At 38.5% G+C, this 144,179-nt stretch overlaps 2 protein-coding genes and 4 pseudogenes across 27 annotated transcripts; 4 read left to right on the top strand and 2 right to left on the bottom strand.

Moving 5' to 3' along the window:
* Positions 1–42,336: 42,336 nt before the first annotated feature.
* Positions 42,337–106,826, top strand: Creb1 (cAMP responsive element binding protein 1). Of its 6 annotated transcripts, none has more exons than XR_015449191.1 (9): positions 42,337–42,441; positions 62,618–62,739; positions 68,157–68,303; positions 75,574–75,674; positions 78,021–78,163; positions 82,568–82,750; positions 84,526–84,676; positions 100,649–101,221; positions 102,463–106,826. XR_015449191.1 is itself a non-coding variant. In XM_004851150.4 (9 exons), exons 2-9 carry the CDS (start codon positions 62,626–62,628, stop codon positions 100,791–100,793), a joined length of 1,026 nt encoding a protein of 341 aa, XP_004851207.1. In that variant the 5' UTR covers positions 42,378–42,557; positions 62,618–62,625; the 3' UTR covers positions 100,794–106,826. The 6 variants fall into 6 exon arrangements, 3 of the variants coding, with proteins under 3 accessions (XP_087062352.1, XP_004851207.1, XP_012929963.1); XR_015449190.1 differs by having other exon boundaries at positions 42,378–42,557; positions 100,649–101,065; XR_015449189.1 differs by having other exon boundaries at positions 42,378–42,557.
* Positions 43,444–124,354, bottom strand: Mettl21a (methyltransferase 21A, HSPA lysine). Of its 20 annotated transcripts, none has more exons than XR_015449197.1 (7): positions 122,999–123,531; positions 121,233–121,344; positions 113,181–113,497; positions 96,191–96,379; positions 81,979–82,043; positions 70,050–70,182; positions 64,893–65,198 (listed from the first exon to the last, which is right to left on the bottom strand). XR_015449197.1 is itself a non-coding variant. In XM_021263556.2 (6 exons), exons 2-5 carry the CDS (start codon positions 123,143–123,145, stop codon positions 81,990–81,992), a joined length of 630 nt encoding a protein of 209 aa, XP_021119215.1. In that variant the 5' UTR covers positions 123,146–123,235; positions 123,836–124,354; the 3' UTR covers positions 64,893–65,198; positions 81,979–81,989. The 20 variants fall into 20 exon arrangements, 14 of the variants coding, with proteins under 14 accessions (XP_087062358.1, XP_087062357.1, XP_087062355.1 ...); XR_015449195.1 differs by having other exon boundaries at positions 96,191–96,290; XR_015449194.1 differs by lacking the exons at positions 64,893–65,198; positions 70,050–70,182; positions 96,191–96,379 and adding exons at positions 49,055–49,165; positions 52,321–52,400.
* On the bottom strand, positions 44,183–49,599 carry LOC110350503 (palmitoyltransferase ZDHHC21 pseudogene; annotated as a pseudogene). The gene has a single exon (XR_015449192.1). The product of XR_015449192.1 is annotated as a palmitoyltransferase ZDHHC21 pseudogene (transcript).
* LOC101712163 (ADP-ribosylation factor 1 pseudogene) lies at positions 90,725–92,819 on the top strand (annotated as a pseudogene).
* Positions 124,355–134,546: 10,192 nt separating the features above from the next.
* On the top strand, positions 134,547–135,590 carry LOC101710696 (L-lactate dehydrogenase A chain pseudogene; annotated as a pseudogene).
* Positions 135,591–135,715: 125 nt separating this feature from the next.
* LOC101726524 (12S rRNA N(4)-cytidine methyltransferase METTL15 pseudogene) lies at positions 135,716–143,532 on the top strand (annotated as a pseudogene).
* The last annotated feature ends 647 nt before the right edge of the window (positions 143,533–144,179 follow it).

The raw sequence follows: 144,179 nt of genomic DNA, 5'->3' as shown, positions 1-144,179 counted from the left end.
CAGTAGACTACATAATATAAAAGTGCATAATTTGATAAATCTCATGCTCTTTAACCCACAAGCATTAAAACAATCAGCATTCCTATTAGACCACCTAAGAGTCTCTTGTATTTTCAAACAGGATAATGTAATGTTAAATCCAAGTTTGCCAAAATGAAGATTTCCACACTTGTGAATTACTACTACAAATTTGGTTGGAAAACTGTTCCAGAATTTGAAATTGAGAAACCAAAAGTTATTTTTTTTCAGTAAAAAAAAATGATAACTTGCATTTTAAACTAAGATATTGTAGGCATTTGATTTGCTTTTTGTCTAAAACAAAAGATTTCCTGTACATTGGGCCTTCATTAATTAAAATCTCATGTACATGGCACTCAGGAGATAGAAGAGCTTCTCTTCATGTTGTCAAGGAGACTGAGCATGAGAGAGGGGACCCAAGTGCAAGCAGCACCAGACCCTGGCAAGTGCTCAGTGTGACAGTGAATGCTCACTTCTTACTCATTTGCTTACCCAACAAACTTACCAAGCCCCTGCAGTCTCCTGGCTGGCTACCCTGGCCCCACCAGCAGCTTACAAACTACTTTAAGAGATAATACACAGGGCCAGGGATTTAGCTCAGTGGTTCCAGCGCCTGCCTTGCAAGCACAAGGTCCCAAGTTCAATCCCCGGTACCAAAAAAAAAAAGAGAGAGAGATAATACACAAATTTTCAGCCCCTCCATTGAGCCTGCATGCAGCTGAAACCTGCTCGGAACCTGACCAGCCTGACTATCTAGGTCTATGAACTTTGGAAGCCAGCAACTGGTGGCTGGAAAGGAGGTGATGGTGGTGGCAGGGGCCGAATGTACTACATACACACTTCCCCTCCCTACTGTGATGGCCCAATCTGTATGGTGGTTTCTGACTCAGTTTCCCAGACTCTGAACTTCTAAATATTCTGTATCTGAGAATATTCCTGCTAGAACTGAAATATTCCCCCTGAATCTTTGCTTGCTTAGCTGAGCCCCAATGGTTAATATCTTTCCCCAAAAACTGGCTTTTATTTTCTGTGCGCCTACCTGCTAGCTAACAACTAATTGTGAATGGTCTTGATAACCAAATTTGCCTGATCATTAAGAATCACCTTGAGCATTTGACAAAATCTAACTCAAGCCCATTTGAACCAGAAACTCTCAGGGGAAGCAGACACTTCCAAATGAGGAATTGAGGTTCAGAGATGTTAGATAACACGTGCAAACCCGTGCATCTGAGTACAGGTCCAGGGGAAAAAAACCCAAATCTCTTCAGCCCCATCTTGTTGTAATTATAACAAGAAATATGTGAGGCTATGGGGCCATATTTGCCTTGGCTTGCCTCCCTTTTCTTAATCCAGATCTCTTTATTTCATATCCTAGAGTTATGCATTTCTGGTCTCTTCAAAAAATCTAATCCTGAGCCACAAACTCAGATGCCCACAAGACAAAAATGGGCACAGAAATTGACTGAAGCAGTCTGGGTAGCAGTGCATATGCAGCATCAGTAGAAGACAAAGACTTCAGAAAATGAAAGAATCCTTCCCTATACAAGGGGACAGCCACTACCTAGTTCCTATCAGCTGTTTCCCGGTGAGAATGTGTGCCCAGCATTGCCTAATGATCTAGATTTTCAAGTGAAATCTCAGAACACCACTCCCACAATTACATTGTACTAGACAACACATAGTCTTAGAGACTGAGGAGAGAAAATCAGCTGGCCTTGAAGCAAGTTGCTTTGCTATGAACTGCCTAGGGTGAGAGCCATGTGGCAAGGAACTGCAGGTGCCTGTAGTTGCTGAGCAACTTAGTCCTACAACCACAAGGAGCTGAATTCTACTAATAAGCATGTGAGCTTGGAAGAAAATCCAAATTCCACAAAGGGATGCAATGCAGCCAGCATTTTGACTGCAAATTTGTGAGTCCCTGAGCAGAGAATCCACCTAAGTCATGCCCAGACTCCTGACCCATGGAAATTACAAAATCATATATTTGTGTATGTTTTTAAGCCTCCTAGGCTTTAGTTATTTTTAACACAGCAGTAGAAAATAAGTACATCCTTCTCAGCCTACCCTTCTCAGAAGCACATTCAATTCCAGAGGCTCCCTCTCCCCATCTTCCATCAACATTTCTATCCTTGACTGCTTTGATCCCTTCTGGCTGTGGAGAGAGAGAGAAGTTAATATGGCAAACTGATTCACCATCAATCCTCCTAGGGATTCTTTGCATTTGTAAGAGATGGCCTGGAGAGGTACCAGCTAAATCAAAGGGATGATTGATTCATGATGATGGAATTTCAGAAATTCATGCAGAAAGTAGAAATAATCCATCAATTTCTAATTGTCTCACTATGCCTCAAGCCATGCCACTATTTTACTTAGGGAATAAGTTCAGCCCAGCCAAAATCACTTTGAACAGTGGGATCAGGAGTCAGGAAATGGGTCCCAGTTCATGGAACACCACCGCTTAGGAAAACTGTTTGAAGAACGTTTCTATTTCCTTCTCTGTGAAATAGGGTGAGACTTCCCCTAACTTCCCTGACAGGACTACTATGAGGATCATATTGGTTGGTATATGCAAGAGCACTCTGTAAGTAAAAGGTATATTCACAAACATAGGTTGAAAAGCAGAAGCAATAACAGATTACTTGAGCCATAAAGAGTTCATACACACATTCTGATTCCAGCCCTGCAGCTACGGTACTGCCTTGCCCCTGTTTGTTGATAAGCTTCTGTTTCACTCACTTCTCCTTTCAACCAGAGGCTGACACTCGCTTCTGTCAGCTTCCACACAGCTGACAAAGGCCAGAGAGACACAATCCTCCTCTCACATCCCAGCAGCCTGATTAGCCAAACAGGGCTATCTAGCTGAAGACCTCATACTTGTCTACGGAGTCCTCCAGACACCATACCAAAAATAGTCCTGTCAAAGGCCTCAGACTCCACAACAAATTTCACCATTAGGAAGACTGTGAACACCAAGTCCTTCAAACCCAAGCAGTCAGGTCCCTGAGAGTTCTAGAACACATCTCATCCAATAGGAAGGGGCCCACTATGTCTATATCCACATTTCAAATGGCAAGAGTAAGTGACCACCTTCCTCTAATATCTATATGGCTTATAAAACCTACATTGGGCAAACCTACATTGAGTTTAATTACATTTAAATAGGATGAGAAAAAGTGGAGAAGAAGAGAACAGGAAGTTTATTGTCCTTATTTTCCAAAAATAAAAAAGCCCTATCCTTAAAGCCAGAAGATAGAATCAACAATCATATGAGTAACTGGAAGAGGAAAAAAACTCATTCCTAAACTGAAGTAAATTATTAAATTATAAAATGTAATAGTAATAGTAAAACAAGCACAGTAGAAGTAAATAGTTACTAAGAGTACCATGTGCCTGGCACTGTTCCAAATGCCTTCTATGCATTCTCTCTCTTAATTCTCACAACCCTGAAAGATATAATTAATAGTTCCCACTTAATAGATGAAGAAACAAAAGCTTGATGAAGCTATTTATGCAAGTTCATGCAACTAGCAAGTGTTACGCTGACTTGTGAAGCCTCCTGTTTGCCTCCACAGCAAGTCCTCTTAAACATTATACCATCTTGTCTTCTGGAAAGGGATATGCAAAGTCATGCCCCTTACTTTCCGGTAGACCCAAGGAGACTGACCTCAAATCTCTCTCAGTTGCAAGTTCATGGTAACTCCTTTCTCCAACCTTGGTCTTCCAAAAGCCTCATCAAATGTACCTAAAGAAGTGACTCCGTTCCTAACCTACCCAAAACCTCACACCATCCCTCCCCTCGTCTGAGAAGAGATAATGAGCTCCATGAACAGCTGCTAATATGCATTGGTACTTTTTCTTCTCTAGAACTGTATTAACAGTATACTCAAGTCCTACAAGAGTCCATGTGCTTTAACATTATTACAATCTGAGAATTCTCTCTACTGGAGACAATCTAGATCATTCAATTTCACCTGCAGATTGATATCAAACAAACAAATTGGTGCAGTCTAGGAATCCAAGGAAGAAATCATTTGGTTTCCCTAGAACAATTTCCCTGAGTGATCAAGACCTGCCCATAGAGTAACACCATTTTACATTATTGAAATATTTTTCCAGAGTAGATCAAATTTTCTTTGGCTTCTTGTTAAAGGACTTAATATTAGTAAACAGAAGAAAATCTAAACTACCAGTTCACAATAGTAGTTAAGAAAGTATAGATTAAAAATGATCAAATGATTGCAACCTGAAATTAACAATCAGTGTGGAGAACAAGGCTGGGCAGAAATGAAAGTGAAAGCAGTAACTGGAGCCACAGCCATGCTGCGTGGTAGAGCAGATAATCACTTCGGTGGACACATGGAAGCCAAGAAAATGTCAGTGCTAGCTTTGATGTGACATTCTCAGGGATATTGTTCCTCAAAACAGATCTAGTCCTTCATGCCATAGTATTTCCTGGAAAACAATTTGGAGGTAGCCTGATTATAAGGAAGGAAGGAAGGAAGAAGTGAAGGAGAATATGGAAGAAGTGAGGATAGGAGGAAGAAAGGGGTAAATGAAGAAAAGTACAAATGTGAGCTCTGAGAAAATTTAATATAGGCAGGTGAAATCCTATAACAACAACAAAAAAACTTGCAAGTTTCCAGATATGAAACCTCATGAAATCTAGACATTAGAAAAACCAAAAACATTAGATAATATATTACAATTCTTGGTTTCAGAATTTGGTCTCTGTTTCAGAAAACAATAATAGCAATATGTAAGGTCATGTAAAGGTATGGAAGGGCATGTTAACAGACAATTATTTTGGATGATATTTGTGTGATACCGGTAAATTACATAGCAGTTTTCCAATTCTTAGTTTTTATAATAACAGCTATTATGATTTGTGTACCACTTCTATGCTACACAGTACTTATAAAATCCTGTTTGGTTTAATCTTCCTGAAAAGTCTACCAGACAGCTATAGTTATTCCCATTCATATACAAAAAAAATCTGAAGCGGAGAAAGGGTAAGTTGCTCATCTTGGCCAGCTCAGACTACACTCAAACCTCTTCAATTTTGAATATTACTCCCAACTATTAAAATCATATTTATTGAGAAATTTACATAGAGTATCATTTGGAATCCGCCCCCGCAACCTCTTGAGGTTGTAACTTTCCTCAGTCCAATTTTACAGAAGATGAAACTGAGGCACATGCCTGTAACCTCAGCACTCTAGGAGGTTGAGGCAGGAGGTTTGCAAGTTTGAGGCCAACCTGAGCAACTTAATGAGACCCCATCTCAAAATAAAAAATAAAAAGGGCTGGGACTGTAGCTCAGTGCAAAAGTCCTGAGATTAATCCCCAATGGCAAAGAGGGAGGGGGAAAAAGAGAGAGAGAAAGTCAGGGAAGAAGAGGGAGAGGAGAGAGGAGACTACCTTAAAGAGATTAAATAATACCCGAGGTTTCCTGGCTATAGGGTGGTGTTGGGATATGAGCTTAGATAAACTGATATCATGCTTAATCATTAGATGCATCAATATTCTGCACATTTCAGAAATAGGACTAACATTTTAAAACACTTCTGTAGGATGGTCGTCGCAAAACTAGCATATCAAGAAACTAGAGACATTTATAGCTAAATGGATACATATTGAGGCCATACTCTTAAGTGAAATAAATAGGACACACGTGTAAATACCACATAGTTTCTCTGGTGTGAGAAACTGAGAGTGTAAATAATGATTAAAATGAATAATCGATAATGTGAAATAGGAAGAAAAGATCCAAAGGGGTAGGGGAAGTGGGAGGGGAAGGGGAAAGGAAAGAAGGGAAAGGAAAAATCAGGAGAAAAGGAAAAAATAGAAACAAAGTCTTTGTAAATAGGGAAGGGAGGACAGGAAATGGGGAAAAAATAAGAATCAAGATACATCATGCAAAGGTGCAAGTACCCAATGAAAAATGTAAATGTATTGTATATCTAAAATGTACCAATAAAAGAATCTAAGGAAAAAAATGTTAATAAGTCCTTTGCTCTATGGGATTCTGAACATGGAAATTGATATCAAAATCGAGTCAAGTAATTTACTGCAGAGAACTCTTGGTTCTGTTTTACTTTCATTTTCTCATTTTGGTGGAAATGTGCTGTAATGAGTTAATTGCGACAAGCCCATTAATAGTCTTTTGGAGTTGGAAATTTAAAGAGCTGATGCTGGGCTCGGGGGATTTAGCTCAGTGGCACCGCACCTGCCTTGCAAACACAAGGTCCTGAGTTGGATCCCCAGTACCAAAAAAAAAAGCTGATGCTTAATCTTTCTCTCTAAAGTAACAGAAAAGTAGCAAATTAAGAGTAATGTTCTAAATAGAAGTAAAGAAGGTGCCTGGAAACCCTGTTCTTCTACACTCTGAGGAATATGTGTATTTGTAGGTGTGCATAACCTGAGTTAATAGGTCTTTGTAACTGATTGGGACTCAGGCAACAAACGGGAAAAATAACGAATTTTGAAGAACTCAATTTATTTCTCCTTTTCCACTGTTTTTCTGCGCTTTAATTTTCATGATAAATTGGTAAAATACATTTATCTAACAACTGAGAGTTACTCTAAAAAATACATTTTGTAAAACAAGAATTATTATTGAGAATAAGATAGATGATGCTACATTAAAATATGAGCCAATGACTCAACAAAGTTTAATTTCTTGCTCACATAGAGGGCTATGTCACTTGAACAACTCCCCAGCATCTGTCCTCCCTTTGGGGAGTCAGTAATCCAGGCTGCTTCCCTCAAGTGATTTCACTGTGTCAGCACATGGCTGACAAGATCACAGCTGCAGGTGAAGAAAGAATCATTCAGAGGCTCTTAAATGCTTCTGTTTAAAAATGGCATGATATATTGTTACAGTTCAGTGGCCACCATCAAATTCATAGGCAAGAGTGCCAGGAAATGTAAGAAAAGACACACATACCTGATGGGTAGTAAATGTGTAGGGCATAGGGCATTACACACATGTTTCTTTACTACTGCTACTGGCTGTGCTACCGCATACTACTGCAAAGGTTATTAAATTTTTTCATCTTTTTTAAGGAAGTAATTTTTGGTTTTATTAATCAATTTATGAAAATTGTTTTACTTCATTGATTTTTGTTTTATCTTTAATCTGTTATGAATTCATATACCCTTTAGGGTTTAGTTTTGTTTTTTATCTCTATTTTCAATCTCTCTAACTTTTTAACAAAAGATCAAGGCTATAGAGAACTGGGAGCAGTCTTACATGAGGCCCTGGGTTCAATCTCCAGCACTATGGGGGTGGTGGGAGATTAAAGCCATAAATTTCCCTCTGAATGCCACTTTGGATCCTTTCTAGAGATTTGATATATACGACTCTCATTGTTGTTTATTCTGAACATTTCACAATTTTACTTTGATTCTCTCTTTTTCTTTTTTTGTACCAGGGATCAAATTCGGGACCTTGTGCTTTCGAGGCAGGCGGCACCACTGAGCTAAATCACCGGTCCTCTTTGATTCTCTTTTTATTCAAGAAATTATTGAGAGATGTATTATGTTTATTTCTAAATGTTAAAATTTGAGTGCCTTTCTTTTGTTGTTAACTTATCATTGTATTACATTATAATCAAAATATGGTAACATCTATATGAAATTTTTAAATGTTTAGCTTCTTGAGAGTTCTTTTGTGGTCTGTTTCTGCTACATTTTTCTCACTCTCTAAAGCAAGGTAAAGAATTCAGTTATATGGTCATAGTAAATAACTGTATCGTATTCATCTTTGTGTCTCATTTATTACAGAAAAGTCACTCAATAAATGTGAATCGCTAGATAAGCCAGCAATCACCCAGGCAACTATTAGCATCCCCCAGGCAACTATTAGCATCCCCCTAGATCCTATTTCATCTTCTGAAGTATCAATGACTTGTAAGACACTGTTACAATATTTACATTACTTTTGTACCTTCTCCCCATGCAAAAATGTTAAACATATAGTAAACACTTCATAATTATTTCCTAAAGTGCAACTTTTAAGCATGTATATTAGTTTCTTATTGCTGCTATAATAAATTACCACAGAATTAGTGGCTTAAAACAACACAAATTTACAGGATACAAAATGAACACACAAAAATCAGTAGCATTCATATTCATTAATACTGACCTGACTACAAAAAAAGTAAAAAATAATTCCATTCAAAGTAGCTTCAAAAAAAAGTAAGTGCCTAGAAACCAACCTAACCAAGGAGGTGAAAGACTTCTACAATGAAAATTACAGAATACTGAAAAAAAGAAATTGAAGAATATATTAGAAAATGGAAAGACTTCCTTTGTTCATGGGTTAGAACTAATACTGTGAAAATGGCCATATTACCAAAAGCAAGCTACAGATTCAATAAAATCCCATTAAAATTACCAACAACATTCTTCACAGAACTAGAAAAAACAACCCTAAAATTCATATGGAATCAGAAAAGTTCCAAGGCAACACTGAGCAAAAAGAGCAATGCTAGAGTTTTCAGAATACTGTACTGGATTTCTAGTTATACTACAAAGGCATAGTAACAAAAATAACATAGTGCTGACAAAAAAAACAGGCAAGTAGACCAACGGAATAGCACCGAAGACGTAGGAACAAACCATGCACCTTCAGCCATCTGATGTTTTGACTAAGAGGCCAAAAACATACATGGGAGAAAAGATAGCTTCTTTAACAAATGGTTCTAGGAAAACTGAACATTCAGATGTAGAAGACTGTAACTAGATCCTGATTGCTCACCCTATACTAAAATCAAATTGAAATAGATCGCAATTCCTAGATATAAATCCAGAAACTTTGAAATTGCTATAAGATAACATAGGGGAAACATTTGAAGCCAGAGGCACAGGCAAAGACTTCCAATAGCAGAGGAAATAATATCAAGAATCAACAAATGGGACTACATCGAATCAAAAATCTTCTGCAAAGCAAAGGAAACAATTAGCAGAGTGAAGAGACAACTACAAAACAGAAGAAGATCTTTACTAGCTACTTTTCTGACAGAGGATTAATCTCTAGAACATGTAAAGAACTCAAGAAGTCTCCAAAAAACAAATAACCGAATCAAAAAATGGCCAAATGAACTGAATAGACACTACTCAAAAGAAGTACAAATAACCAGTAAATATATGAACAAAATATTCAACATCATTAGCTATTAGAGAAATGGAAATCCAATTTATTCTGAGATTCCATCCCAACCCAAACAGAATGTCTATCATTGTGAATTAAAAAAAAAAAAGAAGAATACTGGAATGGAAGCAGGAAAAAAATGTACACTCCTATCTTTTTGGTGGAAATGTAAACAAGTATAACCACTACGGAAACCAGTACAGAGATCTCTCAAAAAAATAGAAATACCATTTGATCCAGTTCTACCTCTCATAGGTATATTGCTGAAAGAATTAGACTGCATACTATAGCCACACATGCATACCCATGTTTATAGCAGTGCATTCACAATAGCTAAGCTGAGGAAACAGCATAGATGTCCATCAACAAATAAATAGATAATGTGGTATATATGCACAATGGAATATTCTTCAGCCATAAAAAAGAATGAAACCATGTCTTTTGCAGGAAAATGGCTAGAACTGGAGACCATCAAGTTAAGGGAAATAAGCCAGGCTCAGAAAATTAAATGTTGTACTGTTTCTCTTGTATGAAAGACCAAATAAATAATAATTACAGGAAATTAGAGGATAGACTTTTGGAGAGGGGAATAGGATTAGGGGAGGGAGGAGGAAAAGGGTAGGAGGGGTAATATTCCGAAAACAAGCCTCAGCATTCTGTATCACTAACATGAGAGAGAGAGAGAGAGCGAGAGAGAGAACAAACATTTAAACACACAAAAATGTATTGTCTTACAGCTTTGTAAGTTAAAAGTTTGCAGTGGGTCTCTCTTGGCTGAGCTCCCTTAAGGTGTCAGCAGAGTTACATGAGGGACAAACCATCTTCATGCCTTTTCCAGCTTCTAGAGGTTATGTTGTCCCTTGACCTGGGACACTTGCATCCCAGTGGCCATTCTTTGTCACAAAACTATTTCTGTTTCAAACTCTTCTGTCTCCACTGTATCCATTTAAGGTCCTAGGGTAACCACTGCATTGTAATGCCAGATGATAAATGACCTTAATTCCATCTGCAATCATAATTCCCCTTGATTACAGGTTCTGGGGATTAGAACATGGACATTTTTGGGGGGCCACTATTTTATCTACCCCAGCACTTAAGACCAAAAAAGAGGAAGGACACAGGAAGAAGTGATAATGAATAGATACAGTGGAACTGTAGCATTGATAATAGTAATATACTAGATATATTTTAAAACTGATGAATTGGACAAGATTCTGAGAAAAAAATGTAAAAAATCCCCATTCACTTCTATTAACTAATCTCAAGTACATGCATGTACACACATATATTCACACACACAGTATGCAGTTAGCTATTGCCACCACTGACTTACTGGTATGTACTAATAGCAAAATAAATGATGCCAGGTGTGGTGGCAAATGACTGTAATCCCAGCACTCTGGGAGATTGAGGGCAGGAGGATCTCAAGTTCAAGCTCAGCCTGGATACCTTGGTGACTTAGAAAGACTCTGTCTCAAATAATAATAATAATAAATAAATAAATAAATGGCCAGGTGTGGTGCTGCATTTGTAATCCCAGCATTTGAGAGGCTGAGACAGGAGGATCATTGTAAGTTTTTTTGTTTGTTTTGGGGTTTTTTTCTTAAATTCTTTTATTGGTACATTGTAGGTATACAACACAATTACATTTCTCATTGGGAATTGTACCTTTACATGATGCATCTTGGTTCTTATTTTTTCCCCATTCCTAGCCCTCCCTTCACCCCCTTCACCCTTCCCTATTTACAAAGACTTTATTTCCATTTTTTCCATTTCTCATCATTTTTCCTTTCCCTTCTTTCCTTTCCCCTGCCCCTCCCACTACCCCTACCCCTTTGGACCTTTTCTTCCTATTTTGCATTATCGATTATTCATTCTAATCATTGGTACATTTTAGGTATACAATATAATGACATTCATCATTGGAAATTTGCACCTTTACATAATCTCTCTTGGTTCTTATTTTTCACCCTTGCCCAGCCCTCCCTTCAACCCCTCCATTCCTCCCTATTTACAAAGATTTTGTTCCTATTTTTCCATTTTCTCTTATTAATCCCATTCCCCTACCTCTCCCACTTCCTTCCCCTTTGCCCCTTTTCTTCCTATTTTACATTACCTATTATACATTTTAGTCCTTATTTACACTTTCAGTTTCTCACACTAGAGAAACTATTTGGTATTTACACATGTGTGTCCTATTCATTTCACTTAAGAGTATTGCCTCAAAGTGCATCCATTTAGCTATAAATGTCTCTAATTTCTCATTTTTTGTGGCTGAGTAGTACTACGTTTTATAAAAAAACCCACATTTTCTTTATCCAGTCTCCAGTTGATGGGCATTTGGGCTGTTTCCAAGTTTTAGCTATCACAAACTCTGCTGCTATGAACATGGGTCCACATATATCACTGTGGTATGATTCTTTTAATTCTTTGGGGAAGATCCCCAGCAGGGGAATAGCGGGGTCAAATGGGACTTCCAGTCCTAGTTCTTTGAGGTATCTCCATACTGATTTCCACAATGGTTGCACCAGTCTACACTCCCACCAGCAGTGGAGCAGGGTTCCTCTTTCCCCACAGCCCCACCAGCATTTGTTATTGGTTGATTTCATGATAGCAGCCATTCTTTCTGGAGTGAGGTAGAATCTCAGCATTGTTTTCATTTGCATCTCTCCAATGACCAGTGATGTTGAACATTTTTTCATGTATTTATTTGCTATTTCTACTTCTTTGTCTGAGAAATGTCTGTTCATTTCAGATGCCCATTTTTGGATTGGGTCTTTAAATTTGGGAGGTCTGATCTTTTTAAGTTCTTTATAGATTCAAAATAGTAGACCTTTGTCTGAGGAAAAGCAGGTGAAGATTTTTTCCCACATTGTGAGTTGTCTCTTCACACTGCTGGTGGTTTCTCTTGCTGTGCAGAAGCTTTTTAATAAGAAGAGATCCCACTTGTTGATTGTTTGTGCTAGTTCACGGGCAACTGAAGTTTTGTTCATAAAATCTTTTCCTACACCAATGGCTTCAAGAGTTCTACCTAAACTCTGTTTCAGCTGATTCAGTGTTTCTATTTTAATATTTAGATCTTTAATCCATTTCGATTTTAGTTTAGTGCATGGCGAGAGATACAGGTTGGATTGTTGTAAGTTTGAGGCCAGCCTGAGCTACATAGTGAGTTCAAGGCCAGGCTGAACTACATATGGAAACCCTGCCTCAAAAAAAAAAAAAAAAAAAAAAAAGAGGCTGGAGATATAGCCCAGTGAGAAGGCCCTGAGTTCAATCCCCAATATTGCAAAAAAAAAAAAAAAAAAAAAAAAGGCCAGGGATTTAGCTCAGTGGTTCCACCACCTGCCTCGAAAGCACAAGGACCTGAGTTTGATTCCCAGTACAAAAAATAATAATTAATTATATATAATATATTATATATATTATATATATTTATAAAGCAAATCTGTTGCTTATGGAGTTTTGTAGAAAAAGTTCCAATCATGTCATCCTGCCTGGAAAAGAAGTTTTGTTTTTTGCCTTTCTTCTTAGCTTGCCTCTAACACGCTAACATTTTCTAGGAATGTAGATGAAAGTTGCAATCTTTGTCTCCCCTACTGAAATCATCACTGTGCTGTGCTGACTGATGGTGATTGCAAAAGTACCCTGCCTAGCCAGTGCCCCACTGGCCTGAATCAAGGTGGAGGCTGGTAGACACCTGTCCCTGGAGAAGAAAGTCTGAGAAGTCATTCCCTATGGCTCCCCACCCACCTTGCTGGAGTAAATCTTGGCTAAAATGCCATGGAAAATTGTTTGGAGAGTGAAGTTTCCCGGAGCTTTCAGAATCAACTTTTGTTCATCTTTTTAAACCTATCTATCAGGAAATCTCTCTAAAATATATTACACAAGAATAATCATACTGAGTCAATACTACATGAAAAGATAAAATAGCCTAAAATAAATTATTCATTTCCTTGCCTTTTAAAGAGTACTCTGAAGACAATTTTAACATATTTTTTTCTGGTTGTCCTTTTATGGTTCTGTACATTAGATAGAACATCAATCTTCTTTTGTATGTTTATGCCATTTTTAAAAGGGTTTGGATTATTTTGTTTTGTCTTTTGCCTCCTCTGAGTCTTGATTTTGGTTTTGCCAGTGAGCCTTCCTCGAGCAGCTTCCCCACCCCACCTTTGCTGTGGAAATAGTAAGATATGAATCTAGTTTTAAATTGAAGAAAAAATGAGCTTAAATGGGATCCTAATAAAGGCTTTTCTTACAAGTGAAGAGTATGAGATTTAAGACAAAGCCAGAGTGACATTGCACATAGAACTGCTGATTCCATCTGGAATTCATGGCTGGCTGTCATCTATTTGGCTACTTGGGAGCTATTTTTATCTCTGCTATTTTTGTTCTGAATAGGTTAGTGTGAGATAATTGTATTTTGGCAAGATTAAATACTGCTTTATTTTTAAATGTGCCAAATCTTGAGATGGAATTAAAATTAAAAGAGGGGGGTATCTCCATCCTGGAACCAAACCCCCGACCAAAGCCATGCTTATGGCAACTTGAGAGAAAACCAGGACTTGACATAAAAGTTCATTAATAGGATAATAGGCAAACTGTAGTTCATCTGTACAATGAAATGCCATGTAGCTATGATCTATATATGGACTAGAAACTGTTCATTTTCATATTGTGTGGTTGGGGGCAAAAGTGATAATGGAAAATGCTTTTTTCTTTGGTCCTGCAAGATAACTGTTTTGAGGTACCTTTCATAAGGCCTCTTAAGACTAGCCTAAGCACACAGGCTGGTGGGAGAGAGCCAGGACCAGAGGTGATGGGACTTGGAATGTAGCTACAGATGCTAGTTTAGCCATGGGCCATTTGGTAAATCAACTAACACACATTCTTGTACAGACATCACATTCTCAGGGAGGAGACAGCATTGGCAAGTAGAATGCAGACAGCTAAAAAGAAAAGCAGGTAATAGGTCTGAACAATGCCAACAGAACCCTAAATAATGGCTGGAGGGTTTCAGGAGCAGAATGCAAAGGAAAGGCATAGGAGGATCCTATGTGAACAGAGAACTTGGAAGGCACCATCTAACTGTAGGTAAGACTGAATTCTGGGCAAAACTTCAGTGTTATGTGTAGTAAAAGCTACATGTCATATTCACTATGTGCCACATGCTTTAAATTCATATTGCACTTAATTCCTCCTAAAATCTCCCAAAAAGTCCTTAACTGCCCCCAGAAATTTTTATTATTCTGTTTTTGAGATGAAGAAACTAAAGCAGACAGAAAACACATGACTTGTGCAAAGTCACATAGCTCATGTGTTAATCAGCTTTGGCTGTCATAACAGAACACCACAGATTGAGTAGCTTAAACAACAGAAATTTATTTTCTGTTTTGGAGGCTCCAAGTCTAAGGTCAAGGTGCTGTACAGTTAGTTTATGGTAGGCCTCTCTTTCTGGCTTGCAGAGGGTGACCATATTGCTGTGTCCTCAAATGGTCTCTTCACTGTGCGCTTGTGGAAATAAAAGATGTTTCTGGTTTCTCTCCCTCTTTTATAAGGACACCGAGTATTATCAGATTAGAGCCACGCCTGTATGACCTCAATATACCATAATTACCTCCTTAAAGATCTTATCTCCAAATACAATCACGTTGGGTGTTGGGGCTTCAACAGGGGACACAATTCCATCCATGATAGCCAGTAAGTAGCAAGCACAGACAGTGTGACTCCAGGGTCTAATTTTTTTGTATGTTTATGTATGTTGTATATTTATATTTATGTTATTGAGGTATAAACTAAATATTATAGTTCAATGAGTTTTGAATAAATCTAAAGATCCATGTGACCCACATTTGTATCAAGAATGTAGTACTTGTTCAGTGCTCCTAACCACCACACTCTACCAGACCATGTGATGGCAGGAGGGCTACCACTGACAATTTTCATGGCACCAAGAGTCATCCCAATAATGGTAGACACACGGGCCACATAGAACAAGACTTGGCCCTAAGCTCGCTCCCATTCCTATCCTGCATGGGGTTCCTGTCTGGGCCAGGCCTCACTCTGTGCTGCTCTTGTCTAAATCCCGGAAGACAGACCTTTGTGATCCATGTTTTCCAGATTAGGCTCCAAGGCTCCAGCTCTCAACAGAGAGGCTCACAGTGGTTTTCCACCAGAAGTCTCTAGTGTCTCCCCTGCTTTAGTGTCTCCTCCTTGTTGATCTCCAGTTTAGAAGTAGTGGTAGCTTCCTGCTGTTGCTTTGTTCTGGGTGATCTCATCTCCCATTGGCTTCTTCCTCTTCCATCTCTTATAAAAGCAGTTTCCTACATTAAATTCCCCTCTATGCCAAATACTCACACAGTTTCTCTCTCGCTGGGGGTACTTTCCTAGCTTGTTATGACTGGCTAGAAATGGGGCAATTCCAGCATACACCAGGAGGCCATGCACGGGGGCTGGAAGCTGAGGGCTCCAAAGCAGGAAGTCTCCCAAAGAGAATCCCAGTTGTGTTAACTTATGTTTTTTTTCACTTGTTGACACCTCATCTGCCACCTCATTAGCAAATCAGCACTTTCTCAAGATTCCCTACTTACTTATGGCTCACCTATTTTTCAGGTTTCTGAAAGCTGTCAGATCTTGAGATGCCTTTATCACCTGCTTTTTCAGCTATTGTTATGACCGTAAGCTACTAGTTGGGTTTGTCAAACTAGCACATCTTTTAAAAAATGTGCTTGTCTGTATGAAATGGTTGGGAAGAAAAGAGTGATGAGAGAATGTCCATTCCTGAGGAGCTTCCAAAGGCCTGGGATCTTGCCAATCCTGCCAATAAGCTTGGGGGTGGGGGTGGAGGCAGAGAGAGGCTTAATGGCAAAATGCCCAGTCAGCTCAAGTCCTGGCTCACTTTATGGCACACTCTGGATAACTGTAAAATTCATATTGTATAGATCCCCATGACTACTGCAGAAGGACCTCCATCTCTAGTTTGGCTGCAAAACTAAGTCTTGCCTTCCAAAACCTTTGGCTTTAGGAGAGAGTACCAGAAGGCAGACTGTGTCCACTGGCTGGCTGCCCTGCATGCTGGGAACTTCTCGAGAACCACAACAGTTATGAGTCAAGTTTCCTTTCCTCTGCTCACACCACCAAAGCAATGGGCCGTTAGCCTGCCCTCATCTCGAGAATACAAGTCCTGCCTCAGGGGGTCAAGGAAACCAAACAGTTCCCACTTCTCCTTCACTCTGTGTGATAAATCACTTCAGACAGAGAAGCATCATGAAATGGCCTGGCAGCTAAGGAGGGACATGAAACCAAATGAAAGAAAGAAAGAAAGAAAGAAAGAAAGAAAGAAAGAAAGAAAGAAAAAGAGAGAATCCTGTTAGTCACAGAGCTTTTCATTTGAAGTGCAGAGCAGGCTTTTGCTTTCTGTGTGAATAATAAAATCACAGTCTTGTGCTATATCAGCCTCAAACAAAAGCAACTTCCTAGAATGTAACAATTTGAGGCTTCTAAATTGAATTTAGCTTTCACTGGAGAAATGCATAAATTAAAAAGAGGGCCTGGGTACCCATAAATGAATCAAAGAAGTAAAAAGCTTGCTATTCAAACCAGGGAAACACAGGCCAGGAGGCAGCTCCACTCTGTGGTCTATTGGACACCTGTGAACAAACTGCACAGTCTCTGCCCAAGTTGGAATTTTCCCACAGCAACTTCAGACGTCCCGCCAAATGCCAAAGCTGTCTTTAAGATCTTTGAAAATAGAGTGAGAAGGAAAGACCAGAAGAGATATTTTATTCCAAAGCAAATCACAAAAGCTTAAAGTTATTAGAGTAGAAGGGCCCCAAAGCACATTACTAAAGATAATATTTTAAGAGTAATAAAATAGCTTTTATGGAAAATTGTTTAGGACAGAGAGAGACGGAGGGAGGGAGAGAGAGATATAGAGAGATATCATATGACAGGAACAAAATGTTCTATTCAAAAATAAGTGGATATGGAATTGGCTGTGTTAATGTCACGTAATCCTAATTCATGCCCCTTATGCAACAGTCTGTATGAAGTCAGGGAACTCAGGCTCGGCACCTCTATCTTTTTTTTTTTTTTTTGTACTGGGGATAGAACTCGGGTCCTTGCGCTTGCACAGCAGGCGTCGAAACCACTGAGCTAAATCCCTGGCCCCAAGGCACCTCTATCTTACAAGTATTCATTCCCTACCTCACCTCACCCACCTCCTGCCGTTCAACATCACCTTCATCCAAAGCTGTCCTAGACTCTCAGAATCCTCCCAGAGAAGAATGTTCCTATAAATCATTCATACTATGGTGCTACTTATTTCCTGTCCTTTCTGGCCTAGAAGTACATGTAGAAATTTTATGAGGTGGGGGACGGGAAAGAGGAATCGTCCTCACGTTGTAAGGGATAACACATACAGAAATATACTGTAAATCTGACTCTTTTTCACTGGCAAATCACATTCTGTGAGTTGGAGAGCATTATTTTTTAAATGCTGACTTTCAAAAGTTGTGACTCCCAACTTTGAATCAAAAATAGCCTTGTGTCTAAAGAAGGCAAAGAGATGTTTATGAGCTTATTTCAAAATTTTGTTCTCATTCTTATTTTTTAAATTTCTAAAGTCTAAAATCCTGTTAGATCTGGCCATCTTTTTTTTGTTTTTGTTTTTAATCAGTACACCAAAACATTTGGGAGGTGCTTGATCCAAATCACACTCTGGTCCTGATAGGGACAAGGACCTCTACTTGCATCTGGGCTGGCTTCATGACTTACTTTGATGGACAGAATCTGGTAAAAGGGACTCATGGCGATTGCTAGACTTAAGCCTCCAGGATGTCTTGGAACTTTCATTCTGACCCCTTGGAGCCCCAAGCCTCCATGTAAGGAAGCTCAGGTCTTTCTGCCGGAGAGAGTCTCCCAAGCACCAAGGTGCTCTGCTGAGAGCCAGTCCGGGCAGAAGGGGAGGCCATATTGGACCCATCCACTCTAGCCAAGTCGAGCCAGCTCCTGTAGAGAAGTAAGCCTTCTCCTGAGTCCTGCTCACATTGTAGAGCCACGGAATCATAAGAAATTGACTGCTTTATGCTATTGTGTTTTGGTATAACTAGTTATATAATAATAAGAAAACCAAAATAGTTTCCATGCTCCATTTCTTAATGGCAGCGAGTCTCAAAATATTGTCCTGAACAGCATTATCAGCAACACATGGATACTTTTCAGAAATGCAAATTCTTGGTCTCCTACTAAATGAGAAACTGGGATGGGGACAGCAATCTGTATGTAACCATGTCTTGCAGTGGATTCTGATGCATGTTATGTAGTTTGAGAACCACCGTCCTATAGCAATAAAACTGTTGGTGTTAAGTGGTATATACATGGCCACCTAGATAAAGATGAGGTAAGGAGTTTGAGTGAGGCCACTTGATTAAGTAGCCAGCAGGAAATAAGCAAAAATAGGATAGGGGAAGTTCTTTGTCCCTTTCACCTTCATGCTGGCTGAAACTCAGATGAGAGCTCCAGAAACTGTCTTAAGCCATGAGCGATCCTGGGAAATGAATCTGCACATAGCAGAGCAAGAAGATGGAAGAAGCCTGGGATGTTGACACTATGGAGCTGCCATTTTAGCTCTGGACTGACGTCTTGAAAATAGAATTTTCTGTCCTATGTAAGACCCTGTTATTTCAATATTCTATCTTGCACAGTTAAAATGACAGCCTAATTCATGTTCTTAAAAAATTAGTCTTCCTTCCCCTCACCTGAGATGTTCTTTAATATAAGAATATTTCATTTTCTGTACTTGTCTCAAGTATTTTTTAGATTTTTTTATGTCTCTAGTTGTTTATTAACTGTCTCCCTACTGGCAGTTTTGTTTTGTTTCATTACTAAATACCCAGAAACCAACACACTTCTACTATCCTGACAGATACTAGGTGAATATTTACTGAACCTGAACCAAGTGGACAGATGGAAGGATGGATGTGGGCACACCAAACTTGGTCCAGATAACAGTTATAAGCCAACCAAGCCTGAAAATAAATCAATCTTTCTTTTCAGTATTGAATATTCAACGAAACTCTCTACTGCCCACATCATACTTCTATTCTACATTTTAATCTAAGTATGAAGCAATAACAGTAACTGTCATTGTTTATATCTTGATCTCCCCCCAGAGCCTCATGTGCTCATGGAAGGAGATTGGATTATGGGGCCTTATAGCTGACTTGCTGTTAGGAGGTGGGGCCTACTCAGAAGAGGGGAGTGACTGAGGGTGTGGCCTGAGGATGTGGTTGATCTCCTCCTCTATCTCCTCCCTTCCCTCTCTGCTTCCCAGCTGCAATCATGTGAGCAACTTTTCCTCTGCCAGGCACCCCTGCCATGCTGCCTTGCTGTGGAGCAGACAATGAACTGAAACCTCTACAAACTGTGAGCCAAAACAAACCTCTCCTCCTTTAAATTGTGGGTATCAGGGTTTGTGTCCCAGCAATAAGAAAAGTGACTAAGACAATAACCAATAATTTTAGATCCCTTAAAATGTGTCAAAGACAAATTCCAATAGAGGTGCCTTATACAATATACTTGACCAGTGTTTCTTAAACTCTCAAGTTCATTGGAAACAGAAAAGCCTTAAAACTGTCACACCTATGGGAGCCTAAGGAGACATGGCATAAATGAAACAATGTCCTAGACAGCTTCCTGGAACAGAAAAGGACAGCAGGCAAAGCCTGAGGCATTCTGAATAAACTATGGACTTGGGGTAATAACAATTATGTAATCAAAATTGTCTCATTAACAATCACAGATGTTCCTTATTAATATAAGATGTTAACAGAGAAACTGTTGATGGGGTGAGTGAGGGAAGGTTCATAGAAACTTTCAGTACTATCTGCTCACTTTTTCTGTAAGTCTAAAATTGTCTAAAAAAATACAGTGGCACCTTGGTTCACAAATGCAAGTCTCTCCATGATTCTGGTTGCAAACTGAACTGGATGAGAACTGAGTCAAATTTCCCCATAAGATCAACATTGAACCTAACCATTGAATTTGATTCGGTTCTTGTCCAACTGGACTTGTGACCAGAATTGTGGAAAGAATCGAGTTCGTGAACCGAGGTTCCACTGTAGTCTATTCATAAAAGAAATGTGACAAAGACTTATATAATTAATTCATGAAACATATATTCATTCTCATAAAGACTGAGATAAATATAATAAGCCCTATTTCATAGGTACAAAAAAGTAAATTAAGTTCTGTTTCCCCACATCCTTGAAGCTTACACCATACGTTTCTTCTGGATCAAAACTTATTTGAGTTAGTTATTTAAATAAAATGTATTGATTACTGTGTGCCAGCAAGGGACTGAGTGTAGGTGATTCTATGACCAGAGTCAAAACTGGGAAAGAAGGCAGACTTTGTGCCTACCCACTCAAATTTAAAGATCGCAAGCAAACATTTTCAAGAATTTACAATTCCAAAATGTGTCATATTTGTATGTTGACAGCACTTGCAATTCTCCAACAGCTTAGCATCTAATTATCAAGAATCATCACTTACATATGGAGCTAGCAGATGGCACCTATTGTCAAGAACCCATAAATCAAGACATTTCAAAAATGGGTTTGTGTCTATACAGTAAAGGCTTTGTCTCTGAATACAACCCCAGAACACCTCCAGTGAGAAAAATATCTGTAATTGAATTCCCTTCTGAAGATATTCACTGTAAATTTCCTTATCTGTATCTTGACTAGAAGAACCCCAGCATTGTCATTACTACCCACCTTGTTGACCAAAACAAAGATTTGGCACTGTGGCTGGTCAAGCTGAAATTTCTGCCAGTGCTATTTGACCATGAAATGTTATAAGTGCTCATTATAATAAGGCACACTCAGACAGAAATAAGCTTTGAAGAAATATTCTGCAAAGGATATTACCCATGGGGTCTGACTTCCATAATATTTAATAGGTGATATCCAACCTATTAACTTGAAACAATTCCCAAGTGCAACAGACTGAATATGTCCCCGCAAAATTCACAGGCTGCAATCCTAACCTTTAATGTGATGTCATCGGAAGGTGGGACCTTTGGAAGGCAGTTAGGTCATGAGAAAGGGTCCTCATGAATGAGACAAGTGCCCTTATAAAGGGGGCCAGGGAGCTCTTGGTGGTCTCTCTCTCTCTCTCTCTCTCTCTCTCTCTCTCGCATGTGAGGATGGAAGAAGATAGCCATCTGCAAACCAGGAAGAGGGCATTCACCCCCAGATGCCAGATCTGCGGGTGCCTCAATCTTGGCCTTCCTATAGCCTCCAGAACTGACAGAAGTAAATGGCTGTTGTTCAAGTCATCCAGTTTACCATGTTTTTTAATAGCAACCAAGCTAAGACACTAGGGAGTACTCTGCATCTGTAATTTCAGGGCTTCCCATAGTTCCTTCACCTGCCTTTTTCCCTCCTTAAAAGTTCAGCTGAGGCATCAAATCTTTCACTCTTTACACTCCCATGGCACACATGCTGACCTCAGTCATAGGATCAACAACAGTTCAGTATGCTTTGAGAAGTATTGAGTGAATGCTTCTGAAGCACAAAACATGCAGGAATCACTGGTGAACAAATAAAAGATGCCTCCACTTCTGAGGAAAGAATACACAACAGAAGATCACACATAAGTAAATTTTATAGTATGCCATACTGATAAGCACCATAGAAAAAGAAACTGTGAAGTAGGCTGAGGGGATGACGTGGACATGGTGGACATGGAGGAGGTTCAGACTGCACACCTAAATAGGGTAGCCAAGGTAGGCTTCAGTGAGAATGTAAGATGGGAGCAAAGTGTGGAAGAAGGAGAGGAGTTAATGCTACAGATTCTGGAACAGAAGGATTCTAGGAAGAGGGAAGAGCTAGCAAAGGCCTGCTAGCAGAGACATGCCCGCAAATTTGAGAAACCGCCAAAATGCCAGCAAGTCTGGAGCAAAGTGCACTGGAAATGAGGAAGGCGAGGAAGAGGTGAAGCAGAAGCATTGATTTGGTAGGGCCTATAGGTCATTACAAAGACTGGCTATTACCCTGAGTGAAATGGGGGGGAGTGGAGTTCTAAGTACAGGAGTGACATGATCTTACTAAGTTTTGCAGGATTTGCTCCAGCCACTTTGTTGAAAACAGATTTGCAGTGGAGCAAAGACAAAAGCAGAAAAACCTGTTGAGAGGTAATTATAGGTAAGAGTTGCCTCAGGCCAGAATAGCAGCAGTAGAAGAGAGAAGCTTCTGGATTTAGAGCCTTGATGATCCTATGTGGGGTATAAGAGACAGAGAGGAGCCAAGATGGACTCCAGGGGTTTTGTCTTGAGCAACTACTACTATGGAGTTATTATGAACAGAGGAGGAAAGAAGGAGCAACAGGCTAGGATGCAAAGAGCAGGAATTAAGGAAAGAATATGAATGTGTTGTCTGCAAAACTTTCCATTGATACTTTCTGATAAGATGGAGCAAACAGAGGAGATACACACTCAGACAGAAATAAACTTTCACCCACAAGGAGAGTGGGTGTCGGTGGCTTGAAAGAAAGCCTGGGATTCAGCAGAAGGGCACATTTTACAAGTCCTTTATCTTTTACTTCCAACCCTCCTGAACAAGAAAGAAAAGGGGAAAAAAGGCAAAAGTCATTGTCTCTGAATTGAAAAGTGATTTAGAGAAATTAGACTCAGAACGTGAAGTTTTTTAAATTCCCAACATGATTTGCTTACATTTGCCTCCTTATATATAACACAAAAATGAAATATGATTTTTAAAATTTAAGTTTAAAAGATTTTCAATAAATATAAAATAAATCATTTTGTCATAGTTTAGCAATTTTTAGTGATACAAAAAGTTCTATTTTAATTAAATGTAATGAAATAGGATGAGAATATCCAATATCACTAATCACTTACAATAAGGCCTCTACAAGGATGCAGAAGTGATGTATATGGATCTTTTCACCTTTTCAGCAATCTTATGATACCATTATTTTGCCTCTTTTTAGAGAATGTTCAAAACACTGAAGAAAACTTACATGTCTTCTATATGACCCATACAATCTCTGTATTTTTTTAAGTCCTCAATCATTATTTAATATAGGCATAGCTAGGAAATATTGCAGGTTTAAGTTTCATACCACCACAATAAAGCTAATATTGCAATAAAGCAAGTCACAGAGATTTATTTGGTTTCTTGGTACATATAGAATTTTTACTTATGCTACATTATAGCCTATTAAGTGGGCAATAGCACTATGTCTTAAAAAAACTAGGTTCATACCTTAATTAAAAAATATTTGATTGCTAAAAATTGTTATCAATCACCTGAACCTTTGTTGAGTCATATCATGTTGCTGGTGGATGGCGTTGATTCCTGCCAACGAGCAGGTGATGGCTGCTAAAGGCTGAGGTGATTGGCCATTTCTTAAAACAATGGACTTTCAAAGCCAACACTGATTTATTCTTCCTGAAAAGATTTATCTGTAGCATGCAGTGCCATTTGACAGACAGCATTTTACCCACATAACACTTGTTTTCAAAATCAGAGTCAATCTCCTCAAACTCTGTCACTGCTTTAACAACTAAGTGTAGGTATTATTCTAAACCCTTTGTTGTCACTTGGACAATGTTCACAGCATTTCCACTAGGAGTCAATTCCATCTCAAGAAAACACTTTCTTTGCTTATGCAGATGCAACTCCTCACTCATTAAAGTTTTATCGTGAGATGGCAGCAGTTCAACCACATCTTCAGGCTCCACTTCTAATTCTAGTTCTGTTGCTGTTTCCCACCACATCTGTCATTACTTCCTCCACTGAGGTCTCAAACTCTTCAAAGTCATTCTTGTAGTTTCCTTTATGTTAATGAAATCAAGCACATTAATGTTGACATTTTGACCTCCTTCCATAAATCACAAATATTCTCAATGACATCTAGAATGGTGATTTTTTTTTCCAGGTTTTCAATTTACTTTGTCCACATCCATCAAAATAATCACTATCTATGGCAGCTATAGACTTATGAAATGTATTTCTTTAATAATAAGACTTGAAAGTCAAAACTACTCTTTTTTTGTTGTTTGGTACTGGGGATTGAACTCTGGACCTTAGGCAGGTGGCAGCACCACTGAGCTAAATCCCCAGCTTCAAAACTACTCTTTGATAAATGGCTACAGGATGGATGTTTTGTTAGCAGACATGAAAACAAAAGAAACATTAATCTTATGTATCTCGATCAGATATCTTTAATGACCATGGGCACTGTTAATGAACAGTCTGAATAATGGACTTAAAATAAACACCAAGCTGGGCCAGGGATTTAGCCCAGTGGCACCATGCCTGCCTTGCAAGGGCAAGGTCCTGAGTTCTATTCCTGATATGGGGGGGGGGGGGGTATATAGATGTATAGATAGATAGATATATCAAGCTATGTTGTAAACAGATGTGCTGTCATCCAGCCTTCTTGCCCCATTTATAGAGCACAGCAGAGTAGATTTAGTATTAATTCTTAAGGACCTAAGATTTTCAGGATGGTAAATGAATATTAGCTTTAACTTAAGGTCATCAGCTGCATTAGCCCCTGCCAAGAAAATTAACCTGTCTTTTAAAGCTTCTACAGCTATGAAGTTCCCGATTCCATCTTCATTCAATAGAAGCCTGTTTCATCTATGTGTAAAATCTGTTCAGTGTAGCCATCTTAGCTAGATCTTTACTATCAACTGTCCTAACTAAAATCTAGATGATGCTATGCAGCTTCCACATTAAGCACTAGCTTCACGTTATACTTTTATGTTATGGAGATGGCTTTTTTCCTTAAACCTCATGAACCAACCTCCACTACCTTCAGACTGTCCTTCATCACCTTCCTTACCTTTCTCCACTTTCACAGGATTGAAAATTTGGGCCTTGCTGTGGGTTATGCTTTGGCTTATGGGAATGTTGTGGTTGGTTTGATTTTCTATTTAAGACCACTAAAATCTCTTCCATATCAGCCAAAAAGCTATTCTGCTTTCTAATCATGTGTGTGTTCAGGAGAGTGGCACTTTTAATCTCCTTCAAGAATTTCTTTGCATTCACAACTTAGCTAAGTGGCACAAGAGGTCTACCTTCCCATCTGTCTTGGCTTTCTGCATGCCTTCCTCAATAAGCTTAATTGCTTCTACCTTTTGATTTAAAGTGAAAGACTTGGTGCCACCGCCTGCCTCCCAAGCACAAGGACCCGAGTTTGATCCCTGGTAAAAAATTAAAAATAAATAAATAAATAAATAAATAAATAAATAAATAAATAAATAAAGTGAAAGACTTGTGGCTCTTCCTTTCCCTAAACTCTTGAGTTCACTGAACTTAGAAGCCATTGTAGAGTTGTTAATTGGCCTAATGTCAATATTGTTGTGTCTCAGAAACCAGGAAAGCCAAAGAGAAGGAGAGAGATGAGGAAATAACCAGTCAGTGGAGCAGTAAGCACACAGACAGTATTTATTAAGGTGATCTCTTATGTGAGCAAGGTTCATGGCACCCCAAAACAACTATAACAGTAACATCAAAGATAACTGATTACAAATCATTGCAACAGATGTAATAATAATGAAGAAGTTTGAAATACTGTATTACCAAAATGTGACCCAGAAACATGCATGAGGTAAGCACATGCTGTTGGAAAAAAAAAAAATGGATGTGATAGACTTGCTTGGCAGAGGGTTACCACAAAACTTCAATTCGTTAAAAAAAAAAAATCTGCAAAGCACAATAAAGTGAATGTCATGGTTTGTGTCTAGATGTCCCCCCAAAGCCTCATGCAGATGAAATGGGACTTTCTTTTTCAGAGGTAGTTGAATCTGAAATGTGTGATGCTGAGGTTAAGGGCATGTGGTTACTAAACCACCACACGTGAGAGATTGGTTTGGCACTGGTAGATTGAATAAAAGGAGCAAAAAGACGCTGTTAAACTCTCTTGTTGCCTTTGCTACCTTATGCACGCCATGTGTTTCTGATACCTGTTTGCCATCCCTGCCTTGGAGCCAGCTGATTATGGACTGAAACCTCTATGAACTGTAAGCTCAATAAACCCCTTCCCCTCTAACTTCGGGTTCCAGGTATTTTTGTCTCAGCAACAAGAAAAAAGTAACTAACATAGTGATGAACACTAAAATGAGACATGCTTATAATTTCTCACCTCAAAAATCTTCAAAAAAATCTTTAGTATGTGCCTTCTATGTCTGTTGTCTCTGCTCCATGTATACATCTTACTCCAGTCCTCTGAGTCCTGTTTTTGGTTCCCTGTTCAGGTCAATAAACAGGCACTAGGGGCTACAAGGACGAGTAAAACTTTGTTCTTGGCCTTAAAGCATATAAATGTAATGGAGTAAACAATTACATGAATGGTTGAAATGATTTACAGCACAGGGCAGTTGTTCTGCCTCTTTGTGTGCAGCAAGCTCTGACACAGAAGGGACAATTTAGGGCAAGCCCTAAGGCAGGGAAACGGTGTGTTTTAAACTTTCTGGTTTCATCATATATTATGGCTAATTCCAATAAGCATTCTTGGCTGCAGCAAGCCACTGAGGGAGTGTTTCAGTTATAACCCTTTCACTTCTTGTAGCACATAGGCCACAATAGCATACAATATTTATTTCATCTTAGATTAAAGATGATACGTTAGCTTGTAGCAGTATTAAAGTTCTGAAAATGATTCAGTTCCAGCTTCCCAGAAAAAGTACAAGAAACTGTGGCACACGGTTACAGAAGGATTCTACTGGTTAGCTCAAAACCACAATAACAGACAGTAACATTTATAGGGCATTAGACAGTAACATATTAGACAATAGCATTTGCAGGTTCAGTTCATGTTCACTGTACAGAAAGAAGAAAGGGACAAGAAGGGTGGTCCATCCTGGAAAATCACAATCTAGTTATGGAGACTTTGATTAAGAAAGTGTACTGTTAATAGCCTGTGAACATGCCAGATTTTAAAAATTTAATTCCATTTCACCATGTATAACCCTCATTCATAATGTAAGAATATACATACTGATTGGCCTCTTAAAAGCATCTCAGAACTGTCGATGTATCTGTTTCAACCACTGGATTAGAATAGAATGAAGATTTTTTTTCTAACCTATAAATCCAAAACTCTAATGGTATAAAATTTGCTTGTGTAAGAGAGACACGTGTGCTTTCCTCTAAGTCCTGCTGGCAAGAAGATATTTCCTGGAAAAGCCAACACTATAGTTGGTGCAAGGTATACAAGATCATGGTCATTTTTGATAGACCCTTTAAAAAAAAGTATAACAAATGGTAGAATATAACAGTTAACAGGACGACATTCCTTGCTAAACAGCAAACGGACACTTGCAATCATGACAATGAATTAGCAAGGGTTGTTATTCTCATTTGCTGCCTAAAAATGTGTACAGATGAGATTTAATCTTAGTTTTTGATCTCTTCATACAGTACAGTGACAACAGTTAATGATAATGTTTAGTACACTTGAAAATTGCTAAGAAAGTGAATTTTTTTTTGGTAAATTCTTTTATTGGTACATTGTAGGTATACAATACAATTACATTTCTCATTGGGAATTGTACCTTTACATAATGCATCTTGGTTCTTATTTTTTCCCCATTCCTAGCCCTCCCTTCACGCCCTCCACCCTTCCCTATTTACAAAGACTTTATTTCCATTTTTTCCATTTCTCAGCATTTTTTCTTTCCCTTCTTTCCTTTCCCCTGCCCCTCCCACTACCCCTACCCCTTTGGGCCTTTTCTTCCTATTTTACATTATCGATTATTCATTCTAATCATTGGTACATTTTAGGTATACAATATAATGACATTCATCATTGGAAATTTGCACCTTTACATAATCTCTCTTGGTTCTTATTTTTCACCCTTGCCCAGCCCTCCCTTCAACCCCTCCAGTCCTCTCTATTTACAAAGATTTTGTTCCTATTTTTCCATTTTCTCATATTAATCCCATTCCCTTCTATCCTTTCCCCTAGCCCTCCCACTTCCTTCCCCTTTGCTCCTTTTCTTCCTATTTCACGTTACCTATTATACATTTTACTCCTTATTTACACTAAGAAAGTGAATCTTAAATGTTCTCACTACAAAAAAAAGTGTGTTTGGTGAGGAAAATGTTAATCAGCTTCATTTCACAATGTATACATATATAAAAACATCATGTTATACATTGTAAATATATACAGTTTTCACTTGTCAATCACACCTCCATAAGCCCGATGTGGTGGTAGGGGATTCTGAAAACAGATGCAATGTTTTATAGCCTTATTGTCCAAGGAAGTAAACTTACTTTAAAGTTACAGAACAACAACAAGCAAACAAAAATTTATTCTCCCCTTCACCATCATCCTTAGACACACAAACAAAAAAGCCCTTTCTAAATTCTTGCAGAAAGGGAGAGTGAGGAGGGAATAAAAGTCTTGGTAGCAAAAGGTTTTGAAAATAGAGAATCCTTCTCCTTGTTCTATCCTTGATGTTATTGATGGGAATATGTTTCTGTGAAAAAGAGAAAACTTGAGAACCACTCATTGAGTATCTGAACACACAAGTTGAATACCTGCACAAGATTAGTTTATTTTTGTTTTCTTTTAAATTAAATTCTTTTATTGGTACATTGTAGGTATACAACACAATTACATTTCTCATTGGGAATTGTACCTTTACATAATGCATCTTGGTTCTTATTTTTCCCCTATTCCTAGCCCTCCCTTCACCCCCTCCACTCTTCCCTGTTTACAAAGACTTTATTTCCATTTTTTCCATTTCTCAGCATTTTTTCTTTCCCTTCTTTCCTTTCCCCTGCCCCTCCCACTACCCCTACCCCTTTGGGCCTTTTCTTCCTATTTTACATTATCAATTATTCATTCTAATCATTGGTACATTTTAGGTATACAATATAATGACATTCATCATTGGAAATTGGCACCTTTACATAGTCTCTCTTGGTTCTTATTTTTCACCCTTGCCCAGCCCTCCCTTCAACCTCTCCATTCCTCCCTATTTACAAAGATTTTGTTCCTATTCTTCCATTTTCTCATATTAATCCCATTCCCTTCTATCCTTTCCCCTATCCCTCCCACTTCCTTCCCCTTTGCCCCTTTTCTTCCTATTTCACATTACCTATTATACATTTAGTCCTCCTTATTTACACTTTCAGTTTCTCACACCAGAGAAACTATTCGGTATTTATACATGTGTGTCCTATTTATTTCACTTAAGAGTATCACCTCAATGGGCACAAGATTAGTTTTATGAAACATAGGAACTCTTACCTTATAAGCTAACCAAGTTATTATCATGGCCTTTTACTATGTAAAGAGACCATTAAATGCTGCTTCCAACATGATCTGAACCATGGTATCCTTAACCTGAATTTAGGTCATGAGGACTCCTACTAGGGAATGAGTCTGCTGTTTTGTCTTCCAAGGTTACGAAGATGATGTTCATGACTGAATGAAAATCAACACAGAGAACAGAATTTTATTAAGATGCATGTGAACTCCAGGATTAAGACTGACAGGTTCACTGACCATTTTATTCTTTTTTATTCATACCTTAAAAGAAATGTCACTTTTTTAAAAAATGTAACAAAAGATTATTTATTGGGAAAAGAGATGGAAAAGAAAGAAGATAGACAGCTACCATGGGGTGGTGGAAGGTAACAGAGCTGAAAGCTTTGAGCTCTTATCCTTGGGTCTTTTTATTTAGGTCTAGTGACTTTCCATCCCCCAGGTGACTGCTTGTCACTATCTGATCTGTTCCCTTGACTGTCTTTGATCCTAATCTAGGCATGTCTGCTTACATTCCTTCTGGCAATTTGGTATCTTCCTGTTCTTTTGTAATGAATAAGTGAAGGGGGGAGAGTTTATAGGAAGGCAGTTTAGACTTAATGACTAAGAAAAGGGGGAAAAAAGAAAAAGGGACATATGTACTTGTGTGTACCTGGTGCAATGCTATATTGATGGTGAAGTGAGAACATACATACATGTGTCTATGTGTAGGTGTGTGTGTGCCTGTGTGCGAGCCTGTCTTACATACTAAATAAAAGTCCTTAGGTGGCTGTCTCCTATCTCCCTTGCATTTTGTACATCAGTTATTCTTAACAAGAAATTTTCTTTGCTACATCTAAAATACACACTATGATAAATTGTGTTTTACTTTTATCACAGAAAAGCACTAGCTTTTAAGCCCCATAAGACAGAGTATGAACATTTCACTTTCTTGGCTTTCTTTTAGTAAGCATTGTGTAGCATGGGTACAAAGCCTGAAGGGAAAGGAGCAAGAACCTAATGAGCCAGTTAGAGTCCAGAGCATCCCTATCATCTTGTATTAGTACAACTAATGCCTTGGATACTTGACTACCACCATTAGTTTGAGAGCAACATAGTCAAAAATGTACTATTTGGAGAGGGCTACAAAAACATAAGCTTGTTATCTTTGCAAAGTTCAATATTTCCACCTTCTAACGGTTACTAAAGCTATTTTTCCAGGGCTTCTTGGAAAATAGCATTGTTTTCCATTGGTTCTTTCCAGGTGCTTTATTGAAGGACATACATTGTTAACAACTTAATTGTGGCAGGGCAGGGAGTGCTGACCCCAATATACTTCTGTTTTTTCTACATAACTTCTCATGAACGTAATTGTGGAGGGAGCAGAAAATATCATATTGGTTATGTACTAATCATTCTAGCATGCATCATGGGATGAGATACTCGTTGGTGAATTAGTCCACTGATGAGTTTACAGCTAAATGTGATGTTGAGAAGTGAAGCCTGGTCATGGACAGCATAGCTTGGAAGGGTCTATCTCCTTCCCTCCTCCCTTGATCTCTCTCTCTCTCTGCTTCCTGCTGCCATGCCATAAAGGTAAGTTTCCTCTGCCATGCTATCTTCCCTTGGAGCCAGAAGACTATGGACTGAAACCTCTATAAACTGAGCCCAAATAAACTTTTCTTCCTTTATTTGTGGGTGTCAGCTAAGTGTCCATGACAAGAAATTAAACTAAGACACCCAGAGACAGTCACTGTGAATTCTTTCAACTGATTCTTTGGAACGGACCACCATATCTCTCTAAATGACATGCCTTAATTGTGGCAATTTGATATTTCTGTTTTAGGTATTATTGATTTTTCATTATGGAAATGTGGGGATATTTTCTTCCCTCTATGTGTATTTACCACATACGTGAACCTTACACTGTGTATATAATTATTTTAGTTACATTAATAATCAGTATTTGCATTATTACAATCTTACATTTTAGTCAGATTTGAGCCATATAATAAACTATGATTTTATAATTTAGGTGTTTGTTTTTTTTTAACCAATATCTTGTTTTTCCTGGAGTACTGTTTTTTCACCTAAGTTTTCTAAGCACCTATGACTAAATTCAAAACTGTCCACTGCTTGTTCAGATCTCATCTCAAATCAATCATATACATCAAATTTTCTGGTTAGTTGGCTAGTTGGAGAGACAGTTTTTCTCTTTTGCACTGAACAACTTCCTTTAATCTACACTATTCCCTGATTGCTCAATTGTATTTACAAATAAGGCACTAAAATGACAAAGGGAAGCTCTATGTACTTGAACAAGACTTGGCAACTGGAAGGCTTTACTGAGGGTAATTGGACAATGAGCAGATGCCTCTGTTGGAGTAGTTCAGACAGGCACTCCCTTGGCATTTTTAAAGATAGAATGAGAGCATATCTTCCTTTTATTTAGCAGTTTGTTAGTTACATTTAGAATTTAAATATTTAGCTAAATACTCCAAAGGCTTTCTTTTGTACTTTTTTTTTCAGTATGGGGATCAAACTCAGGACCTTGTGCTTGTGAGGCAGGTGCGGTGCCACTGGGCTAAATCTCCAGCCCTGTACTCTTTTCCTAGGATCTACAAATGAGAAATAGAAAGTGTGGCCTCCAATTCCTATGCAACCACTTAGGTATCAGCCTCTTATATTCTACTTCCTGTTTTCCAAATGTGTGATGAATTCTCTCAACTACTATTCATGTTCTTTTTAGGTAAGGTTGGTAAGGTTGTGTGGTAAGGTTTTGGGAGGTTGTATTAGCTTTTTATTGCCACTGTAGCAAATGACCACAAATGTTATGATTTCAAACAACACAAATTTATTATCTTAGAGTCCTGGAGGGTTGAAGTCAAAGATTCATTTCAGTAGGTTAAAAGTAAGGTGCTGGCAAGGCTGAATTTCTTCCAGAAACTCTAAGGAGGAACCTGTTTCCTTGCCTTTTCTAGCTCCTAAAGGCCATCTACACTCCTTGGCTTGTGACCTCATTCTCCATCTTGAAACCCTGCCTCAGAGCAAATTTGTGTTTCTTCTTCTCTCTCTCTTACTCTTCTACCTTCTCTTTCCTTATAAAGATCTTTATGATTACATTGAGCCATCCCAATAATCCAGGATAACTGCCCTATCTCAAGCTCTTTGTGGGGGGTGGTGCAAACTCTTAACCACAAATGTAAAATCGCTTCTGCCAGGTAAGACAACATCTTCAGAGGTTCCAAGAAGTAGGACATGGACATTGCTATAGAAGCCATTGTTTTGTCTAACATAAGGTTTATGCATTTCTTACTCCTTTACTGTGGAGTGTCAGGAACAGTAGAGAAAAAAGTGTATTTCAGATCACTTTCAACAAAAGCCCAAACAGCAGCTTGGACAGTATGTCCTGGTTCCAATCTCTAGGACTCTTCTCACATATATTCCTGATACTTATATAATAAGACCATAGAAATGATAATAGAAGTAACCAAATCTCCGTAAAGCCTTCTAGCCATCCAAGAGATTAGGCCAGCCTCCAGGAAAGTTTTCACAGACACTGTTACTATTAGGAAAGGAAGCTGGCAGAGTAAAAACAAGAAGAAAATGAACAAAAATAGAAAAAATAAGGAGAGGAGAATATTGTTTTTAAAGGAGGTGCCTATGAAGATTATGAAATATGTATATCACTTAGTAATATGGGTGTATGGGTTCTACAGAAACACCACCATTATTCTTTTAAAAATGTGTATCGAATTCTTCCAATGTGCCAAACATCATGCTAGACATTGAAGATAAGGCAATGAGTAAGGCAGATGCAATCTCTGCCTTCACAGAGGGTAGTCTGTAGGAACTAAAAAGCATAACAAGTATGATAGATGTTATGATGGAAATAGGATTCAGGCACCCAAATCAAAGTAAGGTGTTGGTGTTGGTGGAGGGTGAAGGAAGTTAATAGGGGTCTCATAGCCAAAGATATACAAACCTTTCAGTGCTCAACTGCAAGGCAGGAGCTCCCAGCACTCTGGGAGACTGAGGCAGGAGGACTGAAAGTTCAAGCCCAGCCTGGGCAACTTAGTGACTTAATAAGAACCTCAAAATTTAAAAGAGAGTGAGGATGTATCTCAGTGCAAAGGTCCTGGATTCAATGCACAGTATTGTGTGGGAGAGGTGTTTGGAAGAGTGTTCCAAGGCATCTAGTCATTTGCCAGGAAGGGTAAGAAGGTATCTTAGAAGCCAGTTAACCTGATTCTTGTGTCATGCACAAACAGGTACGGGGCTAATGCCAGAGTGCTTGGATTACTATGGTGCTTCAGAATGATGGAAATACATCGATGGAATTACAATTACTTTGTTTTCAAAGTAAAGTTGTTCCTGTTTTGATTGTACAACCAGGCAGTGGAGCACAGTGGTAAAAAATGTTGTCTCTGCAGCCAAACTGCCTGGTTTCATATCTTGACTCTGCCGCTTACCAGCTCTAAGACCTAAGATATATTTCTTCTCTGGCTTTAGTTTACTCATCTGTAAAATGTTTCCAATAGCAATATTTTTCTCAAAGAGTTATTACAAGGGTTAAGTTAGTCCATACATTAAGAAATATTTAGAGATTGCCACGGTGGTACACACCAGTAACCCCAACTACTTGGGAGGCTGAAAAGAGAAGGATCACAAATTCCAGGCTGGCCTGGGTAACTTAGTGATTCCTTCTCTCAAAATAAGAAAATTTTAAAAAGGGCTGGGAATATAGCTTAGCTGTGGAGCACCCTGGGTCACATATACAGTACCATCTCCCCCTAAAAAAGTGTTTTAGCACATTGCTTGGCACAAAGTAATCACTCAATAGATTTTGTTGTCATGGTTGTTTTTAATTGCCTTTGTGCAATTTCCAGGAGGATAAAAGGCCATTTGACTATATTTATGGCATTGTTTTCAGTCACAGGGAAAATGAAAAATGCAGCAGCATTAATACTTTACCATTTTGTCCTCAAAATAATAAAGGGAGTCAGAATCTTTGGTTCTGACTCTGGGACATGGGAAGACCTGAAAGCTTCAAAGACATCTTGATCACTTACTTGGGTTATGTGGAACTTGGACAGAAATAGCTGAGTGTAGCCATGTAGAAATTAGCCCCATAGAAGGCAATACCTTTTTGGAACCACCACAATTCAATACAAAAATTCAATTTTTACAGATGCTTCCAGTCATGATCAGTCTAAGGGAGACCTGTTTGCATGAACCAAATGCCTATGAGATTAAATCTAGAATTTTAATTGTATGTATTCAACAAGTACCAACTACATATCACCATTCCTGTAGATGTTGAAGATACAACAGTGAAAAAATGATAAAGGTCCCCACTCTGGGGTACATAATAAATATAATAATGAGTAACTATACAGCATACCAGAAAGTCATACGTGCTATGGGGAAAAAGAAAGCAGTAAAGGCAGATAAGGAGAACAAAGGGGCAGAGGGTGGTACAGTGCATGGTGAACAATTTTTATTTGGTAGCAAAGAAAGGCCTGACAGAAATGAGAGCATTTTGGCCGGGGATTTAGCTCAGTGGTTTTGCCACCTGCTGTGCAAGCAAAAGGACCTGAGTTCAATCCCTGGTACAAAAAAAAAAAAAAAAAAAAAAGAAATGAGAGCATTTGAACAAAAACCTAAAGAGGTGAGGAAGACATGGAAATATCTGAGAAGAGTAAAGGAACAGAGCGAAGTCCCTTAGGAGAGACTTTGTTCAAAGTATTTGAGGAACAACAAGAAGGTCTTGTGACTGAACAGAGAATGGTAGGGGGAATAACAGCAGGAAATGAGGTCAGAGATGTAATGAGGTCTTACAGGACTAATTGTAAATCTTGGCTTTTACACTGCGATAGGGAGCTACTGGAAAGCTTTGAACAGAGTCATCATATGATCTAGTTTATGTTTAAAAGGGATCACCCTGGCCACTTTGTTGAAAATAGAATGGAGGTTGAGTGGCTGATACAAAATCCTAGTCAAAAGATGACAGTGGCTTGGACCAAGGGGTTCTCAGTGAAGATTAGGAGAATGGTCATACATTTTGAAGAGAGAACAAAAGAATTTAAGAAAAGAGTCACTGAGTTGGCCATAACAATTGAATTATGGAGTTACCATTAACTAAAATAAAGAAGGTTGTAAGTAGATAAAGTTTTTGAGGGGAATGGGGGAATTTAGTTTTGGATATGATAAAATGGAAAAGTCTATTAAACATCTAAGTAAAGATGCTGGAGTATTTGAATGTAAGTCTGGATTGAAGACTGGAAAGCTATGAGCATATTTATAGGTGAAGGCTGAATGACAGCATTAAGGGAGAGTGTATAAAAACTGAAGGGAAGCAGTATCACAGAGTCCTGGGGTTCTCCAATATGGAGAGGTCAATACACAAAGGAGACTGAGAACACTGACCAGTAGTAGAGGACTGAAACAAGGAGAGTGAAGTATCCTACAAACTAAGTGAATAGAGAGAGGGAGTGATCAACTGTGTCAAATGCTGCTAGTTCAAGGGAAATGGAAGCTGGGAACTGGCCACCTGATTCAGTAACAGAGAATAGTTCCAGTGGAATGCTGGACTCAAGCTAATCAGAGTAGATTTAATAGAAAATGAGGGAACAGATTTGGGACAATGAATACAGAATTTTTTTCCAGGGATGTTTATTATAAAAGAGAAGAAACAAAAAGAGGTACAGTACCTGGAGGGGTAAGTACAAGAGGTTTTGTTTCTCTGGAAATGTTTTTAAGAATAAATTAATTTTACAGTGCAATATATTAACTTACAAGGGGGCTATACCTGGTAAACAGACAAGGAAAAGTTGTAAGCAGGTCAGTGTTTTCTCTGTATTTACAAAGTTGAATTAAAATCACATTATTTAGTGAGCATTGCCATCTTGCAGTGATTCCAACTATGAAGAGCCTTGAGCATTCATCCACACTGCAAGGGAAGACACGCTGAGTGGATCTTATGCTTGAATCAACTGCGCAGGCATACTCCTTTTTCTTTTTTCTTTTTTTGTACCTGGGATTGAACTCAGGACCTTTCACTTGCGAGGCAGGCGCCGGAATCACTGAGCTAAATCCCCCGCAAGGCATACTCTTTTGACCAGGGTCAGAGAAACACTAACGATCCATTGGAGAAATATTATTGAGCACCTAAAATGTGCCAATTATGATGGATAAAGTTCAACAAAACAAACTTTGCCTTCAGAGAGCTCATAGTTCAATAAAGTATGTAGACGAATAATTGCAATGTTGTGTTAAGAGAGGGACATGTACACATGAAGGACAAAAATTAATTAAGTGGTTAACAGTTTAGTTGTAGGGACATTTGGATCATTCATGGTTTTTGGTTTTTGCCTTTATAAACAGAGATGGTAAGGATTTCAATTGATTCCTTATCCAGAAATAGCTGTTATACTAAGACTATAGGAAATCTTCTCAAATAAGGAGGAAATCCATTATACACCTCTTCATATAACAGAAAGAAAAATCATAAAAATTATTCTAGACACGCCGGATGTGGTGTTGCATGACTAATCCCAGCCCTTGGGAGGCTGAAGCAGGAGGATCACCATGAGTTCAAGGCCAGCCTGGGCTATGTAGCAAGACCCTGTTTCAATAATTAATTAATTAATTAACCTAGACTGAAGCCAGGCATGTTGGAAATTCATTTGACAGATATATACTGAACATTTGTTAGGTTATATTGCCAAAGAAGCTGGTTTATAAAATTTATATTTTCCTAGAGTGAATAGTCAACACTAAACATAAAAAGTAGCAAAATACATAGTATGTTTGAAAGGTAGTAAATCTGAAAGAAAGAGTGAGAGGCCGAGAGAGATTAACAAGAAATGTAGAAGGATTCCGGAAAACTGGGCTGTGTATGAGAACAGTTGAGGTGTCAAGCTGCAATTTTAAGTTGCACAATCAAGGCCTCAGTGAGAATTTCAAATCTGAATTTGAAATTTCAGATCTGAAGGTGAGTTAGCTCTCTGGTTATTTGGAGGGGAAATGCATTGTAAGTAGTGGAACAGCCTAAGATGTTAAGGCAGAAATGTGGCTGGTGTGTGGCAAGGGAAAATGTAGAGAATTTCTTAAGATATTCAGCAATCTGGGCAAGAAACAAAGGAAGTGTGGGCCCAACTCACTTGGTTTGATGCTAAGTAGTGAGTTTGGGAATATATTTTGAAGGTACCAATAAAGTTTTCAGATGAAATAGATGTGGGAGGAGGCTCTAAGAATCAGACAAGATTTTCAATCTTACCAGTTAAGATGGGAAAGGCTGCAGGTGTACAAGTGAGGGGGACAACCAGTTCTACTTTAAATATACAGAATTTGAGGTCAGTAGACATGCATAGTACCTCAGATCCTCTTGGGATTGGCAACATATGGCCACTGCACCATTACCACTGCCCTACCAACTTCAGGCAGCTGACACCAATGTTTTGCCTCATGCCCAGGCCACATATTTTAAAAGTCTGTGTTTGGTACCCACATAAAATGAAAGTATTGTATATTTGCATTAGGGGAAGGTGAGAATAGTATTACTGGTAGCATCTCTTTGACTGAATCTTGACTTCTACCCTGATTTCACTGCTTTCCCTTGGATTCTACTCAATAAGAGAGTAGCAGAGAACATTTTGCCTCAGGTCCGGTTTCCTAAGAGAATACAAGCTAAGACAACATCCAAGTGGATATCTGAGTAGGCAGTGAAGAGTTTGGAGTCTGGGAGGGTGAATTGAGATATAATTTTGAGCACTGCCAACATAGATATAACATTTACAAAGATGATATTGGATGAGAGCACAAAGGAATGAGTGAAAAAAGAAATGCTTGAATTGGAATATTTTAGTAACTTTGAGATCAGAGACATTTTGTTTACTGCTATATTCCCAATTTCTAGAAAAATGCACAGCTCAAAGTTGGTGCTCAACAGATATTTTTAGAATAAATGAAATAGGTCATCACAGACTTGGGGTTAGGTAAGGGAAAAAAAATCATGTCATAAGAAGTGATGAACTAGGATAGGCAGGGTTCGTGGACCTTGAACCATGTGATGGTGAAAATTAGGTTCAACAGCAGAAGCAAGAGAGAAAAATAACAGGAAAAGGAAGTTGTGGTTAGAGAAAAGCTCTCAAATACCACTTTCTCCTTGAAGTCTTTTATAATCATCTCAGGGGACCTCCTCCTTTCTGGGCCTCTTTCAAGATACTCATCTATCTTTTACTGTGCCAAGCTGTATCCATATGGTTTTACCTTCATATTATGTTTCTTCTCCATAGTACTGACCATATCTTCCAACTGGGAAACTGAAGAAAAAATGGGGGTGACTTCCAAGTCCTAGAGACAAAAACTGGATGATGAAAGTTTAACATTTCTAGTTCATGTCTGTAGTTTATGGAAAGACTTGAGAATATAAGAAATTAGGATTTCAAATCTGGATTATACCCCAAATGCTTAGTAAAATAAGTTGCACTTGAATGAATGAGTAAATGAACAAAGTTAGGTGTATGCAGAGACCACTATGATACAAGTAAACAGGTCAGGTGGACTTAAGTTAGAAGGCACCTAGGATTAGCAAAGTAACTGAGATGTAATGAGGTAAGTCCTAAATGAAGGTCACTGTGACTAAAAGGAAAGAGTTAATATAAGGAAATTTTTAAATAAATAAAAAAACCCCATCATCATTGGTGGGTAACAGGCTGAGTAGATGATTCCAAGACTTTGGTACTGTGGATAGGCCAGGGCAAAAACAAGCAGGAAAATGACTGACTCAATTTTGAAAATGTATTTGACCTATGGATGAGATAGCCAAGTAAAAACTTGTAATAGGCAACATCTTATTAACACTTATCACAGGCCAAACATTGTTCTCCAAGTACATTTTATATGTATTATTTCATATAATCATCACAATAACACTATGAGGTAGGTGAGAATAGCTTATTATCTTTATTTTAGATTGGAAAACCAGAGCACAAGAGTAAACAATTTGTCCAGCTAGTAAGTGGCTGAGCCAGTGCAATGAACTCAATGTTTGTGCTTTCCCCATTCATATGTTGAAATTCGAACTGACAACATGATGGTATGAAGTGAGGTCTTTGGAAGGTAATGAGGTCATGAGAATGGAGTCTTTATAAATGGGATCAATGTCTTTAAAAAGGAATCTTGTCAGCATCATGAGGTACAAGGAGAAAATGGCCATCTGCAACCCAGGTGAGGGCCCTTCTCAGAACCTGACCATGTTGGCAATCTAATTTCAGGCTCCCAGACTTCCAAACCATGAGAATTTTTTTTTTTTTTTTTTTTTTTTTTTAGTACTGGGGATTGAACTCAGGACCTTGCCCTTGCGAGGCAGGGACTGCACCACTGAGCTAAATCCCCAGCCCTAAATTTGTTATTTATAAGCTTCCCAGACTTTGGTATTTTATTATAGCATCTCAAATTCACTGACAGCCGGATTTGAACCCAAAAATGTTAAGAAACTTTGACTATGACCAGGCAGAAAATCACTATTTATTCAATAAATATTTAATGAGTACCACTCTAGGGACAATGTGCTGTTATTAGGAATGGGAGGGGAGAAGATAAGCAGGCAGTGAATATGACAGATATGGTTCTTCCACACACAGACATTATATGAACACTAAGCAAATAATTATAAGTGTGATGAATCTGCAGAGAGTACAGTTCAATAGGACTGGGTGAGAGACTTCCAGGGCAAGCCAATGGCATGTGTAAATGCCTTAAAGTGAGAAGCTGTAGGGAAAAAGAGAGACTCGACAAAATAAAGATTAATTCACACTGCTGGTGTACAGAGTGTTGGGGGACAGTCGTAGAGGCTGGAAAAAAAAAAGGTAAATCCAGATAATGGAGCATAGACAGTGTTCACTTAGCAAAGGGAAGCCACTGAAGAAATTTAAGAAAGGTAGTGATTTGATCAGCTTTGTATTTTTAAGATTACTCTGGCAGCTGTACGGGTATATGGATTGAAATGAGGCAAGAACAGTTTTGGAAGATGTGGATGGTGGTCACTGCAAGACTTAAAGCAAGAGATAAAGACAGCTTAGACTTGAATGAGAGTGAAAAACATGGTATAGGAACAGAGATCAGAAATCCAATTTTTCAGGAAGTAGACAAGTCTAGATGATCCTGATCTGTACTGAAGATGTGCTAGGTTTCTAGTTCACACCAAAGCAGATGGCCTGGGGATGCCCTTATTGAGCCTGGGGCTATGGGAGCGTTTTGGAGGGAATGTGACACACAGGTTGACTTTGACATGCTCTAGTCATCCAAAAGAAAGTTTAGCAAAGGCTGTTGGAAATTTGAATCTAAAGTTCAGGAGCAAGACCAGAGTTACAGATTGGAGAATCTTTGATAGAAAGCCTTGAAACTACTGGAAGAGGAAGAGATTACCTGAGTTAAGTGTGTATGGTGGGACTCAAAAGATCAGAGGTCTGCTAGCAGATTTCAATATAGAACCAGGATAAAGGACAAAGAACTGCTTAAAGAGCAAGCAGAGGTAAGCGGAAAACTGACTCAAGAGCGGAGAGATGGGTGTATTTGGAAGAAGCTGTGGTCACTTAAGAGAGTGTCAAGTGCTAGGATAAGATATAAAATGAGGCCTGAAAAATCACCTGACAGACACGAGTTTGCTGTTAAAAAGTCTGAGCTGCTTCCGGTGAGTGGAAGGAACAGAAGCTACAGCAGATTGGAGAGGGTTAAGCATTGAATATAAAAAGCATCTTGGGTAAGAGATGGAGATGTTAGAGAGGGATTTAGGGAGGAGTCTTTGTTTCGTTTTGAGAAATGAGAGACATGATATTTTAGAAAGAGTTGGTGGCGAAATAAAAGTTGAAAGTAAAAGGATATTCTTCAGGCAATGTCCCTGAGAAAGCGACAAGGGATGGGACCTAACAGACAGAAGGGCAGCTCTTTGTAACAGAAGTCACTAAGGGGCAGAATCCAGAAGAGACGGGAAGAATTTTAAGACTGGAGAGCCCTTCGAGACTACTGGGTTGAAGAAAAATGAGAATGGATAATTTGCGGTCTGCCCAGGATGACCTCTGAAAGCAGCTGCAGCAGCTTCAAGGCTACGGAAGTCACACTGTCGGCTTCAGGGCGGGGGTGGGTGAAGAAAAGGGTGCAGCGAGCGCAAACCACTGCTGTAGAAAACGGCTGAGAAAAGCAGGCGACACAGGATGTCGCCTGAAGCAGGGAGGGCAGGTGGGGCGGGGCACATTTCGAAAGTTGAGGCGCAGCCTCAGGCTAGCAGGTCGTCACTCGGAGGCCTCCGGCTGTCCGCGCTGCTGGGCTGAACCCACGCGACCCGCAGCCTCCGTCCTCCAGACACCACAGCTCCGAGTTCCCTGCTGACTCTCGGCAGGAACACGACCCCCACCGGGGCCCACGATGCTCGGTCCCACGTCCAGAGCGGGTCTCAGGCCCGGGGCGTCGCCGAGCCCCGTAGCCCTCACTGTGGCAGCCGCACGACCGCGTCCCCGGGCCGCGGAGCCCAAGAGCCGCAAAAGCCGCCTACCGCCTCAAGGCCAGGGCCGCGCGGGGGTTTCCACCCAGCCACCAACACCCAGGAATTCCCCACCTGGCCACACACAAACCCCGCTTCCTCCACATTTCCGCCGCCGAGCTTCAGGCAGCCTAATGCCACCATGAGGTTTCAACCGCTCCTCCATTAACAAGTCACAGACCACCTTCACCTTCCTAGTCCCAGCAGAACCCCACCGGCACGCCCGAAAGAGCCCGAAGGCCTTCGGCAAGTTCCGCCCTCAACGCGGGGGCGGGGCCGCTCGAGCGGCTCCGGGCGGCGCTCGGCTGTTTCCGTGCGCGGCCGCTGCGCACTCGGCACTGGGCGGCGCTGGCTGGCTCCCTGGCTGCGGCTCCTCAGTCGGCGGCGGCTGCTGCTGCCTGTGGCCCGGGCGGCTGGGAGAAGCGGAGTGTTGGTGAGTGACGCGGCGGAGGTGTAGTTTGACGCGGTGTGTTACGTGGGGGAGAGAATAAAACTCCAGCGAGATCCGGGCCGCGAACGAAAGCAGTGACGGAGGCGCTTGTACCACCGGTAAGAGGAACAGGAGGAGGAGGCAGGAGCCGGAGAGAGCCGGGGGGACGCAGGGGGGACGGGGAGGCGCCGGACGCCCGCGCGCGGGGCCTTCCCCTCGCAGGAGGGGCCGCGGTAAAGATGGAGCCTCCGCCCGAGCCCCACAACCCCGCCGCCGCTCGCAGCGAACAAAGGATAATGGCGGCGGCCTGGAGCCAGCGGCTGCCGGGCGGCAGCGACTCTGCCTGCAGCCAGCGGCGGCGCTCATGGCGGGGGGCGGCGGACGGCGGGCGGCGGGCGGGGTGCGAGCCGGCGGCCGGGGGTGTGTGCGTGCGGGCGGCCGCGTTCCCGCCGCGGAGCCGGGCGCGGAGCCGGAGCCGGACCGAGCCTCCCCGGGGGAGGCCGCCCGCCCGGTCACCCGGCCCAGTCGCCCGCCCGCCTCGCCTCGCCTCGCCTCGGTCCGTCCACCGCCTAGTGCCCGTGGGGGGTGGAGGAGGAGGAAGAAGGCGACGGCAGAGGGCAGCGGGGGTGAAGGTGCTCGCGGCCCGCCCGGCCGGGAAGCGGAGCGGCCACGTCCGACCTGCTCTCGGCCCCGCGCTCTTTGTGCAATAAAGTTCGAAACCCAAGGTGTTCTCTCGTGCTGTATTTCATTCGTGCTCTGGCTCCCCGCGCCCACACCGTTGGGGAAAATGCTGTTTTGTGCCCTTTGCTGCTTCCTTGACAAATGTTCATGCTTTTTAAGGGAAATTTTTTTACTCCTTGCCACAATCACCCCCCCCCCACCCCGCGCTCACGCTTAAAAAAAATAAGTAGTCATGGAAATACGTTCTTTTGGGGAGGAAGGGGGTGCTAAGAAAAAAACAACGTTTATAATAACTTTTTAAAGAAACTGTTGGGATCTTTAAAAGGGAAGCTGGTATTTGAAAACAGTTTCGGTTTTAACCTTTTTCAATAATAATCACTTGAGGTCTATCATTCTGAAACCCTTCGTTGAAACGAATAGCTGAGGTACTTTTGTTTTCCATCACTTGTTTTTTGTGGAGGGGGCCAGTCTTGCCAAGGGTTTTGAACGATCTGGAGCTCAACTCGCCCCTTCGCTCGCCCCTTACCATGTTTCCTACATATTTGTCTAAACTTCAATGGAGGATTGGTTTAATACTGATTCTAAAAATAGGCATTAAAAGTATCCATTGTTTGTGTCTAATGCAGGAGGTAACCTTGGTCTCAGGTTCACAACAATTTAACCCAAGAGACTTCATCTATTGGAAAAAGGGGACTTCAAAAAAAGAAAAAAGAGAAAGCCATTGACACATTAAAGATTAAAAGACAATTTTAAAGGGCCTGCGATCTGACCTATTTAAATTTGTCATACCTTCTCCAGGAGTCAGAATTTCATTGCTAGCTTCGGCTTGCATTAGGCCTCCCTTCTGCAGATTTAGTATGAGATACTTTTGGTTGCCATCTCTTGAAATCTTGAACACTCAATGCTAATTTCCTGATTTAAAGCTAAAACCCCAAACTTCTACATTAGGTGATTTGAAAGCGGAAAAGGACAGGTAATTAATTGTATGGTTATGTTTGATGTATACAAAGTGTCAGTTTAGGAATAAATATTGATTGGTAAACACTGCCTTCTGATTTTTCTGTATCCAAGTCACTTTTCTAAAACCTACTTTGCTGCATGGTAGTCTTTTGACTACATTACCGCTTTGCGGTTGCCAAGAAAATTAAGATACAATGAAGGGGGAAAAAAGATACAATAAAGGGAGTTTTTCCATAAGGATTGAGACAATGATTTTATTTCCAAGAACTAAAGTTATGTACAGTATTGATAGTTACAGTTCTCAAAGATTTTCTGACAGCCAGCATCACTTAAGTAGAATTTTTTTTCTTACAGACAATATACAATGATTTTTCTTGTGTGAGATTTTTTCTGATGTGTTCTTTCTTCAGTCCAAAAGATTTTTTAAATTTTGTTTTAGATCCCTAGTCTGTGTCTCTTAGCAATCTTGGGAAACTTTCAAACTTTTACATTTATTTTACCTGGAGCTGGTAAAAATTGCAGCTGAGTTTGTATCATTCTGTTTGAGCGGTGGGCATATATATTTAGAAAGCTAGTAAGTTTCTGTGAGGGAGTTTACCTAAACTGTTAAAAGAGTTCTTTTGGAATTTAAAACTCTTGTAATGCCTCTTTTGAACAGGAAAAAATTTTTTTCATTTAAGAGCCTGAAGAAGCTTAGAAACCTGATCCTTAAACTTCCTTTTTCTGCTTCTAGAAATTCATTCTTGATTAGATCTTAATAGTAGAAATTTTGTTTTCTTAGACAAATAACTTATGTCTCATTCCAAGATAATTGGTTTTGTTTGGATACAGTATAGTTATAGAAAACCCAAGTACATATTTTCCACTTCACTTCATTTGAAACTTCTCCCTTTTTCACAGTAGAGAAAATTATTTACTTGTAACTCAATACTTTGTTTTACAGAAATTTATAATTTATAATTTCATTTCATAACTATCTTAGCATACATAAATAAACTTGCTTAGGGCCAACCCTGTGACAGTCTTGCAAACATCTATGTATGGTGTAATATCTATTGTTGACTTCTTTATGTTCAGTAGAGCTCAAATCTGAATATAAAAATAGCAGATGTCAAGGAATGGAAAATGCAAGATTTTTTTCTTAAGTGTGAACTCATCTCTACTGCACACCACTTGAGACAACAGTTTATGGTAATTCAAATATTTATTTAGCACTGAGACAGAATGTGGTTGAAAGAGCATCTGGTTTGGAATAATCACAGGCCTGGGTTTGAATCTTGACGTTGACATTTCTGCCGTGTGGCCTGCCCTAAAGGAATTTTGTCACAAGGAGAATTTCTTAATCTTTCAGTTTCCTTATTTGTGAAATTAGAACAACAGCTCCACAGGCTTGTGAGATAAAGTACCTTAAGGATTCAGCTAATCGTAGCTGTTAAACTTTATTGGACCTTCAGCAGGTTTCTTCTCCATACCTACCTTACCAGTATTTAATAACCTGGGCCAAAAAGCTGCTGCAAATCCAAAGATGAATTATTGCTGCCTTTCCCCTATCCTCAAGGGACTGTAGGGAACATAGTAACTAATAAGGTAGAATATTTGTCATAAAAAAATCAAAGAAAAGAGAGGTCACCCCTGGTGAAGTAAAAAGTACACTTTTTGTGTTTTCAGTTTTGTTTATGGAATAAGTAACTCACATTGTCCATAATTCAAAACAAATATAGCAGATGCCCTGCACTCTCATCACCCACGTTGCCCAATTTTTATTTGTCTTTTCAGAGATTTTCTATCAATATATACAAATTTCTGTCAAGTCAGCACATGAAGAGTTTCATTTTTTAAAAAAATCATGAAATACTTCTTTATATCTACTTGATCTGCTGACCAGTGATTTGATTTCATTATTTTATTTTTAGGTCATAGTACCAGGGATCAAACATATAGCCTTCACACCGAGTCAGGATCTCACAGAGTTGCACAGGCAGTGTTTAAACTTGTGACCCTTCTGCCTTAACTTCCCAGGGTGCTTCGATTGCAGGCTTACGCCATCTTGCATGGCTGATAAAATTTTTTTTAGCTAAAGGTATTTGCCATTGCACCTTCATTCACTTAAATAAAAAAAATTTTTACTTGAATTTAAAATATGAAATAATTTGTGACAGGAAGTTGACATTTGAATTATTTCTTTTCTAGCTCCAGTTTCAAGTTTTAGTCAAATATTCAAAATAATACAGTAGATGAGGAAGCAAACAAGTTGTGTCAGTTAACTCGCAAAGTGAAATTAATCTGAATTTAACTTTCTTTTACTGTGTCCTGAACAAACTGCTTCTTTCAATTATTTTGGCCAAAATATTTTCCAGAGTTTTCTTTCTCAGTAAAAAAGGACATTCCGTGTGGTCCAGCCTTTGTTTCTTAAGCAGATAGCTCATGAGATATTATTTCCCAGTAAAGTTGACATGGGATATTGTTATCCAGTAAGGCTGACTAGCTTTCTCCCTGCATTTATTTTTTACGCACTCATTAACTTTAAATGATTTTTATGTTTCTTATTGTAATTCTCAGTTTTGTTTGTGTTTTGCATGCAAATTTTAAAAATAGGGCTGAAGGTGTAGTTTGGTAGTAAAGCACTTGCCTCATGTGCATGAGGCCCTGAATTTGATCCCCAGTACTACAAATGGGGAAAAAACTAACTTTAAAAAGGGTGGTTTTGATGTAAAGTCCTCAGTCAACCAGTGGGACCTAGTAATGCACATTTCTTCATAAGCACAAAAGTTTCAGTACCTCTGTTTTTCTTTCTTGGCTCTATGAAGCTGCATTAGTCTATTTTATATGTACACTGTTAGTGTATTTATCTTCAAAATTCACATGCTATACGTTTTCTAAGTTAACTAAAATTCAAGTGGTAACTACAAATCTAGTAGCAGGGACACATACCACTTTAATCTTTCAAAACAAGTCACTAAAGCTGTCATGCTGTGCTTCATTTTTTATGGGTTCAAATTGACTGTTATAGTGCTGTGACCTTAATGTTCTTAATATTAGACTATTTTACTACTATTTTGAGGTTTTCCTAGTCGTTGGTGTAAGATAAAGTATGTGCTATTTTTACTTGCTAAATGATTACGATGTTTACAAAGCACTTATCATAGATTTGGGATAGGAGTGGGATAAATGATTGAAATCTCTAAAAGTAGAAAGTTTTCCTCTTGGAACATGTCTGAGTTAACTGGCTATGAGACAATGAAATGATTTCTCACCTTGCTGTCGGATCAGTGAATTGTCTCTTTGGATGGAATTAGAGATCACTGAAAACAGCACATTGATAATACGAAAATAGCTTTTTATTGTTCCTCTGCCAATGTAATATATGTCCTAGCTTAGTCATTACTGGGTAAGCCTAACACTAGTCAGCTTAGTGAAGTTGTAAGAATTAAGTATAATTAATTTTAAACTTCTTCCACACTCTTCCTATTATGTTTTTGAGGTGAAACTTGGATAAGATTAGCCATTAATTTTTCTTCTCATTTCAGAATACATCTCTCCCTTTATGCATACTCTTATTTGAAGTCCTGGTATTTGTTCATTTTACATTCTTTAGCTCTGTTACACAAGTCTGTGAAGATAAAATTTAGCAACTAGGTTACCAAAAAAAAGTATTATCTAATCTTTCATACTCCGGTGATTATTCCAACTTAAAAGTAGAAGACAGTGATGAATAATTATCTGTAATTTTTTATGTATATATATACTTTTAAATGTAATGAATTTTATTGCTAAAAAATGCAAATGATAATGAAAGAAGCCAGAGAAAAGTCATTTTCCCAAAGTTAAACCATCATTCCAAAAGTAGCAGACTGCTACATATTGATAATAGTAAATAATGATATTTGTTCAAAATACTTCAAGTTAATTTCTAATACTTTCTCACATTTTACTGTAGAATATTCCAAAATTGAAATGAGAATAGCCAAATATGGAGCATACTGAAAATTCTGATTTACATATAAATTCAGAGGATAATTCCTACTATAGAAGGCAAAAAACATGGACATTAAGTAATTCACTCATTCCTTAATTACATGGTTAATAATACTACCAAGTAGAACACACTAAATGTACGTGACTAACTACATTTGCCAATACTTATATTTTTAAAATAGCAGTAGAATTGGATGAAAATCTATACTTATATCAAACTACTTTGTTTATAAGTGTAAACTTCACCAAATAAATTCTAGATATATTTATGTATATTAGAGGTCATATAAAAAATTTAATGAAGTAACTACAGTTTAGTAAACTTGAGCTACTATGTAATTTAATGATACATGAAGCATAAGAGAAGTAGTAAGAGACGAGAGAAAATCCACAGAGAAACTAGCTCTATTAATGAATACTGATGTCATATTAAGCCACAGCTAGACACACTGTGATTTTACAATACATGGGGGAATAACTCAAAATGCCCCATAATCTAACACACAGAAAATTGTATAAGCCATAATCGAAATTAGTTCACACTTCCTGCTTGAGAGTGGGTCCTAAGTCTTCTTGATCCTTATTCAGAATATACCTTTTGAATGAAACATATCTCCAACTAGTGTGTAGAGGTGACTTGAAGTATTTCTTCACAACAGTTTGACATCTTTTCAATAGATGTTGTATCAGTGATGATGCCAATTAGTTGCATATAAGAGTCCAGTTATTCCAACAAACATAGTAATCCCCATAAAGGCAGCAAGCCTCGTGATGGCCAATTCGTGTTGAAAAACAAAGAGGTCCAAATTATGCTTTTTTAGTGGAAGAAAATAATAATAGTGGCAGAAAGAAAACATCTGTGTGTAGCAAGTAAGTTCAGTGTAGAAACACAACTGCAGAAAAAGCCAATGATTATCTTCACCAACACAATTGTTAATCCATGGACAGTGATGATCCATTCTCCTTACACAGTGGCCACAGCGGCTGCAGTGATGGGAACGCTTTGGTCTCATCAAATTACACTTGTTACATAATTCCCTGAATTCTCTTTCTCCATGTGTAATCTTAGGGTTCTCGGGGAGTCTTCCTGGGTCAGTTATTGAGGCCCTCACTAAGGCAACCAGACAAAATATGGCAATGTTGTAGAATATTATTATTAGTATGCCTGGAATACGCCCTTTTTCATAGTGCCGAAAGAGAACAATCTTGGGAGTTAAAACAATACTGTATAACCAAACAAAGACAATAAACCCATGCAGCACCAGCCGTGTGGGTCAACAACGAAGTGAATCCGGAGGCCCATTGTACAGTCCTATGACTGCCTGGCAAACACACTAGAAAAGACAACCCAATTGCAACTTCACCGAGATGTGCTGTGATTTTTCTGGTTCTTGCATTTAGAAGTTTTATCTTGATTCATTCTTTTTTAAATTACATCCCACCAAAAGGACCTCTCTTCAATAACAGTTCTCCATGAGAACCTGGCCGTGCGCTCGCCTCGCAGCCGCTCCGGCGACCTCCAGCGGCTCTTGCCCCCTCCCCCTCCCCCCCCTCCCCCCCCCCCCCCCCCCCCGCCCAGGCGCTCGCCTTCCGCTTCCTTTATGTATATTATATATCCCCAATTGTGAAGAATTATCTGAAGTACATATACTTATTATCTGAAGTACATATAATTATCTAAGTACATATATTTAGGCCAGTTACACAAATCTCACCTTTAAAAAAACAAAAACTAAGGGCCCGGGATTTAGCTCAGTGGCACCACGCCTGCCTCCAGGCCTGCCTGGAAACTTCAAGGTCCTGAGTTCAATCCCTGGTACCAAACAAAACAAAATAAAAAAAACCCTAGTAGTTGGAACTAGGGTATAGCTCAGTGGTAGAGCACTTCCCTAGCCTGTGCGGTGTCCTGGATTCTGTCTCCAGCACTGCCAAAAAGAAGGAAAGAGGAAAAAAAAAAAACCCAGTAGTACTCCTTGATAAACTTTTAAATGTCTATGTCACTTTTTCTCAGGGCTCAAAGTAAGATAATAAAGGAGGTTTTCCATGCCTGAGGCTGGCTGTGTGAACAGAGATTAAGTACTCAACAGTTTTTTTTCGTGCTCTTGGATTAATCCAGGATCTGTAACCTTAAAAGGGGGCAGAGTTTGATAATAACCACCACCCCAACCCCATGGAGAGTAGAAAAGATAGTACTTGGTGTAAGAAGAATGTTCGGTGGGAAGATGAAATAGCTAAGTAATGACCTTGGTGTAGGACTAGAGGATACATGAGAGGGCTGGCTGATGTATACCAGTAGTGATTGCAAGTGTATTTCCTAGAGATCAGTGAAACTAAGGCAGGTTTCTTTTTATCAATTTTAAGTGTATTCCCAATGAGCTGGTTATCTGCATGTGAGTTTGTGGTTATAATTACATGACAGTGGAGATGTAACTAAATGTTTTGTAATTCAGACAAGGATAAACATTTGTGAGGGTTTATGTATAAAAGGAGACTTAAGTGTCTTCATCACTGAAGTGAAAATTGCTACTTATTCTGAAGTATTTGTCCTCTTGAAGGGATGTCAGTTTATGTCAGTAGCAGCTTTAGTGTGACCAAAAAATAGTAACATACTGGTTTAATGTACTGCTATTTATTATTTATTCATTGAACATTTATTGGCCATTGACTTATTGTAGTTGGTGAAATAATCACAAGAAAATTTATTTGGTTAGGTATTTATAAAAATATCTAGATGTTAAATTAAGATTATTCTAATAGCTATAAACAATAAAACCTGAATATACGGCCCCTGCCCTCAAGGAATTTATAGTACAGTGGAGATGATGAAATAATATAAGGAAGAATGGTTTATATAAGGAAGACTTTTTGTTGCTGTTTTAACACTTACAGAGTTTAGAAGAGAGGGGTCTTAGTGGGGAAAAAGTATTTAAATTGAATACAGAAAAATTTGGATAAGTAGATAAAAGGGAGTGTATTCTAAGTAGTGACATGGACAAGTGAAGACATTGACATGCTCACAAGAATGAATGTGATATGCAGGTTAATTGATTGAAGAGAGTTAACTATGGATTCACAGTATAAGGAACATCACTTAAGAGAAGGGAAAGATACATACAGAAGAATGATGTAATGAATTGGCCTAAAATACAGATCTCCTGATTTCCAATATATTGCAGTTTAAAGGAACATCATAGATTATTTGCTATATCGAAATATAACTCATGTGTCCTATGGTTAATCCAATTGGTGTGTACAATTCAGTGGTTTTTAGTATTACCACAGTCAGCCTTGGAATTCTTTCATTACCCCCAAAAGAGACACTGTATCTCTTAACCATTACACCTTAATCTCCCCATGTGCCCAGCCCTAGGCAACTAATAATCTACTTTCTGTCTCTATAGATTTACCTATTATCATACAATATATTGTCCATTGTGATGAGCTTCTTAGCATTAAGGTTTTCAAAATTCATGTTCTCACTTGTGTTAGTATTTTTTTGTTGTTGTTGCCAAGTAATTTTTCACTTTATGGGTATTCAACGTTTTAATCATTTGGTAGTTATGGACATTTGGACCTTCTGACTATTAAGTGCCACTTCTGTGGACATGTATTCATTCTCTTGTCTATATACCTAGAAGTAGAATTGCTGGGTTAAGTGGTAACTATGTTTACCATTTATGGAACTACCAGACTGTTTTCTAAAAGCTGCTGCACCTTTTTGTATTCCTTCCATCAGTGTGTGAAGGTTCTGATTTCTCTGCAGCTTCATGAACACTTGTTACTACCTTTTTTATTAAATTATCCTAGTGGCAGCAAAGAGATAGCTCATTGTGGATTTGATTTACATTTCCTTAATAATATCAAGCAACTTTTCATGTGCTTATATATATCCCTTTGTATATCTTCCAAGAAATGTCTATTCAGATACTTTGCCCATTTTTTAAATTGAGTTATTTTTCTATTTGTTGAGTTGTAATTGGTTTTTTATTATTCTAGATGTAAGTCCCTCTGTTAGACACAGGATTTACAAAAACTTTCCCCCATTTTGTTGTCATTTAACTTTTTGATGGTATTCTTTTGAGTCACAAGTTTTTAATTTTGATGATTTCTAATTCAGCTATTTTTTGTTGCTTGTTTCTTTGGTATCATGTTTTATACATTATAAGTTCTTATTTAATTATTATAAGCATTTTCTAAATACCCCTGGAAGCTGAACAAACAGCATATCACTACAGTATTTACTGAAAAATAACTAAAGCTACTTACTAATGCATAGTTGCCATTACACTCCAGTTCCAACTCTGGACTTCCCCTTCATCTGCATTTGTATCCCTTCTTTAGAGTGACTGATAAAAAGAACCAAAAAGATAAAATCAAGAAATGATAACTTTGAATGAAACGTTTCAATTGGATGTATTTTGAGAACTTTTTTTTATCTCTGTAGATGTGTATTATTCATGAATACTATATTTGGGAAATTCAGAGTTACAAGTTTTTATGCATGAAAGGGAAGTAGTAACTCCTTCATTTTTTACAAATGATTAAAGTGGACCCTGGGGAATTTAAATGAGTCACTTTCTGCATAGAGCCTCAGTATAGTCTTCATCATTCTTGTGTAGCAGTATCTCTTTGTAATGAAAGTTTTCAAGGTTCTTGATTTACTAGTGGTGAATAAAATTTTGTTCCTAGGCAATGCTAGTTTGGTTTATAAATAAGTAGCTCACTTGGAAGAAATATTCTAGCCAAGGTTATGAAAAAATGTATTTCATTATGTTATTAATCACATCTGTATCTGTAGAAATAGTATAAGTTGACAGTTATTCTCTCCTTTCCCTCAATAATCCATTGTATTCTGTAATTTCCAAATAAAAGTTTAAAATGACTTATTAAGTAGTACATGTTTGGAGGTAATTTACAGATAAACTAGTCAATGATTAGCTTACACTTGTCAAGCTCTTTCATATATAATACATATTTTATTCCTTCTTAGATTTGGCCTCTTTGAAGGAAAGGTTCTTGTTTGCTTTATACTATTACTCCCAGTTTTCAACAGAACACTTATTTCGGTAGATGGCACAGAACATTTCTTTAATGAATGATTTTCTAGAGGAAGGTCAAAAATTTGAGAGGAGGGATTAAAACCAGTGCTTTAAAGTTTTTAACTGGGGATACTCATTTTCTGTAACTTAAAAAGACTTTTTCTTTGAGTTTTCATTAACTCTGATGTTTTACTAACAGTACTTGCATACTCTGAGACATGAGAATATTACGAGATTGCATTAATCAAAATGACATTTCAGAAATTAGTACCATGTGGTAAAAATAGTGTCTGTCTCAAAGGTTGGACTTAAAGTTGCATCTTTCAAGATTAAAAATAAAGATACACGAATTTAAAGTGATTCTTTCACCTCAACTGTACATAAACACATTACATGATATTGTAATGGTTAGTGCATATTACACATCGAAACTCATTGACTGTACAACACCAAGAATGAAACCTAATATAAAAGTGCTCCAATGCTCAGAATCCTTAATATTCCATTCAAATGTTCAAAAAAATGGGCTGGGTATTTAGCTCAGTGGCGCCATGTCTGCCTGGCAAGCACAAGGTCCTGAGTTCAATTCTTGGCACTGGAAAAAGAAAAAAAATGTTCAAAAAATAAATCCATCGTCCCTACAACCTAGTGAACTTTCTAATCCCCTATATCTAATTCTGCTGTAATGAGCGGTAAGTACTCAAATATGGATTATGAATTTTGGTTGAAGAAGAATGCATTCATAAGTAATGGGACATAACCTCATTTAGAAATGAGGGTGGGGTTCACCTGCATTCCAGCAAGTGGATAACTTCTCTGGAACTCTCACCAATCCACAATTCCAGGGATTTAAGGAAATCACATAAGCAGAATCCAAAGTCTCCAGGGTAACCATAGCAAAAGGTATATTTGGGCATATTTTAAAATGAAATGACTGTTGTCACAAATACATTAACTAAAAATACTCTGCAGAAGTATACCCATAAACACCTACACTTGATACATAATAGTGTCTAACAGTTAATTTGTACCTTTAGTTTTTAGGATAACTGTTTGAAAGTCTTGCTGACACTACCTTACAACTTTGCCCTGTCTTAATTAATTTTCTAAAGTGTTACCATTACTAAGCAAAGTGACAAAGTGTTCAGGTGCTGCACAACAGATTCTAACTTTCCAGGAATCAATAGCTATATTGTACTACCTCTTTTTCTCTACTTTCCCTCCCTTTGTACAATTCTTTTTAGTTAACTGAAATACTTGTCCTTTATCTTATTTTATGTCCATTCTAGCAGCAATAAGAGATATGCAATCAATTCTGCAAATTTGTCAGTGCTTTGATTTCTCATGCTAATAGTAATCTGCTGTTGTTAAACACACAGCATGCTTTTATTGAAGCCAGAGAGGAAAAAAGTAGTATATCCAAATGTTACATGTGTATATATGCATCTGTGCACAGACACATACCCATACCCGTATCAACCTCAACTGTAGACTTAAGATTAGACTGTTGACACCCTAACATATAAGTTATATGTATTTTCATATATATAGGTTATATGTATTTTCATATATATAGGTTATATATGTTTAAATATAGGTTTTGTATATATATATATTTTTTTTTTTACTATGTTTTTTTTTGGTACTGAGGATTGGACTCAAAATCTTGCGCTTGCAAGGCAGGTGGCTACACCACTGAGCTAAATCCTGGGCCAGTTATATATTTTTTAAAGGAACAAGTTAGAGTAGGAAATGTAATTAATTGGTATATTTATCAAGCCAAGTATTTTCTGACATAGTTTTTAGAAAGTTTCTCTGTGCTGCTACCAAGGTCTTTATTCCTTAAATGGAAACAAATCTGTATTTCAGGCTCTACTCTATAGTAGGAGGTAAAAAAAGTTGTAATATAAAGTTAACTCTGCTTTAAATGTGATGAATTTAAGACAAAAATAAAGGGAAACTTGAAGATTTTACATACTTTCATAAATTATTTGTATTAATACCAGTATTATCCAACCTTCACCACCAAGAGAAAAGATCAGCATATAGTAAAAGGGAATCTTTGCAGTGATATTTAGTAAAACAAAACCTGATCTCTTTAATTGGATTTAATTCAAACTTTAATTTCAGTACTATATTTTATAATTTTTTGCAGCTTTATGATTACTAGGGAACTTGAATGCCATCTTTGATAAATTCATTTTTAAAGTTGTAGGATACCCTGTCAAAATATTTCCATTAAAGGAAGTATTTAATAGAAATGAGCCAGAAAAATGTTAGATGATTTATGGAAACATTGCATGATTTATGATACTCATCCCTGATTATGTAACTAAGTCAGTAGTACTTTTCAACAAGGAACCTTTTGAACTTTTCTCATTTTTGTTTTTATTTTCAAAGTACTAGCAAAATTGACTTGCCTTGTTTTCCTTCAGGTAAGACTACTTATTTATGGCTCTGAAACCAGCCTTTGGGCATCTGGTCACCAAGAAACATCGTTGCTTAGCAAAGCAGCAGCCATGACTATGCATTATTTTCATCCCATCTCTTCCTTTCCCCTTTATTTCCAAACATCCACCTAATACTATGCTTGTAGCTTTTTACACTTTCAACCTTTCAAAGAAATGACCCTGTAAGAAATACCTGTTTTTGCACTTGATCTTAGCCAAAAGGCCGAGAAGCAATAAGAAATACCTGTTTTTGAAGGGCTGCTAAATGGATTTTTGAAACTAATTTTTTAAGGGGAAAAAAAAGCATTATATATTTCCTACATACAGTTATTTTTATAAAAGGAATTTTATGTTGACTAAAGAGTGAAGCTGTCTTTAAACTTAAGTTCTGCTTTATAAGCTAACTAGTACTAAAACTGTAAGGACCCAAAAGTTATGCCCTAAAGTTATAGCCTACGATTCCACTTACTTAACAAAACCAAAGTGACTATGCGGAAATTATGCGTTGAAATGGGAAATTAATGTCCCAAGTGTTTTGTGTTTGTCCATAAGTTTATGAAGTAACATTTGTTATTTTGATCTGTTTTGAACTAAATTTTAAATTTTATTTTTTTGAGATTGTTTACAAATTAGACATAGTAAAGTGAAAATTCACTTTTCCTGAAGTGAGACAGACATTCTAGGTAGGAGTCGTAAAACAGGAATTCTGGGCTTAGCTTTTTTTAATGTTTGATATTATCCTGTGGAAAGGATACAAATGTAATACATCCCTTTCTATTAGGAAACCTTGTCAGGTAAGTTTCTTAAAGCTTTCTAAAATGTAAAAGAAACTGCTTTATTCTCTTTGAAAATTGAGAAAAGGAATGACTTAGTGATTGTGACATATCTATGACCAGAGCAAAGTGTAATGGACAAGAGACTGTTTATCATGTGAGAGAGACTCTTCACTGATTCTAGACTTGAGGCAGTTTTTCCTTTGAAGTACTATTAAAAGTCCATTGCATTCTTGGGGCTGGGGATTTAGCTCACTGGTTCCGGTGCGTGCCTCGCAAGTGCAAGGTCCCAAGTTCAATGCCCGGTACCAAAAAAAAAAAAAAAGTCTATTGCATTCTCTTAATATATAAATGAACAATATCTAAGTGAACAATATCCACAATTAAGAGGGTAGATGGCCTATTTTATTGAATCTGCCTTTACAATGTAAATCTGCATCATTTATTTTGAAATACTTTTCCATAAATGCATAGCCTGTGTAATTGTGTGTGTGTATATACATATATATATAATATATACATATATATATATATAATATATACATCTTTTTGTGATTTCAGTTCCTAGGGTCAGAAGAATTAAAACTGGCAAAGACTTTTTTTTAACATTGCCATTTTTTAATTAAAGCAACATAAGATTTATCTCTTACATAAGCAAGAAAATTCCTACAACTTTCATTGCTGTATCCTTTCACTCTTGTTTAAATTTCAGGCATATACAGATGAAAAAGGGAGAGTTTGCTGGGAAAACAAGTCATTCAGTTCTGATATCAATTTCACATGAAGCACAGGCTTGCTGGAGGGTGATTATATTACCAAGTACAGTGTCTACCTTTTCATTAGGGTTCCATTAGAGTTCTGCTGTGTGATAAACTCTGAAAGGACTACAGTGTCTCCATCTCGTGACAAAGCAGATCACTTTCCATGGGCTCTTGCATGCATGTATACTTGATGGGAGGTGTTGGTGGCTTGAAAAGTGGGGGTCTTTCCATGATTTCTCTTTGTTTCTGACACCATTTTTTCACTCCAAGACCAAACTACCACGCAGAAAACAAGCAGAGCTGCTACGATGACCAGCCATGACATTCCATCTTTGGGCTTATTAACTACAATATCAGTGATATGGATGCTATTATTTTTAGTCAGTCTATTAGCATTTGTGAGGATTTCTGTAAAGCCTCCCATTATGCTGTTGAAGACATCATCATGAAGGGTTGAGCCTGCACCAAAGGTAGATAAGCTGTATGTTTTATTGGGTATCCATGAAACTGTTATAGGAGATACGCTGTTGGCTGGAAAAGGTTGGGTGCTCAGGGTAACAATGAAAGGAGAATCTGTTGAGACAGTCACAGAGCTTTTCCTGGTCATTGTTTCTGCTGTTTCCTGATACCTTCTTGTCCTCAAGATTTACTGCTGGTAGATCAAAGCATCATCTTCCAAAGTAGTACCTTAATAAGATGGAGTGTGGGCCTTAAAAATAAATACCTTGATGTTTTTCTCCATAGATTAATTCAAACTGAGGTTGGTAAACTACGGACCACAGTCAAATCCTGTCCACTGCCTATGTTTGTAAGTGAATTTTTATTGGAACATGGTCGTGCCCATAGACATATTGTCTATGGCTTCTGTGACAGAGTTGAGTAATGTGAAGTGATGGAAAAGACTTTTTAATCCATCTTTCTTGATTTTGCAGGTGACTAAACTGAAAACATTTTGAATTTGTCCAACACCTACTTTGCTACTGCCACTTGGTGACAAACTCAGTTTTCCACCAAGGGCTAGGCACCTTTCCCAGCTGCCTTCAGCAGCATTCTTTATTTTTCAAGATGAGGTGAATAATATTACAGACTCATGCTGCTTTTTACTTTCCATATTGAGGTAGAATTCTGAAGCAGAATGATATGTATCTGTGTGAATTGGTTTGAGAAATTTTTTTTTCTTTTCTAAGGTATGGGACTATTTGAAATTTGCTAAAAGTTCACAGTATCCAGAGGATCAGTCTTATATTTAATTTTTGAGAATAAATCATGAGCTGGTGTGGTGGCACATGCCTGTAATCCCAGCACTTGAGAGGCTGAGGCAGGATTGCTGCAAGTTTGAGGCCAGCCTGGGCTATATAGTGAGTTCAAGGCCAGTCTGAATTATAGAGCAAGACCTTGTCTCAGAACCGTAAAACAAAAAGAATAAACCATGAAAATTTCAACTCTCAACTACTAATCCCAAATTTTAAAATTTAGAATTGGAAGAAATCTTTTTTTGTTGTTTTTTGAGGCAGTCTCGCTTTGTAGTTAAGGGTAGCTCTGAACTCTGTAGCCCTGGCTGGCCTTGAACTTGTGGCAGTCCTCCTGCTTCAACCTCTGGAATGCTGGGATTACAGATGTGTGTGGCTAAAAGTTTTCAAGCTAATACTATGCAATTTTTTTTTTTTTGGTACTGGGGATCGAACTCGGGTCCTTGCACTTGCAAGGCAGGCACTGGAACCACTGAGCTAAGTCCTGGCCCCTATAAGTGAATTTTAAGATTTATTCTGTTTCTAATCTTCAAGGCACAATATTCTTGCAGCATTCTAAGCATCTGTACATGATATTCTTTTTTTCTTTTAACTGCATTATTCAGCTTTTTCCAACATTTCCAAAATGTTTGCATTTGCTTAGACACCCCTGTATTGGCTCTACTAGCTGATCTTGTGTCTGTTTACAGTCCTGCTAGCTACACCCATAACTGTAAAGTTAAGGGAAAAACTGAAGTTTTACACATCTCACACCTAAGGGTATAAACAAAAAGGCCAAAAGCTTTCAAAGCTCTACATTAATGCACCCGCTTTAAATGCAAGTTTAGTCCAGTTGTGAGACTTGAATAACTTTAAGGTGAGAACCAAGAGTGTCTGTTTACCTGAGTCCAAGAATTTATCTGAAACAATGGTTCTTCCTTAAGTAATTCTCACCAGCACTTTGAGAGAGACCTGAATTTCCAGTGAGAATATATTTATACTATTGGCTAAGTGGTTGGTAGATACTCAAGCCAAGAGTTACAAAAATTAAAGCCTGTCCCCTTCCGTGAAAAAGAATTGATAGGCCACCTGAAAGAAATGATAAAATACTAGCAGTTTAATTGGAGGCTACTATCCATTGGAAGTGGAAATACCACACCTTTTTTTTTTCTTTTTGTGGTACTGTGGATTGAACATAGGATCTTCACACTGAGCTATATCCTCAGCCCTTTATTTTGAGACTGGATCTTCCTAAGTTAATAAGTTGTCCAGCGGGGCTTAAACCTGTGATCCTCCTGCCTCCCATTTCCTCGAAATACAGGGATTACAGGTGTGTGCTACCATGCCTGGATGCCACACACTTTGATAAGAATGAATATCCAATTAGGGAAACAGGATGAAAATCCTGTTCCTGTTTTGAGTGTGTCTTTGCAGCTTTAATTATATTAGCTCATGGCATTGTTTCTTTATTAGAAATCTTTTGTATTGCTGAACAGAAAGTTGTAAAGAAGTCCTGTGTCTTAAATTTTAAAAAAAACTTTCAGGGGCCAGGGATTTAGCTCAGTGGTTTCGCCACCTGCTGAGCAAGCGCAAGGACCCCAGTTAGATCCCCAGTACAAAAAAAAAAAAAAAAAATTCAGTAGTCTGTGTTGTGAATAGAAACAGAAGAAATGTGATCAGTCTGTGCCTTAGATTGCTTTTAATGAAATGGTAGAGTGAAACTACACATGGATGAGACCATAACATACACAGTGCATCTTGGAATAAAGTCTTAATGATTGGGTGTATTCCATCTACAAAGGAGTGTGATGATAAATGTATTCATTTTGATTAAAATTTTCTCTGGAAAAAAATTTGTTTAATGTCTACTCTCAATACTGTCCTTGAATGAATTCATTTTAGTGTTATTGAAAATATGTATTTGACTTTCACATGCCATTACCAAAAGTATATATAACTTCAGGATAGGTAAAGTGCTTTTGTTTTCTGTTATATTTGATGTTTTAAAAATTGTTTTTGTTTAAAAAAGCACAGATTAAGGCCAGGGATGTAGCTCAGCGGCACAGCGCCTGCCTGGCAAGCGCAAGGTCCTGAGTTCGATCTCTGGTTACCCCCCCCCCCAAAGCACAGTGTAAGTATACCTGATATAAGTAAATTATCACAAATGATAACCAAATTTATTTGATAATTTTAAATTTTTTTCATTATTTGGAAATGTAGAGTTAAAGTTAAAAATAGTAATTTCATAAAATTTCTGGAATTCAGAATTTGTCAGTGGGTGTCTCAAAATCGTAATTGAAGCATAGCCTTGGTTCATAGTTTTAAAATGCTGTATATGACTTCTGGTATTAAAGTGGGGGGTTTTTTGTTTTGTTTTGGTTTTGGTACCGGGGATTGAACTCAGATCCTTGTGCTTGCCCAGCAGTCTGCGAAACCACTGAGCTAAATCCCCAGCTGGTTTTTTTTAATTACACAAGTAAGGGCCGGGGATTTAGCTCACTGGTTCCACCCGAGTTCAATCCCCGGTACCAAAAAAAAAAAACCTGAATAAATTACACAAGTAATCTTGAATCCATGGTCACAGGAAGGGGGAAAAGACCCTCAACCAATATTGAAATACTTAAAGCATGTAAAGAATACAAGGTGAAAGTCATCTTATATAATCCCTATTCCTCTTCAGAACTGCCACTCACAATTTAGTGCACACACACCTTAGAATAATTTGTTTCACTTCTTTAATTTTTTAAAATCATAAATGGGGTTTTGTTTTACAGTATGTCACACAGATTTTGTTCCTTTGTAATGCTGTGATTTCTTTAATGGCCCTCCTAATGACGGATGCTTGTTTCCAGTTTTTTAACATGATAAAATTCCCTTGAACTTTGTCATTGTGAACTAGTCATAATGAGGTTTTCTTATTGACTAGTAGTTGTTTTGTATTTTGGGTATTACTGTTGATTATTTCTGGCACATATTTTTGCGTGTGTACTGATCCTGGAGGCTTTATGGATGTTTTAATTAATGATGCAGTCAAGTCTATTGATCTTTTCCTGTCATCTGTGTTTGATGGATTCTGGTATTTCAAATGATAATTCATTTCCCCCAAGATGTTTTCATTTCTATTTTTAACTGTCACTTGTAAAAAACACTTTTTATAGAACCCTATGAATGAGATAGATAATAAGATGTATGTAACACATTGTGATGATCTATAATGATCACATAAGGATCAGTAACTTTCGATTATTATTTCAGTTATAAAATAAACAATGTATTACAGAAAAGTATTGGGGGTTTTGTGTTATTTGTGGAATGACTATAGGTAGTCCCTCATAATAAATTTACTTTGTAGGTAATATACTAGCCACTGAGAAAAAGTGGTACACTAGAAATATCTCCTTCCTTCCTAAATCTTTTGGACAGGATTGCTTCCCCAATTAGAAATTTCTCTAACCTCCATGTAAGTAGGAATTGTTACTGCTGCCATGCAGTATCAGATGACCCAGTAGAACTATGCTCTTAGCAACACGTGAATCAAAAATTAAAAAAGATCGATCTTGACTTACCTAGAATTTTATAGTTAAACTTTTTTTTTTTTTTGGTACTGGCGATTGAACTTGGGTCCTTGCACTTGCGCAGCATATAGTTAAACATTTTTAAAGTATTATTTCTCTGTATGTCCATTTGTATGTAGTGTAATGTTGCACACTGTACATGGATGAGAGAGACACCACGACTTCAGTATTTGGGGGCTCTGTAGTCATTTATTCCACCTTTCTACCTTGATTTTCTGGAACTGGGGCTGATTTTGTCCTACCACTAGTAATCTCCTGTGGAAGTAGCTTACAATTTTTTTGCTTCTTCCCTGTCATAGGAAGAAAAGAAACTTAGGTATACCATGAGACCAGTATCTCATAGACTCAGGTCATTAGCTTTCCTCCACTTTCTACTCTCCTCAGTACCTGATTGGTGCAGTTTTTTAAAATTGTGGTTTTTGTTGCCACCCCTCCTCCCTTTGTTAGTAGGGAGAGATTCATAGGAGAGAGGAATCATTTCCCACATAGAGTAATATTTCCATTCAGAAGAAACAGCTAAAAGAAAAGAAAGATTTTTGAAGGGACAAGAACTTTTATAGCTGAGCAAATTTGGACGTTTGCTAATAATTCAGCTACATTATATTTTTATAAGATATGTAAGTGCATTTGCTAACCTGACCACCACATATACCTATCTCTAACTTGAAATTTGCCTTTAACATCACGAAAATACAAAGCACTGTAGTGCTTGTAACACTCTTCCATATTATTGTAGGTAACTAAATGACCATGGAATCTGGAGCAGAGAACCAGCAGAGTGGAGATGCAGCTGTAACAGAAGCTGAAAATCAACAAATGACAGTTCAAGCCCAGCCACAGATTGCCACATTAGCCCAGGTATAAAATACATGGAGAGATTGCAAGCTGTGTCTCTTCTAAGAGGAATGTTTCCAGAAGAACTTAGTTTTTACTACAGAGATACACAGTGAGCAGAGATGTTCTCAGAATATCACAATGATGATATAACAGTAAAATGTATCATTAAACACTAATACAGTATATTTGTAGTGACATGATCCACAAATTATTACATTTTTAACAATATATAAACTAATTGGATCTCAAGGGAAGAAAGCCTTGGCTGTAACAGCTGCTTTTTAAAATGTATGTAACACACAGTGGAAGTCAGGTAATATGAAAGCCAAAGTTTATATAAGCTTAAACTAAAAAAAACAGGATAAATAAGTTGACATGCAAGTAAATTTTAAGGATGATAGTTTTTGTTTCCTATATATTTTAACTACTGTTCCTGACTGATTTTTGTCTTTGTCTTAAAAATCCTGCCAATAAGAGTATGTTCTCATACTTTCTGTTCTCATGTATTTTTCCTCAAATATTTTATTAACAACTACCTGGGTATTAGTGGGAAAGATGGTTAACATAAAAACCAGATAAGGGCCAGGGATATAGCTCAGCAGCTCTGTGCCTGCCTGGCAAGTGCAGGGTCCTGAGTTTGATCCCTGGTACTGGAGAAAAAAAATAAGAGGATAAACCTGCTAGGTAAAAGTGTAACAGTCTGTTTAAGAGGAGGGTTCTCAGTATAAAGTAATCCTGGCAGAAGCTAGACATACTAGAGTTTTTCTCAATTTAAAAGCTCCTACAGAAACCACTGAGCATAAATGAGTCTTGTAAAATAGCAGGCTCACCATAGTTGGTGTGGGAGGGCTGTTTAACTGATATAAAGCATGGGCCAGATACTGGCCTCCAGCAGGAATTTGGTCAGGAGGAATGGCTGCTCTGCCTTCTTTCCTAGAAGTACCAAGGCCCACCTCCAGCCCTCTGGAGTAAGACAAAACCAAATACACTTCAAGTGTATATTCAGATGAGGCAGGGGCTTGATCAATGCAGGATTGAAATAAGCAAACACAGCTACGACTCTAGGCTCATCCAAGCATCCTGTCCTCTAAGGAAGATGCCAGCAGACATGATGACAAGCCTCAATATGACTGTCCCTTTGTTCACACTACTCTGCCTTGCCTGATTGTCCTCTGATTTGCTGCATAGTGTCATCCTGGGAGTTCTCACTCTACTTGTTTTGTGGAGTTTCTCTTACTGTTGTAGTAGAGCATGTATTTAATGGTACCTTGAGGGAAAAAAAGTTTGGATAAAGAATTGTTTCTTTTTTTTAATTTTGAAAGCATTAATCCACGGTAACTTATTCTAGTGCTACTGGAAAGGCTAATTCTTCTTTTGTATCTCTGGTATCCTATAAAATTTCTTTGGTCACAGTACTTCAAAATTTCATTATCACAGGCATTAATAAACGGGATCAGTTTTTAACCTCTGTATTCAGAGGTCCCTTTTATGGTGGAAATGCATGTCTTCGCTTTTAGGCGCTTTTGTTTAAATTATTATTTGATTGATGGTTTTTTCTTCTATTCTTTCTTATTTCTCTGCAGGATCCTGTAGTCTAGACATTCTATCTGTAGGACAGTTTTTCTCATTTTCTCTGCTGAGTTCTTTCTGCTTTGCTGCCTGGGAGCTTTCCTTAACATATTCCAACTCATCTATTGAACTTTTTGTTTCCCATTGTCTTCTCCTCATAGAGCTCCGTATAGCTCCCCACTGCCATTTGTTTTGCTCTCCATCCTTCACTTTAGAGGCTTTCCCCATATGTTTGATAATTTGTGATTGACTTCTCAGGTTTAAAAGCGACCTAGAGAGTGAAGTGTGCTTAGCATATGTGAGGCCTAGGTTCAATCCCTAGCACCAGATATGAGTAAATAAAAGTGGACTAAGAAGTGTTATATGTGGATATGTTGGGCCTAATAGCTGTGAGGTGCAAGCTTCACTGTAAGTGGTTGTGGTTGTCCTAATAACAGTATCTTTCACTCTTTATATTGAAGTCTTGGGTTCTGCAGAGACTTCACTAATCCCCTGGTTGTAGGGAAAAGTACTCCGAGCCAAGTGAGAAAAGAGGGCTAGAGTTTAGTAGCTACCTTCAGCAATGCCTGGTGTTAGGCGTCAAGAAACCATCCAGAGAGCAAATCTCCATTTTTCTGTCAAAGTGTGGTAGATTTATTTGTTCTTCCATAGGGAGTTAGAGAGAGGATCTAATTGTTTTTCACAGAGTCTTCAAGCAGCCTTCCTTATTAGCAGTTTCTTTTTTCACTGTACCTCCTATGGTGCTGTAAATCCCAGCCTCTGGATTTTTGTGCTGCAGATCAGACTGTCTCTCAACTCATGCGTTGGCCATCTGAAATCTTCCCAATTCATTTATCTGCACTCCAGCTTCCTATACTCTTTATTACTATTCCGTCCTTTCTCATTCTTCAAATATTTGTGTATAAGTATGCCTATAAAAATGAAATTAATTTAATGAAGTATAATTGGGGATTCACGGGAGAAAATTATATGCACATGTTCAAATTCTCCTTATCAGATGGCCGTTACTGAAGACTTAAAAGTGGAGTCACATAATTTGAGTTTTAGGAAAGCTAGTATCTCTTTCCACTTACATATATTCAATTCTTTTGGAGGGAAATGCTCTTGGTTTCAATTTAAGTTAAAGGGTAAAAAAGGATGATCATTGTAGCTTTCTTGTCATAAGCAGATTTTAAAACGTAAGTAATAAGGAATTTGTTAAGCAAGTTATATACTTTCTTATGTAGCCATTAAACTATTAAAGGAAACTATTAATAGTGTGGGAAAATGCTATATATTTAAAAACAAAATATATTTACAAACAAAAAAATGTATTGTAAAAATTGAATGTTCTCATGTGCCTTAAAAAAAATTTTAAAAAAAATTTACAGCAAAAAAATAACTAATGATGAGCTTTTAAGTAGAAGGAATGTAAGGAATTTTTATTTTGTACTTTATGCATCTGTTTTATGAACTTAAAATGAGAGAAGCCATTATGAAGAATGATCATTGTAGAAGAGGGATTGAGTTCAGCTTGTTATATTTACCCTAGAGGGCTTAGGAAAGACAACATAACAATTGCTTTAAATATCAGGAGAGCTTTTCTATGGAAGACCAGATAATACTATGAATAGTCTTAAGGTTTGCCTCAAACTTCAGTGAAGGGGAAAGTATTGTTGGGTGCTTTTTAGACTGATTTTGCAAACAGTGTGACTCTAATATGGGTAATACATATGTGACATTTTTAGAATCAGGTAAAACCTTTAAAAAGATTTAAAGTGGCCAAAAGAAAATAATGATAGATTTCCTTTTCCAAACTGTCAAAAGAAGCTCCTTGTTTTAACCAGTGTGCAAAAGACTGTGGTAGTGATCTTTTCCCAAAGCTTCAGAGTCAAATATTTGTCTGCTAAACATCCTTGCAAATTAATGTTAGCTCAATTCCATCTTCCATCACAGTCCCAACCACACAAGACCTTGTTATGTTTTATGTTTCATTTGGTGATTATAGCTTACCAGTTCTCTCATGTGAACCATGTGTCATTTTTTATTCCTCTTACCTCTTTCAACCAATCATTCATAAAGCCCTATTTGGTCTGCCTCCAAATTTCTGTAAAATCACTCAATTCCCATCCCTATCACTACTGCTGCCTTGTTTCTGGCCTTCATCATCTCGCCTTAACAACTGTACAGGCTTCTCATTTGCTCTCTCCACCTCTAGCATTTTTCTCTCCCCTGAGATTTGTATCTTTTATACTACCACTAAAGTGATCTATCTAAAATGTATACCTTGGGCCGGGGATTTAGCTCAGTGGTTTCGCCGCCTGCTGCACAAGCGCAAGGACTGGAGTTCGATCCCCGGTACCAAAATAAAGTAAAATAAAATAAAATGTATACCTCGCTGTAATATTCAGGAGTTCAAAGGACCTTCAGTGTCTTCCCCATACTCTGCAGGATAAAATGTATGCTCCTTCCTGTGACACACAGGTGATCATGACTGGCTCGGTTACCCCTGCCCACCTCTGTCACTGTCTCTCCTCCTACTTCATGCTAACACTGCACTCCATTAGCTCTCAATTCTCTTCATCCCTCTCTGTCATGTAGACAGGGCTGCTTCTCTTTGCTTTTTTTATTGCTGCCTCAGAAGTTTTATGCCTTCCAGTCTACAAGTCACAGTAGTGTTGTGTCTAACTTGTATTCTCTGTTTCAAACTCACATTCTTTCCTGGTAGCCTCCCCTCTTAGGTTCAGTTGGATAGCTTTGCTGAACACAATATGTCAATTTTTCTCTTAACAAACTTCTTACTCCACTGAATTATACTTACTAAAATATCTTCCCCGTTTCTTTACACACACATACGCATACACACACACACACACACACACACACGCGCGCGCGCCACTAATTTTGAGGTCAGGACTTGTACCTGTGTCATTTTTGTAGTTTTAGTTAAAGCACTGTTACTGGCACATAGGTCCCAGTAGCTTTTTACCAAATGAGCCAATATCATCCCTACTCTTAAGTATATTGGAGCATAAAAACAATAAATACTATCTGATAGACATGTGTGACTTGTAACTTGAATATTGACTCATTAAAATTGCCACCTTTGTGCCTCAGGAGAAAATTGGTTTCTCTTATATTCTTTCAACTCTGCCCCTTTATTAAGAATGAAAACAAATTCTTAAAACACCAGCTACCTACCAGTTTAGTGATTTTCAAGGATATGAGGAAATTGACTTTTTCAATTATAATGCCTGTTAATGCTTTCTCATTAATAAAAAAGTATATGCATAATTAGTTTAAAAGAGAAAACTAGCTGCTTATTACTAAGGTGTATATTTGTTACAGACTTAGTTTAGGTCAATTTTGCCCTGAGAACAATTAAGATTTTAGAACATGGCTTATTTAACAAGATATTTTGAAAACTTTTATGTTTCTTCAAGGCTAGCACATCTGTTGACCTTGTGTTAATTAACCTCTTTGAGCAGTTATTTTTGTCTTAAAATGGAGATAGTATTTATTAGCCTTTAGTCTCTTCAGAGCAAAACAAGAAATCGGTTATGAAAGCAGACAGGAAAATATAAAAGTGCCTTATAGAGTGAGTGGTATTTAGTGTTCAGGGGAAGTGTATGTTGCATATTTTGATACTACATTAAAATAAATTTTTATTGGTCATTTGGGAATGACTGAAAAGAGGAAGGGAGGGGGCCTATAGGGCTTTTATTTTTTAAAAATATTAAAATTTAATTATGGGTTTCTTTCACTTCATTGAAATACTAATGTAGCAGAAAGGTCATATTTTTGCTTCTGAAAAGTTACTTTATATTGAACCTGAGTAGTTCCAAGGAGGTATTTGTAATGGTAATTTTTTTCCATGTTCAACACCATAGGTATCTATGCCAGCAGCTCATGCAACATCATCTGCTCCCACCGTAACTTTAGTACAGCTGCCCAATGGGCAGACAGTTCAAGTCCATGGAGTTATTCAGGCGGCCCAGCCATCAGTTATTCAGTCTCCACAAGTCCAGACAGTTCAGGTATGTGTATAAAAAGTTTTGCGTATACTTTTGTAACTATTGTTTATAGCTATTTCTGTCTCCTTTCATTAGTTACAGAACTAAGGGCACATCTAGTTCATAATTTTATGTCATAATGAAGGAATATGCTGCATCTGGATAGTCATATAGGAACATATATACACAAAAGCAGACATGAAGAAAATGACTTTTTCTTAAGCTGCAGAAAAAATGAGAATTGATTGGGGAAAATAGTTAAGTACATGGGATAAAGTAAAATATTTGGGAGAGACTGTAAAGCTGATGAACCTCTGTTAAGGAAAATTAAGATATATAGATAACTTTGTAATAATATTCTAAATCTCCATTTAGGTGAGAAGAAAAGCCTTGATAAAAAAATTATTAACCTTATCTGAGGTATTATTTGGATTTAGTGATCACGTACAACTTTTGTAGTACTGAATTTTTTCAGGGCTTTTGGTTAGCGTATACAACTTGGAAATAATAGTGTATTCAGAAGGTACATTGATCATACTGCACATTAGCTTATTCCTTTGGGTTTGTTCCCTTTGGTTTGAATCCAAAGAGAATAAAGACACTCTGGACTTCTGAAGGTGACTATTTAATTGTAAGGAACCAAGAGCAGTATAGATCTTTGCAATTGAGCTTACTGAAGGGAAAACAAAACAAAACAAAAAAAACTTAATGTTCATTCAAGTAGGCTGTAACCCCAGCCTCCCATTTCATATTTTTTGCTTCACAGTCTTCCTGTAAGGACTTAAAAAGACTTTTCTCCAGAACACAGGTGAGTCCTAGGTCCTAGATTTGAAGAGAACTATTATTAGAAAGGAAGGTGAGAAGTCATCTTTATGTCTTTGTCCTCTAAAAACGTGGAATTTCAAGGTTTAAGTAAAATCCTTAGAGTTCTTCTACTGCTAGGCCAAACTTGTTACCTACTCAGCCCTTAATTTATTATTTAATTCCTCTTTATAACATTTCTCCTCCTCCACATGATATTCTAGCATTATGTGAGCACTTTCAGAAAAAGGAAGTTCTGTCTCCTAAGGTGATCTACTTAACAGGAGTGATTTCTAAACGATTCCTTATGGTATTGAGCCAGAATATATTTTTGTAAAATTGTCACATGGTATTCCCAGTTCTGTCCTCAGAAACAAGATTAACAAATCTGATTCTTTTTCTATTGGACTGCTTCCTCTTCTCCTACCGCTATATACTCTGCCTATTTATAAGAAAATTTTCAGACTCAATAAACTCTTATTTCTCTTCAGCCTTGTATTGTATTGTGTACTTTTGATTCCTCTTCACCATCCTGGTTGTTTTCTTCTAGGTGAAAGCTTTTGTACATGATAACCAGAACTGATTGGTATTTGTAGAGGGAATAAGTATTCTCTTTGTCCTTGAAGCTTTTATTAAGGACATACTAGATTTTCTTTTTTTTTCCATGTTATATTGAGTCATTGAGCTGCTATTACCTCCTATTTGGTTTTGTCTTGGGATTTGGTTTGCTTCAGCACTTACCTGTGGTTGGGATATAATGTTTTTGTGTGAAATCATCAAATTGTATAAATTTCTATAAGATACTTAGAACAGATTTTGCTAGCAACTAGGATATAGTGTTAGCCAAATAAAGATCTAAGTATCTGGTATTTCTGTGAACTCACAATCATGAGTTCTTTGCCTTAGTTTTTCTTTCATTTCATACTACCTTACCATTCTCCACACAGTATCCCATTACTAATTCCCCACCTATATCTTCCTCTTGATTAAAGTGGAAAGAACTTGACGTGCTTGTCATGAAATCTAGATTCCAGACCCAGTTTGGATATTACTAGGTCAAATGACCTTGGGCATGTCCACCTTTTTTTTTCACTTAAGATCTCTGTAAAACAAAACAAAAATTACTAAAATTACAGCCACATTTATAAAGACTTGATATTTGTTGATTATGTTCTTAATTCTAATCTCTATTTTGGAGCAATATAATTTGAACCTGGGGATTTTATGGCCATTTCCTTTATAGAAGTATGTATTCATCTTTTTAGGAACACATTTGCCATTAAAGTGAGCTATGCTTATAATTTAAAATGTGTGTATTTGCTAAGGAAAAGTTGGACCTTGAAGACAAGCATCTACAAATAGAGACACAAGTGTACTTTCCTTTAAACGGCCTAAACCCTGGAGCATCTATTAGACTTAAATAGTCACTTCAGCTGACTAGCAGTGATTAATACTACTAACCAGTAAATAGTTTACATCAGAAAAGGACCTCAAACAAGGACAGGAATTTTCTCATGTCTAGATAGGAGAATATTAGTATTACCTAACAAAATTTCCAAAATGCACAAGTACATTTCTCTTGATGGGAGAGTAAAATATTTGGACTTCTGGTTATATATTTTAATTTTAGAATATTAGAAACTGAGCTGTACTGATATTTCATATACAGCTTGATTTTGGTGCCCTAACTATTAAATAAATGAGTAATATCTCAGGTTATGTGAGATTCCTCACAAAAGCAATGGGAGTTACACAGTGTATAGGGGTTGACAGTGGCACCCTTGCTTTCATTAGTTTTGGCCACATTTCAGTGTAGGGCAGTTTAAATGTGCCAGACACAGGATTTATAAATTATATTATTTTTAAATTATTTCATGTTTCTTTAACAAATGTTTATTGATCACATGCTATGTGCCAGTCATTGTTCTAGGTACTATCACAGACAACAGTGAACAAACAGTACGTCTCTATTTTCACGAAGATCACATTTGAGTGAAGAGAGACAGACTATGAAATAAAATATGTCAGGTGAGGATAAGTGCTGGAGAGCTTAATAAAACAGGGAAAAGGGCTAGAGAAAGATGATGTGGGAGAGGTGTTCGATTTTATGTGAGGTGGGGGGAGTGCTGAGGAGAGACCAAAAGACCGTGAGGGCAACTAAGCCAGGCCTATAATAAAAGCAAATTCAAAGGTTTGAAAATAAAAGTGCTTGGGATATCAAGGAATAGCAAGTTGTTGCTAGAATAAAGGAGAGTGGTTGAAGATGCAGCTTTTGATAGAATCTTTTTAATACTTTGTAATATGATGGGGTCAGCACTAAAAATTTGTACAACATTGAAGTTCTGTGCTTATGATAGTAACATGGTATTTAAGAGTTGTATAACTTGGGGCTGGGGATTTAGCTCATTGATTCTGCCACCTGCCTCACAAGAGCAAGGTCCTAAGTTCGATCCCAGGTACCAAAAAAAGAGACTTGTATAACTTAAGGATAAATAGTGTTGTTGTTTTTTTTTAAACATGAGACAGTTGTTCCAAAGTTTCTAATCTTCATGATGATGACAAAGACTTAACAAGGCATATATTATGTGACAGATATTTTTGAAAAGAATACAATTGACATCCTTTCTAGGAGGAAGTGATATTTTAACCATGAATGAGAGAATAGCTGCTTTTTGACAGAAACTTGTGCGGTGGAGAGAGCATTTTGAAAATAGAAATTGAGAAATCATCCATACTTTTTTCCACTGCAAGCAGTGTCTATTGTCTCCTCTAATAATTTAAATTTTTATACTATTACAACCTTAGAAATATTTCCTAAACTGTTCAGAAGCCTTACAGAGTTTTGGCACATGTTGAACTTATTTGTTAAAAATACAAAATTGGGGCCAGGGATTTAGCTCAGTGGTTCCGCCGCCTGCTCTGCAAGCACAAGGACCTGAGTTCGATCCCCGGTACCAGAAAAACAACAACAACAGCAAAAATACGAAATTGTAGCTAGGGTTGGTAGCACCTGCTTGTAATCTCAGCTACCAAGCAGACTAAGGGAGGAGGTTTGCAGGATCAAGGCTAGGCTTGGCAACTTAAGTGGGAGACTGTCTCAAAAATAAATTTTTTTTTAAAGGGCTAACATATGGTTCAGTGGTAGAGCCTTTGTCTAGCATGCCCAAGGCAAGGCCCTAGGTTCATTTTCCAGTACTGCTGAAAAGAAATTGTAATAGCTTCCTCTTAACTGTGCAGTAACTTACTTAAAGCCGGAGAGTGAAAATACACTAGCTAGATGTCATAAATGGTAGGTGACAATGAAAAATGATTTTTTGTAAGCACAGCTTAAGTAAGATACATTTACTTTTGTGATCTGTGTATTCTAAATTATGAGTTACCTTTTTCAGAACTAGTAGATACTAAATCACATTTCCAGAAACCTAAGCTTAGATTATTTCTAAATCAGTGTTACATTGATGATCTTTAATGGGGTATATTTAATCACATTAGTTCACCATAGTGAAAAATGATTTATTTTTAAGAAACTTAAAATTTCAATATCTGTATTTGTTTAAAAACTCTTACTGTATAATATAAACAACACACTTAAAAATTTGCAAGTAAGCAACACATGGCTGAGCTAGTGTGATGGCACACATCTGTAATCATAGCATTTTGGGAAGCGGATGAGGCAGAAGGATCAAAATTTGTCTGAAAATAAAAAGGACTGGGGATGTAGCTCAATACAGAGGCCCTGGGTTCAGTCACTAGTACTACAAAAAGAGGTGGGTGTATGTGAAGTTTTCTTCTTTGTATAGATCTGCAGATCAAAAGTTTGAAGATCAGTGTTTGAGACTTCCACTAAGTATATTGATCCAGTGAATTAAAAAAAATTTAAACCAGGGAAAGTATGTAAGTTTTCAGTGGATTGTGTATAATTTTCCCAAAAAACCCCTAACATTTTACCATTGCTTTATTTTGAAATTTCAAGTGATAAAAACGAGGGCTTTTCCCTGTCATATAAACAGGAGCTATCATTTTTAAACAAATCAAAGTTGAGAAATGCAGATCTAAAACTTTTTAAGTAGTGGTTTGGCTCTTTGAAATATTTTGACTGTCACAAGTAGCCAAAATTAAAGATCTACTTAAAGAATTCAGGAAGAAGTTAATAAGTGATGTCAAGAAGTGAGGACAGGAGGGATTCCATCATTGAAGTGTGATAATTGTAATAATTTGCTAAATGTATCGAACTATATCTATAAAATGGATTTTTACATGATTTCTTTTTTTAGTCCGGTATGGGTTGAGTTTTTTAACCCCAAAATTTTAGCAGTTTTAGGTTCACAACAAAATTGAGAAAAAGATGAGAGTTCCCATGTACCCTGTGGCTTCACACATACATAGCCCTCCCCATGTTGACTTTCCCACACAAGGTTGGTACCGTTGTTAAAATCAGTGGACCTATATGGACATATCATAATCATTCAAACTCCATAGTTTCAGTCTTGATGTTGGTACATTCTGTGCCAGTGATTTTTGTTTTGTTTTGTCTGAATTCCTTTTGTATTAAAAGATAATTAATGTAATCTATTAAATAGTGGTCATTACTTTTGTCTGAATTGACAAAATCTCATAGATTGGAGGAGGGCAACCTTTTTTGTACTAAGTGTCATAATCCACTGAGTTTGGGGAGGAGAGATGAAAGATCACATACAAAAAAAAGTAATACTTAATTTCCAAACTGTCCTGTGGGTGGTTTATATAGCTTGTTTTAATGAGTTTCACATCAGAAGGAAATGTTCCTAAATCATAAAATGTCCTTAAGAAGTAGTTGTAAGGATGGCGCATGTGTGAGTCAAGCAGAGGGCAAAGAAAGAAAGCCCAGAGGAAGTGTTAGGATTTTGAATGGAGTATTTATTAATTAAAAAAACAATTTATCACAATACTGTTTACTTTGACCTTAGTTTTGTTGTTTCTGGAATTTCTGACACTCTGCTAAGTCCTTTTCACAGTTCCTGATCTGCTCTACATCTCTGAGAAAGTTTGTGCAGAAACTATGTTGACGAAACTAACTACAACAGCTATTGATGAATGGAAAATTTTTCTACATGCTTCTTTAGCAGTAATCTGTAGCATTTTTAATCTGTTAAGAATCATAGACTAAATTCAGCCTTGCTCGTGGTCTTAGCTATCCTTTCTGGATTTGTTAATCCTTGCCTGCTTTTTAAAGTCTGAAAGATTTTTTATAGTGTGAAAAACTGTACTACCTCTACTTTAAAGGATTTGGATGGGTACATTACCTTATTATAAGTATACTTTGCAAAGTGTTACTAGATTTACCTGATTTTTTTTTAAGTGATGATGCATGTCACAAAACACTGTCAAAATAAGTACCCACTCTCTAGAATCCTTAGGCTTGGACTACATAAAGAATACCTTTGGAGTTTCTCAGGTACCTCTGAATATGATTTTTCTTACTGCCACTGTCATACACATATTTTGATGAGCTAACCCTTTTATCTTGGTTAGATCTAATTCTCTTTCTAACAGCATCATGTGCACCTGGTTTAGGAAAGAGCCTGAGGCTTCAGCAGTTTAGACTAGAGAAAACTGGCAATATAGATTTATCAGACAAGCATAGGTGAGGGAACTGCTAGTCTAGAAATGGTCTAAAAAATGCTACTGGGTTGTTGCTTCTGCCAGCACTGGTTTGAGGCTGAAAGTACCAGGATTTTGATACTGTTAAGGATCTCTAAATGCTAAGTATTAACAGGAGAGCTGCTGCTTCTTAGCTTTGTCACTTTGCTGAGTTTTAGTTAAGGTTAGGTACCACTTAGTGCCTGATGTTACTATATTAAGTAATGTAAGTACTTTAGCATAGCACCTTGCACATAGTAAGTCATCCATAAATTCTAGTTTCTGTTGTTCCATGTAAATCTTTATTCACTTATCTTCATTATTTTTTAGTCTAGGAATACTTAACCAAAACTACCTTGAATGTTTGTTTAAAAGTAATTGTAAAATGCCGGGGATTTAGCTCAGTGGTTCTGCTGTCTGCCTCACAAGTGCAAGGTCTTGACTTCAATCCCCGGTAACAAAAAAAGAAAATTAAATAAAAAATAAAAATAATTGTAAAATGCTAGCTTTGAAACATGTCTATTTGTAGTAAAGAACTTTATATAAAGTTGCTAAAACAAGTATCTGGAAGGTGGTGAGGGGTAGCCAATCTTATTTGTATTACTGTAAATGTACTTGTGACGTTTGCACAGTAAAGGAAAATACTTGTATAGATTTAGGACCAAATATTTAGTCTTTCCACTACGTCCAAAACCTTATTTTTGTTGGTGATTTTGTTATAATAACTATAAGACAAAAAACTGACAAGTAATAACTAATGCATCCAAGACTGATTACATGGAGTCCTGAAAGAAATTAAGGACAAATGTTTTAATTATAAAATGTTACGGGAACTAAGTTTGATTATCATGATAAAGCTCTTCTTTATTTTCAGATTTCAACTATTGCAGAAAGTGAAGATTCACAGGAATCAGTGGATAGCGTAACTGATTCCCAGAAACGAAGGGAAATTCTTTCAAGGAGGCCTTCCTACAGGTATGAGATTTAATAATTAGAATCCAAGATTGCAGGAAATCTTAGCTGTAGATAGAGATGTCAAAAGCCCAGTTAACTGCTCAAGCCAGTACCATAAAGATTACTTCTCCCTAATACAGTGAAGCTTATTGTACAGAAAGATCACTTCTTGCTCTAACAGTCTTGAATAAACATTGATTTTTTATTTTTCAGACTGTGCTGGCTGCTGCTTTTCTGTTTAAGTTTAGAATACATTTGATAAAGTTATTGCATTCTCTAGTTGTGTCATTTCTAAGGCTATGCGAGCTTCACCTTTGCAAACCATGTGTTATGCTATAATACTTAGCAGATAACTATTTTGTAGTAGTTGCAGTGTGGTACTTTGCTAACATCCTCTTAATTTCAGGGGCACTTACTATAGTGGATATTGCCTGACCTATTGCTTGCCTCCAAAATAGACCAAAACTATTTATTGTATGTAAAAATTGGCTCCATATTAAATATCTCCAGGAAGGACATGACCACAGATCTTATTAAGCTTAAAGTTTAATAAACTTCAGACTTAAAATTCTCTTCTTTGTTGTAAGTCTAAATTACTTCTATTTATGTATATTTCCTCCCCCTTTAAGTGAGAAGTTATTTAGTTACTAAGCTAGCCCTTTTCTCTGTCCTCATAATCAAATTAAAAATCCTAAGTGAATATTGATAAATTGATTTTGTTTGTTTTTGCTTTTTTTTTGTTTTGTTTTGGTACCGGGGATCGAACTCGGGTCCTTTTGCTTGCGAGGCAAGTAGCGGAACCACTGAGCTAAATCCCCAGCCCCGTTTTTACTTTTTGAGACAGGGTCTCACTATGTAATTTAGGCTGGCATTGAACTATGCATCCAAGGCTGGTCTTGACCATGCAGTGACCCTCTTGCCTCAGCCTCCTGAGTTGCTGGGATTACAGGAGTGCACTACTACACCCAGCTTGATAAATTTTTGAGGTCTTAAATTTTATGTTTCTAGGTATATGTTGAATGAACATACACTCAAGGCATATCTTAGCTGCAGGCCTTCTAAGTCACAGCTTTTATGTTGAAAAAAAATCTCTGATTTAATTGTCTTGTAGCCTTAATCTTAGCAATAATCACTGAAATAATTACACCTTAATAATCAAAGTAAGATGCCATGAGACCAGACACATCCAGAGAAAGGTTTGTGAAAGATATTGGTATTCTTCCTTACAATCAGACTTCTACACAGAGGTACCATTAAGTTTATGAATTCCTGAAATATAGCCCCTATGTCTTGATTATAGCAAAGTAACAAAGTTCTTGTGATACTCTTACAGGTTGGGGAAACGGGTTAATTGATAGTACTGGAACAACTTGTTTTTATAGTGATTAATTTATACCTAGAATAAGTCCTTGAAAGGCCCTCCACTTGTCCTGATTTGGCTTGATTTTTTTTTTTTGTACCAGGGATCAAACTCAGGTCCTTGCGCTTGCAAGGCAAGCGACGGAACCACTGAGCTAAATCCCCAGCCCCGGCTTGATGTTTTTAACAGCAGTGTAGCTGAAAAACATGAAGTCATGTTCATCAAACTTGCATATGATAGAAACTTAAATGATAAGTACTCTGAGCGGTAGGCAAGTGAGTACTTTGAAAGCATAGCAGCCAAGGGAAGTAGGCAAAAATAAGGTGATAGTAATAATTGTATAATTTCTGAATTTGAGTGTAAAATAAAACCAGTTATTCAAGTATCAGATTCTGGATTAAAAATTCATGGGAAAAAGCTACTTCGCTCTTCATAATTGATGTAACATGGTCCCACCACCAGTTCCCCAAAGCCAGTATACTATAAGGCTCTATTAGTAGTAAAAAACCTAGTGTCTAGACTAGTGGAGGGAATGAATCCCACTACTTAGACCACATCTGGAATATACTTTAAAAGAGTGAAATGTATCCAGGGAAGATGACTGAGATGGTTCGGAACAGTGATAATAAACAGCCCACTGCAGCATGTGTACCATAGGTTCGCCACAGTGGTTTAGCAGATGAGTAACTTATAAAAGTGGAAAAGAAGAGTAAGAATAATCATGTAAAAGAGATGAAGAAATATATATATATATTTTTTTTGGTACCAGGGATCGAACTCGGGTCCTTGCACTTATGCAGCAGGCGGCGAAACCACTGAGCTAAATCCCCGGCCCCAAAGAAATATATTTTCATAGTACTTTTCTATATATACACATACAGATACACACATATATAAATATATGGTTTTTCTTTATTTTGTTTTATTTCTTATATTTGGCATCACTGATTCCTTTGGAACTTTTTCTTAAAATTTATATATTTTTAACTTGTGGTCTCTCTTTCTAGGAAAATTTTGAATGACTTATCTTCTGATGCACCAGGAGTGCCAAGAATTGAAGAAGAGAAGTCTGAGGAGGAGACATCAGCCCCTGCCATTACCACTGTAACGGTGCCAACTCCAATTTACCAAACTAGCAGTGGACAGTACAGTGAGTAATCAATATTTTTTTACTGAAAAAAGAGAAGAAAAACTAATGATTATATTCTCGGTAAAGGACTCAAGTGCTCAGGTATCCCTGAGTCTTGCTGGCATCATTGTATTTCCATTGTTCTTCAGTATGCAGAGGTCTGAATGGAAGGATTTCCTTCAGAGTTTTAGTTAGGATTATTCAAGTGTGTAAGTCTTTCACATGTGCCTTTGCTTTGTGTAGGTGCAGCCTGAAGTTTTTCAAACAACTAAATGAAACTCAAGATTTTATTCTTCATGCTGAGAGAGCATGAGTTTTTTCAGATTAAAAAAATCATTCTTTGACTATGCTTAAGGCCAAAAAAAGTATCATTATTCATCTCTTACTAAATGTAGCATTTTAAAATCATCATATTTAATACTGCTACAAGTAGGTGTGTGAGTGGTTTTAGTCTGCTGCTAGCACATTCAATTATTTTATTATAAAAAGATAATATAGGGCCAGGGATTTAGCTCAGTGGTTCCGGTGCCTGCCTCGCAAGCGCAAGGTCCCAAGTTTGATCCCCGGTACCAAAACAAAACAAAACAAAAAGATAATATAAACATAAAGACTGCTAAAGTTAACAGAATACTTCACTTTTTGGCTCATACAAAGCAGAGATTTCTCCACAGATTTATTAGTTCCCATTTGTGATGGCTTCATTTGACACCCACATCTCTTGCTTTTTATCTTTACTTAAATCTATTATAAACTACTTTTGAATTCTGCTTTTGCTTGGTCAAAGACATTTGTGTGAATAGTATGTTCTCTCTTTCCTCTACCTTTTCCTTTCGGTGTACCTTATACATGACACCCAGCTTACTGGTTTTTTAGTTTTAGCACAACTTAGCTTTGCTTACATATAGTTTGCATTCCAACTATAATAAAAACATTCTCAAGTTGCAACATTTTTGGTAATTTCAAAGCTAAACTTGATAGATTAAGCTATTTGTTCGCTAAGCTTAAGGAGTTTTGTTGTTGTTGTTGGCAGAGGTACATCTCTGGCTATATGAGTGTATGTATATTTTCAGTTTATGATAGGTTCATATACAGATAATTTTAGTATTTAAGGTTTGTCTTTTATGACACTGACACATGACCTTTATTTCCCCCTACTTCAGCATACCTAAGATATATAAAATATTCCTGTCAGTAACAGAGATTGACTATTGCAGAATTTCTCACTTGGAACTAGAAAGCATGCTTTTTAAAAAAGAAACATACCTAAATCTGAAAGAGGGAAGTTTAGAGAAGTACTGTCATCCCTTTACATATTTGATTTTACATCCACTCCTCCAGCAACTGAAAACCATTAGTTTTAAGAGATTAATATTTTGAGATTTTAAAGCTTGATTCATTATTTTTAGCCCTTATCTGCTCTCTTTGTTAAGAAGCAATATAATGAATACTCACATGTATAGCAATGTTTATCTATTTCTTACCTTACAAAATGAACATATGGTTGTCAAATATCGAGGGTTCTATTACTATTAAAACACAGAGATTCCTTTATTTTTTATTTGTTTGGTACCAGGAATCAAACTTGGGATGTTGCGCTTGCGAGGCAGGCGGCAGAACCACTGAGCTAAATCCCCAGCCAAAGATTTCTTTTTATCCCCCTCCAATAGTAAGGGTGATAGATTTCCTTCATTCTTTTTTCTTTTTCCTTTCCCCTGTACTGGAGATCAAACTCAAGACCTTGCGCTTCCCATGCAGGGGCAGTGCCACTGAGCTAAATTCTCGGCCCTCCTCCATTTTTTCATGCACATGCTGTCCTCTTACATAGCATGTGCAGAATCTCTGCTTTATTGTATTTCTTTTTCTAAATTTCTGATAGAATCATATAGAACTAAGACATAACAGTTACTTGACTTTTCTTTTTAATTTTTGTCTTATGGAAATGGATTTTGTTGAAACTCAAATTTCTTTGGGAATAATCAAGTGTATGAATAACTATTATAGAGAAAAAATATCACTAGAATCAGACTTAATTTTTTTAAAGTATTTTCATATACACAACCCTTTTTTTTGTTACTGAGGATTGAATGAAGAACCTTGCACTTCCAAGGCAGGTGTGGTGCCACTGAGCTAAATCCCCGACCTTATACAACCTTATTTAATGTTTACAACAATTATACTGGGTGGCTGTTTTTACAGAATGGATGACAGAATCAAGTAAGTTTAGTGATAGAACTTGAATTATAGACCCAACTTTTGCATATGCAATTATCTTCTTATCTTCCACTCCTCTTGAGTTCACTGCTGTGTGGTCCCCCCCCAAAAGTGATAATTAAATATACAGTACTAGATGCTGGGTACAATAGCACACTTGTGTAATCCCAGTGCTGAGGGAGTTGAGACAGGAGGATCACAAGTTTGAGTTCTGTCTGGGCAGCTAAGCAAAGGCCTATCTCAGAGGAGGGAGGGATGGATGAGTGGGTGGATGGGTGGATAGATGGAGCCAGGGATGTAGCTCAGTGGCACAGTACCCCTGGGTTTGAGTCCCAGTACAAAAAAAAATAACACAGGAAGTGCTTATTAACTCTCTGTGAGAATTTGTGGTTTGATTCCATTTGTGGTTCTGATTCTTTCAAATAATCTTGCAAAATTAATCTTAGAATAATTCTTATACATCCTTTTTCCCTCTTGTCAAAGTAAAACAGAATAGCTAAAATAGATGGGTTTTATGTGCCAGTACTTAATTTCTAAAAGTGTCATTTTGCCAAACCAAATAATAACCACCAACTCTTATTTCTTGATTAAATAGTACATAACCAATTTTTCACGTGCAGATGGCTCAGCCTATTAGTTTTCCATAGCTTGCTAATAATTGGCCCCAAACTAATTTCATTCTAACAGTAACATACTCAAGTCAGGCATGTTGATCTCATATATTTTTACTTTTATCTTAATTCATTTAAAACTGATATATGTAATACTGTAATTTGGGGGGGGGGATCCTTCTCTGTGGAAAAGTTGACCCTTTGCAGGGAGATTTTTTTTTTCCTAGAGAAGTTTTACCTACATTTCTCAATTCTGGTATCTAAAAGATTGTGTCTTCCAAATAAAATAATTTTTAAAAAATTAACTGTCACATACTGTAGCATAAAGATGATTTCAGTTTCTTATAAAGTGAAATATCTGTTAGTTTGAGCCTTGATGAATTTCCTTTTACCTGACCAATGACAAGTGTGGTTAATGAATAATCAACAATTAAAAATTATTATGAGAATGCTGAGATATGTAACAGAAATGCCAGTAATTTTTTTTTCTTAATGATTTTGGACTCTTAATTTTAAACTCCATGAGAGACTTGCAATAACTAAGTTACAGAAGCTTACTTGTTTCTTTAAGTGGATATTTTTACTGGATTTTTTGTTTGTTTTGGAACCAGGGATCGAACATGGGACCTTGAGCTTGCAAGGCAGGCAGCAGAACCAGGCTGAATCCCCAGCCCTTTTTTTTCTTTATTTTAAGATTGGTTGTTCCTATGTTGCTCGAGCTAGTTTTGAGCTCATGAGCCATCCTTCCACCTCAGCCTCCCACTTAGCTGGGATATAAGCATGTGCCACTGCACCTGGCTATTTAAGCATATTTTGAATATATTTTAGGAATTGCTAGAAAAGTGAGAATAGAATATACTGATGAGTTGCTTTATTAATTAATTGCATTATAAACCAACCATTTATTGGGTGCCTGTTGCGTGCTCACCCCTGTGCATGAAAGTAGAGAACAGTCACATTTCCTTCATCAAGAAATATACTTATGGGAAAAAAAAAAAAAAGAAATATACTTACGGGCCATGGATTTAGCTCAGTGGCACTGTGCCTGCCTCGCAGGCGCAAGGTCCTGAGTTCGAGCCCTAGTACCAAAAAAAAAAGAAAGAAAGAAAAATGTATTTACTATTGAAGCAGCAAATATTAATATATTATTTAGTTCATGCGGGAATAAAGTACGGATCACAAAGGTAGGACTTCCTAAAAACCAAATAACTTCAAAAAGAATTTGATATTTTTCTACTTTCCTGTGTTTTAAAAATAATTAACAGGGCCTGGGATGTAGCTCAGTGGTACTGCGCCTGCCTCGCAAGTACAAGGTCCTAAGTTCAATCCCCAGTACCAAAAAAACAAATAAAAATAAAAATTACTAACAGGCATTATTATCAATTATAATGAAGTTCATAGAGTATGTTTATGTTGTAAAAATGGAATGTGGTTTTCTTGAGTAGAAAGTTGAATGTACCAGCTCCTTCTTGGTAATGTTATTTACTGTAATAATTTCTCCTAGGATTGTGTCTTGCAAATTTTCTACATTGAATTTAATGTGTTTTAAAAGTCTTATATGGTATTAATTAAACTTGTAACAATAAACTTCATTGGGTTTTAGTTGCCATTACCCAGGGAGGAGCAATACAGCTGGCTAACAATGGTACCGATGGGGTGCAAGGCCTTCAGACATTAACCATGACCAATGCAGCTGCCACCCAACCGGGTACTACCATCCTACAGTATGCACAGACCACTGATGGACAGCAGATCTTAGTGCCCAGCAACCAAGTTGTTGTTCAAGGTAAGGGAGTTCAGAACTCAGAGGTGTGATTCTTTGAAAAATTAAAATTTAAACTTTAAAAAAAAGTAAGTATCATGTTCCAAAATACTATTAAATGTAGTTAACTTTTCTTCAGTAATATTTTCCATGAACTCTTCCATTATTCCACTTGGACCAAAATGTCATGGCATAAAAACAACTATTTTCAGTTTTTTAAATATAATACACATCTTTAACACCTTTAGGATTTTGGGATGGGAGAAACATGGTAGGTTAGAAAGAAATCAGAAAATAGGAAAGATGGATCCTAGATCTAATTCTGCATGGAACTTCTCTCTGACTTTGAGCAGGACCCAGCCTCTCTGATCCTTTGTTTTGTTTTTTAATCATATGTTAAATTGAAAGCTGTACCTATTGACTGATACGAATTTTGGAGGTTTAGAATTGTTTCTTGCGGGCCGGGGATTTAGCTTAGTGGTTCCTGACTCACAAGTGCAAGGTCCCGAGTTCGATCCCCCGTTCCCCAAAAAATAAATAAATAAATAAAAATCGAATGTTATTTATTGCAAGAATCTATGGATGAAAGTTGACCATTTCTGGTTGAATTCATTTGAATACTACAAAAATATAATTTATGCCAGATTAGAAATTTGTAGGTTGAGGAACAAGTAAATTTGTTTTTGAAAAGTATTTTCATTAATAATACTGCATTTTGCCTGTGGTAGGTAATTACATTTTGCCTTCACCACAGAGAATTACTTTTGGATAATTCTAAAACACCAATTAGAGAGTCATAATTTAAAGGACTCTAATGTATTTACAGAACATATTCTGTTAGTAAACAAATAATATTTGAAAAAGATAATGTTTTGCTTATTAATGGGAGTAAAACACCTTTTCACTTTACATGCAGGTACTCAAAAATTGTAAAGCAGGATGTCAGTGAATTTGAATTCTGAACGACAGTTTGAAGATGGTAACATGTTTAGTATATAAATCTTTTCCACTCAAATTATACATTTTACTGATATCAAACATGGATAATTTTATAAAGACTTTCATATTTTCTCATAGTGTTAGGTTTCTCATTTTAGGACAGAGTATTTCTTAAACTGTTTTTAGAAGCAGTTTGATGGTGATTGTTTCTTTTCACAAATGGTGAATTGTTTAGTTAGAAAAATAAAACTTGAGTTTACTTAACCATTATCATTTACATGAAAACAATGTTTACAAATAATATAATTGGCATCAAATCGTACACTTTTTCATACTTGCAGTTTTATTTAAATTAGAAATTTACAGTAGTTGACCATTATGCTTTATTTTCTCTTCTATTTTGCTATTTTATGAAAAATCATGGTCGTTTTTATGTCGTGGCAAGAGTCTACTTGAGATTTTTTAATATGAATTTACCAATATCAAAGGAAGACATTGAGGACTATACTCTATCTAGGAAGATCAACCCAGCTGTGCCCTACTTCCCTTTTAGACTTAAGGTTGGTAAGCATGTTAACAACAGAATAGAACTGCATTCCAATGAAAGATAAATATAAGATTAAATAGACACAGGTTAAGACTTCTTTTACCCAAGTGTCTATACTAATAAATACATTAAATTTGGGTGTCTTTCTGAGGAATGACTCAAAACACTGCTGATTTTTTTGACATTTTGGCCAGAATCATCTGTTCCTTACTGTTTACCTTCTAATTCAACAAGTATGTTCAGATTGATGATTGACAAAGTTGAGTGAAGTCTCAGTGTTTGTATCTTATGCCTTGCTTGCTGTTCTTTTCAGCTGCCTCTGGAGATGTACAGACATACCAGATTCGTACAGCACCTACCAGCACCATTGCCCCTGGAGTAGTTATGGCATCTTCCCCAGCACTTCCTACACAGCCTGCTGAAGAAGCAGCTCGAAAGAGAGAAGTTCGTCTAATGAAGAACAGGTACATATATTCCATTTACTTAGATGTTGTGGGTTGAGTACATCCACAAATTCTGTGAAATGTGTCTTTACATCTACTGATAATAGGATCTTTGCACTTACGGCAAGTATTTTTCTGGTAAAATTGATGGATCCTGCTGAAATATCTTTGTTTGGTAAACTGCACTTTAAAAATGGCTAATAAGATTTTGTGTCTGTCTTTAATCAGAAAGTTTTCTAGTTTCCCCATAGGAAATCTAAGACACAGCTTTGCTATGTTTTTAATTTGCTCCAACCAGCTGGCTATATGAAATTATATTTCATGAGTAGTATTGTTCAATATAGGAGTATCATGTGTATTCACATTAACTGTTAAACTTTTATATTCAGTTTATTTGTAATAAAGTAAATATATGACGGCCGTTCCATGTTTTAATGAATATTTTTTTTCTCAAAATAACACCTAAAAGAGTCCTTCAAAATAGATTAATTCTAAGGAATACCATGTTACTGACAAAATCTTAAAATAGATAGGCTTCAACAAAAAAATATTACATGTAATGGCTGAGAATGTAGCTTAGTGGTAGAGGACTTCCCTGGTATGAGCAAGGACACCCAGGGTTCAGTCCCCAACACCACACAAAGAAAATACCACATGTCAAAAATCAGTGAAAATACAGACAAAGCTATTTTCAGAAAGTAACTGCATTGCTATAAATGGTTTTATTATTTATAACAGAATAAAAGTTACTAAATATTTAGCTTAAGATTTTAGTATGGAAATGATTGAGACAAAATGAAAATAAAAGTAAATAAAGATGAAAATTTGATGTTGGTGAAAACATTCTACTATCCACCCCAAGATTCCTCAAATACTATGGTACAGTGAAAGAAACAAATTGAATTTGGAAGAGTCTGGCTTCAAGTGCTGGCTCCACCTCTTATCTGTGACTTAGGAGAACCTATTAATCTTCTGTACTTGCAAGTTTTCTCCTTTGTAAATAGGGTACCCCACCCACCCAAAATGGTATTCTAAGGGTGAATTTAAATATTCTTCTGAAAGCACTTTGTAACTACAGTGCTCTCTTGAAGTGTTTCTTTTTTGAGTGATTTCATGTTTCAGCAGAGCAGCCTCTTTATTCCTAAAATATTCTTAGCTGTCACAGTATTCGTAAATTATGCTATTAGAAGTGACAGCCATTCTAAAATACTAGGAGGAAAGTTGAAAGAAGATGAGTGACTTATTTGTACCCTGTCAAATCTGTGACTATCTGTAAGTACTGAAGTTGTGATATTAAAAGCTGAAATCATATTTAAATGTTTTTGTTTTTGTTTTGGTACTGGGGATTGAACTCGGGACCTTGCACTTGGAAGGCAGGTGACAGAACCACTGAGCTAAATCCCTGGCCCCTTTAAATGTATTTTTAAATATAAATCTTTAGTTTGAAAATATTTGTAAGGAAATGAACCCTTTTTTAAAATGGCAGGTGGGGATGGTGGCACACACCTATGAACGTCAGCACTCTGGGAGGCTAAGCCTAAAGGATTACAAGTTTGAGCCCATCCTGGGCAACTTAGTGACTTCTAAAGATTCTGTCTCAAATTCTTTAAAAGGCAGGTGAAGTGGGGATGCAGTTCAGTGTTCTCAAGGTCCTGGAATCAATCCCCAGTACTCTCCCTGCTATCCCCAGAAAAGAAGTCTCAAGCAGATGCCTGCTTATAAAATACAAGACAGCAGCACTTACTAAAGAAAGCTGTTCTAAGCAGAACAGTCAATCAGAAGATAAATCTTTTTGATTATAAAATCAAAAGAAATACTTAAAGAGTTCCTGTAGTGGTACGTGCCTGTTATCTCACCGCTTTGGGAAGCCGAGGGAGGAGGTATCACAAGTTAAAGCTTGGTGTGAGCAAATTAGTAACTTAGCAAGCCCCTGTCTCAAAATGGAAAATTAAGAAAAGGCAGAGGATATAGCTCACTCTGGATGTCCTGGGCTTAATCCTCAGTAATACAAAAAAAAAAAAAAAAGGAAGACTTCACATTGTGTCTAGGTAGTTTGTCTCTGTGGACAAAAATGTTTCCCCTCATACAGAAAACACTAGAGAGCAGTGTGATTATAGTGCATGCCAGCACTGTGGCTTCTTACTTGCTCCATCTTAGAGAACAGCCAAGAACACTGCCCATGGTGGAAACTCACTGACTTGCGACCACATTTCCTTTTTTCTGTTTATTTTCCTTCTAATTTATAATCTCCTCTGTTGCCCCTCTCACCTACTCGGCACACAAGTTAAAGACAGGTTTACAGCTCCTAAGAACCTTTTTCACATGAGCCAGAGAAGCTACTTGACTTATAGAGTCCAATAAAATACTTTTGCTTGGTTTAGTTACACTAGTCTGAAAAAGATTTTCACAGATTACTTTTTCCCTTCATTACCATATTATTGCTGCTTCTACTTATTCAGCTTCCATTCAGTGGAACCTGGCTTCTGTGACCTCCATAGTCTTCCTATGTCTATAAAATGGCTAAGACTCCCCCATACACACGCACTTGGCAAGTCTAGTATTCTCTTTTCATTTAAGTTTACCTCTGGAGTATTTAACACTTTTGACTGCTTATTCTTCTAAACTCTTCTTTGGCTCATTCACCTGGAACTTTCATGTATTTCAGGTATCACCTATATGCTGATACCTCATAATTCTGTATATTCTGATTTTGATCTTTTCTCTGACTTAGGTTCTTTATATTATTCATCCCACTACAATGAAGTTGGTTCATATTCCCACTTTATAGAGGAGGAGAAGGTAAATATCTGAGAAAAGTTAAGAACGTTGCCAAAGGTCACATCTTTTAATAGACTGCTAGAACTGAGATTCAAACCTGTGTCTGGTGCCAAAACCTGTGAACATGCTATTTCACTCCTGCGCCTCTAACCAGAGCACATGGCGCAATGTGCTGGGGATAGGCAACACCAGGAAGTAAACATGGAATACTTTTCCTTAGGTGTTCATTTTGTTCAAATATTAGACATAAACACTATTTTAAAAGTTAAAAATTCAAAAGAAATTCTTATCACAGTAATTACTTTGGACTTTTTTCCAAAATCCCCTTCATTACTTTCCTCTGTTATTGTGAGTACTTGTGGAAAAGTTAGAGAAGTACTCTCCTGAACATACTCAATAGGATGACTCCCTTTTGTACATCAAATTGAGCCTATCTTAAACTAAACTTGGATGGGAAAAGGTTGAGGGCCCAAAATTCTACACTATCCAAATTGCTATTTAGTCCAAAATGAAGATATCATTCTAAAAGAAAATAGAGATGTTTGTATTAATGTAGTATTATTACTACACTAACAATCACTAAGCTTGATATCTTACAACAACAAAATTTCTTCCTTGCAAGTCAGTAAGTTTTGACAACTGCAAGTTAGTAGCTTGTAGCTCTTCACACACGGTCTGTTCATGGATCCCAGCCAAAACAGCAGCACCTCTGAGAGAGGGCATTCTTAAAAGTAAAACAGGAAAAGGGCTGTGCTTTTGAAAGCATATATTTGACTGGTGAACAACGTGTTAACTCATGTGCATTGGTCACAACACAGGCAAGGACAAGTGCAAAGTTAGTGGAGTGTGGATACAGCTCTTCTCAGTGGGGAGAGGGAGGAAAAAATGGTGAAAGTTTACCACCCTTGGCATTAGGTAACTTGAGTGCAAAGGGGGTTTTTAAAGCAGATTTTATTTTTTTATCATATGTTTGTAGTACATGTTCACATTCCTTTTCCTGCCCCTCCCTCAATCTCTTGTACATTTTTTAAAAGATAAAAGTAATAAAGGAAAATGTTAAATAGACTTGACCATATAAAAACGTAAAACTTTTTGTTCAGGGAAGAAAAAGATAATGTAGAAAAGCAAACAAATAAACTGGAAACATTTTAACAATGTCAGAAGACTAATGAATTGACTACAAATAGGCAGAATCTCAGAAAATAAATCCATAAATATTAAAAAATTCACACAACTAAAGTGTATTTAATGTAAATTAAGGTGCTTCCATTAAACTGTATATAGCTCTCTATGAAGAATGAAAATAGGGGGGCTGGGGACTTATTTAGCTCAGTGGTTCCGCCGCCTGCCTCTCAAACACAAGGTCCCAAGTTCGATCTCCGGTACCCCAAAAAAAGAATGAAAATAGATTGATGATATCTGACATTGTTTTTAATGGACAGAGTCAGATTACCAAAGAATATGTATATTACAATCATTTTTAGATATTATTATTATAGAAAGCATAAGCTAAAAATGTAATCCCCTTTTAACTGCACCATCCAAAATGTTAACTTAATATTCTAGAGTGTAAAAAAAATATATATTCTGGAGTGTATTTTCCCCTAGCACAAAGATACATATACATTTTAATATATAATTTTAACCTTTTTAGTTTTAGAATTACAAAAGATTGGTAAACACAGTAGTACCCAGATACTCTTCATTCGTCTTCCTCTAATTTTAGCATAATACATAATCAGAATACATTTATCAAAACTAAGAAGTATATTGGTATATACTACTAGCTGAACTACACATTTTAATGAGATTTCTCTTGTTTCTATACTCCTTTCCAGAATATAGTCTTAAGTACCACATTGAATTTGTCTTGTCTCCATCTCTAATCTTTGAAACTTTGTTTCTTTGTCCTTCGTAGCCTTCTGAATCTACCACTTTAGAAAGGAACCTGACTTCTAGAAAATCTGGAGTTTTAGTTTGTCAGATGTTTTCTTATGATTAGATGGAATTAATAGATTTTGGGGAAAATCCTATATTGGCATGCTGTGCTCTTACCGTGTCATATTAGCACATAGCAGCGTGTCTTTAACTACTGGTGAAATTAACTTTGATCGCTTGGTTAAAGTGCTGGCCACTTTTCTGCAGTTCACACTTAACCATATTTCTCTTTGTATACTTCATTTCTTAGAAGTAATTTTCGCTAAGTTCAGCCCATATGTAAGGGGAGCAAAATTAAACTTCACCTCCAAGAGTATTAAAGAATTTCTGCTTACTTGTTACAACCACTACAGTATATTTTATGGGGGATACCTAGAGCCTATGCAAACACCTCCTAGGGTTTGCCCACTAATTTTAGTATAAGTTCCTTATCCTAAATGCATAGTCCAGTAAGAGTCTAGAGTGTTTCTGATTTAAGAGTCACATAGATAAACCTTTGGAGCATCCCTAATCTGAAAATCCAAAACCTTTTTGAGTGTCACATTGGTTTCAGATTTTTGAATTAGAGAATCTCAACCTATATTCACTAGTAAATCTTGCCCACTGTAATTACTGTGATACTATAATGAGTTTTCTATTTTCCCCATCCCTTTGTCTGCATTTACTGAGTGAATTTCTTCCCTAAGGAAGATTTTCCCCATTTCCCTATTTATATCACTAAGGCTTATAGTTATTTAAGGATGTTATAATCCATTACCATACACTTATTGTTTAGGTTTCACTGTTGAGAGCTTTTACAGGTTGCCTTCTTTGAATTTGTTCTTTGCCCTTCCTCCCTTTTTTAAAGCATACCCTTATTTCCTAGCACTACTATCTAGACTTTTCATCTTGTGTTTTTTTACTTTTTTATCCTAAGAATCAGCCATTTCTCTTGTGAACCCAGTTCCTTTTTATTGGAAAATGGCACTTAGAAATATGATTAGCCTCTTAGCCTGAGCAGTTTAGCAGCTTGGAAAAACCCTGTCTCAAAATAAAAAAGGCTGGAGGTGTAGCTCAGTGAGAAGGTCCTGGATTCAATTCCCGGTACTGCCGCCCCCCCAAAAAAATCAAGAGTACCCTTCTTAGAATTTAATTTGCTGGAGTGGTTTATAGAACAAAGAAAAACACTTATTTTTACTATTTATTATAAAGGATGTTTTACAGGGTATAAATAAAATAGCCAGGTGACAAGATACATAGGATGAGGTCTGAAAGTGCCCATGTGGAGTTGGGGTGTGTCACCTTCTCAGCACATGTGATCCATTCTTTCTCACCCTCCTGGAAGCTTCCATGTGTTCATCTATTGGGAAGGTGCCAAAACTAGCTCCTGGGGATTTTTAATGAAAGATTCATTACTTAGACATGATTGATGAAATCATTGGCTACTGGTGATCAACTCAGCCTTCAGCCCCTCTCATTCTACTAAACTGATAAACTAGCACTCTTCAGGTAGCTTCAGCCCAAAGGCTGGCCACCTGGAGGGCCACGGCTGGATTTTAAAAGGGTGGGAGTTTTATCCTACTCCACACTTTCTTTGGTACTGGGGATCAAACTCGGGTCCTTGTGCTTGTGAGGCAAGCCAAGGAACCACTGAGCTAAATCCCCAGCCACTCCACACCTTCTTAGGGGCTGAGGATTTAGTTCAGTGGTTCTGGCGCCTGCCTCCTGCCTGGAAAGTGCAAGGTCCCAAGTTCCATCCCCTGTACCAAAAAAAAATTTTAAAAAACCACACCTTTATCCAATCCTCAGTTAATGGGCATTTGGGCTGTTTCTAAGATTTATCTGTGATAAACTATGCCTCTGTAAACATGGGTACACATATATCACTGTGGTATGATGCTTTTAAATCTTCCAGGAACATTCCCAGAAGGCAAATAACTGGGTCAAATAGGACCTGCAGTCTTAGTTTTTTGAGGAATCCCCACACTGATTTCCACAGTTGTTGCACCAGTGTACACTCCCACCAACAATGGAGTGGAGAAGGGTTCCTTTTTCCCCACACCCCTCCCCCCAGGATTTGTTATTGGTTGACTTCTTGATAACAGCCATTCTCTCTGGCATGGAGTGGAATCTCAGCTTTGTTTTCATTTACATCTCTTGAATGACCAGTGATATTGAACGTTTTTTCACGTGTCTATTTTCTGTTTCTACTTCCTCGTCTGAAGAATGTCTGTTCATTTCAGATGCCCATTTTTGGATTTTGGAGGTCTGATTTTTTTAACTTCTTTACATATTCTAGATAGTAGTCCTTTGACTGAGGAACAGCTGTTCAAAGATCTAAATATTAAAACAGAAATGCTAAACCTGCTGCAAGAGAGAATAGGGAGAACTCTTGAGGACATAGGGGTAGGCAAAGACTTCATGAACAAAACCCAGATAGCATGGGAAATAATCCAAAGAATCAACAACTAGGATCTCATCCTATTAAAAAGCTTTTGCACAGCAAAAGAAATCACCAACAGAGTGAAGAGATAACCCACAGAGTGGGAAAAAATTATAGCCAGTTTCTGAGAGGACTAATATCTAGAACATATAAAGAACTGAAAAAAATCAGAACCCACCCCCCCACCCCAATTTAAAGACCTAGTCTAGGCTGCCCCAGGCACTGACATGGCCGCCATCAGTGCCACCATCTTGTGAGAGCAAAAGCAGCACCTGGCTGGGAGCAGCCACTGCTGACGTCTCTCTGGCCAGTGTCACTTCCAAGAATCCACAAAGATGAGGAATATCTTTGCAACCCTCTTCAAGGGCCTTTTTGGCAAAAAAGGAAATGCGAATTCTCATGGTGGGCCTGGATGCTGCTGGGAAAATGATGATTCTGTATAAACTGAAGCTTGGTGAAATTGTGACCACCGTTCATAGATTTCAATATTGAGACCGTCGAATACAAGAACATCAGCTTTACTTTGTGGGATGTGGGTAGCCAGGACAAGATCCGGCAACTGTGGCGCCACTACCTGCAGAACACCCAAGGCTTGATCTTTATGGTGGACAGCAATGACAGAGAGCATGTGAACGAGGCCCATGAGCTCATGAGGATGCTGGCTGAGGACGAGCTCCGGGATGCCATCCTCCTTGTGTTTGCCAACAAGCAGGACCGCCCCAATGCGATGAATGCAGCTGAAATCACAGACAAGCTGGGGCTCCACTCTCTACACTACAGGAACTTGGTACATTCAGGCCACCTGTGCCACCCACCAGTGGGGATGGGCTCTGTGAAGGACTGGACTGGCTGTCCAATCAGCTCTGCAACCAGAAGTGAACCAGAACCACCCCCCCCCTTCCCCTTACTTCCTCCTCTCCGCCCTCCGCTTTCCTCTCATGAGACAAACATGCGACTTTGTGGTCCTGAGTGCCAGAAGCTGTCTCCATGGGTTGGTCAGTGTGCACACACCGTGCTGTACATGTGCAGATAAACACTGATGAAGCTGGAGCTGTTAAATTTATCTTGGGGAAACTTCAGAACTGGTTTATTTAGTGTTGTGGAACCTCTTACTGCTTTCAATACATAATTAGTAATCAACTATTTTATATACTTATTTTCAGTTTTCATTTCAACAAGCACTGTAATTATAGCTATTAGAATAAAATCTCTTAACAAAAAAATAAAGACCCAGTCTAAAAATGGGCATTTAAAATGAATAGACACTTCTCAGATGAAGAACTACAAATGGCAAATAAATATATAAAAATGTTCATCATCACTGGTCATTCGAGAAATGCACATTAAAACAATGCTGAGATTCCATCTCACTCCAGAAAGAACAGCTGTTATCAAGAAATCAACAAACAACAAATGCTGGTAGGGCAGTGCAGAAAAAGGAACCCTTCTCCATTGTTGGTGGGAGTGCAGACTGGTACAGTCAGTGTGGAAATCCCTCAAAAAACTAAAATTAGAGGTCCCATTTGACCCAGCTACTCCCCTTCTGGGAATGTTCCCCCCAAAATTTAAAGCATCATACCACAGCGATATATATACACCCATGTTTATAGTGACACAGTTTGTAACAGCTAAATCTTGGAAACAACCCAAATGCCCATCAACTGATGAATGGGTAAAAAAGATGTGGTTTTCTTATACAACAGAGTACTACTCAGCCATAAAGAAGAATAAAGTGAGACATTTATAGCTAAGTGGATGCACCTTAAAGCTGTACTCTTAAGTGAAATAAATCGGATACATGTGTAAAAATCACATTGTCTCTCTGGTATGAGAAACTGAAAGTGTAAATAAGGACCAAAATGTGTAATAGATAATGTGAAATAGGAAGAAACTGTTCAAAAGGAAAGGGGAATGGCAGGAGTAGAAGGAAGGAAAAAAAAAATGCAAACAAAGCTTTTGTAAATAATGAGGTGAAGAGGGGTTGAAGGGAAGGGAGTGAATTTGGGGAAAAGGAATCAAGATATACCATGTACAGATACAAATTCCCTATGATGAAGGTCATCATTATGTATATCTAAATTATACCAAGAACATTAATTTTAAAAATAAAGTATTTTTAAAAAAGCTTACGGGGACAGGGATTTAGCTCAGTGGTTTTGCCGCCTGCTGCGCAAGCGCAAGGACCCGAGTTCGATCCCTGGTACCAAAAAAAAAATTAAATAAAACAAAAAATAAAAATAAAAAGGCTTACAACAAAAACTTCACATTATGTTTTTTAGTTATTACATAAAAAGGCTGGTAAACAAGAGTAGATATATAAACTAACATTATTTGTTTTAATCTTTATTAGCCTAATGTTCTTATGTTCAGTTGCCTGTGTCTTAGCTATACAGCAAGATGTTTCTAAACATCTCTTGGACTCTTAGGCATTTTGAACTACTTTGGGAATTTTTACAGGAAACCATTGCTTTTATAAACAATTCTTGATAGTTACAATTATAATGTATTTTAGCTTTTCTAGCAATGGTAAAAAATAGCAGAAATAGAAAACGTGGGCATTTGTTTCTTGACAATTATAGTAACTGTCAAATGAACCTTGAAGTAAAAACTCAGGCAAATCAGCAAACTATTCATTCAGCAAATCCATTATGATTTTATACACATACTAGAGTATGCCTGAGTTCTGTTAACATCCACAGATTAGCAGAAAGCATTTACTGTATTAAGCATTTGCACAAAAGATGATGATGAGGTAGTATCCCCTGGAGGGTAGCAAAATTGACAAATGAATTAATTAAACCTTGTTTACATTCTATTTTGAAGCCCAATTTTAAGTAAAGCTTTTGTCAAAGGCATTAGCTGAGCTTGGTTTACAAACTCAAAGTCCAAGACCTGTGAAAGCCAAATGCTTTGAGTTGCAATCAGCTGGAAGAGACGTTAGGTAGAACTCTTGAACACACTGGTGTAGGAAAAGACTTCATGAACAAAACCTCAGTTGCATGGGAACTAGCACAAATAACCACTGGGACCTCATCTTATTAAAAAGCTTTTCCACAAGAGAAACCAACAGGAGTGAAAAGACAACCTACAATGTGGGAAAAAATTTTTACCAGTTCCTCAGAGAATCTGTTTTCTTACCTTTTCCAGCTTCTGGCTACCCAGCATTCTTTGGCTAATGGTCCCCTTTCTCTGTCTTCAAAGTCTGTGTTGCATTTCTGTGTCTTCCTATTCATATCATCTTCTGCCTGTCTCTTCCCCCTTTAAAAACCCTCCTGTTTACACTAGCCCACCCAAATAATCTTGGATAATTTTCCTATTTCAAGGTCACAGATTGACAACCTATTTCCCCTTAGCCACATCAGATAGGAAACTCACAAATTCCATAAATTAGGATAAATTTTTTTTTGACTATTCTAGAATTCAATTCTGGGTTGATCATTATATTTCACAGTAGTTTGAAGTTCTCACTCCATTGTCTTATGATTTGTGTTGGTTCTTAGAAGAAATTTATATGTACATAACATTTCCTTTTTTCCCATCTTCAGGGCTTTCATTGCCTTTGATTTTCAGCAAATACATGTAGCTTCACACACGCACACACACACTTCCATCTCAATCCTGCTATATTTATCCTTAATATTAGATCTGTAGGTCAGTGTCTCATTAGTTTTGAAAGACACTGTTAAACGTTCTTCAATTTTTTCTGCCTTGTTCTCTCTTCTAAGATTCCATTATACACATACGGAAGAATGTTTTGAGACTGGCACAACTGCTGGTTGTTCTATTCTTGTTTCCTCTCATGCTTTTTCTCTTGGTTTTTTAATGTGGACAATTTTTGTTGTCCTGTCTTCAGGTTCAACTATTCTTTACTTGGCTTTGTCACTTCTATCAAGGATTAGGTCAGAAGCATTCTTTTTCTCCATTTCCTCTTAGTTTCCCTCTTATTGCTAAAGTAACCCACCTTTTTAAACTGTTGGGGCCTTTAGCATATTAGTCATAGTTACGTTAATTTTTCTATTAAACATTTCCAATATCTGTGTCATACTTGAGTTTAGTTCTGATTACTGTGTCATATAGGACTGTGAATTCTCTTTCCTATTCATGTGCTTTGTAATGTTTAGGCTAGACATGTGGCAGTAGGACAGTAGTGACGTGAATCATTTTTATGCGTGGAAATGGACATAGAGTATATTTCTATGAGGAAAGTGGTAGTTTGCATGTCGTGGAGGGGTTGGGTTACTTTGTGAGTTGTGAGGATTACTGTCAAGGTTCGTGGAAAAAAAGCTTTTAAGAACATGCAGACTCTCCCAATTACTGTACTCTTCAGAGGCCGAATTCTCAGTCTGGCTTTCAAATTCTCACTAATTTTAGATGAAATGATAAAAATATATCTTTACCATTGTCCAATTCCCTCTACTCCAGGTAAGGCTCTTTTTGTCTCTTCCAGATGCATTGTCTCCTTAGAGTTTTAGATCATTTTCCTGTGGTCTTCGGTCTCTGATAGGTTTGAAAACATTCATTAATTTGACAATTGTCCTCTTTTTCCATAAGGGTTAGGAGTAACATTCTTCCTAGTTCTCTGTGTCCTGGGGCAAAAGGCAGAACCAATACACTTATTTTTAAAGTAATATAATTCTTGTAGATGAAAACTAGAAAGCCATACAAATTTAAAGGCAAAGAGGAAAGAGCAGATAGTATGGAAGGATTGAAGACACTAAAAAAGAAATAAGCAAAACAAAATAATATAAAGGCAAAAAATTCAGTAATTTAGGAAGATGTTGAAACATTATATAAAAGATACATATATATCTTCTCTAAAGATACGTTTATAAGTCAGTTTCAGAATTTATAGGCCATCTGTTTGCCTGAATGCATGAAATCATAAATCCCTTTTTTATTTGGAAACAGACATCAGAGGTCACTAATCTTTACAGTAAGTCCCTAGACCAGTGATGGTGGTCTAGGGACTTCAATGACAACAGCCCACTGCAGCACAAGTGCCTTAGGTTCAGTACTACTGCCTTAAACCAATCCCTATCTGAGTCCTTTTATTCTTTTTTGCTCACAGAAAGTTTTGAGGAGCTTCAAGAAGCAATCTAAACCAGAGATCCTTCTGATTTTTCATTTGCGGCTCATTTGAATGTTATATTTGACTGTAAAATATAATATTTTAATATTAAAATGCCTGTCGCCTTATCAGTTAAAATTGGTTTTAAAATAGCACACCATATTTATCTCCTGCATATGCTTTAATACAAAGCTGACAGATACCTTGGTTTGGGATATGTTAAATGGGGGGAGTTCTTTCTTAAACAGATAAGAAAGCAGTCCTTTAGGGGTGGTGGACTCTGCTAGAAGCTATACACTTATTTAGTGTCAAAGCCAGGATTTGAACCCAGATTTTCTAATCCCCAGTTTAGAATTCTTGCTAGTATATCATGCTAAATTTATATCCAGTTTTATTTTACACTGTCATTTAAGCATCATACTATAAGACAGTGTTAACTGAAATATATTCTGTGTGCCACAAACATACATACCGCCACCACCAAGTATTATGTAACACATTAAGTTTAGGATGTGCTATATAGAATTCCACTTTAGAGCCTCAATTCACATTAGTACATTGAAAGAATCCAAGAAGGCTTCCATTAAAGTTCATTTTCTTTTTTTAAAATAAATTTTATTTTACCCCATTCCCCCCCTTAAGCCTCCTCCCCTCCCAATGTACAAAAGCTGTTTCCATTTTTTCATTCTATTTTCACTTTTTCCCCCCTCCTTGCTCCCTTATTCCCCTTCCCATTTGAATACTTTCTTCCCATTTCCCATTGTCTGTTATACATTTCAGTCCTTATTTCCACTTTCTCACACCACAGAAATAAAGCAGCATTTAAACATGTGTGTCTGATTTATTTCACTTAAGAGTACGGTCTCAGGGTCCATCCATTTAGCTACAAATGCCTGAGGCTCATCCTTTTTATGGCAGAGTAGTAGTCCATTGTAAAAAAAAACACCCCACATCTTCCAGGAAGTTCATTTTCTTAGCCCTGGTGTTTCATATTTCTTTTACTTTGAGGGCCGTGTACTTTAATCTTTCATGACACTGTAGTACAGTTGTGGTATAATAAAGCTGGGAGGTACTAACCTATGGGGATATTAGTTTAACTTTGGAAACTAGCTTGTAGATACAGCATTTATGTGGGCAGTTCTACTTAGGGACTGTATGTCCTCAGGTAATGGAAAAGAGAAAGCAAGAGAAATGAGATTGGGCCAACCTTGGCTGAAATTATTCTTTAAAAATGTACACACATCCTACATGTTCTCTATTGTTAGACTTCTCCAAATATGTAACATCCAATTGACCTCTGAATCATTTTTGCTATTTTCCTCTTGGCCCCAAAACATCTCTTGATGTGCCTTCACTGTTCAGTGGAATGTTGGAGCTGTTTTTAACCCATTTCCAAAGAAATCTTCAGTGGTAAAGTGTTGCAGTGGATTTTTATGTTGTCTATATCTCTCAATTGTGGATAATTCAACATAACATGTAGCTTTGCAAATCAGCTTGCATTAGAAACAAATGCTCTTTTTTTTCTGAATTGATAGGCTATGTAAGATTGAAAACTGTAATGGAATGCTACCATTAATAGAATTATACTACCATTTGAATTATCTAGAATATATAATATTTTTAACATGCACTTTTTCGAGTGCTTTACATGTATTAATTAACTCATTCCTCATAAACCTCATAAACTCTCTTTCTTATAGTCAGGAAAGTAAGATTAATCAGTTTGCTTCTGCTTACATATTTTTAAGCGGGTAAAACCATTTAAAACCCAGGAACCTGGGGCTGAAAATACTGTTCACTACTATGCTGTACATGCCCCTGTTGTAAATTATTGATTGTAAATAACTTTTTCATATTTTAAAAACTTAGTCTTATTGTGTTCTACTCTTACATTCATTGAACAGTAATTACCTACCTTGTATTGGTACCTGAGCTAGGAACTAAGGTATGAAAAACTCAGTGTGGCTTTTGACCATGTAGAGCTAAAAAAGAGTTAACCAGTTTATAGCTAGCAGCTTACTAAAGAGTAGTTTTTAAGTTATTTTTCATCTGTGTTAGACTTTTTGTAGTTTTAAATTTTTAATTGTGGTTAACAAAACAGAGCACAACATAGAATTTAACATCCTGTTTTTTTAAGTGTACAGTTGGGTACTGTTAAGTATATTCATATCATGGTGCTACAAATCTCCAGAGTGGTTTTATCTCTCAGAACACAAACTCTGACCCATTACACGACTTTCCCATTTCCCCTTCCCCCAAGTCCCTGGAAGTCACCATTCTAGGTCTTGTTTCTATGAATTTACTTACTTTAGATACCTCATACAAGTGGAATTACACTGCTTGGTCTTTTTGTGACTGACTTGTTTCACTTAGCCTAATGTCCTCATGGTTCATCCCTATTATAGCATGTCAAGGTTTCCTTCTTATTTAAGGCTGAATGATACTCCATTTATACATGCATCACATTTTCTTTATTCATCCATTGATCATAGACCCTGGAAATACTGCTACTTCTTGGCTGCTTTGAACACAAGCACAGTATCTCTTTGAGACCTTACTTTTAATACTTTGGCTATGGAGTGAGAAGTAGGCTTGCTGGATCATAGGGTAAATTCTATTTGTTATTTTTCAAGGTTTCCATAACAGCAGTAACATTTTACATACCCCAAAACAATTCCAAAGTATTTTAGCTTCTTTGCATCATCAACTAGTATATTCTGATGGTGATGGTGGCGGTAGCGGTTTTTGAAGATAGGGAAATGCAAATAAAAACCAGTAAGAATGGCTAATGATTAGGTGTTACTGAGTGTTTTCTTGAATGCTCACTGGCTGTTTGTATATCTTCATTAGAGAGTATCTAAGTCCTACTCTCATTTTTTAATCTGGTTATTTTGTGGTTCAGTTATGAGTTATGTATATATTCTAGATATTAACCCCTCATGAAATACATGATTTGTAAATATGTTCTGTTATTCCATAGGCTATGTTTTCATTGTTTATGATGTCCCAATATGTACAGTTTTTAATATAATACAGTCCTATTTCTTTTCTTTTCTTTTTTTTTTTGGTACCGGGGATCAAACTTTTGGGACCTTGTGCTCTTGAGGCAGGCAGCAGAACCACTGAGCCTAAATCCCCAGTCCAAGTCCTATTTCATTCGGTTGGTTATGTTTCCACATCATATCCATAAAATCCAATTTCAGGAACCTTCTCTGGAAGTTTTACGGTTTTAGGTCTTAAAATTAAGGTCTTTGATCCACTTTGAGTTAATATTTGCATGTAGTATAAGGTAACGGAGTAATTTCATTCTTTTGCATGTGTTGTTTTCCAAGCAACATTTTTTGAGAACCCTTCTGTTAGATTATTTTAAGGTAGGAAAAGAAACAGGCTCTGCAGAGCAAGTTTGAGCCAAGCAAAAATAGGAAAAGAAGTACACCCTACACCGAGGGGGTGGGCTACCATGCAAAAGAGAACAGTGACCTGTTCTGTTAGATTTTTGTAGTTGCTCTGAAATGAAGATTTGTAATATTTTTTATCTTAAAAAGATGCCTTTCAGCTTTAAGTGATCATTTAATGGTATGGAGTAATTTTTTAAATCAATTTTATATGGTGTATTAAAATTTTATATATGATAATTTCAGTTATTCTGTATATCTTTTCAAATGCCTAGCATATATTAAATTGTTTATTCCTTCAGGCTTTTTCTTTTAAAAAAACCCAAAGTTCTCTAATCTGAAACAATATAGAAATAATTTTGCATAAAATTTTGTCCTTTTTTTCTTTGCAGGGAAGCAGCTCGAGAGTGTCGTAGAAAGAAGAAAGAATATGTGAAATGTTTAGAAAACAGAGTGGCAGTGCTTGAAAATCAAAACAAGACACTGATTGAGGAGCTAAAAGCACTTAAGGACCTTTACTGCCACAAATCAGATTAATTTGGAATTTAAATTTTCACCTGTTACGGTGGAATCAAAATGGACTGGATTGGTCACAACCAGAAAGACAAAATAAACATTTTATTTTCTAAACATTTCTTTTTTTCTATGCGCAAAACTGCCTGAAAGCAACTACAGAATTTCATTCATTTGTGCTTTTGCATTAAACTGTGAATGTTCCAACACCTGCCTCCACTTCTCCCCTCAAGAAATTTTCAGCGCCAGGAATCATGAAGAGACTTCTGCTTTTCAACTCCCACCCTCCTCAAGAAGTAATAATTTGTTTACTTGTAAATTGATGGGGGAAATGAGGAAAATGGAAATTTTTTTTAATGATTTCAAGGTTTGTGCTGAGCTCCCTGATTGCCTTAGGGACAGAGTTACCCTAGCCTCTTGCGCTGAAGTAATGTGTGGGCCGCATGCATAAAGTAAGTAAGGTGCAATGGAGGAATGTTGATTGCCAAACTGACTTGTTTTCACATCTTCATGGTGAATTATGTAAAACTATTAAAAGACAAAAACCCTTTAAAATAATTTTGAGTATGGTTTTGAAGGAAATAGGAATGAATTTGGAGTACTCTATGTTTGCTCTTTTCTTCAATACTGAAAACTTGTCCGTGATCCTTAAAAATATCCTGTATTAATTAGCCACAGGGCAGTTGTTGCTTCTTAATTCGGTTCTATGTGTGTTCAACATTTTTGAATACATTGAAAGAAGTAACCAACTGAATGAAAAAGCATGGTATTTGAATTTTAAATTAAATTGTAGTAAAAGTACAAAGTTTACTTCAGTTAGCTAAATCTTAATAAAGAGACGCTGACTAGTAAACCAGTCCCTTGAGTTATATAACAAGGTTTTAAAATAAACACTTTTGTCCTCAACATCAAAGATATTTATATTGTCACTCATTTACTTAAGATAGTTATTTACTGTTGCCTTTTGCATCTACGTTGTACAACAGGAAAGTCTTCAAGATCTACATAAAACAGAGTGATATATTTATGTGTTATAGGAGAATATTTTAATTGTTTCCATATTAATCTTTTCCATTTATCAGAGAATCTAATGAATTTTCTAACTGAAAGAAGTTATAAGGATATGGTCCTAAAAGGTTGTGTTACTTGTACACAAGAAAAGTTTAATTTTTTTCAGACATACTTGAATGTCTGTTGTACTACAATATTTGGATTGTCATTCTTGTAAAATTTTGTTTTCATCTAAAATGGGTAGTATGCTTTAGCTTTCTAATATACCTTGTAGCCTTTATCATTTATAAAGCAACTACCTGTTTTAATTCTTGACTGACAGTCTGCATTTGTGTATATCATATACTGTTCCCAATTATCAGTTACTCATTTTATTCACTAAGCCTGATAAATTAAAAATTATCCTTTAAAAGAAAAATAGAACTAGGGTAGAGTTTAAAAATTGGACATTGATGTAATGTTACGTTATAATTTCTCATTTGAGAAGGAAATGCCTTTTTAAGAAATCAAGAAACAAAATATATATTTAGTCATGGGTTACTTAAGAAAGTTAAGTTTGTTTAACATGACAACAAACTGTACAGATACAGATTTTAGTTATTGGATCCGTTTTAAAAGTGGGATTTTTAAAATTTGTAAATGTTATATTTTTGTTTATAACAAACCATTGTCTTTTTTCAAGGATGAACAGAGTTTATGAAGGAGCATCATTCTAAGAATTGAGTGATGTAGTCCTTATATTTGGACAGTTCACCAGATTCTCAAGAAGGCTTTCAAACGACTGTAAAGTTTGATGTTTGTCCTGCTGAGCTAATGGGGAAACTGATAGCATAAAAATTATTTTGTATGCCAGCATAGTATGTCATTTTCTAAATAATGCTTTAACAGTAACTAAGCAAAATCACAAATCTGTTCACAAACTGCAGTTCATTTTTTTTTTTTAATTACTTCATATTGAGTCAAGTCAAATTGAACATTTGAATGTCATAAGTGTTGTAAGTGAAAAACTGCCTGGTGTATAACAAGTTGTAGTTGCTATAAAGCTGTTTTTCCAAAAGTTGAGGCTTTCTGCTGAATTAGGAAGTTGGTGACCCTCTTGGTCCCTAATAAATCAAGGCAATCACATATCAGGTGGGTGGGGTTACAAGTTTCGAAGACCTGGTCCTTTATACCTTAAAGATGATTGCACTGTTTTGAAGTCAGTTACTTAATAGTGAGGTGAGAAATGTATTGTGTTGCTAAATCTGTTATAGACACTTGGAGAGACTTGAAGATTTCAGTTTATACAGATAGAAATCAAGCATCTTTTATGCAATTTTTTTAATACAAGAACTAGAAAACAGGTGTTTGTTTTTAAGCTTAACTTTGAGAATCTTTATTAAGAAAATGACATTATTTTAAAAAAATCTTGTAGCCCAGAACATATATGGCCACATTATCAGTAATGTTTTTCTCTTCATATTGGCCAAAAGGGAATGAAGATGTCATCATAGGAATATGTATATATGCTACTGATTTGCCTAGAAAATAACAAGTTTGGTATTGCTCACTTTGCAAATATAGGGCCATGTGGCACTTTTATCTATAGGGGACAGATTAACTCTAATAAAAATGAAGTGGGAGGGGTTTATTTTTGATATATTACTATTATGAGTTTTCAAGCTTTGATAGTGTTAAACTGAAAAGTGGTTTAGAAAGGGCTAGAATCCAATGTGTTCACATTATTAAAAAGTTGATATAATACAATTTTAAGTTCATTCTTTTTCAAACCCAAGTACCATATTGACAACCATAATATTGTCATAGGTGCTCTGTTCATTTAGATATTTGGGAGGGGGGTTGGGGAAATGGCATTTGTATAATATATGTGTACATATATATATATATATATATATACATACAGTATATAATCTAAAGCTCTGAGAGCTCTTAAGTCAGGAATGCTGAGTATTATAGTATATTGAGGTCAGATGAAATTTTACATTTTTGTGTCTTCTATTGCATCCCTTCTGGTAGTTTCTATGACTGCATTACTCCAGCACTCATGATTGATTTTTATCTTCTGATTTTCTTCCAAGTATTTTATTTTTTTATTAGTGTTCTTTGGCTTGATACTTTTTAGTTTCTAGTCACTTGACACCCCCTCCCCCAAAAGTATTTGGATTTGGTTTTTCTGCTTTGTCTCTGGCAGCTATAACAGTGGTAGGAATGCTTTTTAAATAACTTAAAAGGAACCACTGAGTTTTCAAAATATCATCCTGGGGGAGGCATTTTGGTGTTTCATTTAGGCAGGGATTTTTGTCAGAAAATGTGTTTTTACAGTAGGTCAGCAACAGTGCAAGTATCTGAAAGCACAATACCAGTCAGGCGGGCTGTCCGATCAGAAATCATCTGGCTGAAGTTTATCTGTCTCTCAGGACTAATCCCTACTATCTTTTTGACCATATGAGATGACATGTAGAATCATACAAAGGTTTAGGAAGAAACAAGTTTGTATAAACCAGGATGCTTTTACTTACTTGAAGTGACTTCATCTGGATTTCTTTTCATGTTTAATAAGTTTAAAGCTGTGATCAACTAAAGTCAGCTGTTAAATTGGTTTATGGAAGGCTGCTTCATTATGACAGTGGTTACGTACCTTTTCAGCTATTTCTAAGAGGCTTTATTTTATTGCCTTTGTAGCCCTGAAAACTGCTGGTATATTATTTCCCACTGATGTAGTACAAAAGTTCTATATTTATTTGGTTTATATTTACATTCATTCTTTGTAAATGGTTGGTGCAACCTGCACTTTTAAAAAGGACCCAGTTAGCTGCCTCGCAAGCACAAGGTCCCAAGTTCAATTCCCAGTACCAAAAAAAAAAAAGGACCCAGTTTGGGTATTACTAACTTCATCAATTCATTATCAACATACTTTCAAATCATGTGATTTGGGGGGGGGTATCGGGGATCGAACTCAGGTCCTTGGCTCTTGCGCAGCAGGCAACGAAACCACTGAACTAAATCCCCAGCCTCATGTGATGTTTTTAATGGAAGCCTTTCATTGATTTTATTTTAGCACCTAAAAGCTAGCCTTAAAAATGCTGTAAGCGCAAGGTCCTGAGTTTGATCCCCAGTACCAAAAAACAAAAGCAAAAAAAAAAAAAATTGCTATAAAAGCAAAATATGTAGTAATTAGGTTTGACTAGCCCAGTAATTAAAAGATGGGCTCACACCTTATCTTAAGCTTTTTCATCATGGATAAAGATTGAAGAACAATTCAAATCATTTAAATTTCATTCCAATTTTAAATGGGACTGTCACCCCAACATTAAACTATTATCATCATTGGAGATTATATGCAATAGATATTTTTACTAAATTTTCATTTTGAACTGGCCTTATTGTCATCAAAGAAATAGTACCTAGATTTGATTTTGGATGAGGACAGAGAAGTGTTTTTTGGTAAGCCTATAGATGAATTATGGGATAAATTTGTCCATTCAGTTGTACAAAGCACAACTAGAACTTTTGGGTGACTTACTTACATCTTGGATACTTACAGTGTTGACTTTCTTAAGTTGATTAGTCACTGTATGAACTAGGAACTGGTTTCCTTCACTTTCTGTAATCAGTGGCCAGGAAAGGCATTAATCCTTGAGGGGTTGAACATATCATGAAGCTGAGTCAGTATGGAAGAATTTCAAATAAACAGGGTGCTGCAGTTCCATCTGTCATCTGCCTATGATATGTTCTTAATGATGAGTGAATGTAGCTTAAGCCTTTGTATGTGTCCTCAGGGGACAGACAGACTTATGAGGGACCAGATAACATTTGAATAGAAGACTTATATTTCAGGTGTTTTAGCTTGAAATTTATTTTTTAAAAAAAGAAAAATTTAAAAAAATAAAATATAACAAAGCCTGTAAAGTAAGTTGATATTATAAACAGGCAGAGTTGTTTATTAGCACAGAGAGAAAATACAGACCTGTCTGCATTTTTGGTACTGTGGATGCAGGTCCCAGCTGGCAGAACAAGATACATTTTAAATTATTTTCACCAGCAAGTAAAAGGAAAACAAACTGTAAGAAATGTCTTTGAAAGGGATCAGACAGTAGAAAATTTAAACTTAACCTACATTTCTAAGCTTCTGTCTGAGGAGTACCTCAGATGTGAGAGTAAATCTGAGGTAGTTTAAAAACTGGTAGGGAAGGAAGAAAATCCCTGCAGATAATGATCTTATGTTAGTTGGCCACACGAAATTATCTATCATTGTGTTTGGGAGGTTTTATTTTCTTATGTTTTTAAAATTGGATTGCTAAATGCTTTATAGACATATTTTTATCCAGGTGCCACTCCAGTGTATATGTACTAAAATTATTTATATTAAAAGTGAGAAATAACTTGTCACCATTTTTCTGTGAGTATAGATTTATAGGGGTGGCAAAGAGTGCTAGTTAGCAGTTTCCCATGTAAAGTTGTCCTTGACTGATTTGTGCTTGTCAGCTATAACCTCTGCCTTCTCCACCCCCCAGCAAAAATTAATTATTTTTAACCCAGATGTGTCATTTGAAATTTTTGGATTAAAAAAATAATAACCAGGGAAGTTCCTAGAAAGATGTTTGGCTTTTTGAGTTTTCCTTGAGGATTGGGGTAAAGAATACCTCCCCCAAAGCTATCAGCACAAAACAGGGTATCAATTTTTAACTCTGATGTTTCTATTGGAGTTGAATACTAAATAACTTATGAGGGAAGTACATTTCTATTAATATTCGCTACATTCTAGAAACATCCCTGTTTTAATTTTTTACCTAAATCCTTTTGTGCTCTATGTTAAAAAAAAGAGTGTACTGAGTTACAATGCATTTATTAACACTATGTACATATTAGCTGCTTTGTGTTCAGAATGGTAGCAATTGCTTTGTATATTAAAGTGATCCTTGTGAATTTGTGAAATATTTGTCATAAAGTGCTTTTTCTTACTGTAATCTTTGTGGATCAACTGTCATAATGCCCTTTTTACACAGACATTTATGTGCAGTCACATAAACATGCTTTTTAAAACTCTGTACGTCTCTTTTTTTGGGGGATGGCACCTCTTCTTTCATGATTCTATTGTCATATTTCTTTGGACTTAAGGTTTATTAATTTTGTTAAAGTAATGTTAAACTATATGCCAAGTTTGTGTTGCATAGCAGTAGAAAACTAATCCAGGCAACAAGAACCTATTTTCAGTACTTCATTTTATTGCAGTTCTGGCTTTTAGCTCAAAGCTTCTTTTTTCATTAACACTGAACAGTGCTTAATCGAAGATTTGGAGATATTACTGTCCTGTTGACATAACTAATGGAGACATTAATGACTCTTTGTCTCCAGTGTCATAAAAATGCATATGAAAGAACAGGTGAAATTCTGAGATTGTGTAAAATGGAAGAGAAGATGTGGTTTTAATCACTGCTTAAGGTATTCAAATAAAAGATTCCTATAATCTGAAATATATTCTGGAACTTGTAAAAATAAGCAGTTACATTTATTCCTAAGTATTGTATGTTCTAATTCTCAAGCTGTGTTCATTAAGCCTAATACACTTGCCATTATACTGTAAGAATTACATGAATTTCATTTTTCCCCTTCTCCAAAGTGACTACATAACTTATTGATACACTTAAGACATTTGAGAGTTAAAGGGTGATGATAATTTCATGGAGACAAGGTAGAAACCAGGATTCGCTGAGCATGTTGAAACCTGTGATCATCCTACTTGGAAGCCAAGTCGGAGTGCATATCTTCTCTTCCTATTTTTGCTGTCACATAAAAAATATTCATCGAGGACACACTTCTGAGCACTGGAGTGACAAAGAAGACAATTCCCTTTTCTTTAGAAGCTTGAATACATCCTCGAACACAATTCTAATACCTTTACACAGTGGTAGCCCTTTCTGCTCCACTTAACTGTACATTTGTATTTGTCACTTTCACTCATTGCAAAACAGGCCCCAAACAGCTAATACTCCTCTTAATGTTTCTTTAGCTGGCTTTTTCCATCTTGTAAATGGTGCTGCTGCTGTTGCTGTCCACTAAATTGCCAGGCCCAGAAAAGCACCACCTTAGTGCTGTCTTCACTATGCCTTTTAATTTCTCCACATCTTAAACATGCAGAAAACAGACCAAATGAACTGCAGATTCTAAGGAGGTCCTAAAATCTAATGAAAAAGGGTAATCTTCAATAGTATGGATGCTAATTTTTGCCTGTTTTTAATTGAAGTTCAGTTCATACAGCAACCATTTAAAGTGAACAATTCAGGGCTAGGGATTTAGCTCAGTGGTTCTGCTGCCTGCCTCGCAAGCGCAAAGACTCGAGTTCTATCCCCAGTACCAAAAAAAAAACCCAACTAAAGTGAACAATTCAGTGGTATTTAATGCATTCACAGTGTTGTCGATTACCCCATCCAGTTCCCAAACTTTTTTTCCCCCAGTTAGCACCAATGACATAACATTTATTTAGCTTTGCAACTCCTGGTAGCTCCACTTTTAAATAAAGTGAAGCTTTGTGTGGGTGTGGGTGTGGGTGTGTGTGTGGAACTGGGGATCAAACTTAGGACCTTCCGCTTGCCAGGCAGGCACTGGCACTACTTAGCTAAACCTCTGACCCCCCCAAAATTTTTTTTGTACCGAGGATCAAACTCAGGACCCTGCACTTGCAAGGCAGGCACAGGCACCACTGAGCCACATCCCCGGCTTTTTTTTTTTTAATTTTGTGATGGTCTTGCTATGTAGTTCATCCTGGCCTTGAACTCTTATGTAGCCCAGGCTGGCCTCAAACTCACAGCGATCCTCCTGCCTCAGCTTGCCAGGTGCTGGGATTATAAGCATGCGCCACCACATCTGGCAGTTCTCAAACTTTTTTTTTTGGTACTGGGGATTGAACTCTGGACCCTGCACTTTCGAGGCAGGCGCCAGAACCACTGAGCTAAATATCCCCGGCCCACCCAAACATTTTTATCACACCAAAATAAAACCATACACCCTTTAAACAGTAACCTCCCACTTCTTGTCCCTCACAGCCTGCACCTTGCTTTTTGTTTCGATGAATTTACCATGTCTGGGTATTTCAAACAATCAGAATCATGTAATAAGTGTATGACTTTTGTGCCTGACTTCTTTCATTTCACATCTTTCCATGTTCATCCACATTGTAGCATTTTTATAGTCAAATAATTCTCCACTGTATACACTGTTACCCATTTGTTGGTGGACATCTAGGGCGCTTCCACCATTTGGCTATTGTGAATAGTAGTATTGGGAACAGTTTGTACCTAAATATTTGAGTCCCTGTTTTTAATTCTTTGACGTATATACCTGAGGGTGGAATTGCTGTCCTGTGGGTAATTCTGGGTTTTTTGGTACTGGGGATCGAACTTGGGACCTTGCGCTTGCAAGGCAGGTGGGGTGCCACTGAGCTAAATAAATCCTCAGCCCTTATGTTTAACTTTCTGAGGGACTGCCAGGCTCTCTCAGCAGCTGCACCATTTACTTTCCACCACTGATGTACAAGCCTTCCTATTTCTCTACATCTTCCCCAACACTTGTTTTGCAGTTTTTAAATTATAGCTACCTTCACAGGTGTGGAATGAACTCACTGCAATTTTTTAAATTTGCATTTCCTTAATGACTACTGATATTGAGCATGTTTTTCTGTTAGGTATTTGCGTATCTTCTTTGGAGAAACATCTGTTCAAGTCTTGTATTCATTTTGTAATTGGGTTGTTTTCTTGTTGAAATACAAGAATTCCTTATCTCTTCTGGATATGAGACCCTTACATTTTTATCCCATTCTGCAAGTTTTTACTTTCTGGATAATTGTCTCCACTGTTTAACTGGATTTTATTTAAAGTACATTGGTTAAAAAAACAAAACAAAAAAAAACTAGTCTTAACATTAGGCAAACAGTAAAAAAGCAATTTCTTGTACATGTTTTTAGTGACAATCTCAACTGTGCACACAAGTGTACAGTCTCTCTTCCCTTGGATTATAAACTGTTTCTATTAGGTTGTTTTAAACTTTTGATGGTTACACATATATATTAGATACAGGGGAGTTAGTGTTTGTACAAGCTTATATATCTTCAGGACAGATACTAAGAATTAGAAATTATTTTTGAAGTACTGTTTTCTTCATATTGCGGATTGTTTCCTAAGCATTAAGAACCTGATATGCTGTTTTTGTTAACTTATGTTGGTTAGTATTTTTTAATGTCAAACTTCATCTTGTTTTTAGAAAGAAAAATTAGAAATAGCAGAACCAGTTTTATACAAGGTTATAAAGTAGATAACTTCCCTTTTGCTCCTGTTAGTACTATTTTCCTTTCTAATCTCCCTCAACTATTTTCTCACTGATCCAATTTTTCAAAATTCCATCTTTTCTAGTGTTACTAAAGTTTTAACCCATGGTTGTAGACAGAAAAGTATATTGTGCTTTTAGAGCAGAAGACTTAACAGCTAACAAGGAAATCCTTAGATTTTAAAGTAAATCATCTGAGGACTGTCCAGACTTCATGCTGTTCATGTGGGTGCGAAGAGAACATGGTCTCCAGCTTCCCAGGGCAGCGCTCTGCAGGGTAACTCATTCTTGTTTTAAAAAAAAAAAAAATCCTGAAAGTGCTACTTCACTCTACATGGAGGGTTATGGGGAACAGTAAGATTATGATTGGTTTATCTAACACTAAAATTAATCGTATCTGTTTCACCAACTCAAGTCAAGCCCTATATCTAGCTGCATTTACCAATATTGAATACATTAGAATTTTTAAGAACTTTATACATAAAAGTCTTATTTTGTTAATTTAAGAACTGGTAGCAAATGCGACCCATAAAGTATGCAATTGGGAGCTAGGGATGTAGCTCAGTGGTAGAGCACTTCCCTAGTATTCACAAGGCCCTGGGTTCAATTCCCAGCACCACCATTAAAAAAAAAAAAAAAAACATAGTATGGCTTGGTGGAAGTGGATCTTAACATAAATTAACATGATTTTGTTACTGAGAATGTTATTTTAGTATTGCTGAGGATCCATTCCTCCTTCCTAAAGTACCCTAATCTTCCAGAGCATAAGTTGTATTTGCTGAGATAAACATTCCAGACAATACTGTATTTTGCCCTAAAATATCTAGTGTTCAGCTAAAGTATTTTGATGGGTCAGAAATCTGACCCTTTAGTGTAAAATGTTAGAAACTACCTGAAGATGATACCAGCTTCAAGTAGTTCTATCAAGATCTAAAGCAAGCTATCCTTAAGAGGGAACTGCCAGAGAACAACAGCATCCTTTCTAGCGGAGTTCTAATAATCTTGTATCATACATATATTTTAAGATAGTGTCTTAACAGCAATATTTGATATTAGAGGAGAGGTACTGGTATCCACTGGATTACTTAACTGCATAAATGTTAAAGAAATGGAACGGTATGAAAGTCAAGGCTTAGTAAAATAGGTTTGGACTACCATGGACTTTTGAGCTATGAACTCAGTTCATTCTCAAGAGCTAGTTGTAACTCAAGTTGGTCAATGAAGGCTCAGGCTCCTCTACACAGCCTTCAAAGTCTCTCTCCTGTATACAGGCAGATCTCAGTTTCCTCAGATATTGGCCCGGGATTTCTCAATTAACCCCACACAGGAAAGGATGTTGTAATGTTCCTTCCAGAACTCTTTAAGGGTTAAATCTGTATCTGAGACCGTCTGGAAGTACAAATAGCTGGCATTCAGGTCGTAACTCAAGACTTTGGTTGTAAGTTAAAACTAAAATTCCAGTCATAATCCAAGTTGTTCGTATGTCAGGCCAGTCGTAACTCAAGAGTCCACTGTACATTTATGTATTTAAGGGCAAAACAAGTACACTTAAGCCAAGTGTATTGGCACATGCCTGTAATCTAGCATTTGGAAGACTGAGGCAGGAGAATCGCCAAGAGTTTCAGGCCAGCCTGAACTACAAAATGAAACCCTGTTTCAAAATCTACCCAAAAATAAATAAATACATGTATGTAGAAAATAACATTAGGTATTCCCACTTACAAAATATTCATTAAAAGATTAAAGAGGATAAGGGGATAAAGTCTTATTTTTAATAACTTGTAAACAAATCTCTTTAGTGCAAATACCATATGAAATTATAATCTTGTGGCCTAAATTTGTTTAAACTACATTTAAACTTTGACAATGTAAAAGGAAAAGTTCATACGTAGGAACTTCATAAAGTCTATGAAAGATAATCATAAAACAGCATAGCAGTCATTTAACCCAAAGTCAATACTCTCTAACTGGAATATATCTTTTTTCATTATTTGGCTGTGATACACTAGATGCTGAGAAGGCAATGAAAGAGGCAGGAACCTTCTGGCCCTCTAGAAGCTCGAAGCCCACCAGGAATACCCACACTGAGTAAGCAGCTGTAGGTACCACATGGATGGAAGGAGCTTGAGCTTGGGGCTAGCTTCTTGAGAAGGGTTGAAAAGAGCCAGGGAAAGCCTAAGACAGTGGTGGTGAACCTATAGCATGTACGCTCCGGTGGGCACACACAGCAGCTGAGCATCAGCTATTCAGGGTTATTTCCAGTCTTGGCACTTTGTGATAAATAAAGTGGGTTCTGGGTTACAGTTTGGGCACTTGGTCTCTAAAAGGTTCGCTATCACTGGCTTAGGAAATATATACAGAAATGTGAGAAACGCAAAGCTGAAGGGAAAAACAACAACTTCTGATTTGAAGAAGGTAACACATTCTAGTCCAAGGCTTTAGATGCTTTCAAAAAGTAACTCAAATTTTTACTTATTGCTTTGTTTATATACTTCCACCTGAAATTAAGCCAAAAAACAGAACACGAATCCCAGGAAACTCCCATCCTAATCTCAACAATCAAAAAGTGTTTAAGACCTAAATGGGGCAAGAGCACTAAAAGCTCAGATTAAACCTCTTATATTCAGAAAATTAGAAAACTGGGATATATCTCAGAATGTTAATAGGCTTATGACTTAACCTCACCAAAACAAAGACATCTTTATACCAGCCCTTCATCATATCAGTGAAAATTTTATCAAGGTGGAGCAGCAAAGGATACTGCATAACCCAAAATCTCACACTTTAACGTTAACTAGATTTCAGTGCAGTAAAACATGACAAAGAATCACAATGGAACAAAACTCTGCTCTGTTTTAAAACTGCACATGTGCTTTGTCCCTTGAGAGCATTCTTCAGACAGACTTGTACAGTAAGCCACTGCATTAAAGATGGTTAGATTCTCAGTCTAAGACCTTAATTGACCTTCTTAGGGCCAATATTCTTATAAAGTATACCCAACTATAAGTCCTCCCTCTGGCTTTGCTTCTGTGCTTTGTAAATATGTACGTCTTTTTCAGGATCATAGTGAATCTTACTCACAGTAAACTGCCTCTCCATCATCGCTAAGAAGTTGTTATCCCGTTCATAGCGAATTCGGCAAGCTAAAAGAATCACAGAGTGATCATTACAAAGATATTCCAGTGTCTGAAGAAGATCTGTGAATGTTTCTTCTAAATATATGATATCAGCTCCAAGTATCAGGTCAAATTCTCCAGGTGAAAAACTCTCCAAATTTTGTCCCCAAGTCAGCTCCTTAACAACAGTGTTGGTTTGGACATGGGGAGGTAAGTTGGCTTGAATGTTTGATTTAAGAAATTCTAATGCTACTTTTCGATCCGTGACAGTCACATGAGCACCTACAATGTGGGACAAAGAGAAAGTAATGTGCAAATCAGTACAACCGTTGGTAGAGAGGGGGTCAGATTAAACAAAGAGTTATCTAAATATTCCACACAATACACAGAATACCTGTGTCCTTCACAAACAGTTGGAATGGATTAGAACTGTAGCTCCTCGACACTGCCTTCTAATAAACCCTTTTTTTTTTTTTTTTTGTGGTACCAGGGATCCAACTCGGGACCTTGCGCTTTCGAGGCAGGAGGCGGAACCACTGAGCTAAATCCCCAGCCCTTGATAAACCTTTGATTTGCCTCTATAACACACCTATATTTTCTGAATTTGTGCCTATAAATTGCAATCACGAAGTGACACAGCTAATGCTTCTAAATTCTGCAAGCAGAGCTGCCCCACCCGTCACACATATCTACTGCTATACTTCATTCATTATACTACGACCAAGTCAGCAGGCCTCCAGGTAAAATGAAATCCAAGAATGAAAAATCTGAAACCAGAGTACTGCTATAAAGATAACACAAACAGGGAAAGGTTATTTTGTTTTTTATAGCAAAACATTTATTGGTACATTTTAGGTATAAATTATGATAACATTCATCATAGAGAATTTGTACCTGTACATGGTACATTCTGCCCCTTTTTTCCCCACTTCCCCCTCCCATTAAGCCCCCTCCCCTCCCTATGAACAAAAGCTTTGTTTCAATTTTTTCCTTTTATTTTCACTTTTTTCCTTGTCCCTTCCTTTCTCCCTCCCTCCTCCCTTGTTCCCCTTCCCATTTGAACATTTTCTTCTCATTTCCCAATATCTATTACACATTTTAGTCCGTATTTCCACTTTCAGTTTCTCATACCAGAGAAACAATGTGGTATTTAAACTTGTGTGCCCGATTTAGAAAAGTTTGTTTTGTGAGGTTAAAGTTTTTTAAAGCAGAACAGAGAAATTGGCTACTGAGGAATCCCAGTCCACCTCTCCTTACACTGTTTTGAAGCAGCTAACCTATATGTTTATGTAACACATACATAACCATTAAAAACTGTACACTTAAGTACTGTGAGCAGGAGATGGTAGTGCATGCCTATAATCCTGGCTATTTGGGGGGCTGCGGCAGGGAAGATTGCAAGTTTCAGACAACTCTGAGCAACCTAGCAAAATCCTGCCCCATAATAAAAAGGGCTGCGGATATAGATCTATGGTACAGCACTTGACTAGCATGCATGAGGTCCTAAGTTCAATCTCCAGTACTGCCAAAATTTTTAAAAATATAGTATTTAAGAAATGTAAGTTAAAATGCTAGTTCTTGTTCTTTACATACTGTTTCTAGACACAATGCAGAAAACTGAGATAGGATTTTATTTATCTGTTTCTTGTGAGTTGTTGACAATGAACTAAAAGATTTATTATTTTTTTAACCCACATGAGAGAGAGAAAACAACTATTTCCCCTAAGGTGAAGCAACCACATGAGGTCAGCCCTAATATACCTCATCTACAAAAGTGTGGTCATGTTTCATTTTGGCCCAGGAATTCTAACATTTAATAACTTTAATGTTTCATTCTTTCATAAAAGTGTTTCTCATTTGTATCCTTTTTCAGCTTGGAGTCTCCCACGAAGTCTCAGGCCAGCTCTAGTCAGTACCATTCCACCGACAGCTTATACCCGGTATGTCCTGACATGTAACACCATGGCAGTATGTAATTCAATTTGACATTTACAGTCCTAGAGTGTGGTGCAGATGAAAATGATCAAGCTGTTAGATTTTACAAGCCTGGACTTCATAAGCCACTCTGAGCATTCAATGCTAGACAGTGTGCCTCTTCCTGGTTTGGGGCCGGGCTCCCTCACTCCCTCTCTTTCTTCCTTTCTCCCTCTCTCTCTCCCTCTCCTGCCTCTCATCCCCCTCCCCTCTTTCTGGGATGAGGTCTCATTATATTGCCCAAGCTAGCCGCAAACTCCTGGACTCAAGTCAGCCTCCAGAGTAGCTGGGACTACAGATGTGTCCCACCATGCCGGGCCATCTCTGGATTTCTTCTTGGTCCACCAGAGCACTCTTCTGACACACAGGAGTGATCTGTTCTTCTATTCTTTTAAACACTGATCCAATATTAATTTTAACAGCTTTTCTATTGCCTGTCTCAGCAATTTTAGAGGCTACTTCTTTTTTTTCGGTACCAGGAACTCAGGACCTTGCAGTTGTGAAGCAGGGGCGGTGCCACTGAGCGAAATTCCCCAGCTTGGAGACTACTTCTAACCTACTAAATATTCCAGAAGTTGGAATACATCTTAGTGTCTGCTGACCATTCCTCTGTAATAAATATCTAACCGATTACCACCAGCCAGGGGACAAAAACACCTACCCTCACAGAGCTTATGTTCAAGTGAGGAGATAGGTAGTATCTACGTTTTCTTTAAAAAAGTAGAATACCCAGTAATTAGTTGGTGATACGAACAAAGGAAAAAAAATAAAGCAAAAAAAGAGAGGCATGAAATGTGAGGAAGTAAGAGAAGTGTGAAAGTGCAGGTTAGGTGTATACGAAGATATCACTCAGACAGTGCCGGGAAAGGCATCAGAGCAGGAGAGGACAGCCAACTGTGTATCAAGGAAGAACATTCCAGGCTTGGGGAAGGAGGCCAATGGGGCTGGAACAGAGTGAATGAGGAATAAAGTCCTAGGAGGTGAGATCAGAGAAGTCACAGGGGGCACAGCTAATCAATCATCCACAGTCTCGCTAGTCATGTTTCAGAGAGGCTCTAGTTTCCAGAGTAAGATGGGAAGCTACTGGAAAGTGCTGAGCATAAGTTTGAAGGGACTGACTTGGATTTTTAACAGTATCTCTGGTGATGGAGCAAGGGCAGAAGTAAGGGAACTGGTGGAGCCTCCACAGGAGTCCGGGTGAAGGATGCTAGTGGCCTGCATCTTGCTGCAACCAGACACCCTCCAGAGCCAGATCCCAAATGCAACCTGCCCTCCAGTGCCCACTCTCCTGCCTTTCACAGGAATCTCTCCCTTAACTGTGTATTTGGGTTTTATCATCTAGATGTCCATCCCTGCCATTGCAGCTTTGTTCATGGTTTTGTTTTGCTTATTTGGGGTGGGAGGTAAAGAAGATGTCTTAAGCCTATGTTTTAAACTATCAATTTCCATTCCATCATTTTCCCCCCTGGCAATTTAAGGAAGAAACAGGTTGTTTGTTCTGTAGTTTCCCACAATCTGAATTTTGCTGACTGCATCATTTGTGTAGTTTCACATGTCCCTTTGTCCTCTGTAAGTCTTATAAATTAGTCTGAGTTAGATTTTTTTTTTGGTACTGGGGATCAAACCCGGGACCTTGTGCTTGTGAGGCAGGTGGTGGTACCACTGAGCTAAATCCCCGGCCCTGAGTTAGATTTTTTGAATGGCACTACTTCAGAGGTAGTTGTATGTTCTTCAAGAAGTCCACAATGTCTGGTAGGCTCTATTTTTGAGACATCAGCAGCCACTAAGCCTCAATACTCAGATCCTTACTTCTTTATATTCTTTTTGCACTAATTGAGAATTGCTTATTTTGTATAGGAACTGAATAGGAAAGAATAACTTTTGCTTCTCCATACCCTTTCATAAACCAGACTTCAAAATAAAGAGTTGATTTCTCAGCATCCTCCAAAGATAACTAGGTTAACTATGTTGTTGTGAACACATGGATGAAACACATTTGATGTATTTTAACCCACTGACATTATCATTACTCTTGTCCAAATTGTCCCATCTTTTGCCAGTGGCCTCTGACACAACCCTAGTCATCTTTGACAGCTTCCTTGGAATCTCTGTTAAGATCTTCCAGGATCCTCTTACTCATTTCCTGCCACAGACCTACAGCCAGCCACTTTAGAGGTCTATATCTCTTATTTTGTTAAGATGGGAGAAGTAAAATCAAGTTTCTATGCTGAAGGAAATGATCGAATGGAAAGGGACAATGGAGGTAACCTTGAACAGGTGAGAGCAGACAGGATCTAAGACACAAGTAGGATACTCACTAAGACAGGACAGTCACTCAACTATAGGCAGGACTACAGTCCAGACCTGTGTGTAGGGGAGACAGTGGTGGGAAGCTGTGGAAGTTGTTTTCAGATTGCTTAAGGCTCTGCACTGAAATGGGGAATGTCAGCAGCTGAGAGCAAAAAATGAGAAAGAATGGAAGTTTGAAAGCCAAAACGGTGAAAATCAGCAGAGTAAGAGAGGAGCCAGAGTGTGACTGCCCAGCAGCATCCTGAGCCTCTTCAGAGCTGGGCATAGTGGAAGCCACCTGTAATCCCAGCACTCTGAGGGGCTGAGGCAAGAGGATCACGAGTTCTAACCCAGTCTGGGCTACTTAGCAACTTAGTGAGACCCAGTCTCAAAATAAAAAATAATAAAAGGCTGGGTATGTAGCTCAGTGCGAAGGCCCTGGGTTAAATGCCCAGCACCACCACCACCAAAAAAGAAGCCCCTGGAACATGAATGTAAGTGAGAGCCAGCAGCAGAACTCCCTCTAGCCATGCCCAGATGCACCAGCCCAGGCCTGAGCCAGGGGAAAGCTGCATTTCACCTGAGTTGTTTTGAGCTGAGAAAGTAAGATCACACAATGGCGTGCAGTGTTGACAATACATGAAAACAGTGATAAAGTGATTGCCCGGGGTAAGGAGGGAAGTGAGACAATACTCAGTTCATAACAGATTAATGGAAATAGACCCAATAAAAAACACAGCATGCCGTCCTCCCTTAGAATGAGAAAAGAGTGTGCCATCATTTTTAGTTTTATAAGCAGCACTTTAATGTATTCACATATTCAAGCACATATTATGTGCTGGAGACACAAAGATGAGCAAGACAGTCATTACCCAGAGCTCCAAATGTTACAGGGACAGAGTCACATAAACATAACTGATGTGGTATTGGAAGCAAAATAACAGGAACATGGGTGTGCACAGAAAATCATGCAGTTTCAAACAAAGGAGAAACTTCTCAAGAGGAGCAGAGGTCAAAGGAAGTCTCATAGGAAAGGAAACCTGAGCTCACACTTAAGTATGGCATGACCCAGGGAAAGGGGAGAAGTGAGATCATTCAGGGCAAAAGGCAGAGGCCAGAGCATGGTGTGTGCCCCCAGATGCTTCTCAAAGAGAGAGACCAAAAAGTCAGGCAAGATAACTTACAAAATCTTACCAAAAAGCGCGGGAATGGGAAGGCACAGAAACGTTTAAATACAGGTCACCCCATGAATTCTGCCTTTTAGATGAGACACAATGACAGCTGCTGAGACAGTGGATTTGAGAGGCAGAAAGGCCAGGTGGTCACCCAGGAGACAGATGGTGAGAGCCATGCCAGGGTGGGAGGGAACAGGGAGTGCTGACTAATGTGAATGCGAATGCTTAGTTCAAAGACTCGGCAGGGTTCAGTAAGCTGGGGGAGTCGAGGAATTGACCAGGTGACTCCTGGGACAGTGACGCCAACTCAGAACAATGGGAGAAGAGCCAGCTTAGAAGGGGAAGGAGAACCTGGGTTTTCACATGTATTGTTTGAGTCACTGGGAAACAGCCAGGTAGAAATATCTGGCTTTCAGTTAAAAGTACAGGTCAAAAGTTTAGAAGAGATTTGCACCAGAATTAGAGAAATGTAAAAGTCAGTTCCTTCCTGAGCATTACATTTTAAGACAATGGCCCCTAGGCCTGGTCATACATCAGATCACATAGGAAGCTTTTAAAATCCAAATTCCCTGACCCTGACCCAATTTAAAGAAGCCTGTCTTCAAGACGGGACACTTTTCTCCTACAAATAGTCCCCAAATTACAGAAAGGCTGAAGAGATTTTCAAACTAACAACCAAACCCCAAAGTCTGAGGGTCAGGCTGGATTCACATCCTAACCACAACCATTAGCTCTGTGACCTTGCGCGAGTATGTCCTCTCTATTAACTCCAGTCTCATCACCTGACAAGAACTCTAAGGCCAGTCTGTTTACACGTAGGGTCACCTGAGAATGACGGCACAGCTCCCCTCCCCCAGAACACAGGAACTGCTCCATAATTAGCAGCTGTAACTCTCTTCTAACAGGAAAGTCTCCTCACCCTTTGTTAACATTCTGAGTAGCACTAACCACCTTTGGGAGGGGCTTTTTAATGTAATTTGTCTTTATTCTCCCCCCCACACTAGACTTAGAAGATAACATTTCTGAGACACCCATCTGCCTGCTGTTCACTGCTCTAACCACAATGATCTACCAGGCACAGGTAAGTAGGTGCTCCCTAAAATCAGGAATAAGTGACTAAGATTATGGGGGGGTGCTTTTAAAAGAAAAACAATCCCTTTATGTTTCAAAATCTCTACCTGTTTTAGTTCTGTTCTAAAGACATTTTTTTCTTACCCTCAGGTTTCAATATCAAAACTGCTCCAGTCTAACACTTTCACTTTGTAGCAATTAAGTTTGAAATCATACAGTAAAATGGAGACTTGTTTATAACATGTTAAACATATTTTATATATGTATACATATATATACACATGCAGACATATATATAACCATAATTACGTTTATAATTTAAAAATACAAATGGAGAAAAAAGAATGGAAATATACCAAATGCTAATGGTGATGAATAATTACTTTTGTAATAAGAGTTACACCAGTTTAATAACAGAAACATTAATTTTCATGATTTTCCAAAAGCCATCAATACAGTTTATCTCTTATTTCAGAATTATCTAAATATCCACTAAGTGGCAGGTGCTGTTCTAGGCCAAGGACATACAGAGTGATATACAGTCCCATTCCTCAAGTCCTTCACTCTACTAGGAGAGACAGATGCTCAAAACAACTGCCTATGTGCAAGGAGATGAAAGAAGGCAGCAATGAATCCCTTGGGGTGGGCAGGAAAGGACTCCAAGTGGTGACAGTAGAGCTGGGGCCACGAAGAACACATCTCCCAATCACCAGAACATCTATCTCTACAGTGCTGCTGTTCTACCTGACGCACAGAACCGAGTCTCTTGTGGGAACAACTAACTACTCTTTGGCTCTGTGATACTATTTGAAATACTGTACCTGACATTCCCAACTCCACAGATACGAATTTATAGATCAGAAATATTCAGAACAGCAGTCAATATTCACAGAGCCTTTCCTTTATGCAATGAGCTAACAGACTTCTATGCATAATTTCACTGAATCTTCACACTTTAGTAAATGCTGTTATTATCCCCTTTTTAAGGAAGGGGAAATGATCTTTTGGAGGTTAAACAGCTTACCCACGATGACCCAGATAGTAAGATTGAAGAAATGTGAAAACCCAGTACAACTAAACCTATGCACTTAACCACATCAACATGCTTCACTACCAGCCTATAAAGTTTTGCATGAACTCTGCTTCTCAGGAAAAAAGAGAAAAATCCTCATTCCCCTTCTAATAACTCTTTTCATATCAGTAAGGAGGGAATCTGGTATAGATTTAAGCACCTTAACCTGAAAAATCTATATATATATGGATTATTCTCCTTGAAATCAAAGTCACTTCAAGGTCACATCATTGGCATCACAGGAGGAAAGGGGGCAAGGCGACCTGCCATGAAGTAGAAATTAACAGGATAACAGCGAGAGACAAGAAACTTGCATGTTGGTCTACAATTCATAAGCACAGGGGAAAGAAATTAAACCAGAAGAGGGACACCAACAATGGGTTTTGTGTCAGGAAAACAGCAAACACACTTCTCAATGAGTTCTGCCCACACTCACCCAGCAGGGCAGCCACGATGCTCACCAGCCCCGTGCCGGCACCCAGCTCCACGGCAGAGCAGCCCCTGAGCTCCACAGCGCCCATCTCCAGGTACGTGGACAGAACGACAGCCTGAGTCAAAACACGGTGTGATTAGGATGCTGGTCAGCAGCGCTCCGGGAGCTACAGGATTCCAGGTTGGCTACACGCTGGCAGAAGAGACCACGCACACTTGTGCCCCACTCTGTGATGCCATTCCCAGTGTACTGACGTGCACAGGAACTCAGTACTGCAGCGGGGTAAGCTCCTAGGACAGGCAGACCTAGGACCCAAAGCCCCTCACAGCGGTGGCACGAGCAGGAGGCTGGTGAATCTGCAAAGCTTGACTTTTCACTGAGTCTCACGACACATTCACAGACGTTCGTCTACAAAACTATTCCAGAAGAACTGACATGAACAACCCCTGTGATTGTGTTTAAGCCAATGTCGGTTCCTAAACCAAGCTCTGGTCAACAAGGCCCCTGCAACTGGAGGGAAAAGCAGAGCAAGGCCTAGGGGTCTCCCTGAGCTGCATCTGACTCTCATCACCCTACATGGGGCCATGTCAGGAGCATCAGAAGGTGAGCTTGCCCAAAACTCGATGAGTTAGCATTTGCCTACAATCCTGTAACAAGAATTACGTAATGTTGACATCATTAATTATGTTGTTTTTCACACTATAACTGGCAGTTCCTCTACTTGGTGAGCATTTAGGAAGCAATTGCATTCCTCATTCTCATTTATTTTTATTACTCATGAGAACAGTTTCCATGTAGTTACTTTGGACTGGTTTCCTAGAACCAGTATTAATAGGTTCAATATGTTAGTATTTTAGGCTAGGCATGATGGCACGCGCCTGTAATGCCAGCATTCAGGAGGCTGAGGCAGAAGGATCACAGTGAGCTTGAGGCCAGCCTGGGCTACACAGTGAGTGCAAGGCCAGCCTGAACTACACAGTGGGACCCTGTCTCAAAAAAACAAAACAAGGGCTGGGGATTTAGCTCAGTGGTTCAGCCACCTTCCTCACAAGGGCAAGGTCAAGAGTTTGATCCCCAGTACCAAAAAAACAAAAACAAAGGATATATTAGTATTTTCATTCCTAAATGTTTTCTGACATCCCTAGTACAATGTTAAGACTGTGAAACTGTATTTATGCCAATCATTTATTTAACATGATGAGCCCTCCTCCCCCAGAGTCCTCAGTGTGTTGCTTGGGGCTGAGGACACAAGTCACCATCCTCAGACAGGCAGGTGGGCTAGAAGAGGGAGAAAAGCAATTATAATTTTGCAACCATTCTGCTACTATGGAAAACTTACAAAAACATGATGCTCATTTCTGGGCTTTGTCACTTATTTTCAAAAGCTTAACTTAATAAGTCCCCAAAGTGGTAAGAGCTCCTGCCTGCTTTCCTTTCAGTCTTCTCTTACCCACTGGATAATTACCGACAAAGTCACTCAACTTCCCTCAGCTTTCAGTCTCACCTTTCAAATGCAATGTATGTGAGGGAAGAAAAGGGGTGACTGGGAAGGGGAAGGGGGGAGGGGGTCTCAAAAAATGTTTTAAATTGAGGTGGTGATGGTCGCATTACTCTGAATATACTTTTTTCAAAACCCACCGACTTTGTGCATTTTAAGCAGATGAAGTGCATGGTATTTTAATTACATTTCAATAAATTTTTTTAAAGAAAGCCAATCTTAATTGTAATTAATCGTGGTCGGTTTCAGAGGGCCCGTGGGGCTTACTTACCGCATCCCAAACAACTGCTGCGACTCCCAGTTGCCGCCAGTCCTGCCGCACCCGGATGGTGTGGTTTGCAAAAGAGAAGGTGGCAAAGGGCTTGTGGAATTTCTGGAGCCCCACTCCAGCGGCCTCTTCATAGGGCACGAGTGCCATTTCGCCCGAGGTGGCCCTCTGCTGAGACCTGTCCTGCACAAGTATCCCGGGGTGACACGCCGGCCAGAAACTGTGTTATCGCTTCAGTAACTCCAAACGATTAAGATTCGAAAGAAGAAAAGAAACAGGTTGAGGAAAATCGAATGCCTTCTGCAGGACTCTTCCTTCAACTGTGCCAACGGGTATCTTTGGCCAAACCACCCCGCCCCTTCCAACTCCCGCAGTGCACGCTCTGCCACGGTCACCGCGTGGCTTCGGGGCCGCGGGACGGCGCGAAGGCCGGGGACGCCCAGCGCTCCACACAGCCGCGGCAGCCCCGCCAAACCGCCACGTTCCACCGTGACAACGGAAGCGAGCCGCCCCTCGGACTGCGCGCGGACAGGTAGTCCTACTTGTGACCCCAGCCGGGCTCCACGCGGGACGTCGCACCGTGGCTGACGAGCAGGGCGCGGCTGTGAGGCCAGGTGGACTCCGGTGCGCGCTCCGAGGCCTCCCCGGGTCCCCAAATCTGCACCGCGCCCCCCAGCGGCGACAGGTGCGCCCTTCCCTCCCGCGAACCCCAGAGCTCCGCCAACCCGTCGAGGGTGGGAGTGGGAGACGCGGGGTGCTCCACAGGGCCCTTCGGGAACCCGGGCCGCACCCCGGAGCGCGGGAGGCCCGGCCACGAGGCGCCGCCACACAGGTACTCACGGCTCGGGCAGGCGCGCCGGCTCCCGGCGAGTGGCTGGGCAGGACCGGCCTCCGGGGCGGAGCGGGGCGGCCGCCGCGCGCTTCCGGTCTCCTCACCGCCCCCTTCCCGGGCGGAGCTGCGCCAGGGCGATCCAGAGACAGCGAGAGCGCAGCCGCCCGCCTGCACTGCCTCTGTTCTTGTGTTGCTGCGCCTGCCGCTCATGCGTTTTGCCTGTTTGGGGTTTGTTTTTTAGTTTTACAGGTGAAAGCAGAGGTTGGCTCCGAAGAATGCGTGGCCACCCGTTGGTCACTCGAGTGACCACGTGGCGTCCGTAGCTGCGTAGTGGCCCGCCTGGTGGCAAATGCGGTGGGAAACTGCCGAAGCGCTTCTTAACAGTGTGAACTGGGAGTGGTCTGGACTTGAAAATTGGGCCGGATGGGTGCGGCGGGGACAAGCCGGAGCAGACCGCGGCCCGGGCGGTGGCCGGGGACCCAGAAGCCCCGAGTCCCTCCTCGGGGCGCCCGTGCTGGACGGAGGGCACCCAGGGGGCATCTGGCACCTCCTCCGGGAGATTTCCCTTAATGTGCGCCCGCCAATCCCAGCGCCGCTAGTCCTGGCCGCCCGGCTCGCGGGCCTCGGCTCATCCGGCCGGCAGGGGGCGCGCCCGGCCTCCCCAGACCTCAATCCTCCAGCGGAAGGCTTGGGGGCCTTTCCCTTGTTTTTCTGTTTTGGTCTTCTTTTTTCTTTTAGTGCCGTCTTTATTATGGCTCTGTGCTGCCTGTGCCTGTCACCTTTCCTTTTTCTTGTAATGGCTGGGGATTTAGCTCAGGCCTTCCGCCGCCTGCCTCGCTAGCAGAAGGTCCCGATTTCGATCCCCGGTACCTCCCTCCTCCCCCCCCCCCCAAAAAAGGACTCAGTATATTTTTCCTATCCTTTGTAAAACCTGCCTTACGCAGGAGAGGGAAGTGTTCATTACGGTGATGTTATCAGTGCAAGCAGTGTGTTGAAATATCGCACTATTTCATTAATGTACCTAATAGTACTATTAATTTTTTTAATTATCCCTTTCTTCCCTTTACCTTCTCTTTGGGGAGCCAGCATTAGGCACAGGAAAAATGATGAGTTTTGGGACCAAAGAAACTTTCAAAATTTAAGTTCTACCTCTGACATGTTAGACTTCGAGTAACTGCTAAACTCCTTTGACCCAGCCCCTCACCTCTAAAGCCTGAAATAAGGAGTGTGCCTTATGTCCTCACCTTCCTTCCCCATTCTCCATCTTTTCAACTGAAATTTTATGTATATAAGACTTTAAAACACCTCCCCAGCCTCTAATATAGGGCATTTGCCTCATTACGTTTACTTACAATTGCCTAGAAAATTTTCATTTTTTCTCAGTAGTAATAGATGAGAAGTCATTTAGACTTCCCAGTGGAAAAATCCCACTGGCTCAGAGAGGAAAAAAAAAAAAAACACAACAACTTGCACTGGATGTGGTGGTGCACACCTATAATCTCAGGAGACTGAGGCTGGAGGATTGCTGTGAGTTCGAGGCCAGCCTGGGCTACATGGTGAGTTCAAGGTCAGCCTGGGCTACACAGTGAGACCCTGTCTCCAAAAAAATATTGCAATTTGTATAGCAGCATAGACTGTTGTAAACAAAACAATAGTCCCATATGGGATATGGTAGATTAAATATTATTTAAAATAGTCATCTATGGATCTGTCTCTGCCCCCTTCCCTTCTGGAAGGAAGGATCTCAAGGCACCTGTTGACATCAACCTTGGTCGTGTGACAGCTTGGCTGTCAGAACACAGCAGAAGTGACATTTGCCTCTACCGAGCAACAGCATAAGTAGAACTATATGAAACATGAGTAAGAAAGAAACCTTCCTTATAACCACTGAGATTTGGGGATTTACAGCATTAGAAGCTGACAGAACACAAATGGGAACAAGCCATAAGATTTCAAAAGTGAAGTAGGATGTTTTAGTATAGATGTTTAGCTATCAGGGCCGATCAGTCCTGGGATCTGCCTAGAGAGGGGTGTGGTGAAGACTAAAGAAAAACACACACTTTCAAAGTACATGGAAGGATGGGAGGTCAATGCCAGAGTGGGCAAAGACAAAGACATTCAGAAGTAGCCACTATTTATTGGGTTATTGAATGAGGAGTGACTCCGAACAGCAATAATCCTATATTGATGAGGCTCTTAGGTAGGTTGATGAGGACAGTAAGATGGGCAAAGCATTCTTACAATAGTAGGTGGGATGAGATAGCAGGCTGATAAGGAATTTGTCCCCATCCCCCACCCCGTCCCCCGTCCTGTCCCCCCCCCCCAAACATTTCTTTTTTTATCACTACTCAGTTCTCCAGGAACCAGGATGTCTTCTGATGTAATCTTGCCCTGGAGCATCACAGCATCACTGGAACATCGAGGCCTCAGCTGTGACTGGAGGCATACAGAATTATGTTTCCGCATGCCATAGCTGGCTTGCATGGCAAGGACACTAGGCCTCAGACAGCCCTAACCACAATTTAATTATGAAATTGTTTTCCAAAAAAAATTATACAGAATGGCTCTCAACATTTAGCCATTCAGAAAAGTAGGTTCTTTGCTTTTTGGAGATCTCCCTGGCATGTTCCAACTTTCTTCATCTGTCTTCACCTGGGCTCCCAGTGTCCGCATCGATAGAAAATGACTCAACACCTTAATCAAATTGTGATTCTGAGAACTGAGACAATACTTCTACTAACTGTCTTGCTGGAGAGATGTAAGAAGTAGATTTACTCTTTACATGATCTGTGAGTGGTTCCAGACTTTAATCATATGTAGGAATTCATAAACTTGTGCTTTTTCCTTATAGGAAGGCAGACTGGGCTTATTTCTCCAGCCCTCTCCTGGGCCCTTCCAGCTAAAAAAGGAACATTCTTGGGCATCTCCTCCAGCTTGGGACTCCCGGTGTACTTCACAGTGCTGGACTCTTTCATACCCACACTCTGGGTAGCAGAACTGAACAGAGGTTAGACTACAAGGAAGTAGCTCTGGAGGCCTTTGGTTGACAGGAGTTCAGGGAATGTCACTCAAAGCCTGATGGTTTAGGATGCTGGTTACTTTCTACTGAAAGTACCTGGAGTCCAGTAGATGCTGATCAAGGCTTTCCTCTGAGCTACTCACATCTTTGGACAGAACAATTGTCATGGATTCGCTTCCCTGGGAAGCTCATGGACCAGGCAAGATCATATACCAAGAGATAAGGCTGGAGGTCATTACCTCGTCCACATGGCTCCATCACAGGTGAGCACCTGTTCTAGCAGGTCCTCCTTGGGTTATATTTCATTTTTTAATTTTATGTGAAAACAAAATGTCATCACAAAATAATAAGAATAAGAAGAATTCAGTGTGTATCATTATCTTCAAAGTAGTTACTCGGAGTACAAGATTCTTACAAAATAGAAACAAACATAAAACTTGTCATTCATGAACTAAGAAGAAATAGTATAAATGAAACAAATTAGCATACATATTAAAATACCTTTGAAACAGTGGACTGAGTAATTTAGGAAATACTTGAACTCTCTACTTCCTATTTTCTCTCTCTCTCTGTCTCTCTCTCTGCTTCTGTCTCTTTCTCCTCTCTTATTCCCTCCCTCCCTCTGATAGTTAAGCTTATGTGTCTGACTTATTTCACTTAACATTGTGTTCTCCAGTTGCATCTATTTACCTACAAATGCCTCAAGTTTATCCTTCTTGGATCCAGATTCTGGGTCAACTCCCAATTCTACAATCTACAAATGCTTTTCAATTTACAAAGTGTTTATATCTCAATAGACCCATCCCATCAGAAGTTGAAAGTATAAGTTGAAAATACATCAGATAAACTTGACCTAATGAACAGCGTTGCTTAGTGCAACAGAGCAGGATAGTATCCTTTGTTTCTCCTTAAGATTGCGGGGCCACCTGGAAGTGTGGCTCACACCCTGCCCAGCCTGTCAAAGGAGGACCAGGCCACATATATCACTAGCCTGAGAAAAGATCCAAATTCAAGATTCAAAGTACAGTTTCCATTGGATGCATATCATTTTTGAACCATTGTAAATTGGAGACTGTACTAGCTGTGAGGGTTGGTCTCTCAGCTTCTCTATCTATAAAATAAGGATAATAGATGATTAAATCAATAAACAACATAATAGCCTGAGGTTAAAATGAGTTATCTACGTAGAACCATTTCAGACAAACAGTAATCTTAACATAATGCTTGTGGTTACTGCTATGTATTTTGAGTTGGGCTAAATTCAGCCCCAGCTCCATGACTAGGTCCAGGGGTGACCAAAAGCACATTTCTCCTACAGGTGGTTTAGAAGTGAACATGGGAACCGAACATGGTGACATATGCCTGTAATCTCAGCACTTGAGAGGCTAAGACAGGAGGATCACCGTGAGTTCAAGGCCAGCCTGCCCTACAAAGTGAGGCCCTGTCAAAAAAAAAAAAGTGAATATGTGACCAAAGGTAGACTTTACTGGAGCCTATCCTGAGTCTTGTTAGGCTCCTGCCCAACGAGCCTGTTGGGGAAGGAGAGGGGGCTGGAGGTTCTCTTGGTCATCTGGTCCCAAGAAGACAGGCCCAACAAAGAAATATAGCGGGCAAGGCACTGGTAGAAGGAGAGGCTGCCTCTGATGTTGCCCTTTGACAGTCTAGACCCAGTTGGCCTAGAATTTTTCATTGTGTGAGCAAGTTGCCTAATTAGCTTAAGCTCTTTGAGCTGCTTTTTGTTGTTATTATTTCTTCCCTGCAGAAGAAAAAACAATCCAAAAACCTGCCACCTTGCCTGGCCCCTTGAACACAGATACAAGTCACGTCTGGGCAGGACTGTCCTCAGGATGCGCTGCAAGCGGAGAAGCCATTCTGCAAAAGGCAGATCCTAGCTTGGGGCAGAGCTGCCTGGTTTCCCAGTGATCATGTCCTAAGCCTTTTCCAGGTGCACCTGGACTCTAGGGTCCCATGGGACACTGGGCTAAGCTGATAAATTTCTCTTTCTTGCTTCAGCTGGCATCCGTGCCTGTCACGTGTCACTATAGCCCTAACGAACATTATGTTGTTTATTTTTAGGAAGTAATGCAGATAGAATATAAACATTCTACAGGTTCCTGGTACATGACCTGGTGATGGTTAACTGGCAATCCTATCTTCTCCAAAACCTAATCTAACGGATGGATGTTGATAAGACATCAGGCTCCTCAACACACTCATTGTCAGCAAATGACCGGAGTCTGCACAGACCTCCATAAATATTTATGAAACGGAAGCATAATCCAATGGCTACATCTTCCTGTCCATTCTGGGGTGGAGGAGTGGACCTTCCTTCACCCCTGCTGTAGTACAAATGCCCCTGCATGTTCCGTCTCCTCCGCAGCCTGAGGAGGCCCGTGCTCAGACTTGTTTCTTGTTACTTAGGACTCTTGAGCCACTTGTCACTGTTCTCTTGCCATCCTGTCTTTCTCCTTCTCAACACTGTCAGGACTTAGGAGTGACCCAGTCCTGCACTGCTCAGCACCCTGCCTTCAGTCTGTCTTCTGCTGTCTGCGTCCTGCTGAGATAATTCCGTTTGCGCTGTCCCTGGTCAACATGAGGGCTGGCTCCAGTGCTGGACACCCAGACTTCTGTAGAGCACTGGATTTAAAGTCGTCTCTCTGGCTGCTGAGCTGTCTTCCCATGACCTGGAGGGTGCACTGGTCTCTGATTTCATCCTCCTGCCTCTTCCCTTCGGCCTCTAGGTTCCCCCCAGGGTGGTGCTGCTTCTTAAAAGCTTCCTTTTCTTTCTTTCTTATACAGTACTCTTTTTGTTCTTAGCCATTTTCCTGTGATTTCAGTTGCAACCTGTTCAAACGTGCCACTTAGAACAACCCAAGTTCTCTGTGCAGCAGTCACAGCAATGCAGTGGAAAGGAGGGAACCTGAGATTGCTGGACTTGAACTCAAGCCTGGCTTCTGCTATTCTCTAACCTTGGGCAAGTCACTGAAACTCCTTGAGCTTTGGTTTCCTCATCTGTAAAGTGAGGTTGAATGTAACACTCACCTCTTGATGTATGTAAAAGCTTGTTGAACACCGCAGCATATACTGTTAAGTGACAATCCAACACACAAATTAACAAGCTTGGAGTCAAAAGAAAAAAAAAAAAAGAAACCTGGATTTAACTACTGGCTGTCTTTTCCTAGTTGTGTAACTTTGACCACTGAGTTAGCATCTCTGTGCTCAGTGTCCTCATCTGTGGAATGGGAATATTACCAGCCCCCACTGTCTTTTTGTGAGGAGGAAGGTAGTTAACGCACACTCAGAGCTTAGAATAGTGTCTAGCAGACCATAAGCATTTACTAAATATGAGCTGTTACCGTTTTCTTCACACCTGTCTGCTGCACCAGCTTTGGCCCGGTAAACAGGATTTGTAACTGGGAGCACACTTACCCCTTTCCTCCTCTTCACTGCCGTATTTCTCATCTGTTTAGTTACTGTCCCTGTGATCCCAGGTGGCTGTGCTGACCAAGGTGCCTCTGCCCTCACTGTGAGTCTTCAAAGGACGGGAGGTGCTCCAGGGAAGAGGCCTATGGCTTCCCCTCTTTTCTACCTTCACGTTTGACATCCTAGCCAGGCCAGGGACTGTGGGAGGCGGCCTCAGATTTCATGACTTACAGTATGTGCCTTTGGCTTATTTGTCTGAACTTGAAGGTAGTTAATATATTGCAGGGCCTTCTTCCTTCCTCCCGGAACTCTCCCATTCTCCTCCGAGGTAAAGCCCAGCGTCTCTAGCCTGGCCACCTCCTTCATGTCTGTGCACCAACATCAGCCCATAGAGCTGTGTCCTGGAGGTTAAGTCACTGACTCTGCTCTTGACAGCTGGGTGGGTGTCTCTGGGCTCCTGCTGCTAGCCACAGGTCAGTGTTTTCCTCTGCGGATGACTGCCGCCCTCCTAAAACTCCCCTTGCCATCGCCTGGCCTCGGTACTGACCTCAGAGCTATGTCTTTGGTGGTGGTGGAGGGAAGTTTATTACATCGAAGTTTATTGCATCGAATTCAATGACCTGCTATAGTTTTTATGTCATACCTTGTTCCAGAAAGTGTTCAAAGACAAAGTGTCATTATTATGTTTCTGAGATTCTCAATAATACTCTTGCTGAAATTGGTCCATCAAAGTAGGCTCAGAACCCAGACCAAATTATGAGGTCAGTTTGTTTGGGTTATTCAGTCATTTGATGGTGACCTCTCTAAGAGTATCTGCTCTTGGCTGCCACAATAGTGCAGCAATAGTCAGGACCCTCCCTCCAACTTTGGCACAGCTAGGGCTCCAGCCCAGGAAATCTTTGTATTCCCAGATGCCATACACAGGCCTACAAGCTGGATGGGTTAAAATCTTCTTGCTTAGCTCCAGAAGTCTGAAATCAAGGGATCAGCAGGCCACACTGGCTCCAAAGATTCTAGGAAAGAATCCTTCCTTCCCTCTTGCAGCTTTTGGCGCCCCTAGGTGTTCTTTGGCTGTGGCAGTGTAGCCCCAGCCTCTGCCCCTGTCATCATTCAGCAGTCTTCTCCCTGTGTGTTTCTCTCTCCAAGTCTCCCTCTCTCTATAGGACACCAGCCTCTGGGTTTAGGACCCACCCTAATCCAGTAGAATTTCATCTTTCCTTGATTATGTCTGCAAATATGTAAAGATGCTCCCCAAGGTTCAATTCACAGTTTTTCAGCTTTACAATGGTACAAAAGCAATGTTCATTCAGTAGAAACCATGCTGTTTGTTTAAACTACATGCAGTTAAAATGAGCTTGTTACCAGACAATTTCACCCCAAGAGAATTTTCATTAACCAAAGTGACCAAAGTAAATTAACTAGACTGTTAATCTCCAATAAACAGAAAACTTCATTGATTGAACATTGTCATCATAGCATACAGGATTCATGTTCCCACTATTCTTGCCAAAAAAAAAAAAAAAAAGAGTTGGAGAAGAAAAGAACAGAAAATTGAGGAAATCTCTTGATTTTATTGTTATTATTCCTCTCTGTCTTGGCTTTTTAGAATTTTAATCCAGGTTACTGTGACTGGTATTTTAAATGAATCTTTTGTTTGATGTTTTATAGTGGTACTTTGGTTTGTGAACTTCATTTGTTTTATGATTTTGAAGAAGACGGCTGTGTTTGTGTTTATGTGGGGAAGATGGCCCTGGTTGTGTTTGTCAACCAACGCGGAGTTTTTGAACGGAAGCAAAATTTTGCCGAATGCTTTTGTTTGCGAACGAAATTGCTTGCAGACAGAAGTGTTGTGAACCACCAAATTATTACTGTAATATACTATATGTAGTGCAATATGCTATAATCTCATTTTTAAAATAGTATTTTGAAACACAGTCACCTTAAAAGATTTTTAACTGAAATCTTAATTATGTACTACAGGCTAAACTCTCAGAAAATGCATTGCCTGGAACTATCTAAACCCAAAACTTCTCATTCTTTTTGGTCTAGGGATCCATTACAGTCTTTGAAATTACTGAGAACCCAAAAGAACTTTGTGTAGGATAGACCTATTGAAATTCATTGTGTTAGAGGTGTTAATTTGTAAGAAATTATAAATCAATAAACTGCTTTTAAGCTCATTTAAAAATATTGAGCATACCTTCATTATGTTTTTGGGGGGGTTTTTTGGTACTGGAGGTCAAACTCGGGACCTTGTGCTTTCAAGGCAGGCAGCAGAACCACTGAGTTAAATGCTGGGCCCATCCATTATGTATTAATATCAGGGCAATGACATCATTGCATGTCAGGGATCCTTAGAGAAAGTCCACAGAAGAGTGAAGAGGGAAAGCAACACCTTAGTATTATTATAAAAATAAGTCAGGTGCAGTGGCATGCACCTGTATTCCCAGCTACTTGCATGGCTGAGGCTGGAGGATCACTTGAGCCCAGGAATTCAGAGCCAGCCTAGGTGACATAGTGAAACTCTGTCTCTTAAAAAGGTATCAGGGTTTCCCAGAAACTGCTGCAGACTGTATTTGAGAACCACCAGTCTAAACTGTTCCTTGGTCCCCACAATGAATATTTGTACTGCAAACATGTTCTAATAGAAATTTTTAAGTAAATTTTTAAAAACAAGATACAGAAAAAAATTGTTCCTTGACATTCTTAGTGAAGCTGTCTTCTCCATCTAAACTACTGTTGTTCAGAAAATAAATTGTAAGACTCCTTCTAAAACTCTGAGTATTTAACACTGAATATAAGCATTTACTTAATATGTTATCAATTTTCTTGTCACCTTTAACATAAAAGTAATACAATAAGCAATACACAGGGTGTGTTCAGAGGGGCCTGGAGCCCTGTGTTCTAATCTTGGCTCTTAGATTTTGACTTTGGGTGAGTTACTTTGGGTGTGACTTTGGGTGACTTTGGGTGACTTTGGGTGAGTTACTTAGCCTCTCCAAACTTCACTGTCCTATCTGTAAGATGAGCATAACATTACTGTTTTCCTCACAGGCTTGAGTGAGGATTAAATAAAGTAATCTATGTAATGGAAGACGAATTTCCCATCTCCCCCTTCCAAATAACTTTTGACCCTATGCCTGGGTTCTGGACAATGGAATGTAGGCCAAAGAGCCCCTGGCTATAACCCCTTTCTCCCCCTCTGCACACCCCCAGAGGTAGTCAAGGTCAGGGAACCAGATCCCTAAGTCACTACTTGGAGGAACTGCTCAACTCACACCAGGTTATGACTTGAGCAAGGGATAAACTTATGTTGTGTTAAGTCATTGAGATTCGGGGTTCATTCATAATTGCAGTGCAGCCTTTACTAATACATAAGGGCAGCCCATTTGAGTGAGTGGGAAGAAGTCTCTAAAGAGGTGATATTTAAATAGAAATTGAAAAGATTAGAAGGTGTTATGGTTCTTCTCTAGATGTCTCCCCCAAACTTCATGCATTCATAGGTAGAGCCTTGAAAGGTAATTGGATTGTGGGGGTGAAATACTCGCCAGTGGATTAGTCCACTGATAAGTTTATAACTAAATGTGATGTTGGGACGTGAAGCCTAGTGGAAGGAGGTGGGTCAGTGGGGCATGACCTGGAAGAATATCTCTCCCTCTTCCTCCCTTGATCTCTCTCTGCTTCCTGTCCCCATGCCAGGAGCTCTTCCTCCTATGCCAGGCCCCTCTGCCATGCCACCCATCCTTAAAGCCAGCCAACTATGGACTGAAACCTCTACAGATTGTGAGCCAAAATAAACCTCTCCTCCTTCGAGTTGTGGGTGTTGGATATTGGGTCTCCTTAATGAGAAAGTAAGACAGAAGGAAACACCTACCTCAAGTGCTAGGGGAAAGGAATTGCACACAAGGGAACAAAATACACAAAACTCCCCAGATGAAAAAGAAACTGTCAACTGACCTGTGGCCAACAAGGAGGAACTGACACAGGATAACCCTAGAGTGTAAGGGCACATGGGACTGAACCCTCCGAAGTACCAAATCCCCAGTGGGTTACCCCTGTGGGAGAGGCATCCCATCATCATCACTATTCTGCTCCTCTGTGGCCCTGAGTGAGGCTGGCTACCCTGGATGGTGCTAATATGTACCCAGAGTAGTCCTGACCGAGGGAAATTCAAAAAGCCTTGTGGAATTAAGCTCTGGCTGCTATAGAAAGATAACCCTGGGACCTTGCAGCAACGTGCCCCAATGCCCGCCCAATGTGCACTCCCGATTCCTTTTGGTTCGAAGTCCAAGATGGCCAGCCTAAAGGGTCAGCTGATCCTGAATCTCCTTAAGGAACAGCAGGTCCCCCAGAATAAGATTACAGTTGTCGGGGTTGGTGCTGTGGGCACGGCCTGCACCATCAGTATCTTAATGAAGGACTTTGCAGATGAACTTGCTCTTGTTGATGTCATAGAAAACAAATTGAAGGGAGAGATGATGGATCTCCAACACGGCAGCCTTTTCCTTAGAACACCAAAGATTGTCTCTAGCAAAGACTATAATGTAACTGCAAACTCCAAGCTGGTTATTATCACAGGTGGGGCACATCAGCAAGAGGGAGAAAGCCGTCTTAATTTGGTCCAGCGTAATGTGAACATCTTTAAGTTCATCATTCCTAATGTTGTAAAGTACAGCCCAAACTGCAAGTTGCTTGTTGTTTCCAATCCAGTGGATATCTTGACCTATGTGGCTTGGAAGATAAGTGGCTTTCCCAAAAACCGTGTGATTGGCAGTGGCTGCAATCTGGATTCAGCCCAGTTCCGGTACGTGATGGGAGACAGGCTGGGGGTTCACCCCCCTGAGCTGCCATGGATGGGTCCTTGGGGAGCATGGAGACTCCAGTGTGCCTGTGTGGAGTGGAGTGAATGTTGTTGGCGTCTCTCTGAAGAATCTGCACCCCGAGTTAGGAACTGATGGGGATAAGGAGCATTGGAAAGAGGTTCACAAACAGGTGGCTGACAGTGCTTATGAAGTGATCAAACTCAAAGGCTACACGTCCTGGGCCATCGGACTGTCTGTGGCAGATTTGGCAGGAAGTATAATGAAGAATCTCAGGAGAGTGCATCCAATTTCTACCATGATTAAGGGTCTCTATGGAATAAAGGATGACGTCTTCCTTAGTGTTCCTTGTGTCTTGGGACAAAATGGGATCTCAGATGTTGTGAAGGTGACCCTGACTCCTGAGGAAGAGGCCCGTCTGAAGAAGAGTGCAGATACCCTGTGGGCAATCCAGAAAGAGCTGCAGTTTTAAAGTCTTCCAGTGTCAGTCGCACCACTTCGATGTCTGGGCTGCAAGAGGATTTAGTTGGAGGTTGTACATGTTGTCCTTTTTATCTGCTCTGTGGTTGAAGCAGTAGTATTAAGATAGCCTGGGAAAACATCAGTTTCCCAAGTTAGAAATCGAAATGGTTCACAGTGGTCCACAGTTCTATCCTGATGACGGATGGCACTTGTGTAGTCTTAACCTGGTTACTATAAAGCAGCCCCAGTCTCAGACACCACGGCCAACATGGCACAGGCTCCAGCTGCCCTTCAAGCCAGATGTATGTTGCTCTGTTATGTAACTTCACCGACCAGCCTAGTCTTTTCCCCAGTTGATCACAGCCTGGGATGCAGTGTATAAATCTAATACTGCATGTCTTACGCATACCTGTTTTAAAGGGTTTTATTTTGTGTATTATATATATATCAGTAGTGTACAATGCCATATAATGTAAAGAGGGATCTACCTGTGAACAATGTGACCAAGGGTCAAACCAACTACAGCACCAAATAAACCTTGAACAGTGAAAAAAACAAAGAAAGATAGCCCTATGTGGAGTCCTGCTATAACCAAGCTGGCCACCGTCTTTCTTCCCTCCCCTCTCAGTGCCTCCGCAGGACCTCACCACATAGGGCACAGAATGAGACAACTGCCTGGCCCTACACGGAAGGAATGGGAGGCCTAAACAGAGCCCTTTGGGCTTTTCATTTTGCTGATGAAATCACATTTGTTCACAGCTGCCTGACAACTGCTGCTGTTCAGCAACACAATAGAATCAGCAGCCTGGGAAGAAGTTTCCAGTTTTATGTACTGGTAGGATCTGTCATCACTTCTGTGGCTTTTAGGTGAAAAATGCTGAATAAATATTTGTTGAGTGAGTGAATGTTACCAGAGGAATGTTACCATACACACCCGTTACATCAAATTATTGCCCACCACACTACAGGAGTTTTTAAATTCAAATACTACTTAGTAGGCAGCCTGAGTCAATGGTGCTGTGTGGTTAGCAGTTGCGTTCATTGTTTGCATATGTCTCATTAACCTGAGGTTCAACAGTATCCACAGGTGTGGTGCATCAGGGCCAGAAACTATAGGCCCTCTCATCATGATTCCAAGGAGCCATTTGCCTTTTCGTACTCTGCATGTTAATACATAAAATGTGGGTCCATTTTAAGTAAATCAGACGAAAAGATATTCTCAAAAGGAGAATAATAAGTTGCCAAATGAAAATGCTAACTTGTTGTAGCATAAATCTCACACATTATAGCAGTGGCCCTTTCAAATGACATGAGGAATTTGAAGTTGATGTTTTCCCAATGAGATGTAAGGAAGTGGGAGTGGAACTACATGCAAATGTGACCAGGAAGGACACAGTGCCAAGGATCCCAGGAAGAAGGCAGCATCCCACTCTGGCAGCCTCCAGACAGCCACAGCCCACGGATGTGTCATTTGTCCCACAAAGACTTGGCTTTCATGGTGTTTTTTTTTTTTATTAATTTTGTTTTGTTGTCAACATTTAAAAGTGGAGGGTGTCAGGTAAAATTCAAGACCTCTGGTTTTCTTTGAAAATTTTGAAACTGGGTCTACATGCCCCCAGGTTAACAAGGAGCTAGAGCAATCTGTCCCTCCCCTCTTTGGACAGTGTGCTGTCCCTTCAGCTTACCCCTGTCCCCTCTGCCCTGCGTGACCTTACCTCCACCACCTCATTCAATTACAGTGTGGTTGGAGCCCCGGAGGCAGCACCAGTACTATTCTCCTTTTTACCCTGGTCCTAAACATGCTGGAAAATAATAATGCAATGCATAAGGCCAAGGCCAAAATACCCCTTTCGCCTAAGGAGAGAGGAGGTTGAAGGGCATGCCTTGTGTCTACAGCCAGAAAGATCTACAAACACCAATCTGACTTCCCCAGCTGGGGTCCAGCAACTTGCATCAGCGTGGGCCTCCCATGTAATTTAATTCTTACTGCACAGAGGAGCAGAGGAAAGTGCTGGCTCTTCCCACAGGCCTGCTCCCTATAAAAATAGGAGAGGACTGAGCTACATATCAGGAGTTCATTGTTCCCAGGCAGAGAGGCCTAGGGTCACACCCAGCAAGGCACAGGAGCACTCCTCATTAACCTGGGCCTCATGACTCTGGAGTCAATCAATGTGAAGGCAGATTTCTTTAATAGGCCAAGCCAAGAACACCTAATGCCCATGTTATGATCACTGTGATTTACTTCAAGGGTTCTTTTAGCTCAAGAAAATATGTAAATATGTAAATTTAACCACATTCAGCTATCATGGAAACATGTTACTAGAAAGAAGTAGAACCAACAGTCTACTCAGGTGTATCGACTGGAATGAAAAGCATTGAAAGTAAAAATAAGAAAACCAAAAGCTGAGAAGGGAAAGGGAATCCAAAATAGATGCTAAATTCAAGAAAGGGCCCAAGTTCAGACTGGTGACTACACAGAGTCTGGCAGCCCATGCCTAAGCTAACACCATCCCATACTTTGAGCACTTGTGTGATCCTGCAGAGTAGTTAATGTTATCCCATCTTTCCAGACAAGAAAATCAAGGCCAAGCCTGATCCCCAAAGGCCAGTGGAGGGAGTTCTGGCTCAGGCTCACTGCTGGTGAAACCTTTCCCCTCTCCTGGCCTGTAGTTCTACCCAAAAGTAAGTGGCTTTCCTAAGAGCAGGTGCAGCCAGAGACACATGAGGGGGCCAGGATAACACTGGTGGAAAAGCCAAATGACAACTGCATAGGGTCATGTTCACTATTCGGTAGTTCTCTAAGAGAGCAACTAGTTGAAATTCCTTCATAGGAAATGTTTGCAAGAGGAACATATGGAGAATCAAAGAGGACTAAATATAAACCTGCATTTACAGAACTGAGTTAGAAGCAAAGAAAATTTGAACAGAAAGGGCTGGATGGAAAAGCTTTCTCCCAAGACAGGTTTTCAAGTGAATGTGTGTATGTCTCTTGCTGTGTTTGTGAATTTCTAGAACACTAGAGTTACTTTTAATGAAAAATGAAAATTAAAAAACATCATCTGATGCCAAAAAAAATTGGATGCTGTTTTCATTATAGAAGTACCCTAGACTGCATCCACCAATTTCATCAGAAATGACCCCATTTGTTCACATTATGATATTGGAGATGATGAAATAGACTTTTCCAGTACATGTTTTAAAGTACCTCTAGGAAAAATTTCCACATCATTAATGCTGAAAGGAAAAAGGTAAGCTTTAAAGCTAGGACAAAACAAAGCATGAAAAAAATTCTTATGGCTTAAAAAAACAGAAAAAGAAACTAATAAACATTTGATAAACAGCAAGTGCATGCAAGATGGTTGGTGAACTTGTTCTCATTTGATTTTCGCAATACAGGAGTCCCCACCTATTTTCAGGATCTGTGTTCCAAGACCTTTAGTGGATGCCTCAACCTAGATAGTACCAAACCCAATACAGACTATGCTTTTCCTGTAGACACATACCTGTGATAAAAATGGAGTTTATTAATTAGACAGAAAGAGATTAACAATAACTAAAAATAAAATAGAATGATAATACACTGCAATGAAAGTTATATAAATGTGATGATATATGTGTCTAAATATAATATTTTCACCTCACTTCAAGGGAGTGTTTTATAACTTCTCTTTAGCATATGCAAATGACTAACATCACTGTGCTTGCAATTTGGGCCATTGTTAAAAATAAATGGTTACTGGGCCAGGGATTTAGCTCAGTGGTTCCGCTGCCTGCCTCACAATCACAAGGTCCCAAGTTCGGTCCCTGGTACCAAAAATAAAAATAAAATAAATGGTTACTCAAACCCAAGTATTACAATACTGTGCTACTGGATTCGACAACCAAAATGGCCAATAAGTGATTAATAGACAGGTAGTATAATATAGTGTGGATACACTAAATAAGTGGATGATTCACATCCTGGGTGGAATGAAGAGGGACAGAGCAAGATTTCACTGTATTATTCCAAATACCAAATAATTTTAAACTTCTGTATTCTAGAATTTTCCATTTAATACTTTTGAAATATGGTTGAGAAAGGATACCTGAAACCAAGGAAAGCAAAACTGGATGAGGACAGACTATTATATTACCGTAAGATAAGGACATGATAACCCCCTCTTTCAATCTAGACCCAAAATGTCAATGTCGGAGATCCCACTGCTATTCCTGGCAGGCTAGTGTTCCAAAGCCAGTTCAAATCCAGTTGTTAATTCCAGACCCCTTTCAAATACAGCAAGATTTTTCAGGGTAGCACCAGTGAACATTGGTTCTGACCTTCTCAATCCCCTGCCCCCAAGTTTTCAACCAAAATCTATTGAAGTATTTTCTTTCTTTGGGAAAAGATATTACCACAAGAATACTTGGTAGTAAATGCATTTGTATGTTATTGCTATTATTTTAGTTTAGGTTTCTACGTTATTTCACGTGTACATTTCTATTTAGAGACCTCACACATTTACACAGCACGTTGTGATGTAACTATTTCATTCAGGTGGTTCGTTGTGAAGCAAAATCTAATAGCATAGGGCAGGTCCTGACTAGGCTAACTTGTAGACTGCCTCCAGAGCAGATAGATTGGGCCAATCACAAAACAGCCCTTTCACTCCCTGAGCAGCCCCAGGGAATGGCCTCTGGAACTCAAACAGACTATCTCACCTTCCTAAATTAATGCACTTTTTCTGGTCAAGGAAGAAAATTACAAAAGAAATATTTTACTTTGCCTCATACTTCCTGAGGACATATACAAGTAACTTAGAAGTTTCATGAATTGGTATTACCTATGCTACTATTATAACTGCTACAATAAGATACTCTAATTTTTATTTTCTGTTTATTTTATTTCATTTTGGAAATGTGGCTGTGACTCAGTAAACGGATTTTAATTTAATTAAATTAATTAATTTAATTTAATTTTTTTTCCAGTACTGGGGATTGAACTCAGGACCTTGCACTTAGGAGGCAGGCGTGGCACCACTAAGCTAAATCCCTGGCCCAACTGATTTTAATTTTTATGACTACTGGATCCCTCCAAATAGGTCATTAATCTACTTGCTTTCAAAAACTATGGATTTATACCTGGAAAAATTTCTCAAAAACAAGTGTACAAATTCACTAACATGTTTTGTGGGAAATAGTTTGATGATACAATAAGCCAGACAGATATATCAAACAATCTAGGCACAAAAATAAATCATAAGGAAATATTTCTGAACTCCATGGGGAAGCTTGTTTATTGAAATAAAATAATAAATAATAAATAAAATAAAATGGGTTAATGAGGTTTAAAAAAAGTAAAAGAAGATTAGAGATTACTTCCAACAAAAGCTGTATGCAGAAAGAAATGAAAGAGAAGAAGAGAGGAGAGAGAGAGAAGCCAGAGAAAGAAAGAGAGCAAGCAAAAAGGCCACATTTCTGGTTAACTTATCTCCTCCCTCTTAACCTTTAAGCTTTAGATTCTGGTTTTTCTAATTTAATATTCAATCAGACTGAACTAGCCTGAAGTTTAATTTGAAAGGCTGATAACCCACTCTTGTTTGAGCCTGGTGACATCTAAATTTGGGACTACCAGATATCTCCCTTGTTTACAATTTAGCCCAACTTCAGACATATTACCAGCAATAACAACATTTCACTTTACAATGAAAATCTAATTGGAGTGTGAGGTGAAATACTACCGTAATGTTTTTATGGTTGACCCAACTATCTGACAAGCAAAAAGAAATATCTTTCATCCTGCCATTGTTTTTCAATTATGCCATCTGGCTCATAACCAGGAGAAAACTTGGCATCGACATTCAACCAGAATAACCATCAGTTCTCAAAACATTTTATTTTCTCTTTGCTGAAAACAAAGTGATAACTGATCTCAAAGTGTAAGTACTTATCGTGTAAAACAAATGACTTGGAAGAGGAGGAATTTTGTTGAGTAATACTTTCCAAAAATAAGGTTGGAGGGGTATTTTGGTATCTCAAGCTATGTTCTAGCAGTATAACTGATTTATGTTTGTCTCTGATTGTTTATCAGTTTAATAAACACTTTTGGACAGTCTGCTAGATGAGATGCAGTGTGGCAGGCACTAAAAGGACACTGAGTTGTAGGTTCCCCCAGGACTGGGACTGACATGAGGGGGAAATTGAGGGTCGAGGGCCCACAGTGGTTGTCTGGCCCAGGTTAGAGGTCAATGGAGAAATCTTATTGTCTCAGGAAAACCTTTGTAAGCACTTAAAGTATATCAGATTTTGTGGATACAAGATTTGTTGAGCTACAACATGCTTCGATACCCATATATTTGTAGACTATATAAAGAATGTTTTCCATACTGGTCGGAATTTGGCACACTTAATACAAGTGTCTGGAAAAAAGTGCATGCTACAGCAGAAAGATATAATGAATATAGGGCCGAGGATTTAGCTCAGTGGTTTCACCGCCTGCTGCACAAGCGCAAGGACCTGAGTCCGATCCTTGGTACCAAAAAAAAAAAAAAAAAAGATATAATGAATATAAAACCCAAGAGCAATCTGGTCAAACTGAAGCTCAGGAATTATACACATCTCAAAACAGAGGTTCTGAAGCCGCGGTTAATATTCCAGTAATGGTGGATGAAGTTGTTCATTATTTGGAACCACTAAAAGGACAGGTTTTTCTAGGCATGACATTTGGTTCAGGAAGACATACAAGAGCCATTCTTCAGAAGGAGTCAGATATTACTCTATATGCTTTAGACAGAGACCTGACAGCTTATGCAAGCGCCGAACAGCTTTCAGAATTGTTTCCTAAACATTTATAAGCTATGCTAGGCCTGTGTAGCCAGGCGGAGCCTTACTGATGAAAGCTAGAGTGCAGCTGGGGACTTTGGATCGAGTGCTTTTGGATCTTGGATGTTTCTCCATGCAACTTGACACTCTTAAAAGAGGTTTTTCCCTTTGGAAAGATGGTCCCTTGGACTGGAGGATGGATGGTGGCAGATACTGTTAATACCTTACAGCAACAGGCACCTGCATCCATCTTGAGAAGATACAGGGAGGAGAAACACTCCAAGAAAATCTCATCAGCAATTATTCAAGCACAGAGCATTTACCCTATCACCAGAGCCCAGCATCTTGCCAGCCCTGCTGTAGGGACATTTCCTCCCCTGCTTTTTATGCACGGAAATATCTGCTACAATGATCTACTCGAGTATATTGCTACCAAGACTTTCCAAGCTCTTTGCGTATTTGTGAACAAGAAGTTCGATGAACTCTACACAAGACGGAGGACAGCTCAGAAGTTTCTGAGACCCAGTGGTCACCTTGTTGCCATCCTCTTTCACTCATTAGAAGTTCAAATCATTTAATGATTTTTGCTTAGGATAAGCATGTTGGAAAGTGTCACGGAAGACGATACAAATGCCATCTTTGGGTCTAGATCATGAAAACAAAGGAATCTCTATAAAACCTTCTTTAATGTGGGAGTTGATGTACAAGAAGGCATCTATTTACTACAGAAGATCGGGATGCAAAGATAACCCCGGAGGGCGCTCAGCCACCCCGAGAACAGCTACCAAATTATGAGAACGTGATCTTCACATTTTGCTTCAGTTTCTCTCTTTTTTCAATGTGATATTTCTGGACACCATAATACAGCTTAAAGTGTGGGGCAATGTGGAAACTGATGGTTTCTACCAGTAGCATTTTTTTTTCTCAGAAGAAGCTATAGGAAAACAGATGACATGGAAATTTTAACTAGTAAGCAACGGCATGTCTACACTGGAAAAATGTGTTTGTTTTTACCTGATACTTAACTTTTGAGATGCAATCTTTTCTCTAGTAAGGAAATAATAAAAAATAATATTTTGCATTTATCTAAATATGTAAGCTCAAGCTGTCATAGAGAAAAAAATATGATCATATCTGCATGCTCAAATTCTGAATTGAGATGTTTGCATTTGCAAAAGACTTTCTGTGGCTCAAGAAATTAATGATGATCATTAAATAAATTTTAATTTCCCTAGTTCTTAATAATTATTTGGTATAGCTTTCTCAAATATAGGCTTTTTACAAATTTTACTTTTCAAATATTTTTAAATGCATTATACTGATGAATTTTACTGTTGAAATTGTAGTTCCTTATTTTAAAGAGATTTTTTCATTATAATAGCGACTATTTTTTCATGTAACACAAAGTAAAAACTGTGTAATTACGCTAACAGCCATCATAGAGAATTGTTTCACAGAACTTATATTTAATGTCAATTGTGTCTGTTATAAGAATAACTCATAAAACCTTTAGTAAATAATATAATCTATTCTTTGAATCCTGCATCTTTAATTGCACTATTCAAAAGAATTCAGAGTCAATTTGAAGTAGAAAACTATCTGATTTATTCAATACATTAAAATTAATGATCCCTTAATATTTTTACTGAAGTTCAGTCTCTGGAATCAAGATAAAAAGTTTATTCAGTCTATTTTTTAGAGGATTCTTTAACAAACTGAGGAGATTGATTCATAGAAATTCCAGTGTTAACTTTTTATATGTAAATATGAACTTCCAATTTATTCAGTATTCAGCAAGTACTGAATTTTTCATTAGAAAAACAAAGATAA

Source organism: Heterocephalus glaber, unplaced genomic scaffold (genome assembly GCF_053883595.1).
Source record: "Heterocephalus glaber isolate CG9 unplaced genomic scaffold, H.glaber_assembly_v1.0 deba00000621, whole genome shotgun sequence".
NCBI classification, from domain to species: domain Eukaryota; kingdom Metazoa; phylum Chordata; class Mammalia; order Rodentia; family Bathyergidae; genus Heterocephalus; species Heterocephalus glaber.
Note: the sequence above shows the minus strand (reverse complement) of the source record. Positions and strands in the feature narration are given on the sequence as shown.

Bases quoted from the DNA above. Each gene is read 5' to 3' on its own strand.
- Creb1 (XM_004851150.4), top strand. From the start codon at position 62,626: ATGACCATGGAATCTGGAGCAGAGAACCAGCAGAGTGGAGATGCAGCT. The intron at 75,675-78,020 runs GTATGAGATTTA...CTCTCTTTCTAG, and splicing joins TCAAGGAGGCCTTCCTACAG to GAAAATTTTGAATGACTTAT. The intron at 84,677-100,648 runs GTACATATATTC...TTTTCTTTGCAG, and splicing joins GTTCGTCTAATGAAGAACAG to GGAAGCAGCTCGAGAGTGTC.
- Mettl21a (XM_013074527.3), bottom strand. From the start codon at position 123,145: ATGGCACTCGTGCCCTATGAAGAGGCCGCTGGAGTGGGGCTCCAGAAA. The intron at 121,345-122,998 runs GTAAGTAAGCCC...GTTTTGACTCAG, and splicing joins CAGCAGTTGTTTGGGATGCG to GCTGTCGTTCTGTCCACGTA. The intron at 113,498-121,232 runs GTGAGTGTGGGC...CCCACATTGTAG, and splicing joins CATCGTGGCTGCCCTGCTGG to GTGCTCATGTGACTGTCACG.